Source organism: Bos taurus, chromosome 5, assembly GCF_002263795.3.
Source record: "Bos taurus isolate L1 Dominette 01449 registration number 42190680 breed Hereford chromosome 5, ARS-UCD2.0, whole genome shotgun sequence".
Taxonomy (NCBI): Eukaryota; Metazoa; Chordata; class Mammalia; order Artiodactyla; family Bovidae; genus Bos; species Bos taurus.
In genome coordinates this window covers 96,725,836-96,870,014 of record NC_037332.1, presented here as the reverse complement: position 1 = coordinate 96,870,014, position 144,179 = coordinate 96,725,836, and the positions used below count along the sequence as shown (strand labels likewise).

At 44.4% G+C, this 144,179-nt stretch overlaps 2 protein-coding genes across 7 annotated transcripts; one reads left to right on the top strand and one right to left on the bottom strand.

The window, feature by feature from the left end:
• Positions 1 to 43,334: 43,334 nt before the first annotated feature.
• On the top strand, positions 43,335 to 83,350 carry FAM234B (family with sequence similarity 234 member B). 4 transcript variants are annotated; one of them, XR_009494626.1, is made up of 14 exons: positions 43,335 to 43,392; positions 54,413 to 54,811; positions 58,875 to 58,973; positions 62,538 to 62,726; positions 64,304 to 64,434; positions 68,960 to 69,107; positions 69,434 to 69,575; positions 71,327 to 71,470; positions 71,614 to 71,695; positions 73,227 to 73,382; positions 76,374 to 76,491; positions 79,156 to 79,376; positions 80,268 to 80,434; positions 82,962 to 83,350. XR_009494626.1 is itself a non-coding variant. In XM_059887058.1 (13 exons), the coding sequence occupies exons 1-13, from the start codon at positions 43,356 to 43,358 to the stop codon at positions 82,971 to 82,973; spliced, it is 1,878 nt and encodes a 625-aa protein (XP_059743041.1). In that variant the 5' UTR covers positions 43,335 to 43,355; the 3' UTR covers positions 82,974 to 83,350. The 4 variants fall into 4 exon arrangements, 3 of the variants coding, with proteins under 3 accessions (XP_059743041.1, XP_002687827.2, XP_024848386.1); XM_059887058.1 differs by lacking the exon at positions 80,268 to 80,434; XM_002687781.6 differs by having other exon boundaries at positions 80,268 to 83,350.
• Positions 83,351 to 84,205: 855 nt separating this feature from the next.
• Positions 84,206 to 103,734, bottom strand: GSG1 (germ cell associated 1). 3 transcript variants are annotated; one of them, XM_024991862.2, is made up of 6 exons: positions 103,499 to 103,734; positions 91,521 to 91,839; positions 90,013 to 90,060; positions 88,926 to 89,049; positions 87,350 to 87,461; positions 84,206 to 84,621 (listed from the first exon to the last, which is right to left on the bottom strand). In XM_024991862.2, the coding sequence occupies exons 1-6, from the start codon at positions 103,516 to 103,518 to the stop codon at positions 84,282 to 84,284; spliced, it is 963 nt and encodes a 320-aa protein (XP_024847630.1). In that variant the 5' UTR covers positions 103,519 to 103,734; the 3' UTR covers positions 84,206 to 84,281. The 3 variants fall into 3 exon arrangements, with proteins under 3 accessions (XP_024847630.1, NP_001069401.2, NP_001415212.1); NM_001075933.2 differs by having other exon boundaries at positions 88,926 to 89,078; positions 89,890 to 90,060; positions 103,499 to 103,677; NM_001428283.1 differs by having other exon boundaries at positions 84,210 to 84,621; positions 88,926 to 89,078; positions 103,499 to 103,725.
• Positions 103,735 to 144,179: the final 40,445 nt, after the last annotated feature.

Below are 144,179 nucleotides of genomic sequence, written 5' to 3'. Positions count from 1 at the left end.
AGTAAGTCATGTCTGACTCTTTGCAACCCCATGGACTGTAACCCGCCAGGCTCCTCTGTCCGTGGAATTTTCCAGGAAAGAATACTGGAGTGGTTTGCCATTTCCTCCTCCTGGGGATCTTCCCGACTCAGGGATTGAACCTGTGTCTCCTGCTGTGGCAGGCAGATTCTTTAGTGCTGAGCCACCAGAGAAGCCCAAATAACTACACTAATAAATATAAAGTAGATCAAGGTCTGTGTGAGTGTGTGTAGACACTGGTGTGCCAGTGTGTACTACTTCAAATGGAGAGGTGACCTTTGAACCCAGACCTGAAGAAATGAGGGCATTATCAAGGAGATAACTGGGGGAGAAGTTTTGACATCACTGAGAAGAGCACGTGCAAAGGTCCTGTGGTGGGAGGGTATCCAGAACGTTGAGGAAAATGAAGAGGCCAGTGCGACTGGAGAAGGGGAGAAGGTATTGGCAAGAATAGCTCAGACTGGACCCTGGAGCCAAGCTGCCTAGGTTCAAGGCCCAGCTTCACTGCTTATGAGCTGAATGACTTTGGACAAGTTATTTGTCTTTTCTGTGCTTCAAGGTTATCATCTATAAAATGAGGATAACAATAATATCTTCCTTGTAGGCTTCTTCCTAGAGTGAATAATTACAAAGCACTCAGAACGGTGCCTGGCACATTGTGAGTTGAGGAAGATCTGTGTAGATCTGTGTCTTATGTTGGTTCATTTCTCCAGCGAGTTCTGGCAAATACAGATGGGGTGCAGGGCAGATCAGGTAGGACATGGTGGGTGTGAAAGGAGAACAAGCATGGAGTTGGTATTGCTAAGAGAGCTCTCTAGTATACATGCTGCAGAATCAAGTTCTCTAAAATGGAGCCGGGGTAGGGCAGCAAAGGAGACACAGATGTAAAGAACAGACTTCTGGACTCAGTGGGAAGAAAGGGTGGGATGATTTGAGAGAATAGTATTGAAACATACATATTACCATATGTAAAATAGATAACCAGTGTGAGTTTCAAGTATGGTGCAGGGAACCCAAAGCCTGTGCTCTGAGACAACCTGGAGGGATGGGGTGGGGAGGGCTGTGGGAGGGGGGTTCAGGATGACGGGGACATATGTATGCCTGTGGCCGGTTCATACTGATGTATAGTAAAAGCCATCACAATATTGTAATTATCCTTCAAATAAAATATATAAATTAAAAAAAATAAAATGGAGCAAGAGGCCATCGAGGGAGTATGATTTATGTATGTCAGCCTGGATGGGAATCTGGCCTTTTGATCACTTATTTTCAATGCAGGCATCCAGAATATCTGCAGAATTTTCCAGAAGCTCAAGATACTTACCAATCCTTTCCCTAAAGCAACTGAGACAGTCTGCCCACTTATTAGACCCGTACCCCTAGAACGGCCTGCGACAGCCTATCCCTCAGGACAAATACTTCTTTTTTTATGTCAGACTGGCTTTGTGGCTTTTGCCTCAATCGGCCCCTGTGGCTTTCTTTTTCCCAGAACACTCTTTCAGTTTGACTCAAATCTGTGTTTCTTGAATTACAGTTCTTAAGGCCCCCCAAATAAATGTTCTTCTTATCTGCAGCTTTCTGTGGGTTTTGTTTTGCGGGTGAGGTTCACCTAGATCATTCATCATAAGGACTTTGGCTTTATTTTGAGCAAGTAGAGAAAACACTGGCGGGATGAAAAAGGTCTCCCTTGCTACTATGTTGTTGAACACAGGTGGTGGGGACAAGGGCTGATGCAGAGAGACCAGGCAGCTGGCCCTGGAGTTGATGCAGAGAGAGATACTGATGCTCAGACAAAGGTGGGAGCTGTGGGATGGTGAGAAATGGTTTTGCTCTGGATGAACTTGAAGGAACAACTAACAGGATTTTGCTGGTGCACTGGGCTGTGAGATGTTGAGGAAGTGTTTAGCCTGAGCAGCTGGGAGAATGAAGAACCTTAAAAATCCAGCAGGGGGACTTCCCTAGTGGTTCAGAGGTTAAGAACCCACCTGTCAATGCAGGGGACATGGGTTCAGTTTCTGGTCCGGGAAGATTCCGTATGCCACAGAGCAACTAAGCCCATCAGTCAGTCAGTTCAGTAGCTCAGTCATGTCCGACTCTTTGCGACCCCATGGACTGCAGCACGCCAGGCTTCTCTGACCATCATCAACTCCTGGAGCTTGTTCAAACTCATGTCCATCAAGTCGGTGATACCATCCAACCATCTCATTCTCTGTCGTCCCCTTCTCCTCTTGCCTTCAATCTTTCCCAGCATCAGGGTCTTTTCCAGTGAGTTAGTTCTTTGCATCAGGTGGCCAAAGTATTGGAGTTTCAGCTTCAGCATCAGTCCTTCCAATGAATATTCAGGACTGATTTCCTTTAGGATTGACTGATTTGATCTCCTTGCAATCCAAGGGGCTCTCAAGAGTCTTCTCCAACACAATTCAGAAGCATCAATTCTTCGGTACCTGTGCACTGCAGCTAAGCCTGTGCACTGCAACCATTGAGCCCATGCCCTAGAGTCTGTGCTCTGCAACAAGAGAAGCCACTGCAATGAGAAACTTGCACACTGCAACTAGAAAGCCCGTGTGCAGCAACAAAGACCCAGTGCAGCCAAAAATAAGTAAATAAGTTGGAAAAAAGCTAGCAGGTAGGACAGCAGTGGTGGGGGGAGGGGGGGTGGATCTTTATGGTCATTCCTCAGGACTGGGTGTTGATGCTGTCTGTCCATCTGCCTCTGTGAATTCTCCTTTGCTTCATATACTCACCTCCAGGTTCCAATTGTTCAAATGAGGACAAAGAGCCAGGAGTTTTTAGCTACAGTAAAGTCTAAATTCAGACTTAAAAATGACACATTTTTTCCAGCCTCCGCTCTCACATCAGCATCACATTTTGACAGTGTTCTGACCTCTGGTTCCCTAGAGTCATGGCTTCTCAAGCGATGTCCTTTCCCACCGCAATTTCTGCTTTACATTTGTTTGTCAGAGTTGCCCATGTGAGCAGTTTTCCCCAACAAAACCATCTGTACCAGAAGGGCATTCAAGCCTTTAAAGCAGCATACACACACACACATACACACACACACACACAACTACAGTGTCTGTAGTGAGTCTTTTCTGTATCTACCATTCCTGATAATGGTATTTAATTTTTAATTACTTTTTTTGTTGGACTATAATTGCTTTACAGTGTTGTATTAGTTTCTGCTGTACAACAAAGTGAATCAGCTATATATATATATATATATATCCCTCCTGAAGCCTCCCTCCCACCTGCCCCATCCCACCCCTCTAGGTCATCACAGAGCACCGAGCTGAGCTCCCTGTGCTATACAGCTTCTTCCCACTGGCTAGCTATTTTACATGGTACTATATATATATATATATGTATATATGTGTGTTATATATATATTGCTACTCTCCCAATTCATCCCACCCCCAGCTTCCCCCACTGTGCTCACATATTGGTTCTCTACATCTGCTTCTCTATTCCTGCCCTGCGAGTAGGTATTTTACAGTCAAATCTCAGCATTTAATCTCTTCTCTACATCAGTGGTCATAGCAAGAGCTCTTGGTCTTGTGTAGCTCAGCCCTGAGGTAATGACTGAGAAGGCCTATCCACAACACACCCACATTTTATGTGTTTGGCCCCTGATTTGGTGGTGCAGGTTTTGGGTTGGTCAAAAGGTCGTTTGGGTAAACCTGAATGAACTTTTTGGCCAAGTTAAAGCTTTTTTCCTGTCCTGAGCAGGCGTGGCCTAGGACTTTGGCTCTCTCGTGAACTCTGCCTGAGATCTCATCCTCACTCAGCAGTGAGATTTCAGAGTCTGGAGAGACCACAGCAGGGCCATGACCTGCTGCAGAAGGAGGTGACGTGTACATGGGAGGAAGTGAGGACCCAATAGTCAACAAAAATTGGTGAGCTTGACGTGCCAGGTGCTGGACTAGAATCACGATCTTGCATGTGTGTTCATGATGCTTCTCCATCATGGAATTTCCTGCTTCTAAGGATTGGTGAGAATTTATGATCCCTGCTCATAGACCGAAAGAAACTTACAAGACATACCAACATTATATGGACTGTCTTTGGAGCTTGATTTAAACAAACTAAAGTTAAAATTTTTTTTTCCAAATAACCCAGAAAATTGAACCCAGGAATTATTGTCTGTGTTGTTGGGTGTAAATGAATGTGTTTATAGTTAAAGGGTTCCTTTGATGAGGAGTAAGATACTTGGTGGTGGTGGTGGTTAGTCACTAAGTTGTGTCCAACTCTTTGTGACCCCATGGATTGTAGCCCGCCAGGCTCCTCTGTGGGATTTCCCAGGCAAGAATGCTGAAGTGGGTTGCCATTTCATTCTCCAAGGGATCTTCCCCACCCAGGGATCAAACCCACATCTGCATCACAGGTGTATTCTTTATTTCCGCTGAGCCACCACGGAAACCTACTCACATGCTCTCAAGTATCTTTCCTCAAAGAGTAACAGTGCAGTGGAGAAACTGGACAATACCTCTCCTAGATCATAATTGACCACAATTAATATAACCAACATGGGATAGCATGCCTCTGGATCAATACCCTGAGAACAGAAAATCACCCCTGGGTCATTCATCCCAGCCATAGATTTATCACCTGAATCTAACCATAAAGACAACAGAAACCACAGAGATACAAATTCTATGAAATTACTGACCTGTATTCTTTAAAAATGCCAGTATCTTAAAAGACAAGTGAAGTGTGAAGAATTGATCCAGGTTGAAGGAGACTAAGAGCTTCCCCAGTGGCTCAGTAGGTAAAGAATCTACCTGCAAAGGCAGGAGATGCAAGAGATGCGGGTTTGATCCCTGGGTCGGGAAGATCCCCTGGAGAAGAAAATGGCACCCCACCCCAGTATTCTTGCCAGGAGAATCCCATGGACAGAGGAGGGCTACAGCCCAAAGGGTTGCAAAGAGTTGAACATGACCAAGTGACTATGCATGAAGGAGACTAAAGAAACATGACAACTAAATGGTGTCTGCCATTGTGGACTGGACCTTGGTCTAGAAAAAAAAAAGCTATAAAGAAAGTACTAGAATAATCATTTGCATTGGAATGAGGACTGCAGATTAGATAGATATACCAGCGTTGGAGATCCCCATATTGATGACTGTATTGTGGTTGTGTAAGAGAACATTCTTGTTCTTAGGAAATACACACAGAGAATTTAAGGGGTAAAGAGGGCACGATCTGTGTAAACTGTGATGGAATGGTGCAGAGGTGAGTTATAGTATGTACACACACACACACACAGTCTCTTTCTCTTCTAATATTTTAGTGTCCTCGTCCTAGTTAAGTATCCTCCACCTGTACTCATCTTCTCTGCACTCCTCAAGAAGGGAATCTTGTTCGAGATCAGATCCCTCCTCCTTTGCTTGGAATATTCATCTGCTCAGGAGTTCACTTGGTTGGCTCCTCCTCCTCTCACCTCTTGGCTCACCTCTTCAGAGAGACTTTGCTTGATGGAACCTGAACTGTTCCATCTCCCACAAAGCCCTTATTACTATCTAAACATATAGGATTCATTTCTATACTTCTTTTTTCTTTTGTCTGCCCCCTTTTACTAGAATGTACACAGCATGAGAAGAGGCACCTTGATCAGGACTCTGTTCCCCAGTAACTAGAATAGCGCCAGAAACCTAGGTTCTCCATATGCGCTTGTTGAATGAGTGAAGGTGGGCTGGGGTGAGAAAAGCTGGCAACATGAACATGATTATTGGAGAGACTGTGAGTATGTGTCCATACGTGTGCTGATGTCTAGCATTCTCTCCTATACCAAGTACTTTTATTATTATTATTTAAATTAGTTTTTACTTTTTGGCTGTGCCACGAGGCATATGGGTTCTTAGTTCCTCAACCAGGAGTTGAACTCGGTACCCCCTGCATTGAAAGCTCAGAATCTTAACCACTGGATTGCCAGGGAAGTCCCCTAAGTACTTTTTTTTTAGAAGAAATAAGGAAAAAATTGTGCATAGTTCGTATTTGAATCTTAAGGTTGATCACAATCAGCAGTTTTAGAGAAAAAGAGGAATCCAAAGAGAGGAACTCTATTGCCATGTCCATAACTTAATTGTAGTATCAGCTGTTTCTTTCTGATGGCAGGGTCTACATTAAAATTGCAGTTAGAATGGAGAAAGGATCTGGTTCTTACTTACATCTGCCTGGATGGATTGTCCTTTTTTTGAGAAGTTTCCCTTCCATCTTCTGTTGAGAACAAGGGTATAATCTCCCCATTCTGAGGGATCAGTGCCTGGATCTCATCTTTGGCTCTCTTCCTTTTCATTTCTTTGTGATTCCTCTTTTATAATAATTTTGTGTGTGGGCCTGTGATGTGTGTGGGCCTATGATGGGGCTTTAGTTACAGTGTGCTCCTTGCATCTCCTGTATCACTTGGGAAGCCTGTTATCAATGCAGATTCTTTAGCCCCAAATCAGAATCTCTGGGAGGGGGCAACAGGGAAACTAACTTTTAAAATTTCATATATTTTTGGAGAAAACTACATATTTCAGACACTAAAAATATTCTGAAGGATGTGTTGTAAAGAGTTTCTATCTGGCCCTTGTTTTCCAACCACTCACTTCCCTTTCTCAGAAGTATGTATTATTATGTTTATTTCATATATATTTTTTCTGAAGATTTTTTTTTTGTACATAGACAGTTAAATACATGCATACATTTTTCTCCCCTCTCCTTATTGCGCAAATGATAGCCTACTATACTCATGGTTCCTGTTCATTGTTTTCTTTTCACTTGCCTGTATATCTTAGAAATTATGCCAAGTTTTGGGGGGAGCATTTTTCAGTTATCATTCCTGTTGTTAATTTCTGGTTTAATTCCATTATGATCTGAGAAATGCTTTTGTATGACTTTTAGTCTTTTAAATTTGCTAAGATGTGTCTTATGGCCCAGAATGTGTTCTTTTGAGGTGAGTGTTCCGTGTGGGCTTGAGAAGAATGTGTATTCCTGCTGTGGTTGGATGAAATAATCTATAAATGTTAACTGGACCAAGTGATTGATAATGCTGCTCACATCAGTTATATCCTTATTAATTTTCTGCCTGCTTGATCTGTCAGTTACTAATAGGAATATGTTGGTGTCTCCAATTACAACAGTCAAAAGCAATTTGTCTATTTCTCTGTTCAGCTTGGACTTGAACGGCTTGAAGATTGGTATATCTTCTTGGAAAATTGACCCCTTTATCATTATGCAGTGCCCCCTCTTCATCTCTGAAGAGTTTCCTTGATTATGATTCATGACAAAATGTTTGGTCTAAATTTTCATCAAATCTATAGCAATATTTTTTTTCTGGCATTTTTTAATTCCTTCTTTTTTTTTCCAGCTCCTCTCCTCCATTCCCCACCCCCCTTGTTATTTCTCTGAACAGCTGCTATGCTAGTTCCAATTTGATTACTCAGTTTTGAATGGATTTCCCACCCCCATGGAGTTGCATATATGAAAGGTGAGTGTATTTCTATAATAGATGCCATAGAAAGAAGTTTCAGGATGGAGTGCTTAAAGGCCTTCTGATACTTCTGCACAATAAAACTTGAGAACCGTTGTTTGTGATTTCCATGGAGCTCAAGAGAATTGGTGGGGTATGTGAACCCAGCTAAGCTAAAGCTACATTTCTTAGAATTTCCTTCCTTGTGTGGTTCCAGGTTGGGGTTGATGATAGAAGACTTTTGTGTCGGATCTTGAAAGGTGGAATGGAAGAAGCAGTCTTGTTTTCTCTAATTTAATTTTTATTGACGTATAGTTGGTTTACAACATTGTGCTGTTCTCTGTGTCTGTGAGTCTTTTTCTGTTTTGTAGGTAAGTTCTTTTGTGCCATATTTTAGATTCCACAAAGAGGTGATAACATATGGGATTTATCCTTTTCTTTCTGACTTACTTGACTTATATGATAACCTCTAGGTCTATCCATGTTGCAGAGAGAGAGAGAGAGAGACAGACAGACAGACAGACAGACAGAGAGAGTTGCACACTATACAGTTATAGTGTATACACTGTAACAGTTATAGTGTATAACTCCACTATATACATTTGGACATTCTTTTCTTTTTTCACTATGGCTTATCACAGGATATTGAGTATAGTTCCCTGAGCTACACAGTGGGGCCCTGTTGTTTATCCACCCTACGTATGTATTAGTTTATGTCTGCTAATCCCAAACTTCTAGTTCTTCCCTCCTGCTTCCTTCTTCCCCTTGGCTGCCGCAGGGCTGTTCTCTATGTCTATGAGTCTTTTTCTGTTTTGTAGATAAGTTCATTTCTGCCATATTTTAGATTCCACATACAAGTGATATCGTATGGTATTTGTCATTTTCTTTCTGACGTACTTGACTTAGTATGATAACCTCTAGATCCATCCATGTTGCAGAAACAGCCATTTTTAAAATGCTCTCAAGGTCAGTGGAGGGCATCAGTTGCTATTGCGATTCAGACACATCATTACTGATCTGCTGGTTCATCTTGTTGGCCTCGAGCAGAAACCTGTAGCTCCTTCAGCTCCTTGGACCTTTTCCTTTGTCTTCTCTGTGCTTTTGGGCAAAGGAGAAAATACAGCTCCATGAGGAGAGATGACAGAGTCTGGAGAGTGAGAGCTGCTCTGGGACAAAACAGAGAATGAGCAGCTGTCCATACCGCGTTAAAAAAAAGAGAAAGGCTTTGGTCCTCTTTATTGCTAGGGAATGAAAAGAATGTGCTTGCCAGATCAGTAGTGTATACCACGTGACAGAAACTGTGTTGTTCTGTTTCAACAATGGTATCACCTCTGGTATAGCACCTGTGATTGGGACAACTGTTACTTCAGTTTGTATCAGTTTGTAGTAGTAGCAGTTGTAGAGTTCCCCCGTGGCTCAAGTGGTAAAGAATCTGCCTGCAATGTCTGAGACACAGGTTCTATCCCTGGGTGGGAAGATCCCCTGGAGAAGGAAATGACAACCCACTCCAGTATTCTTGCCTGGAGAATCCCATGGACAGAGAAGCCTGGTGGGCTAAGTTCATGGGGTTGCAAAGAGTGACTAACACTGAGTAGTGAACCAGCAGCTGTCAAGAAAGGTAAATTAAACTGGGATATGATGGGGACTATCATCTTTGTCTCCTGTAATTCTTTGAAGGTGGTACTGATTTCTGTAATTCTTCCCAGTATATGGTATTTCTTCTGATCCACACTATCATGGGTAGAAGAGAAGGCAGGAAATTTCAGAGGCTTTCACTTCACCATTTCTACCTGAAAGGTTGTTGTTGAATCACACGAATACACTGGGATTCTTGGCCCCCGGAGGAGAAGAATTCAATCCGGGGCCAGAGACGAGGCTTGATCGCTCAGAGCTTTTGTGTAATAAAGTTTTATTAAAGTATAAAGGAGATAGAGAAAGCTTCTGACATAGGCATCAGAAGGGGGTAGAAAGAGTACCCGCTTGCTAGTGTTAACAATGAAGTTATATACTCTCTAATGAATCCAAAGAATGTCTGGAGGTTGTAAAGACCTCATCAGACCTACTCCCATAATTTACATTTTAAGGTAACACTGTCCTCAGGCAAGATACATCCTTGTAAAGACCAGGTCTACTCCCATAATTTACATTTTAAGATAACACTGTCCTCAGGCAAGATACATCCTTGTAAAGACCAGGTCTACTCCCATAATTAACATTTTAAGATAACAGAAGGTTTAATCCAAAGACTGTCCTTAGGCAGGATACATTATTGTTATATAATCCTAAGGAATGTGGAGAAAGACAAAAAGTTTGTCCTTCTTCCTTGAGAATTCCAGACCCCTCTCTCCTTGGGGACCCCTAGACTCCCTATCAACTTGCCTAGGAAATGACTCTCTCATACCCTAATGACTGTTACAGAACAGGCCAAAGGAATAAATCCGAGGGGTTTTCCTGTTTTTAAGTATTAATACATCCATCCTAAGGATGCACCCAGGGACTTGCCAACCACTGGCAGGTCTGTGCACCCATTGTATATCCACCATGAGATGAACTTGGGCTAGGACACCATTTCTCTCCTGGCTTTCTTTTTATTTCTTTTCTTTTTTTAAAAATATCTCATTTATTTATTTGGTCACACCAGGTCTTAGTTGTGGCATATAGGATCTAGTTTCCCGACCAGGAGTGAAACCCAGGCCCCCTGCATTGGAAGCATGGAGTCTTAGCCACTGGACCACCACAGAAGTCCCCCTATTTCTTTTCTTTTTTAAGAAGAAAGAAAAGAGAATTTTGTTCAAGCTACGTTGAAGATTATAACCTGGGAAACAGATTCTCAGAAGCTCTGAGAACTGCTCCATTGATCAGGAGTTAGAGATGCAGTTTTATACATTTTTGAGACAAATTATGTATCATATTGGCAGGTTAGCATTGTATCCATAGTTCAACCAACAAGGTTTTTTATTTTTCTTTTCAATTATGCATGTGCAGATAAGACTTTGGTCAGTGTAACCCACTGTACCCTTGTATGAGATGAAAAAGAAATATATTAATCATAGAATTACAACATTGCAATGCTGGCATCTGAAGAAAGGGGTTAACTTTTTCTCACAGATTTTTGTCCTCCTGTGTTGAGGAGATCTAGTTAATGTATAATGGAGGTGCACTTTGCACATTGGGAAAGGCCTGCCACAAAGGGGGCATGTCATTTGTCTTCCTTCCTTTTTCTTTCTGTTTTAGTTTGATTGTCCTGCCACAGAATATTTATGATTTTCTTCATCAGGTTTCATCAAGTACCAATTGCTAAAGGTCTAAGCCTGAATGTGTACTTCATCTCTTAGCCACAAATGCTATGTGTTTCCAGTTATAGCTTGGGAAATAGTCTAGGCTGTATCATCAATTTGTGTTTCATAGGTAGTGTTTATAAACTGCTAATGATCTCTATTAAAATTTCAGTATTAGAATATTTCAAATTTCTTGTACCTTCTCCATCTTCATAACTTCTTCAGCACCTGGAAATATTTAAAATTGTTTTAGTAAGATCCCCTGGTTCTTCAGGGTGAATTGTTTTTCCAAATTTAACATGTTTGGATATATGTTCAATACATGGGCTGGGTTGGGAAATATATTTTTATGACATTGTGTTCAGTCACTCAGTCGTGTCTGACTCTTTGTGGCCCCATGGACTAGAGCCTACCAGGCTCCTCTGTCCATGGGATTCTCCAGGCAAGAATACTGAAGCGGGTTGCCATGCCCTCCTCCAGGGGATTTTCCTGACCCGGAGATCAAACCCGACTCTTTTGTCTCCTGTACTGACAGGCGAGTTCTCTACTACTGGACCATTGGGGAAGTCCCTGTCTAACATCCTTGAGTTCCATTGCCATACACGCCCCAGTTCCTGTTGCTGCATATTGGCCAGGTATTCAGATTCACAGACTGCATAAGCCATATGCTTCCAGAGGAGGAATTCCCCGCTTGGGTTCTGCTCATACTTGCCCTAGTCATTGGTTTGAAGGCAAATGGGCAAGATGGAACCAGAGTTAGAGGAGAACAAGCAGCATTTTGTGAACTACCTGCCTCAGGTGTGGTCTGCTGGGGGATCTCCATTTGAATGGAGTCTGTACTGCTTTAGTAAAGGGGAGGGAGCAGCTTGGGCCAACCTGGAAGATTAAGAAGTATTGGGATTCAAGGTGGTTAGGCTCTTGCACCCAGATATCACCATCTTAGGTCTCTGATTCTCACTATCATGTCCTTGATTTTGACATGAGACCTCTTTAGGCTATTCAGTGTTCTTTGAGCTCTGCTAGCCCAGCAGTTTGGTATCCTTGGTGGCTCAGTGGTAAAGAATCTGCCTGCTAATATAGGAGACGCAGGTTCGATCTCTGGATCAGGAAGATCCCTTGGAGAAGGAAATGGCAACCCACTCCAATACTCTTGCCTTGGGTGATGGTCATTGTTCTGGAAAATTATCCTCCAGAGAACAGAAGAAGGGAGAATGAAGCAGGAAAGGAGGAAAAGATGACCTGAGAGCACCTCAGTGAGTGGATCCCCTCTGGAGAACTAGAGGGGTCTTCTCAACCCCATGGACTGTAGCCTACCAGGCTCCTCTGTCCATGGGATTTTCCAGGCAGTAGTATTGGAGTGGAGTGCCATTTCCTTCTCCAGCGGATCTTCCCAACCCAGGGATCGAACCCAGGTCTCCCGTGCTGTAGACAGATGCTTTACTGTCTGAGCCACCAGGGAAGTCCCTTGGCTATTGGGAGCCCCTAAAAATTGTTTCAGTTTTGACCATTGGGAACTCCTTCAAACTGGCTCCTGTGGACTATTTGACATGATGCCAGTGAACTTTAAGAGCTTCCTTGTTTTCTAGTATGACTTGGTATTACAAGCTCATTCCTGCTCCAGATAGGAATTCATCCATTTTCCCAAGCAGGCCTGGTTCCTTTCCGTGGGAAATGGTATTTAGATAATACAGTCTGGCCACTAGGGGTCCCCATTGGGCTGGTCATTGCTTCTAGGTCGTTTGCCTGGGCAGCGCTAGAAACACACACACACACACATATATATATATATATATATATATATGAAAATATCTTCTAAGTTAATACTCATATTTCCAATTCAAACATATATATGTTATTTAAACATATATACCTTCTAAGTTAATACGGATATTTCCAATACAAATAAAGCATCACATTTTCAAAACCTAACTTTGATTTTAATTTGTGTTTCTTTACTCTTACTCATTAGCATCATTACTTAATTTGCTTTCGCTTATTCTATGTCTGTATATAATAGTTTCAAGCACCATTACTGAATTACTTATTTGCTTTATCCCATTATATGTATATGGAGAAGGAAATGGCAACCCACTCCAGTGTTCTTGCCTGGAGAATCCCATGGAGAAGGGAGCCTGGTGGGCTGGTGTCTATGATGTTGCACAGAGTCGGATACGACTGAAAAGACTTGGCAGCATTATATGTATATATGTGTGTTTAATAGTTTTATACTTTTATTATTAGCAATATAACCCCTGAATACAATTTAAGATAACTTTGCAATTCTGTTTTTCCTTTGGACTGTACCCTATAGGAAAGGTAGAAATTGCTGTATTTTGAAGTTATTGAATTAAATCACCTCTATGTAGTTAAGCCATCATCTTGATATATTTGATTTTTTGTTCTCAGCTTTCAAGGATTAATATTTTCTCATGTTGATTTAAATTTGGTTTTATGAGTACTAAACCATTTATATTGTTTCGAAGTTAAGAGCTATAAAACAAAGTATTTTCAGAGAAGTTTAGCTTCTAACCCTGTTTCCTCAAACCTCCTGCTTTCCTCCTAAAAGTAACCATTTCCCATGCCTGTGTGCTCAGTCCCTTCAGTGGTGTGTGACTCTTTGGCAATGGCACCCCACTCCAGTACTCTTGCCTGGAAAATCCCATGGATAGAGGAGCCTGGTAGACTGTAGTCCATGGGGTCGCTAAGAGTCGGACACGACTGAGCGACTTCACTTTGACTTTTCACTTCCATGCATTGGAGAAGGAAATGGCAACCCACTCCGGTGTTCTTGCCTGGAGAGTCCTGGGGACGGGGGAGCCTGGTGGGCTGCCGTCTATGGGGTTGCACAGAGTCGGACACGACTGAAGCGACTTAGCAGCAGCAGCAGCATGGACTGTAGCCTGCAGGCTCCTCTGTCCATGGAATTCTCCAGGCCAGAATACTGGAGTGGGTTGCCATGCCTTCTTTCAGGGGATCTTCCAGACCCAGGGATCAAACCAGCATCTCTTACATCCTGCATTGGCTGGCAGGTTCTTTACTACTAGTGCCTCCTGGGAAGATCCCAACCATTTCCCATTGCATTTTAATTTATTCTTCCATTTTTGAAAACATACATTGTCTCATTTTTCCTCCTTTTTTTTGGTAAAGGTAGAATACTATACCTTTTATCTTGCACCTTGCTTTTTTCACTTAGCTGTGTGTCATGGAATTTATTCCACAGTGGTACATAGGAAACATTTTTTTTTTTTTTCATATAAGGATTGTTCTCCATTGTATGAATTTATCCAGATACAAATGGAAGATAGCACCAAGAGATTTGGAACCAGTAACGAGAAGGATAGAATTATCACTTAGTGTAATGGGAAAGACAGCAAAAGGAACAGGTTTTGGGGGGAGTATCAGGAGTTTGTTTGAGGAGGCATTTTGTTTGAGATGCCTGTTAGACATCCAAGGAGAGTTATTAGTAGACAGTTTTGGCCAGATGAGTCTGAAGTTCAAGGTGGACAAAGAGGCAATGGTTGCCTCAGAGCAGAGTAAGGAAGAGGCTGGAGGAAATGTAAACTTGTTTTCGCTGACCTATTTCTGCCAGCCAGTCTTCTGCTCTGGGCTCTAGCCAGCCCATCTGCCTCCACCTCTTTGAGCTACACTGTTCCCACCTCCCCAGAGGTCTCTTACTGTCCATGTCATTAGTTCCTGGAATTTATGTTCTCTTGAAGCTCTTCCCTGTTTGATTTTGGGGAAGGGAGCCAACAATCTATGCCAGGAACCAGAAATTCTATTTGAGTTTTAAAATTAAACAAGGGAGAGGAATATTTATTTTTTCAAGAGGAAAAAATACGGGAGGAACTGCAGTTCATTGCCTCTTTTCAAGTATCCTATGAAAACATCCCAAAGAGACTGAACCTGATTAGAGTCAGGTTCAGGAAAACAAAGGTTCAACAAAGCTGGGAACTACAAACTGAGAAAATAAAAAATTGACTCTTTTTGAAGAAATGTTATAATACAAGGCCTCTGAAGTTCTACTATGAGTAAACAAGTGTCATATGTCCTTAAGAGGTATTTCCCTAGGCTGTAGCATGCATGGGAAGGATTTCAGTTCATCAGTATTTGATAGACAAGTTACAATCAACCTTAAATATGATCACTGTGAAAATAATAGAAGGGGTAGATTATAAAATGAAACTAGGTGACATAATTTGAGGTCAATAAAATATAAAAAGATATTTTAAAATTTCAATGGAAATTAACATCTACATTTTATATAAGTTCTATTGATTGACTCTAGGTTCTTAGTATTTTTTCTTTTCTATTTCTGTCCTGGTAGCAACTTAAAATTTTTTTTTTACAAGTGTTACCTGCTTATTATCCAGTAATACAAGTGAATATGGAGTCAAAAGTGAGAGTTCTCTGATAAAACTCTCCTTTCATGAACTCAAGACAATATATCTCCCAGAGATAAACATTCTTGGCAATTGTGTATTTCTCTTTCCTGTCTTAGTCTGCTTAGGCTGCTCTAACAAAAATATCACAGATGGGGTAGCTTATAAACAACAGAAATTCGTTTCTCACAGATCCAGAGGTTGGAAAGTTCAAGATATAGCAGATGAACCTGCTTCCTGGTTCATAGATGGTCATCTACTTGCCATGTCCACAGGCAGCAGAGAGACGAAGGAGCTCTGTAATACTCTTTTTAAAAAGATGTTATTTATTTTCGGCTGTCTCAGGTCTTAGTTTCAGCACATTGGCTCTCTAGTTGTGGTTTGTGAGCTCAGTCACCCCATGGCATGTGGGATCTTAGTTCCCTGACCAGGAATCGAACCTGTGTCCTCTGTACTGAAAGGTGGATTCTTAACCCCCTGGCCCACCAGGGAAGTCCCTGAAAGCCTCTTTTATAAGGGCACTAATCCTAAGACCTTTCAAGGTCTCACCTCTAAATACCATCACATTGGGGATTGTTTCAACATATGAATTTTTTTGGGGGGGACACAAATATTTAGTCCCTTGCACCTTTTTATACACATTAAACCATTTTTACATGCACACACATAAAATAGATCATTATACATTTATTTCTGAAATTTATCATGGGTATGTTCTCATGTTAGTACATTTAGATTTATGTCATTATTTTGAATAGCTGAAATTCATCTTGTGCACATATTAGTAAACTATATTTTTATTTAATTGAAATGGCATACAAAAAGATCAAACTGAAATGAACCATGCCTTCTTTTATTCTTTTTAAGATTTATTTTATACCTTCATTTAAAATTAAACATTGTAAACTGAAGTAGTACCTGGTTATGGATCCCAGTTGTATTTCTTCTTTTCTAAGTTGCCATTTTGTAACTTCTGTCCCTTCCCTAAAAGAGATCACAAATCCACTGATCTGTACTGTAAGGCTAAGGTGTGGAAAGCAATGCTTTTTGTAATGGAAGCAAATAGACTCTTGCATCCCTTATTTTTAAGACTGGGCAGTGGAGGGAAATATTTTCAACAGTTTTTCAGATAAGAAAACAGAGATGTAGGATTAAAATTAAGGTTAAAAAGAATTTGTTAGGGATTCTATGGGATAGGCAGAAAAACTTCATGCAAAAACCCTTTCTCTAAGGTGCTTTCTCTTATTTAAGGTTGGCCTAGTAAAGAAGAAAGGAGTTTCATTCTTAGACATGAGAACAAAACCTCAGGTCTTTGAGGTTAGCCCAGAAACAGAAACAAGGAGAGATTTCCGTGATGTCATAGGTCAAACTAGCTCCAGGTACATTCTCTTCTCTAGGTAATCCAATCTTGCTCTTCAATGGCCATTTTCAGCTTTTAGAATACATGTCTAAGGTCTTTAGAGATTTAAAGCCCAAGCAGTGAGAAAAAACATTTCTAAAGGGAAAGAGAAATTAATGCTATCAAAAACCTTCTCTCTAAGGAATATGAGGCTTGACTGCTGAAGGAGAAATTAATGTCAAAGGAAACTTCTTGCATTGGGGAACAGAACTTCATGTACTTATGAGAAAGAGGAAGGAGGGGGGAGAGAAAATATTTTTGATAGAAAGGAGGAAATAACTTCAAGCAAAATCTCTTAAGAGCCCTGATTCAGTATTTCAGGCCTCAGAAGGGTTACCATATGGAATGAGGATTAGGCCTTGTTTGCTGTGGCTTTGGGAGGGCAAATTAGATTGTGGGGTGGTGGTCATGGGTAACCATCATGACATAATCCAATAGTGGATTTCAGCTGCATAACCACCAGCTCTTAGGAGCTGATAATGTCCAAGCAGGGATGAAGTGACTGAGGATTACAGAAGCAATTCCTACTTGGTGGGGATTAGATTGCAGACCTCTGAGACCTTGCAACATTGATATCAGCGCTATTAAACACACACTTGAATCCCCTTCAGCTGGTCTGACACTGGACACGGTGGAGAGGTGGGTGTTGGGGGTGTGTGGCTCTGTTGTCATAGACTTTTGGTGAATGGGGTGGCGAGGACCTTAGGAAATATTTCTAGCAGAGCCTCATCAGTCCAAGCAGTCTGATTTAAAATATATTGCATGGGACTTGCCTGATGTCCAGTGGTTAAGATTCCACACTTCCACTTCAGGGGGCCCTGGTTCGATCCCTGGTTGGGGAACTAGGATCCCCCATGCTATGTGTCCAGAAAATACATGCAGTGAAGTGAAGTGAAAGTTGCTTAGTCGTGTCTGACTCTTTGTGACCCATGGACTATACAGTCCACGATCTCCAGGCCAGAATATTGGAGTGGGTAGCCTTTCCCTTCTCTAGGGGATCTTCCTAACCCAAGGATTGAACCCAGGTCTCCCGCATTGCAGGCTGATTCTTTACCAGCTGAGCCACCAGGGAAGCCCAAGAATACTGAAGTGGGTGGCCTATCCCTTCTCCAGCAGATCTTCCCAACCTAGGAATCAAACCAGGGTCTCCTGCATTGCAGGCGGATTCTTTACCAGCTGAGCTACTAGGGAAGTGCTTATATATAATATATATATATATATATATATATATATATATATACACATATTGCAAAATTCCTGGGTGTGGGTGGAGGCAGGGTCAGAGAGCTACCCTAAGGAGAGAAACTGGAGCTGGCGGGGCAGTGCTACAGAGTGGCCCATGTGCTGGAGGAGATTTAAAGCACTTCCACCAAGAAACTTCAAAGCCTGGGATGTCCTGAGGCACAGACCCCCAACAGAAACCCCCTTTGTCCCTATCTGAAGGCTATTTGTCCTTTAGTCTGAAATTGCCATTCTAGATTTACATAGAAGGCATGAAATTAAAGTTAGTGGATGAATAGCATCTGAGGCAAATACATTGAGTGTGATTAAAATTAAAGAAGATTTTTATTATTCCATTTTAAACTAAATTTTTGGCCAATTATTTTCCTTTATACATAAGAACATGTAGTTTAGCATGTACTAGAAACTGGAAGAGATAGTGTGTTATCAATGAGATTAATATTTTAAAACCTGGGTAATGATGTCATAGAAGACAGATTTAAAATTAAATTGTTATTCCACTTGGAAGTTAGTCAGTGTTAGTGGCTCGGTCATGTCCAGCTCTCTGTGACCCCATGGACTGTATCCCGCCAGGTTCCTATGTCCATGGAATTCTCCAGGCAAGAATACTGGAGTGGGTCGTCATTCCCTTCTCCAGGGGCTCTTCCCAACTCAGGAATTTCACTTGGAAAGAATTATATAAGATAAAGCCAAAAGGCAATGAAGTGAAATTCTTCAATGTGTAACATTTCTGGCCCTAGTTTCAAGGTGAAAGAGAAACAAGGTACACAGATTTTTCTCAAAAGAGAAGTCAACTTTCAGTATTGAAGGCTGAAAAGAAATCTGTATTCTGAAAGAGCAAGTTAACATTATGTGAAATGTCTCTATCAGAAATCTACTTGTCTTAAAAGATTTTATTACTGAAGGAGAGAGTGGTTGTCTGTAAATAAAAATCTCTGCAACAAGACAGCGGAGTTTCACTACTTTAAGGTCAAGGTACTAAAGAGAAACATAAACATAAACATGTTTCACGGGAATGAGGAAGTATAAAAGAATAAAATCTTATCTCTTAGGGTGGTTGAATGAAAATGAAGTAAATGTGATGATAATAAGTACTCAGTTGTGTCTGACTCTTTGTGACCCTATGATCTATAGCCCACCAGACTCCTTTGTCCATGAAATTTTCCAGGCAAGAGTACTGGAGTGGGTTGCCATTTCCTACTCCAGGGGATCTTCCCAACCCAGGGATCAAACTTGCATCTCCTGTGTTGCAGGTGGATTCTTTACTGCTGAACCATCAGGGAAGCCCATAAGAAAATAGCTTCATGTAAATCTAAGAATCCTACTATAGCCCATGGAATTCTCCAGGCTAGAATACTGGAGTGGGAGTATTCTCCAGGGGATCTTCCCAACCTAGGGATCGAACCCAGGCCTCCCGCATTGCAGATGGATTCTTTACCTACTAAGCCACAAGGGAAGCCCAAGAATCCTACTAATAGTCTTTAAAGCTATTAAATACTGATGAGGCATAAACAACACCAAAACCCCTGAGGTCGTTAAGGAGACAGAGTGAAGAAGAGATATGTCTAATGTCATGGATGAGTAACCCCATGCCATACCTTCTCTCTAAATAATCCTCCTTGGTTTTATTTTTAGATTCTTCCCAAATTAGGGCAAGTGTCCTTTCTCAGTTCAACTATATGTTGATGCTTTTTGATCCTGAGATGGAAATTTCAGAGCCCCAGAGCTAGAGGCCATCAGAGGATTTCTCATCATTGTGACCTTTATGACTCCTGTCCTCTGCTTGATGTTGTTTCCTTAAAGTTCCCAGTGGTCCAGGGACTTCCCTGGTGGTCCGGTGGTTAAGAATTTACCATTAAAAAAAAAAAAAGGAAAGAAAAGAATTATCCTGCCAGTTCAGGGAAGGTCCCACATGCTGTGGAGCAGCCAAGCCTGCGCACCACAACTGCTGAACGCCACGTTCTCTCGAGCCTGTGCTTTGCAACAAGAGACGCCACTGCAATGAGAAGCCCAGGCACTGCACCTAGAGAAAGCCAGCTCACAGCAACGGACCCAGCACAGCCAAAAATGAAAAACAGATACATTTTAAAAATTAAAAAAGTTCCCCTCGGTCCTCCGCCCAGACTCAGTGTCTTCGTCCATAAGGACATGGAGGCGAGAGGGCAGTTGAGTGTCTGCAGGTGTGACCTGGTGACATGTCCAAGGACTTGGATTGTTTTTTACTCCACGTGGTAGAGCAGATACTGTGGGTTCATGGAGATGTGCCACGACATCCTCTACTTCATTTGGGTCACCAAAGGGCAAGTTTAGTCCTGTCCTTTTAGAAACATGAAAACATACAGCTCGGTGTTTTCTGGAAAGAGCAGCTTTTAACGGTATAAGAAAATCATGACACTTGGGTTTGCTGTTCAGCCTGGCTTCTGGGAAGAAGTTTTAAGCACACCTTGCTTAAGTACAATAATTAGAAAAGTGTTAATGTTAGTAGCTCAGTCATGTCCAAGTCTTTGCGACCCCTTGGACTGTTAGCCCACCAGGCTCCTCTGTCCATGGGATTTCCCAGGCAAGAATATTAGAGTGGGTAGCCATTTCCTTCTCCAAGTGATCTTCCCGACCCAGGGATCGAATCTGGGTCTCCTGCATTACAGGCAGATTCTTTACCGTCTGAGCTAACAGGGAAGCCCAAAGTGAAAGTGTTAGTTAAGAATGATAATTAGGAATAGTTTCTTAATCTCATCTGCTTCCCTTGAGAAGAAAGAATCACTGTATGGCTGGATTATGGTCCTTGGCTCCACACTGAGGTATCTGTACCTCTTATGTGCTCAGTCGCTCAGTTGTGTCCTACTCTGTGCAACCCCATGGACTGTGGCCCACCAGGTTCCTCTGTCCATGGGATTCTCGGCAAGAATACTGGAGTGGGTTTCATTTCCTCCTCCAGGGGATCTTCCCCACCCAGGGATTGAACCTGTGTCTCTGGCATCTCCTGCATTGACAGGTGAATTCTTTACCACTGAGCCACCTAAGAAACCCTATCTGTACCTCCTACATTGATTGTTAAAAATTGGACTAGAGAAGGAGAAAGTAGTTTGGGGAAGAATCTTTCTAAGAACAGGAAGAAGAGAAAATAATACTGGGGAAACCGATTGTATTTAATATAAGAGAACAAAACTTAACATCTATCAAACCAAGACACACAAAAAGATTATTTGAGGTTATTGAAGGTTTTGGGGGCCAGTAAATTCATACCCATGTTCCCTGCAGAGTTCTGATTCAAGGGAGAAGAGACCAAAGAGATGGGCAGATGGAGATTAAAATATCAGCTTCACTGTGGAAAGAAAGCTAAACTGAATGACACAGCTTAGATCTGTGGCCAAAAGGGCTTGCACATTCTTTCTTTGAATTTGAGAGGCTTGCTTAGTCTGGCATAGCAGGAAAACTGCAGGTTCCTTAAGCCACAGACAGCAGAGAGGAGAACAAAAATGCACTCTCACAAAGCAGGCAGATCTCTCCTAGTCTTCCCTTCCTTGGTTTCTCTGCAGCATTTCACCCCCAATCACTGCCTCCCACCAAATTCCCTTGGCCATCCTTTGATCTCACTGGCTACTCCCACTGGTTTCCTGGCTGGTTCAACCTGTTTTCTATGAACTATGATGCTGAAATGCTGCAGGGCCCACTGTCTCCTCCCTTCGCTTCCACTCCTCTCTGCTTTATACTCACTTGTTTAGTGACCTCATTCAATAACAAGCTATATGCTAATGCCTCCCAAATTTACATCCTCCCTTAGGTCTGCGTGCTAAGTAGCTTCAGTCCTGTCCGACTGTTTGTGACCCATGAACTATAGTCCACCAGGCTCCTCTGTCCGTGGGGATTCTCCAGGCAAGAATAATGGAGTGGGTTGCCATGCCCTCCTCCAGGCGATCTTTCCCACCCAGGGATTGAACCTGCGTCTCTTTGGTCTCCTGCACTGGTAGGCGGGTTCTTTACCACTCGCGCCACCTGTGAAGCCCGAGGGCGTCTCTCTGAACTCCAGATCCTTATATCAGCTGCCTAGACCCCATTTCCACTTGCACGTCTGATTGGATGTCCAGTTTAGCACATCCCAGCACAAACCTCTGACCTTCCCTTTCCAGCCTGCTTCTCCTCTGATCCCCTTTTCCAGTTGCTCAGGCCAAAGCTCCAAAGCCTCCTTGGTTCCTCTCTCTCTCATACCTCACATTCAATCTGTCAGCAATTCCCCAGGGGTCTACCTTCAAAATAAATTAAGAATCTTAACACTACTTCTCACCTCTGGGACCACCACCCTAGTCTGAGCCACCATCAGTTCTTGGCTGAATGATTGCTGTGGCCAAAAGTTGTTCATCACTCCTACCATCCTCATAGTCTATTCTCAGAACAGCAAACTGACCCAAAAGAATCCCTTTAAAACAAGTTTTATTTACTTATTTATTTTTATTGAAGCCTAGTTGATTTACAACATTGTGTTAGTTTCTGCTATGCAGCAAAATGAGTCAGTTATTCATATAAATATATCCACTTTTTTGATTCTTTCCCCATATAGGTCATTCCTGCTGCTGCTGCTGCTAACTCGCTTCAGTCGTGTCCGACTCTGTGCGACCCCATAGATGGCAGCCCACCAGGCTCCCCCGTCCCTGCGATTCTCCAGACATTACAGAGTATTAAATAGAATTCCCTGTGCTATACAGGAGGTCCTTAATACGTAGCATTTTTGCATATATTAGTGTGTGTATGTTAATTTCAATCTCCCAATTTATCCCTCTCCCTGGCCCTCTCCCCCTTGGTAACCATAAGTTTGCTTTCTGCATCTGTGACTTGATTTCTGCTTTGTAAATAGGTTCATTTCTACCATTTTTTTTTAGGTTCCACATAGAAGTGATAAAATCCAAGTCTTTTAAAATCAACACTTCTGTGCCCCTAAACTTTAAATCATTCCCTGTTTAATATACACTAAAAGCCAGTTTTTGTTCATACCTGCAAAGTCCACATAACCTGTTTCTGCTCGGGCCGTATCTGAGCTCATCTTTTGCTAATTTCCCCCGAGAACCATCCTTTCTAGCCACATTCTTGCTGGTCCTGAAACAGTCCAGGTATGCCTTGGGCTTTTCACCTGCTATTCCTGCCATCTCCATGTTGAAATCCAGGTTCAAATGTCGCCCTCTTACTGAGGTCTTCTCTAACCATCAAATTCAAAATTGGAAATCTCCTCCCCCATTGCCAGTCACTTCAACACTTCCTTTCCCCTTCCCTATTCTATTTTTATCCATGACATTTATCACCATCTGATACATTGTATATTTTGTTTATTTACCTATCTTGTCCCTGATCTGGCTCCATTATTTTGTTTGTGGGTCTAGAATAGAGCCCAGAAAGTAGCAGTCACTCAAATATTTGTTGAATGAATAATTTAAAAAGTGAATGAATGAATATGTACCAAAGGGGAAGCAGCCATGCTAATGTGCTTTCCTTCCTTTTTGCTGACCTCACCAATCAGAAAACACTTCTTCCATGGTGCTCTAGCGGAAATGCTGCTGTATGGAAATCTGGAATTGGGAATAAGTGTTCCTCCAAAAAGTGATGGAGAGAAATATAAAAACCCATATCAAAGTATCTCCTCAAATAAGACCAGTGCTGGATTTTAAGACTGCTGAAGCAGAGGAAAGATTGGCTTCATGCAAAGTTGTCCAAGTGAAGAATAAAACTCAGGTTTTCATGATTATCTCATACAAGGACTTCCCTGGTGGTCCAGTGGCTAAGACTCCATGCTCCCAATTCAGGGATCTGGGTTTGATCCCTGGTCAGGGAACTAGATTCCACATGCCACAGGATATCCTGCTTGCCACAACTAAGACCTAATGAAGCTGAATAAATAAATAAAAATATTTAAGACCGACTCATACAAAGAAATAGATGACCCAGTTGTGTTGGGAAGGAGAGAATACCTTTATGCAAAATTTCATCTGTAAGTCCCCACCTGTGGTCTCTAAGAATGGGGTAAGGGAATAAAAAAGTAATTACTTAGATGAAAGAATAAAATGTAGAGGTTTTGATGACTAAAATAAAAAAGAAGATTTATGATAAGGAAGAAGTAGAATGAGATTTGAAGAACTGGATACATAAAAGGCAGCTTTATACACATAGTTTCTAGAAAATTTTCTCAGAGCCTTTAGCTCTTTAAGGACAAGTGCTTGGAAGGAAACCAAAATAAAAGAAAAAAGAATGAATAAAAATATTTGTGGTGGCAATGGTGGAGGAGATTCATTTGTTTCACAACATCTGCATAGTCTATGACTACTTACATCCTCTCGCCTCTGCCATTTTTCCTCTCAGAACCTCAGATAACACCCTGGAAATGACAAACCCCAGGCTGATAAACTAAGCTTGTTGCCAAACCCAGAAGAATGGCCACAAGTATTATACATGGCAATCAGGTTTTATCAGATTATATTAGAGACAGATTATAATAAAATATTTAAGGAATAATAAGGTGATGAAAAATATTTACAAAATAATTTTTATGACAAATATTTGAGAAATAATTTTTAGGTTTAGTGTAATTCAGAAGTTACCTTATTATATAGGCTTCCCTGGTGGCTCAGATAGTAACAAATCTGCCTGCAATGCAGGAGACTCGGGTTGGATCCCTGAGTCTCAAAGGTCCCCTGGAGAAGGGAATGGCAATCCGCTCTAATGTTCTTGCCTGGAGAATTCCATGGACAAAGGGAACTTGGGGGGCTACTGTCCATGGGGTCTCAAAGAATCCAACATGAATGAGCAACTAACACCTACATTATTATAATATGCTTCAAATAAGGAAAGCTGAAACTGTTAATTGTATAGGAGTGAAAATGGCTGGGGCTTCCCAGGTGGCGCTAGGTAAAGAACCCACCAATGCAGGAGACATAAAAGATGTGGGTTCTGTCCCTGGGTCGGAAAGATCCCCTGGAGGAGGGCATGGCAAGCCACTCCAGTATTATTGCCTGAAGAATCCCATGGTCAGAGGAGCTTGGCGGGCTATAGTCCCTAGGGTCTCATAGAGTTGGACACGACCGAAGCAACAGCATGCAGCATGTGAATGATGGCTAGTATTCAGTATGATTGTATGTTAAGGAGAACTTACTTTTTATATACTATACTTCATATGATGGCCATTTACTTTTCCTTGTAACAGATCAATATAGAAGGAAAGAGTTTATTTCCATACGTGTGTGTTGGGCTGTCATCTAAGGCAATAGTGATGCCTGGGGCATCACTCAGGGCAGAGAGATCCCGGGAGCCGTGGTGTCTGTATGTGATTTGGTTCAGTCCTCAGATGGTGCTTCCCTGATGGCTCAGAGGGTAAAGAATCTGCCTGCAATTCCGGAAATGCAGGTTCGATCCCTGGGTTGGGAAGATCCCCTGCAGAAGGAAATGGCAACCCGCTCCAGTATTCTTGCCTGGAGAATCCCATGGACAGAGGGCCCATGGACAGAGGAGCCTGGTAGGCTACAGTCCATGGGGTCACAAAGAGTCAGACAAGACTGAGCGACTTCACTTTCACTTTCACTTTTCAGATAGTTCAGTCCTGCGGGTGCTTGGCTGCTGGAGTGGCAGGCATGTGTCAGGCTGGGAGTAGATAACTCGCATTTACAGCCAGGCTCCCGGGAGAAGGAATGTGAGTTTTTTAAGTGTTAACAGGTTGTGTACTAAAAAGATAAACAGTGTCCACACTTCCTTCTTGCTAAAACAGAAAAGCAGGTAAAGAGTCAGAATTTGTGCCTGGTCTCCACTTCTGGTTTCCTCTATTTTCTCCACATAAGAGCCAGCTAGATGCTATATGGACAATAAAAAAGGCTGAGCACCGAAGAATTGATACCTTTGAACTGTGGTGCTGGAGAAGACTCTTGAGAGTCCCTTTGACAGCAAGGAGATCAAACCAGTCAATCCTAAGGGAAATCAACCCTGAATATTCATTGGAAGGATTGATGCTGAAGCTCCAATACTTTGGTCACCTGATGCAAAGAGCCGACTCTTTGGAAAAGACCCAGATGCTGGGAAATATTGAGGGCAGGAGAAGAGGGCAACAGAGGATGAGAAGGTAGGACGGCATCATCGACTCAACGGACATGAGTTTGAGCAAACTCCTGGAAATGGTGAAGGACAGGAAAGCAGTCCATGGGGTCTGGTATACTGCAGTCCATGGGGTCGCAAAGAGTTGGACACGACTGAGTGGCTGAACAACAACAAGATGATACCACTTTTATTGATAAAAGTCTTTCAGGGTCAAGGCCTTGAGGTCATTGGTATGATCTGGCTCCTGTTACCTCTTACTTCTTACCACCAGTTCTTTGCACAACTGTCCTCCAGGCCCACTGCTTTCCTCCAGAAAACCAAGCTCTGTTCTGACCTGGGCACAGTCAACTTTTACCCATTCTCTAGGTCTTAAGTTCTCAGAGAGTCATTTCTTCGCCCCCACCCCCCACTTAAGCTGTGTTTCCCGTGTAACTGACTAGTGGTACTAGGTTCCTCTCAGTCATAGTGTTTATCACCATTCAAAATGATAAGACTATTTATAAGTTGCTTAATGTCTGCCTCCCTTACTAGATTGCTAGGTCTTTGAAGGGAAGGGTCTTGCAGAATTTGTTCCCTACTTCATATCCAACTCTGGGGAAAGAATTGGCCAGGCATGGCCCTTGAGAAGGCTATAACTAGTGGACTCTAGGGCCCTTGATTCCAAGTGTCAGTGTTGCTTATTCTCTATTATGATGTCTTGTGGAGATGCAGAGATGACCAGAGGTGATTATTAGAAAAGCTGAGTCCACCTAACTGGAGGGCCAGTTGGAAGTCATGAGGCATGTATGGAGTGTATAAGCATTTTTGAGGGTTACATTTGCAGTGGGACTGGGTTTTCTGAAATCAAACAAGATGGGTGCTTGGACATGGCACTGATATGAAGAGGTGCAGTGAAAGAATTTGAGAATATCTGGATTACAGGAATCAAGGAATGTGAACTTAAGAAGAAAACATTTATAAAAAGTGGTATCCCCTGATTAAAAATTGATTTTTTTCTAACTTGACTTTATTCTTCTCAATAATGTGATATTCATTCATGAATTCCAATTTATCCAACAGACAGCTGAGACAATGTGCTTTGCATTGTGTAGGGCTAAAAAAGATGAAAAAAAATCTCACTTCTTTTCTTAAACAACTCAACGTTTTGTGGTAGACAGATATTCAAATCATTACAACACTGCTGCTTATGATAAATCCTCTGAGAAGGGAAGAAAAATGAAGTCTTCTAGTATGTTAGTTATACAATCAGCAGCACTCTAACTTACTGACTTTGAGAGCATTACTCAGGAGTCAATCAGTGAACAGGAAGTGTAGAACTAAAAAGACTTAACCAAGGTCTAATATAAATATTAACAAATCAGTACATGTCCTGACAAATCAGAACATGTCTGACTAATCAGCTAGGAATTCCCAACCAATTAGAACAAATGTTGGCCAAATATCAGTCACTTTCAACACTGAATACCTATCAAGAATCAGGTACCATTTTGAAGGGGTTTTTACTTTGGCTAGTATGCTATAAATGAAGCAAATAGTTTTCCATTTTTTGTTGTTATTTAGTTGATCAGCCATGTCCGACTCTTTACGACCCCATAGACTGCAGTATACCAGGCTTCCCTGTCCTTCACTGTCTCCCAGGGTTTGTTCAAACTCATGTCCATTGAGTCAGTGGTGCCATCTGACCATCTCATCCTCTGTCTCCTCCTTATCCTCTTGCCCTCAATCTTTCCCAGTATCAGGGTCTTTTCCAGTGAGTCAGCTCTTCGCATCTGGTGGCCAGACTTTTGGAGCTTCAGCTTCAGCGTCAGTCCTTCCAATGAATATTCAGGGTTGATTTCCTTTAGGACTGACTAGTTTGATCTCCTTGGAGTCCAAGGCAGTCTCAAAAATCTTCTCCAGCACTGCAGTTCGAAAGCGTCAATTCTGGTGGATCTGTCTTTAATTACTGTCTTTCTATTTTTTTGTAAACTTTTTATTTTATATTGGACAGCAGTTGGCTAACAATGTGTTAGTTTCAGGTGTGATGACAGAGTGATTCAGTTATACACATATATGTATCTATTGTTTTTCAAATTGTTTTCCTGATTAGGCTGTTACAGAATATTGAGTAGAGTTCAATGTGCTATACAGTAGGTCCTTGTTGGTTATCCTTTTTACAATTGTCACTCTTCAACATATGTGCCAGCTAGGGACTTGTTAAGACTTTGTTTAAATCTCAGGGCCCAGGAAGCATTTTATAGTCTAGGTTACGCTAGACTAGTCTAGAAAGTTCTATTGATTAGAAGTCTATATGAGTTGAAGCTGGATGAGCCCTATTGTTTTATGTTTGTTTATTTTTGATGAGTGGGGAAACAACAGTTTTATTTTGAACATATTAATTATGATATCTATTACATTACCAAATACATATTTCAAGTAGCCAGTTGGTACACACAAGCTTGGAAGTCTATGGAGACGTTTAGGTGGAGAAAAAATGTGTAATAATAGATGTAAAGAAATGGACATACAGTTTCTGAGACAAGAAGAAAGATCCCAGGATTGAGCAATGAAATATTCCAGTAATTAGAAGTCAAATAGAGGAGAAGACAATCCCCTCTTTGTCCCCAGTACTTACGGCAATACCACGTGTCCAGTGATTACTGAGTTAAATTGTTCCTTCTCCATATCAGAGTAAGAACAAATTGTAGGATGACCTTGAGCCCCTATGTTTTATTAAGGGATGCTCTGGGAATATCCATCAACAGAAAATTGAATTAAAGATTTACTGAGCATGGCCCTGCCCATCAGAGCAAGACCCAGATTCCCCCACAGCCAATTCCTCCCATCAGGAAGCTTCCACAAGCCTCCTGTTCTTATCCATCAGAGGGCAGACAGAATGGAAACCACAATTACAGAAAACTAACCGAACTGATCACTTCGATCACAGCCTTGTCTAACTCAATGAAACTATGAGCCATGCTGTGTAGGGCCACCCAAGATGAACAAGTCATGGTGGAGAGTTCTGACAAAACGTGGTCCACTGAGAAGGGAATGGCAAGTATTCTTGCCTTGAGAACCCCATGAATGGTATGAAAATACAAAAAGATATGATACTGAAAGATGAACTCCCCAGGTTGGTAGGGGCCCAATATGCTACTGGAGAACAGTGGAGAAATAACACCAGAAAGAATGAAGAGATGGAGTCAAAGCAAAAACAACTCCCAGTTGTGGATGTGACTGGTGATGGAAGTAAAGTCCGATGCTGTAAAGACCAATATTGCATAGGAACCTGGAATGTTAGGTCCACAAATCAAGGTAAATTGAAAGTGGTCAAACAGGAGATGGCAAGAGTGAACATTTTAGGAATCAGTGAACTAAAATGGACTGGAATGGGTGAAATTAATTCAGATGACCATTATATCTACTGCTGTGGGGAAAAATCCCTTAGAAGAAATGGATTAGCTCTCATAGTCAACAAAACAGTCCAAAATGTAGTACTTGGGCAGAGTCTGAAAAAAGACAGAATGATCTCTGTTTGTTTCCAAGGCAAACCATTCAGTATCACAGTAATCCAAGTCTATGCCCTAACCACTAGTGCCAAAGAAGCCAAAGTTGAACAGTTCTGTGATAACCTACTCAATATGCCAGCAAATTTGGAAAACTCAGCAGTGGCCATAAGACTGGAAAAGGTTAGTTTTCATTCCAGTCCCAAAGAAGGCAATGCCAAAGAATGCTCAAACTACCACACAATTGCACTCATCTCATATGCTAGTAAAGTGATGCTTAAAATTCTCCAAGCCAGGCTTCAGCAATACGTGAACTGTGAACTTCCAGATGTTCAAGCTGGTTTTAGAAAAGGCAGAGGAACCAGAGCTCGAATTGTCAACATCCGCTGGATCATTGAAAAAGCAAGAGAGTTCCAGAAAATCATCTATTTCTGCCTTATTGACTATGCCAAAGCCTTTGACTGTGTGGATCACAAGAAACTGTGGAAAATGCTGAAAGAGATGGGAATACCAGACCACCTGACCTGCCTCTTGAGAAACCTGTATGCAGGTTAGCATACAGTTAGAACTAGACATGGAACAACAGACTGGTTCCAAATAGGAAAAGGAGTACGTCAAGGCTGCATATTGTCACCCTGCTTATTTAACTTATATGCAGAGTACCTCAGAGAAACACTGGGCTGGAAGAAGCACAAGCTGGAATCAAGATTTCCGGGAGAAATATCAATAACCTCAGATATGCAGATGACACCACCCTTATAGCAGAAAATGAAGATGAACTAAAGAGCCTCTTGATGAAAGTGAAAAAGGAGAGTGAAAAAATTGGCTTAAAGCTCACCATTCAGAAAACTAAGATCATGGCATCCGGTCCCATCACTTCATGGGAAATAGATGGGGAAACAGTGGAAACAGTGTCAGACTTTATTTTTCTGGGCTCCAAAATCACTGCAGATGGTGATTGCAGCCATGAAATTAAAAGATGCTTACTCCTTGGGAGGAAAGCTATGACCAACTTAGATAGCATATTAAAAAGCAGAGACATTACTTTGTCAACAAAGGTCCATCTAGTCAAGGCTATGGTTTTTCCAGTGGTCATGTATGGATGTGAGAGTTGGACTATAAAGAAACCTGAGCATCGAAGAATTGATGCTTTTGAACTGTGGTGTTGGAGAAAACTCTTGAGAGTCCCTTGGACTGCAAGGAGATCCAACCAGTCCATCCTAAAGGAGATCAGTCCTGGGTGTTCATTGGAAGGACTGATGTTGAAGCTGAAACTCCCAGTACTTTGGCCACATGATGCAAAGAGCTGACTCATTTGAAAAGACCCTGATGCTGGGAATGATTGAGGGCAGGAAGAGAAGGGAATAACATTGGATGAGATGGCTGGATGGCATCACCGACTCAATGGACAAGGGTTTGGGTGGACTCCAGGAGTTGGTGATGGACAGGGAAGCCTGGCATGCTGTGGTTCATGGGGTCGCAAAGAGTCAGACATGACTGAGCAACTGAAGTGAACTGAATGATGACCTACAAGACCTTTGAGAACTAACACCAAAAAAAGATGTCCTTTTCATTATAGGGGACTGGAATGCAAAAGGAGGAAGTCAAGAAGGCAAGTTTGGCCTTGGAGTACAATATGAAGCAGGTCAAAGGTTAACAGAGTTTCACCAAGAGAACGCACTGGTCATAGCAAACACCCTTTTCCAACAACAAAAGAGACGACTCTATGCATGGACATCACCAGATGGTCAATACTGAAATCAGATTGATCATATTCTTTGCAACTGAAGATGGAGAAGCTCTACACAGTAAGCAAAAACAAGACTGGGAGCTAACTGTGGCTCAGATCATGAACTCCTTATTGCAAAATTCAGACTTAAGTTGAAGAAAGTAGGGAAAACCACAAGATCATTCAAGTATGACCTAAATCAAATCCTTTACGATTATACAGTGGAAGTGACAAATAGATTCAGGAGATTATATCTGATAGATAGAGTGCCTGAAGAACTATGGACGAAGGTTCATAATATTGTACAGGAGGCGGTGATCAAAACCATCCCCAAGAAGAAGAAATGCAAAAAGGCAAAATGGTTGTCTAAGGAGGCCTTACAAAAGAAGAAAAGCGAAAGGCAAAGGAGAAAAGTCAAGATATATCCATCTGAATGCAGAATTCCAAAGAAAAGCGAGGAGAGGTAAGAAAGCCTTCCTCAGTGATCAATGCAAAGAAATAGAGGAAAACAATAGAATGGGAAAGACTAGAGATCTCTTCTCTGGAGAAGGAAACGGCAACCCACACCAGTATTCTTGCTTAGAGAATCCTGTGGACAGAGGAGCCTGGTGGGCTGCCATCTATGGGGTCGCATAGAGTCAGACACGACTGAAGTGACTTACCATGCATGCATGCATTGGAGAAGGAAATGGCAACCCTTTCCAGTATTCTTGCCTGGAGAGTCCCAGGGATGGAGAAGCCTGGTGGGCTGCCGTCTATGGGGTCGCACAGAGCCCCACACGACTGAGGGTACTTAGCAGCAGCAACAGAGATCTCTTCAAGAAAATTACAGATACCAAGGGAACATTTCATGCAAAGATGGACACAATAAAGAACAGAAACTGTATGGACTTAACAGAAACAGAAGATACTAAGAAGAAGTGGCAAGAATACACAGAAGAATTACACAAAAAAGATCTTAATGACCTAGATAACCACCCAGAGCCAGACATCCTGGAGTGTGAAGTCAAGTGGACCTTAGGAAGCATCACTAGGAACAAAGCTAGTGGAGGTGATGGAATTCCAGTTGAGCTATTTCAAATCCTAAAAGATGATGCGAAAGTGCTGCACTTAATATGCCAGCTGAGAAAATTCAGCAGTGGCCACAGGGCTGGAAAAGGTCACTTTTCATTCCAATCCCAAAGAAAGGCAATGCCAAAGAATGTTCAAACTACCACACAGTTGCACTCATCTCACACACTAGCAAAGTAATGCTGAAAATTCCCCAAGCCAGGCTTCAACAGTACATGAACCGAGAACTTCCAGATGTTCAAGCTGGATTTAGAAAAGGCAGAGGAACCAGAGATCAAACTGCCAACATCCATTGGATCACAGAAAAGCAAGAGAATTCCAGAAAAACACCTACTTCTGCTTCATTGACTACACTAAAGCCTTTGAATGTGTGGATCACATCAATATGTGGAAAATTCTTGAAGAGACAGGAATACTAGACCATCTTACCTACCTCCTGAGAAACCTGTATGTAGGTCAAGAAGCAACAGAACTGGACATGAAACAATGGACTGGTTCCAAATTGGAAAGGAGTATGTCAAGGCTGTATATTGTCACCTTGCTTAATTAACTTCTGTGCAGAGTACATCATGCGCAATGCCCAGCTGGGTGAAGCACAAGCTGGAATCAAGATTGCTGGGAGAAATATTAATAACCTCAGATATGCAGGTGACACCACCCTATGGCAGAAAGCGAAGAAGAACTAAAGAGTCTCTTGATGAAACTGAAAGAGGAGAGTGAAAAGTTGGCTTAAAATTCAACATTAAGAAAACTAAGATCATGGCATCTGATCCCATCACTTCATGGCAAATAGATGGGGAAACAATGGAAACAGTGAGAGGATTTATTTTTTTGGTCTCCAAAATCACTGCAGATGGTGATTGCAGCCATGAAATTAAAAGATACTTGCTCCTTGGAAGAAAGCTATGACCAACCTAGATAGCATATTCAAAAGCAGAGACATTACTTTGCCGACAAAGGTCCATCTAGTCAAAGCTATGGTTTTTCCAGTAGTCATGTATGTGTGTGAGTGGAACCATGAAGAAAGCTGAGCACCGAAGAATTGATGCTTTTGAACTGTGGTGTTGGAGAAGATTTTTGAGAGTCCTTTGAATAGCAGGGAGATCAAACCAGTCAATTGTAAAAGAAATCAGTCCTGAATATTCATTAGAAGGACTGGTGCTGAAGCTGAAGGTCCAATACTTTGGCCACCTGATGTGAAGAGCTGACTCATTGGAAAAGACCCTGATGCTGGGAAAGATTGAAGGCAGGAGGAGAAGGGGCAACAGAGGATGAGATGGTTGGATGGCATCACCGACTCAATGGACATGAGTTTGAGCAGGCTCTGGGTGTTGGTGACAGATAAGGAAACCTGGAGTGCTGCAGTCCGTGGCGTCTCAAAAAGTCAGACGAGACTCAGTGAGTGAACTGAACTAAACTCAGAACATAAACCTGTTTGTCTTCGTGATAAGCCATGCAACTCCTGATTAGAGAGTGAGGTTCTCTGTGATGAGAAGTAAATATGCCACTTGTACCTCCCCTTTTCAAACTTCCTGCTCTAAATGCAAGGCTGGTATCATAGGGTCCTTGGCATTTGCATCTCATCCCCAGATTTTTGCTGAGCACTTCCTTTGCTTTTCTCCATCTCCCTGCTGTCATTTCTTAAACGTTAGAGGGAGAGTGAGCTGTTTTTAAAAATAACTTATTTTTAAATTTGTGGTTATGCTAGGTGTTTGTTACTGCTAGCATGCTTTTCTCTAGTTATGGAGAGTGGGGGCTACTCTTTCTTGTGGTGTGTGGGCTCTAGAGCTCGGGGTCAGTAGTTGCAGCTTGGACTTAGCTGCTGCTTGGCATGTGGGATCTTCCCTGACCAGGGATCGAACCCGTGTCCCTTGCATTGGGAAGTGGATTCTTATCCTCTCTGCCACCAACGTAGTCCCCATGCTATCACTGTTATTTGCTATAGTGAAAGAAAGAAAGTGAAACTCGCTCAGTTGTGTCTGACTGTTTGCGGCCCCATGGACTATACAGTCCATGGAATTCTTCAGGCCAGAATACTGGAGTGGGTAGCCTATCCCTTCTCCAGGGGATCTTCCTGACCCAGGAATGAACCCGGGGTCTCCTGCATTGCAGGCGGATTCTTTACCAACTGAGCTATCAGGAAAGCCCATAGTATTTTTCTTTTTTGATCTCATAGGTATTGCTCCCTGATTCAGTCTCTTTGCCACCCTGTAGCAGCAGGGACAATACTCTGAGCCTGAGGCATGTCTGCCAGAGAGTTCAGACTGGTCCTGGCCCTGCTGACAGATGGAGGAATGGTCATCTGTGGAGAGGCTGAGGAGCCTCCCAGGAGAGCTTGTCCTTAGATGCAGCAGCAAGTCCTAACTCAGGACAACAAGCTCAGTTCCAGAGCGAAGCTTTAGTTAGTCCCTAGAAAAGAAGAATTGTTCTAAGTAGAGCAGAGCCTGAAGACCCTCCCCAAAACCAAGAACTCAGGTCTGTATCCTGTATAGATAGGGGGTGACTAGGGTTGCAGAGACTAGCTCGAAGCTCACCAAACTGTTTCCTTTTCTTCCTATACCCATACCCTCCCTGGCAAACCTATTTTGCATCTAGTTAGTCGCTCACTTGTGTTGACTCTTTTGCAACTCACGACTGTAGCCTGCCGGGCTTCTCTGTCCATGGGATTCTCCAGGCAAGAATACTGGAGTGGGTTGCCATTTCTTCCTCCAGGGGATCTTTCCAACCCAGGGATCAAACCTGCATTGCAGGCAGATTTTTTAGCATCTGCACCACCAGGGAAGCCCATTTTGTTTCTAAGCTCTGGCTAAATAAATGTGGGCAGAGGTCACATATATCACCTCCAGTCCTGGCCCATAAAGCTTCCCGCATGATCAGAAGATAACAGATGATCCAGTGGGGGATTCGAAGGCCCTAGGGAGGAAGAAGCACTAGGCAGAAGAAGCTGGTTCCCTGAATGACCTGGAGGAATAGAGTCTCAGGGCTGATTATCCCCACCTTCACCTTGACCTTGCCATGAGCAGAAATGACCTGATTCTTGAAAACCACTGGAGTTTTGAGATTGTTGATAATGGCAATAATCTTGCTCCAACTGACTCAGTGGGTAAAAACAAATAGCACTGTTTAATGAAAATACTACATTTGACCTTGAAGAAAGGCAGCATGGCATTTGTTTTTCTAATCAAGTGTAACACAGAAAGAAGAGTACAGTCTTTCCCACCTGCCTCTGCCCTGAACAGCTTTGACATTTCAACAGCGCTCAAATATGAGGTGGCACTGGCTGGTGGGAGATACAGGAAGAAGTAACAGTTTCTGAAAGGAGGCAGAAATGGCCATGAGGCTTGGGGTGGCTCCAGTGGTGCCAGGAGGGAGGGGTGGCAGCTGCTGTGGACACAGAGGTACTGATTTCAAGAGGAAGTGGTGAAAGCTTGTAGGAGAGTCATGACCAGTAAAACGGAACATATTGTCTAGAGAATGGGAAGTACCAGATGATCAGATTTGCTTATGAGCCCATGGAGGACGCTCAGAGATTTTTGAGCAATAAGCAGTGGCCACAGGACTGGAAAAGGTCAGTTTTCATTCCAATCTCAAAGAAAGGCAATGCCAAAGAATATTCAAACTACTGCACAATTGCATTCATCTCACACGCTAGTAAAGTAATGCTCAAAATTCTCCAAGCCAGGCTTCAGCAATACATGAACCATGAACTTCCAGATGTTCAAGCTGGTTTTAGAAAAGGCAGAGGAACCAGAGAGCGAATTGCCAACATCCGCTGGATCATCGAAAAAGCAAGAGAGTTCCAGAAAAACATCTATTTCTGCTTTATTGACTATGCCAAAGCCTTTGACTGTGTGGATCACAAGAAACTGGAAAATTCTGAAAGAGATGGGAATACCAGACCACCTGACCTGCCTCTTGAGAAACCTGTATGCAGGTCAGGAAGCAACAGTTAGAACTGGACATGGAACAACAGACTGGTTCCAAATAGGAAAAGGAGTACGTCAAGGCTGCATATTGTCACCCTGCTTATTTAACTTATACGCAGAGTACATCATGTGAAATGTCGGACTGGAAGAAACACAAGCTGGAATCAAGATTGCCGGGAGAAATATCAATAACTTCAGATATTCAGATGACACCACCCTTATGGCAGAAAGTGAAGAGGAACTAAAAAGCATCTTGATGAAAGTGAAAGAGGAGAGTGAAAAAGTTGGCTTAAAGCTCACCATTCAGAAAACTAAGATCATGGCATCTGGTCCCATCACTTCATGGGAAATAGATGGGGAAACAGTGGAAACAGTGTCAGACTTTATTTTTTTGGGCTCCAAAATCACTGCAGATGGTGACTGCAGCCATGAAATTAAAAGATGCTTACTTCTTGGAAGGAAAGTTATGACCAACCTAGATAGCATATTCAAAAGCAGAGACATTACTTTGCCAACAAAAGTCCGTCTAGGCAAGGCTATGGTTTTTCCAGTGGTCATGTGTGGATGTGAGATTTGGACTGTGAAGAAAGCTGAGTGCCAAAGAATTGATGCTTTTGAACTGTGGTGTTGGAGAAGACTCTTGAGAGTCCCCTGGACTGCAAGGAGATCCAACCAGTCCATTCTAAAGGAGATCAACCCTGGGTGTTCTTTAGAAGGACTGATGCTAAAGCTGAAACTCCAATACTTTGGCCACCTCATGCGAAGAGTTGGCTCATTGGAAAAGACTCTGATGCTGGGAGGGATTGGGGGCAGGAGAGAAGGGGACGACAGAGGATGAGATGGCTGGATGGCATTACCGACTTGATGGACGTGAGTTTGAGTGAACTCCGGGAGTTGGTGATGGACAGAGAGGCCTGGTGTGCTGTGATTCATGGGGTCGCAAAGAGTCGGACACGACTGAGCGACTGAACTGACTGAACTGAGGGCTTCCCTGGTGGCTCTGACGGTAAAGAATCTGCATGCAATGTTCGAGACCCTGGTTCAATCCCTGGGTCGGGAAGATTCCCGGGAGAAGGGAATGGCTACCCACTCCCGTATTCTTGCCTGGAGAATTCCCTGGACAGAGGAGCCTAGTGGGCTACAGTCCATGGGGTCATAGAGTTGGACATGACTGAGGGACTAACACACTGGGCATCACAATGGTCATAAAAATCAGCAAATACGGTTTTCCACCACAAAGTATTGGAAGCTTAGGCGGTTGAGGAAGAATAATCCCACTGCAGATCCTTGTAGGGAGACCAGAATAGGTTCTGTGGCTTCAGCTGTGACTGTCAGATATAGAATTTCTTTTCTTCATGGCAGGCACAGTGGTCAGAGGGGGGGCTGTCTTCAGGCTTGTCTCCCCAGCCCCCCTTGTTTCACTCCTCCTAGAGAGGTCAGTTAAGAAAACCAGGAAGCCCAGGTGTTTGCATTTTCCAGGGTGCCCTAAGTGTGGGGGTGGGGTGGGGGGCGGTTTGCACAGCAAGGCACTTAAGAACGCCAGGTGACTAGAGAGCATGTCACACGTTTTCTTTAGGTAAAAGTCGAGGATTCTGATTTGTTCGGTGGCTGCTTTGAATTTTTTCTTGTAATTGAACGAAAGTACATTAAATGTGAGAAACGCTTTTTAAAGCTGTGGTTCCTGTGTTAAAATGGGGGGAAAAAGTGCAGGGGATGGGAGAGATTTCTGGAGTTAAGAGAGCCAAAGAGGAGGTAAGGTCAGGGAGCCATGAGGGAGGGACTCCTTGGCATCTGTGTCCCCCTGAAAATCATTTTGGGAGAGCTGGGGTGATGATGGGGAAAGGGGGAATGCCCAAAAGATTGGGCATAAAAAGGGCTAGAGATGCCGTATCTGTGGGATGCATATACAATTACACACACTTATGTGCTGCACAAATGTAAGTGCTGTGGGTGATGATAGTTTTTTTTTTTTAATGCATGCTATTATTCTCTTTTCTTTTTCAGAATTTTATTTTTATTTATTTGATTTATTTGGGGGGCCACACCTGTAAGAGCTTAGTTTCCTGAAAAGTGAAAGTGAAGGTGTTAGTGGCTCAGTGCCTCTGCATGGACTGCAGCCTGCCAGGCTCCTCTGTCCATGGGATTCTCCAGGCCAGAATACTGGAGTGGATTGCTGTTTCCTTCTCCAGGGCATCTTCCCCACCCAGGGATTGAACCTAGGTCTTCTGCATTGCAGGCAGAGTGTTTACCCTTCGGTCCCTGACCCAGGGATCAAATCTGTGCCCCCTGCAATGCAAGTGTGGATTCTTAGCCACTAGACCACCAGGGATGTCCCAACAGTACAGTTTTAAGCAAAGTTTTAATCAAACTTTGTACAATTTAATTAAAAATTTTAAAAAAATTTGGCCATACTGTGCGGCTTTTGGGATCTTAGTTACCTGGCCGGGGACTGAACCTCGGTCCAAGGCAATGAAAGCCTGAGTCTTCACCACTGGACCACCAGGAAATTCCCTTGTACAATTTATTTTACTTTCATCACATAAAAAGGGACTTTCACTAAGAAATATGGACAGATTTTCTCCTTCCCTGCTCTCCTGTATTTCTGGCTATTTCAGTTCACAGGCATCATCTCCCAGAAACTCAAGTTCCTATCCTACAGCAGAAACTGATTCTACTCAGCTTAAAGGTTATTTTTCTCAGTCTTTGTATCTCAAGAATGTGTTCCAGTTAGCTAATCTAATATCAGGTAAGCCTCTACTGGTTTACTGTGACCTGTCATGGTGCTTTTCTTAGATGACCCACGTAGATGTCAAACGTGGTTTTTAATCATACCTCCAGAGAAGTGTCAGTGGACGTTTCGGGAATGGTAGTACACACAAAGAATAAACAACTAATTTTACTAATCTCTTAAAGTATTATTAAATTTATTACTAAGTTAATTAGGGGGCTTCCCTGGTGGCTCAGAGGTGAAAGCGTCTGCCTGCATTGTGGGAGACCTGGGTTTGATCCCTGGGTCAGGAAGATCCCCTGGAGAAGGAAATGGCAACCCACTCCAGTATTCTTGCCTGGAGAATCCCATGGATGGAGGAGCCTGGTGGGCTATAGTCCATGGGGTCACAAAGAGTCGGACACCACTGAGCGACTTAACTAACTAACTAAAGTACTATTAAATTTATTATTAAGTAATTACATTGTCAAAAAGTAGTAAATTATTAATAAAAAGGAGAGCTAACACAAAACACGCAGTGGCACACATGGTTCTGTGTGCTTTGCATGTGTCCATTTAATTCTCAAGGGCTTCCTTGTTGGCTCAGAAGGTAAAGACTCCACCTGTAATATGGAGGACCCAGGTTTGATCCCTGGGTGGGGAAGATACCCCGAAGAAGGGCATGGCAACCCACTCCAGTATTCTTGCCTGGAGAATCCCATGGATGGAGGAGCCTGCTGGGCTATAGTCCATGGGGTCAAAAAGCATGGAACAAGATTGAAGCGACTCACCATGCATGCTCATGCAAACATGGCCTGGCTCCAGGATCTTCCCTCTGTTGACATGAGTGATATTATATTTTTGTGTGGGGTAAAGTGCAGTGGGGATAACTGTTAGAATGCTGGGACTACCCCCACAGGACAGTCCTAGGACTGTTTCTCATGCAAATGAGGCAGTCCAAGTGAGAGATCTCTTAGAATTTTGTTTGCCATCTACTACTGCGGGCAGGAATCCCTCAGAAGAAATGGAGTAGCCATCATGGTCAACAAGAGAGTCCGAAATGCAGTACTTGGATGCAATCTCAAAAACGACAGAATGATCTCTGTTTGTTTCCAAGGCAAACCATTCAATATCACAGTAATCCAAGTCTATGCCCCAACCAGTAACGCTGAAGAAGCTGAAGTTGAACGGTTCTATGAAGACCTATAAGACCTTTTAGAACTAACACCCAAAAAAGATGTCCTTTTCATTATAGGGGACTGGAATGCAAAAGTAGGAAATCAAGAAACACCTGGAGTAACAGGCAAATTTGGCCTTGGAATATGGAATGAAGCAGGGCAAAGACTAATAGAGTTTTGCCAAGAAAATGCACTGGTCATAGCCAACACCCTCTTCTAACAACACAAAAGAAGATTCTACACATGGACATCACCAGATGGTCAACACCAAAATCAGATTGATTATATTCTTTGCAGCCAAAGATGGAGAAGCTCTATACAGTCAACAAAAACAAGACCAGGAGCTGACTGTGGCTCAGACCATGAACTCCTTATTGCCAAATTCAGACTGAAATTGAAGAAAGTAGGGAAAACCACTAGACCATTCAGGTATGACCTAAATAAAATCCCTTATGATTATACAGTGGAAGTGAGAAATAGATTTAAGGGCCTAGATCTGATAGATAGAGTGCCTGATGAGCTATGGAATGAGGTTCGTGACATTGTACAGGAGACAGGGATCAAGACCATCCCCGTGGAAAAGAAATGCAAAAAAGCAAAATGGCTGTCTGGGGAGTCCTTACAAATAGCTGTGAAAAGAAGAGAAGTGATGAAAAGCAAAGGAGAAAAGGAAAGATATAAGCAGCTGAATGCAGAGTTCCAAAGAATAGCAAGAAGAGATAAGAAAGCCTTCCTCAGTGATTAATGCAAAGAAATAGAGGAAAACAACAAAATAGGAAAGACTAGAGATCTCTTCAAGAAAATTAGAGATACCAAGGGAATATTTCATGCAAAGATGGGCTCGATAAAGGACAGAAATGGTATGGACCTAACAGAAGCAGAAGATATTAAGAAGAGGTGGCAAGAATACACAGAAGAACTGTACAAAAAAGATCTTCACGACCCAGATAATCATGATGGTGTGATCACTGACCTAGAGCCAGACATCCTGGAATGTGAAGTCAAGTGGGCCTTAGAAAGCATCACTATGAACAAAGCTGTCCAGTTGAGCTATTTCAGATCCTGAAAGATGATGCTGTGAAAGTGCTGTACTCAATATGCCAGCAAATTTGGAAAACTCAGCAGTGGCCACAGGACTGGAAAAGATCAGTTTTCATTCCAATCCCAAAGAAAGGCAATGCCAAAGAATGTTCAAACTACTGCACAATTGCACTCATCTCACATGCTAGTAAAGTAATGCTCAAAATTCTTCAAGCCAGGCTTCAGCAATACGTGAACCGTGAACTTCCTGATGTTCAAGCTGGTTTTAGAAAAGGCAGAGGAACCAGAGAGCAAATTGCCAACATCCGCTGGATCATAGAAAAAGCAAGAGAGTTCCAGAAAAACATCTATTTCTGCTTTATTGACTATGCCAAAGCCTTTGACTGTGTGGATCACAATAAACTGTGGAAAATTCTGAAAGAGATGGGAATACCAGACCACCTGATCTGCCTCTTGAGAAATCTGTATACAGGTCAGGAAGCAACAGTTAGAACTGGACATGGAACAACAGACTGGTTCCGAATAGGAATAGGAGTATGTCAAGGTTGTATATTGTCACCCTGCTTATTTAACTTATATGCAGAGTACATCAAGAGAAACGCTGGACTGGAAGAAACACAAGCTGGAATCAAGATTGCCTGGAGAAATATCAATAACCTCAGATATGCAGATGACACCACCCTTGTGGCAGAAAGTGAAGAGGAACTAAAAAGCCTCTTGATGAAAGTGAAAGAGGAGAGTGAAAAAGTTGGCTTAAAGCTCAACCTTCAGAAAACTAAGATCATGGCATCCGGTCCCATCACTTCATGGGAAATAGATGGGGAAACAGTGGAAACAGTGTCAGACTTTATTTTTCTGGGCTCCAAAATCACTGCAGATGGTGACTGCAGCCATGAAATTAAAAGATGCTTACTCCTTGGAAGGAAAGTTATGACCAACCTAGATAGCATATTGAAAAGCAGAAACATTACTTTGCCAACAAAGGTCCGTCTAGTCAAGGCTATGGTTTTTCCTGTGGTCATGTGTGGATGTGAGAGTTGGACTGTGAAGAAGGCTGAGCGCCGAAGAATTGATTCCTTTGAACTGTGGTGTTGGAGAAGACTCTTGAGAGTCCCTTGGATTGCAAGGAGATCCAACCAGTCCATTCTGAAGGAAATCAGCTCTGGGATTTCTTTGGAGGGAACGATGCTGAAGCTGAAACTCCAGTACTTTGGCCACCTCATGCGAAGAGCTGACTCATTGGAAAAGACTCTGATGCTGGGAGGGATTGGGGGCAGGAGAGAAGGGGACGACAGAGGATGAGATGGCTGGATGGCATCACTGACTCGATGGATGTGAGTCTGAGTGAACTCCGGGAGTTTGTGATGGACAGGGAGGCCTGGCCTGCTGCGATTCATGGGGTCGCAAAGAGTCGGACACGACTGAACGACTTCCCTTTCACTTTTCACTTTCATCCATTGGAGAAGGAAATTGCAACCCAGTCCAGTGTTCTTGCCTGGAGAATCCCAGGGATGGGGGAGCCTGGTGGGCTGCCTCTATGGGGTCGCACAGAATCGGACACGACTGAAGTGACTTAGCAGCAGCAGCAGCAAGTCACATCACCTTTATAGATCTTAGTTTTCTCTTCAGTAAAACATGAAGTCTCTAAGGTCTGCTTCAGTTCTAAGATAAATAATGTCTTCAGCATTCCTGGACTAAAATGCCTACCTCTTGGTGCCTGAGGGGAAGAAACAGGTCTGATCTTGCGTTCTTAGACCTTTCAAGCTGGAAGCTGCGGGGTAGGGTGCTGAGTGGATCCCTGTAAAGAACTGGTAACCAGAGATGAAGCTTAGAGCTCCAGGGGAAACCTTGCCTTTAACCTGAGAAACGTAGAGAAACACACTTACTAGGTGCCTGTTGTGTGCTACGCGTTTTAAATAGATTATGTAATATCATCCTCACAATATGCTCCTGAAGTAGGTGCTATTATCTCCATATCTAAGCTGAAGCTTAGTCATACAAGTGACTTGCCCTGCGAGGGATGTGGGCGGAATTCAAACCCGTCTGACTCCAAAGCCCAGGCGTATTTCACAACCCTTGCCTCCTATCTATTATCTCATTCCGTGCTCACTGCAAGGAGTGGGCTGTATCAGATCCCCATTTCACGGAGGAGGAGAGTGAGGCTCAGCGCGGTGACGTGACCTGCCCAGTAAGGCATCTGTCCCGGAGGGGGCGGGGTGAAGGGGCAGGAGCGCGCACGTGGGCGCGGAGGCAGCAGCGGACGCCTCCTCCAGGCCCTGCCACGCCGCCCGGCTCCCACCTTTTCAGGTCCCGGCCCCGCGCACCTCGACTGCGAACTACACTTCCCGGCAGGACGCGAGCGCGCGCACGCGCACCGGGGCCTCCACCATGGCGACCGTGCTGTCCAGGGCGCTCAAGCTCCCCGGTAAGCTGCAACCTCGCGACCACCCCGCCCACGCCGGACTTGGGGGGGTGGGGACTCCAGGCTCCCGGGGGCGAAGCCTATCGGAGTCTGGCCCCAGCCCGAGCGGAGCTGCAGGCGCGCGGAGGCGAGACGGTGCAGCCCCCCGCGGGCTGGGGTCCACGCGCCACCAGGGGGCAAAAGAGGCGCCTGGCGGGTCGGAGGTTGCCGGCGCGGGGCGAACCTGGGAAACGCTGGGGGAAGGACCCTGAAGGCGCGCCGGGATGGTGGCCTGGCGCTGCGGCGGCGGCGGATGTCAGGGCGCGCGTCGCCGCCGTCCCCAGGGGAGGGCGATGAGGTTAGCATCCTTTCCCGAGCGCCGCGAAGGACCTACGGGAGGGTCTCCAACTCTTTCCGTCTTGGGCTGGACTGGGGGTTGGGGGCAAGAGGGCGGCAGGATGGCGAGTGACCCCTTTGGAACAGCCTCTCCATTTAATGACAACATTGATGCTGCGCTGAGGTAGGTGGAACAGGTATTTCCCCTTCTAAAAAATTAATTATCTGTCAAATTGACTTGTCCGGGGTCTCACAAACAGCATAGGAAAAGCCTGGACTTGAACATGGGGGGTCTTCTGACTTTAGATTCTGGGCCTTGGGTTCCACTTGTTCAGCCTCAGGCTCTCAAGCCTGAGCATTTATGAGGATAAGTTATTTGCACCGGTAAGTTGCAGATAATGGATGGAATATTCTTTTAAGGAGGCACTAGTGGTGAAGTCAGAGCTAATTCAGTACTTGGGGGCAACAACTCCAAGGTTTTGGTTTTCCTTTTAAACCTCCAGAATGGAACTGTCCTGCTAGAAACTTGCTATTTTAATAAAAGTATATTTATTCTGCTCGAATACATTTTAGATTTTAAGGCTTTAGAAAAATTTATGCTTTTATCTAAATAAGTTTGTTGTTATTTTGATGTGGACCATTTTTAAAGTCTTTACTGAATTTGTTACAGTATTGCTTCTGTTTTATGTTTTGGTTTTTTTTTTTTTTCTTTTGGCTGTGAGGCATGGGGGATCTTAGCTCCCCGACCAGGGATCAAACCTACACCCCCTGCGTTGGAAGGCAAAGTCTTAACCACTGGACTATCAAGGAAGTCCCACCTAAATACATTTTAAACATTAAACTATAAACTGTTTGTTTGCTGGTAAGTTGTTAGTGAGAAACGCAGCTGCTTGCCCAGCATGGGTAGAAAGGGCTGGTTGGGTGTCTGGCGGATACCCAGTGGAGGGTCCCTGTTCTCAAGGAGTTTCCAGTCTGCTATACTGTGCCACAGCTGACACTGGGTTGGTTGTGAATTTGATATGAATTTGCATTTCTGTCCCCAGATTTCATGACTTCAGACACTTTTTCTTTGCACATGGTCTCATTATAACTTTGGAAGGAACGTTGATCTCTCTGTTGGAGTGTGTATGTAACACTGGAATAGAATGGGGATAACCCTTAACCTGCAGGATTTGTTTTGAAGAGAGTAGCCGTGTATATCCTTAGTGTAGGGTAGTGTCCTCCCATGGGCTTCTCAGGTGATGCAGTGATAAAGACTCCACTCAGGAGACTCGGCTTCGATCCCTGTGTTGGGAAGATCCCCTGGAGGAGGAAATGAGAACCCACTCCAGTATTCTTGCCTGGAGAATCCCATGGACAGAGGCACCTGGCAGGCTGTAGTCCATGGGGTCACAAAGAGTCAGACATGGCTGAGCACGCCTACATAGCATAGCATAGATATCCTCCCAAGGGGTAATGGGATGTCAGACATATTTAGCTTTGTTTCTCCTTTTCTTTTAGATTCTTTTCCCCCCTCGCGCCCCCTCTGAAGTGAAGTGAGGTGAAAGTTGCTCAGTAGTGTCCAACTCTTTTCGACCCCATGGACTGTACAGTCCATGGAATTCTCCAGGCCAGAATACTGGAGTGGGTAGCCTTTCCTTTCTGTAGGGGATCTTCCCAACACAGGGATCGAACCCAAGTCTCCTGCATTGCAGGCAGATTCTCTACCAGCTGAGCCACAAGGGAAGCCCCTCACCCCCTCTCATATAGCTAATTGTCATTCTCAAAGGCTGGAAATGCAAAACAAAAAATCTTGCTTTTGAAACTCTTGAGCTGTTTTGCATGCTGAGGCTTCATCGTTGCTCCTGGAGTATTCAGATGCAGTAAGTGTGTCAGCTGACTGGGTGGGGGAAGCACAGTCTGGTCCTGGACCTGTGTGTGTGGACGGCAGTAGGGCCCTGAGCACTCAGGTACTCTCGACACTTTGAGGTCCAGGCTGTTGTTGTTCAGTCGCTAAGTCGTGTCCAGCTCTTTGTGACCCATGGAGTGCAGCACGCCAGGCTTCCCTGTCCATCTCAACTCCCGGAACTTACCCAAACTCATGTTCATTGAGTTGGTGATGGGTCCAACTGTCTCATCCTCTGTCGTTGCCTTTCTCCTCCCGCCTTCAATCTTTCTCAGCATCAGGGTCTTTTCCAATGAGTCAGTTCTTCGATCAGGCAGCCATAGTATTGGATCAGCATCAGTCCTTCCAATGAATATTCAGGATTGATTTCCTTTAGGATTGACTGGTTTGATCTGTTGGCTGTCCAAGGGACTCTCAAGAGTCTTCTCAAACACCACAGTTCAAAAGCATCAATTCTGCGGTGCTCAGCCTTCTTTATGGCTCAACTCTCACATCCATACATGACTACTGGAAAAACCATAGCTTTGACCACACAGATGTTTGTCGGCAAAGTGGTGTCTCAAGTTTTTAACACGCTGTCATAGTTTTTCTTCCAAGGAGCAAGTGTCTTTTAATTCCATGGCTACAGTCACTGTCCACAGTGATTTTGGAGCCCCCAATGAAATCTAACACCATTTCCACTTTTTCCACATCTGTTTACCATGAAGTGATGGGACCAGATACCACGATGTTCCTTTTTCGAATGTTGAGTCTAGGCCCAGGTACAAAGGCTGTATGTTTTTTTAGGTGATGTGGGTCTTAGGGGGTTTTTTCTCATGCTTCTGCTTTTCTCCCTCTTACCTTTCTCCCTTCTACCACAAATACAACTGTTAGCTTTTATATTAGATGGAAGTTGCTTTCTGAAAGCCCTTTTTGGGTACTCTATAGTTGGGTCTGTGAAGCTGTTATCCTGTTTTGGCTACTGTATCATGTTACTTTAGTTAACATCCTCACTGTTTTTTTCTTTTTTTACATTGAGTATCATTGATGTATAATCAGTGTATAATATCATTGATGTATTGTATTAGTTTCAGGTGTACGAATAATTTGTTATTTGTAGATATTGCAAAATCACCACAATGACATCCTTACTATTTTTATGTGTAAGGAGGCAGAACAGAATGGTGGTGAAGAGCATGAGACCTACTTGGATTAATCCACTCTTTATCAGATTCTCTTTAACCTTTAGTTTCTTCATATGTACTAATAATATTATTATGGAACCTTTCACTGTTAGCCATACAGTAGGGTTATTTGGGATAGTAAAAGAGATGGATGTGCTTAAGAAGTTTGTTGACCTTTGATATATGTTAATTATTCAGTAAGTGTCAGGCATTATTATCTTCATCATTAGCACCATGATCCGGAGAAGGCAATGGCACCCCACTCCGGTACTTTTGCCTGGAAAATCCCATGGACGGAGGAGCCTGGTGGGCTGCAGTCCATGGGGTTGCCAAGAGTCGGACCTGACTGAGCGACTTCACTTTCACTTTTCACTTTCATGCATTGGAGAAGGAAATGGCAACCCACTCCAGTGTTCTTGCCTGGAGAATCCCAGGGACAGGGGAGCCTGGTGGGCTGCCGTCTATGGGGTTGCACAAGGTTGGACACGACTGAAGCGACTTAGCAGCAGCAGCAGCAGTATGATCTTTACAAATGTGGTAACTGGAGGGAGGCCTGATGTAATGTGCTCATGGCCAGTGTCCATCAACCTGGTGAAGAAAGAGCAGTCCCTGGGATGTTTTCAGTTGCATATCCTTTCATCAAGCTCAAGATGGAAAGACATTTGGCCGACATGCATAGAATGCAGTTAATTAGTAACAGAAGGACAATGTGAGATTCATAAAGCAGCTGGTGGGGCATCTTATCTCTTAAGAATATATATTTTTAGTCCATTTAAAAGTTTAAAGGTCAAACACTGAAGGGAATAGAAGAGCATAATGTTATTGTAATGGTTTGCTTTATTATGTGTAACTTGGAATGATTCTGTGCCCTTGGATAAACTAATTCATGATGGAAGTGATTTACCTTTAGCTACAGTAGAGTGTAGGCGAAAGTCTGTGTAAAGTATAGTGCATGTCACAGAGTAGGACACACTATAGTATGTTTTCCTGAAAACACTTGGGGCTGGTACAGTTGCATCTCTTTCCTATTGATATTTTCCTCTGTCTCATTTTTGGATTGCTATTTGCCCAGCATCCTCTGTCTTTCTAAAAGTGACAGTCGTGGGAAGCTTATTTACACTGATGTATTCTGAAATTCAGAGAAGGCAATGGCACCCCACTCCAGTACTCTTGCCTGGAAAACCCCATGGACGGCGGAGCCTGGTGGGCTGCAGTCCATGGGGTTGCTAAGAGTCGGACACGACTGAGCAACTTCACTTTCACTTTTCACTTTCATGCATTGGAGAAGGAAATGGCAACCCACTCCAGTGTTCTTGCCTGGAGAATCCCAGGGACAGGGGAGCCTGGTGGGCTTCCCATCTATGGGGTCGCACGAGTTGGACACGACTGAAGTGACTTAGCAGCAGCAGCAGCAGCATTCTGAAATTGGGCTTCCCAGGTGAGACTAGTGGTAAAGAATCCACCTCGCAATGCAGGAGATGTAAGAGACACAGGTTTTATTCCTGGGTCAGGAAGATTCCCTGGAGAAGGAAATGGCAACCCACTCGGACAGAGGAGCCTGGCAGGCCACAGTCCAGGGGTTGCAAAGAGTTGGACACAACTGAGAGTCTAAGCACATTCTGAAATCAGTGTCCTCTCTTTATTTTCTGAAAACCTTTCATTGACTAAAAATGTGGGTGGTGGCTGAAATCAGCAGACAAGATGTTGGTAAAGTTCCCTGAGCTTTGAAGCATGGATTGGATGTTACTCCTCAGCCTGAGTGTAACTTTAGGCAAGTGATGTACTATATATTTCACTCTTTTTCTGTGAATAGATAGAAAAAATATTTTACTTAGGACTTCTGTAATTGAAACTTGCTGTAATAATTAAGTGGAAGGTTGTTTTTGCACGTTCTGGAAAAATACATATTAATAGTAAAAAAGTCAATATTTATTTTCCTCTGTAATTTAGCCAAGCACTGGTTGTAATCTGTGATCCCTTAAAGAAAGCGTATGTGATATTTTGTTCTTGCCTCTGTACTTCAGAAATATCATGTCTGGGTCAGTTCTTGGATTTTGCGGTCTCATTTTCTTTCTTTGAGGATTTTTCCATATTGCCACACTGTCATTTAGTAATGTGTTTTGCTGTGGAGAAGTCAGCCTGATTTTTGTTCCCACCATTCGTGACTTGCTTTTTTTCTCTTGGACTGACTGGCTGCTCATAGGATTCTGTCTTTGTCCTTGACGTTCTTTGCCTTTACTAGGATATATTTCAGTATTGATTGCTCTGTATCAGTTTTTCTTGAGACTCAGTGGACACCTTATTCTGCAGTTTCAGGTCTTGCTCTACTGTAGGAAACTTTTTCGTATGGGCTTCCTTGCTGGCTCAAATTATAAAGAATCCGCCTGCAATGCAGGAGACCTGGGTTCGATCCCTGGGTTGGGAGGATCTCCTGGAGAAGGGCACGGCAACCCACTCTACTATTCTTGCCTGGAGAATCCCATGGACAGAGGAAGCTGGTGGGCTACAGTCCATGGGATCCCAGAGAGTTGGACATGACTGAGCAACTAACCCTTAACTGCAGGAGCTTTATTCGTATGTCTTTTAAATCATTTTTGGTTCCATTCTCTTTTCTATTTTCTTCTTCAGTTACGTGATTGGATCACTTTTATCCTCTATATCTGTCCTTTTCTTTCTAGTCCTTTTAAATACCTTGCTATTTTTCTTATGAAGTGCCGAGATAGTACAGCCTTCAAGCCACACTGCCTGGGACTGAATTCTTGTACTATTGCTTATTTGCTGTTTAACTATGGGCCTTAAACTTCCAAACCTCAGTTTCCTCGTCTTTAAAATGGAGATAAAATTGTGTCTGCCTCAAAGAGTTGCTATGATAATTTACTGAGCTAAGGCAGTTAAAAGGCTTGAAAGAGAGTATAGTAAGTGCTCAAAACTTTGAGCCCTTGTTATTTCTGTTTCATCTTGCTTGATTTTCACAGTCTAACCTTTACATCTCTGATGCTCTTTTCAGCCTTTCAGCTCTTTTTGCCAATCCCAATAAGGATATCCTTTGTAAGATTGTTTTATTCTTTCCTTCCATCATTTTCTTGAGTCCTCCTTGTTTACTTTACATCTTCTCTGTTGAATCATCATTTCTTCTTAGAAATGTTCTGTTTTTCCATGAGCCCTTATTTCAGAGAAGGCAATTGCTTCAATTTCTTGGATTCTAGGGGGAAGTATCTGTTCACTATTTCTTCCATTTCGTGGTATCACTTGTCCAGCATTTGTTCTGTAGCTGGGTTTTTGTTTGCTGGGTTTTGTTGTAATTTCTTTCTTGAGTGTTTGTAGAACTTTGCAGTAGCTTATGGACTGAGTACTAATGATGGCTGTGTTCTGATTTCTATTCGTATTTGGATGGGCGGCTGTTTTACAGCCAGCTATTGGCTGACTGGTGGGCAGAGGCCGAATGAATTTGGGCAGCTGAGGCTGGAACCTAAGCTAGGCTGTTAACTCAAATCCCTTTCCCACCAGCGCTCTTCCTTTGTGGATGTTGCTTTCGTCACAGGCTGGCATCTGTCGCAGGGCCTCAGAATGCTGGTTTAGCATTTACTTCTTTGTTTCTTATTGTGCGTGCATGATCAGTCATGTCCGATTCTGCGACCCCATGGATGTAGCCCACCAGCCTCCTCTGTCCATGGGTTTTTCAGGCAAGAATAGTGGAGTGGGTTGCCATTCTCTCCTCCAGGAGATCTTCCCGACTCTCCTGTGTCTCCTGCATTGCAGGCCGATTCTTTACACTGTAAGCCCTTGGGGAAGTCCCTTGTTACTTGTGCCAGTTGTCAGTTTATTGACCCTGAGCTCCACGTTCGCTTTTGTTGTCTGATCTGTAAACGTGGATCTGGACCCTTTAAATTCCAATTCTTCTTCTGGGCTACAGTCTCCCCATTCCAGGATACCTTTTGGATTTCTCTTCCCAGGTTTATATTTACTTTCCTTTCACTGTTTAATCAGTCTCTGCATGAAACTGTCCTGTTTGAATTAGTGGCTGGTTTCTGTCTCCTGATTGGACCCACACTGTCCAAAAAAATCCGCCCCTTGAGAACTGCCAATGTTACCTTTTCTAACCTGCTGCACTGCCAGCCTGCTTCTTGTAAAGAGAAAAGCTCGTTCTCTTTCTTCTTCAGTCTTATCTTGGCTGTTCACACTGTGGTGTTGAATGAGGCTCATTGATGCTTCTGGGACCCCCACGCTTTGTCTTTCTGAGCAAAAGATTATTTGGTTTGGCTTTATATCTGGGGAACGAGGGAGGCAGCACAACTGATTGGTTAGAGCCGTGGATTCTAATCAAATTGCCTGATGTTGAATCCTGGCTTTTCTTGTTAATTCTGTGATCTCAGGCAACTGACCTCTTTATATTTTAATCTTCTTGTTGATAAAGTGGGGATAATAATGGCACCTACCTCCTGGGGTGGTTGTGAGGATTAAACGCGTTAACCCCTGTAAGCGCATGGACCAGTGCCTGGCATAGTAGCTCTTAGTACATTTCCACTGGTCCTCCATGTCATCACTATTATTAATTGCGTGAACTCGGCTCCTTGCTGGAGACCTGAGATGTATGTCCCTATTCTTAATATACTTCCTCAGTTGGATGCAAGTTTCACTGCCTTTGGCAACGACTTTTCATAAATTACAGTTTGGGGATGTGGCTGTTTCCTTTTTTATTCTTTTTCTATTTTTGTTTCTTTTTCTTCCCCTCTGGTTTTAGGGAGAGACTGACAGAAAGGTCATCCTTTGCCATCGTTAACTAGCAGCACATAATCTTTTTAGAGGGACCAGTTCGACAGAGGCTTTGATTTTCAAACAATGCTTGTAATTTATAGATTTATTAAAGAATTTGTACAAGTCTCTGCAGCATTTGCAGTCAAGTTCTCTTCTTCCCTGTGATAGTATATCATAAAATGAAAATGGATTTCCTTTAAACTGTTTTTTTCACTAGTATTACAGTCATAATTTCACTTTGGCAGAGATGCTGTTTTAGGCCGTATTTGTTGCATGCTGGAAACTGACTAGGAAAATGGAATTCAGTTAGTGTTCATGCTGCATTTTTCACTTGATGCTAAAAATCATGTAATTGTAGGATGGCTTGAGCATATGTAGAAAGTGCTTTGGAGTTTTAGTTGAATCAGTTGTTGAATCAGTTTTAGCTGAATCAGTGATGGGATGACCAAGAAAGCTGGCCTGATCCTAGGTGGTGGTGGTTGCTGTTCAGTTGCTAAGTTGTAACTCTTTGTGACCCCATGGACTACAGTATGTGAGCCTTCCCTGTTTTCCACTATGTCCGGAGTTTGCTCAGATTCATGTCCATTGAGTCAGTGATTCTATCTAACCATCTCATCCTCTGTCGCCCCCTTATCCTCCTGCCTTCAGTCTTTCCCAGCATCAGGGTCTTTTCCGGTGAGTCAGCTCTTTGCATCAGGTGGCCTAAGTATTGGAACTTCAGCTTCAGTGTCAGTCTTTCCAATGAATATTTAGGGTAGATTTCCTTTAGGATTGACTGGTTTGATCCTAGTTACAGGTTTTGAATTGTAGTGGCCCCTCTGCCCTCCCCTGGTCAGACTGCACCCCTGGGACCATATTCAGGTCTGGGAACTGTCCTTTGAAGAGCATGGACATGTTGTGTCCAGAGGAGAGGGACCGGGGTGTCATGGACACCTGAAATAATGCTTCTTCAAGTAATGGGTTGAAGAGGTAGAGATATTTAACCTGGGGATGAGGAGATGGGGTGAGGGCAGAGGAGAGATAGAATACCAACAGTAATAACAGAAGCTGAAATTTATTGAGCTTGACTCTCACGTCAGCACCGAGAACCATGCATGTATTATTTAATCCTCATAACAGTGGCTCATTGGTAAAGAATCTGCCTGCCAATGCAGGAGACGCAATGCAGGAGACACAGTTTCAATCCCTGGGTTGGAAAGATCCCTTGGAGAAGGAAATGGCAACCCACTCCAGTATTCTTGCTTTGGAAATTCCATGGACAGAGGAGCCTGGTGGGCTACAGTCCATAGGGTTGCAAAAGAATTGGACACGACTTAGTGACTAAACAACCATAATAAGCCTGAAATAAAGGCATAAACTCCTCCAGTTGCTGGCACTTAGAGCAGGGGGCGGCTTGGGAGGAGGAAGGTTTAACCCCCTCTACCCTCATAAATGTCCGCCTCCTGCCACCCCAGCAAAGACACGGTCTAAATAAAACTGGGGTGCTTATTGTGTAAACTAGTGTCAAGACAAGTCCTCCATCTCCACATGCCTGCTAGATTCCACCACTCCCAGCCTGCAGGATCAGAATAGCAATTTTCAGGTAACCACTGTTTACTGAAACATGCACTGAAAGGGTGTTAGACTCTCAGGAAGATTCTCAAAACTTTTTTGGTAAGATGTCTCCAGGTGACTTTCAGCATTTGACTTTCTTCGTGGTTTCTGTAGAAACAGTTTTGTGCTAAGTCGCTTCAGTTGTGTCTGACTCTTTGGGACCCTATGAACTGTAGCCCACCAGGCTCCTCTGTCCACGGACAGAGGCAAGAATACTGGAGTGGGTTGCCATTTCCTCCTAGAGGGTATCTTCCCGACTCAGGGATTGAACCCGAGTCTCTTATGTCTCCTGCATTGGCAGGAGGGTTCTTTAACACTAGCGCCACCTGCGAAGCCCAGAAACTACTGGGAAGTCACACATATTGGCCTGTGAGGAGCGGTGTGCAGAGAACAATGGTTCTAAAAGTTTAGAGGAGTCATGGGACAGATTGGAACATTACCACTCTATGAAAATCAAAGGAAATATACACATTAGGTGTATGCAAGATCCATGGAAGAGCCATGGTCGTTTCGTTACTGAGAATCACACAAACTAACAGAACTTTTTAAAAAAAACTAGTATTTGAAGTTAGCTATTTTCTATTTCTTTTTGAATGTTCTTAAATTCATGAAAGTGATAATTTTAGAACAGCAGTGCCCAACCTTTTTGGCACCAGGGACTGGTCTGGTGGAATACTAGATCCCTCTCATGGGCTGTTTACAGTAGGGTTCACACTCTTATAAGAATCTAATGCCGCCGCTGATTTGACAGAAGGCAGAGCTCAGACAGTGATTTGAGTGACGGAGTGTGTATGTGCGCGTGTGCACGAGCGCCCAGTCACGTCTGACTCTTTGCAACCCCATGGACTGTAGCCTGCCAGGCTCCTCTGTCCATGGGATTTCCCAGGCAAGAGCACTAGAGCAGGTTGCCATTCCCTTCTCCAGGGGATCTTCGTAACCCAGGGATTCCGCATCCCTTGCATTGACAGGGGGGTTCTTTACCAGCTGAGCCACAGGGGAAGCTGAGTGATGGGGAATGGCTATAAATACAGATGGAGCTTTACTTGCTCACCCACCTCTTGCCTCCTGCTGTGTGACCCAGTTCTCTGTTGGGGAGCCCTGTTCCAGAACACTGTGATTTTCTTTCTTTTTCTCCCCCATCCTTTCCCCCTTTCACTGGCATCTGTTTTTATAGATGGCTCCGCAGTCCAGGCTTATCAGCCTAGACCTGTTCTGTTCTGTGTGTTCTCCTAGGTGTTTCCAGTTTCCATGTGTTGACTGAGGGGTCTTCCTTGCAAGTCCCCCTTGACCGTCTGGGTTTCTGTCTTTTCAGGGAAGAAAAGCCCGGACCTGGGGGAGTATGACCCCCTCACACAGGCCGACAGCGATGAGAGTGAAGATGATCTGGTGCTTAACCTGCAGCAGAAGAACGGAGGGGTCAAGAACGGGAAGAGCCCACTGGGGGAGGCACCGGAGCCCGACTCGGATGCCGAGGTTGCAGGGGCTGGGAAGCCACGTCTCTCCGAGGTTACCCCCGAGGGGTACCCCTTGGAGCCCTTGGGGGCCCTGGAGCAGAAGGCAGCCTCCTCCGTCGTGTCCTGTGTGCGCACATCCGTCTTTCTGCTGATGCTGGTGGTCTCCATGGTCCTAGTGCTCGTGTGTGCTTTCCTGATCCCCTGTCCCCCCCGAGACCTGCACAGCACGTGGAGCCGCCACCTGGGTCCCCAGGGAGGTAAGCGGCTGGAGGGGGTAGGGTGGGGGGGTTTCAGTCTGTAAAACTCCTTCGCGTGTCATTCTGGAAAGTGCCTGATGACACTGAAAATTTCTTTCAAGTCTTTACATGTTAATGCGTTGTCACCTACCATTTCTCTTGCTGTGTGCAGAGACGGTTTGGAAATTAAGGTTGGACATGAGACAAAAAGATGGATCGCTATGGTTCCAAAATCTTGGGAGGATGGCTGGCTGTGTTTCTACTGGGGGAAGGTCTTATTTGGACACAGAGAGGAGAAAGCCCTGGTTTGCTGGGCTCCAGATGTGCAGCTGAGGCTCGATCAGGGGAGGGCAGAGCCGGGGGAAGGAGGATTCACAAAGTAAAGCTCCCGTCCTGGCCAGGCCAGAGGCCTTGTAGGGCTCCTGTAGGGCACTTGGGCGGTCGCTGATTGTGGAAGCCCAGTCTCAATTGAATTTTCGAATACTTTTTTAAAATTTAGTTTTTTATTGAAATATAATTGATTTGGGGGGCTTCCTTGGTGGCTCAGAGGGTAAAGAATCTGCTTGCAGTGCAGGAGACCTGGGATCAATCCCTGGGTGGGGAAGATTCCCTGGAGGAGGAAATGGCAGCCCACTCCAGTATTCTTGCCTGGAGAATCCCACGGACAGAGGAGCCTGGTGGGCTACAGTTCATGGGGTCACAAAGAGTTGGGCATGACAGAAGGAATAACAGTTTCACTTTCATAGTTGACTTACAATGTTGCATTAGTTCCTGCCCTACAGCAAAGTGACCCAGCTGTATCTATATCTATAGCTTCTTTTTCAGATTCTTTCCACTGTGGGCTATCATAGGGTATTGAGTATAGTTCCCTGTGCTTTGCAGTAGGACACTGTTGTTTATGAAATAATTTCTTTTCCAGAAAAAGAGGGTTGCTTTCTTGTGGTAACTTTTTTTTCCTGCTCTTAATGGTTGGAATGGTGCTACCCAAGTAATTCTGGCTATTTGACTCATTTTGGAGCAGGTTTCTTTACTTTTTATTTTAATTATATTTTTTATTGAAGGAAAGAGTCTTTAAATTTTATGGTGCTCTACAGTTTTCAGAAGTTTCTCACCTGTAGTTTCTTATAATCCCATAATAACCTCTTTTAAAAAAATCTGTGTTGCTCTGCCCTTCTACTGGTAACCATTGGTTTGTTCCCTGTAGCTGTGAGTCTGCTTCTTTTTTTGTTATAGTCACTGTTTTGTTGTATTTTTCAGATTCTACATATAAGTGATCCTGAACAGTATTTGTCTTTTGTCTGCCTTATTTCATTTAGCATAATACCCTCCAGGTCCATCCATGTTGCTGCAAATAGCAAATTTCATTTTTTTTATGACTGAGTAGCATTCCATTGTATATATGTATGCATATTTGTAATCGGAGAAGGCAATGGCACCCCACTCCAGTACTCCTGCCTGGAAAATCCCATGGACGGAGGAGCCTGGTGGGCTGCAGTCCATGGGGTCGCAGAGGGTCAGACACGACTGAGCGACTTCACTTTCACTTTTCACTTTCATGCATTGGAGAAGGAAATGGCAACCCACTCCAGTGTTCTTGCCTGGAGAATCTCAGGGATGGGGGAGCCTGGTGGGCTGCCGTCTATGGGGTCACACAGAGTCGGACACGACTGAAGTGACTTAGCAGTAGCAGCATGCATATTTGTATACAGGGTATATATCTTTTCTTTTTAAACTTTTTGTTGTGTATCAGGATATATAACCAATTAACGTGTTGTAATAGTTTCAGGTGAACAGCCAAGGGACTCAGCCATATCTACAGATGTATCCATTCTCTCCCACACCCTCCTCCCATCCAGGCTGCCACATAATTTGAGTAGAGTTCCATGTGCTGTATCTTTATTGAGATCCTTGTTGGTTATGCACTTTGAATATAGCAGTGTACCACATCTTAACTTTATCCATTGCTGTCGATGGACACTTAGGTGGTAAAGCAGGTTTCTTTAATACAACTTACTCTGAATCAAGTCTGGAGATCCCATCTAACTGTTAGTATTGAGTGGTCCTGTCTCTTGTAAACTGAACCAGGCGGAAGGGGCTCAGAACACACAAGCCCAACTGTGGCACTTTGGCGGATTGGCTGTTGTATGTTGAAGGTGTCTGAACAGCAACAGGTGCAAGAGGGCCACTGATCTTCGAGCCTTCCTAAAAGCAGGAGATGAAACTCCCAGGTGAAAGAAAGATGCTCTCTGTATAGCAGGAGAAAAGAACAATCTTATCACCTGAGGTTGAGGCCGAGAAAAGTCTGTGCACATAGACCTTATAATTCCCCATGTGTCCTTCACCTCCTCACCTTATCCCCTCTGTCCACCAAAGGGTTCTGCTGTCCTGAGTTTCCTGTAAGTATTCCTTTCCTTGTGTTTAAAGTTTTGCCACATAGATTTGTATCCCTAAATGATCCATCCTTTAATTTTGCTTGTTTTTGAATGTCATATAAATATAATCATGCAGTCTTCTGTGACTTGCTTTTTTGTTCAGCATATTTAAAGAAAATGTTTGAGGTTTATCTGTTATCAATGTACTGTCACTAGAATTTCTTTATTTTCACCACTAATTTTCCGTGGTGTGAATATCCTGTGATTTAGTGATCCATTCTACTGTTGGCGAGCATTTAGGTGGTTTCTATTTTTTAAAAGTAAGTAATACCAAAAAAAAAAAAAAATTAATACCACTACCCTGGAGAAGGAAATGGTAACCCACTGCAGTATTCTTGCCTGGGATATCCCATGGACAGAGGAGTCTGGCGGGCTACAGTCCATGGGGTCAAAAAAGAGGTCGGACACGACTTAGCAGCTAAGCAGCAGCAGCAGTACCACTAAGAAGATTCCAGAATGTGTTTCCTGATGGAGTATGTAAGGATTTCCTTTGAGCATAAACCTGGGAGTGAAATTGCTGGTTGGCAGGGTGTGTTGTATGTCTAGGCATGCGTGCGTGCTAAGTTGCTTTAGTTGTGTCAGACTCTTTCGCAGCTCTATGGACTATAGCCTGCCAGTCTTCCCTGTCCATGGGATTCTCTAGGCAAGAATACTGGAGTGAAAAAAAAAAAAAAATACTGGAGTCGGTAGCCATTCCTTTTTCTAGGGGATCTTCCTGACCCAGGGATCAAACCTGTGTCTCCTGCTTTGCAGGCAGATTCTTTACCACTGAGCCACCCGGGAAGCCCACACATCTAGGAGTTTATATTAAATCATTTTCCATAGTGGTTGTACCAGTTTGCACTTCCACCAGCCACGTGTGAATTCTCTCCGAATTTGACAGTCAGCCTCTGACTCACACTGTGTGTGTGTGTGTGGAGGGGTGATGCTGCCTACCTTGTCACTGCTCGGTGGACGAGGAAGTCCAGGCCTCTGAGGACACCAGGGGTGGGGGGCTGCCCCGTGAATGCTTGGTGGAGGAAGGACTCTAGGTTTCCCTTGTGTGTGGAAGCCTGAGTGCTGCTGGGCGAGGATGAGAGTCCAGCCTCCTCACCCGACTTCTCTGACATGACCCTGGGGCGAGAGGGGCCTTGTTACTTAGAAAGGGTTTCCATTTGGCCTGTCCTGTGGGCCTGGGTGGGGCCACAGTTTTATCTGTGGTTTTTGCCTGGAGTAGAATGGTTATTGTTGAAAACTTCTTCGTCTTGCTGGGCTGCACCTTTCCTGTCCTTTGGCTGGAGACCAGCTTTTCTGGGGCCTTCCTATGTGTCCCTGTTGGCATTTCTGGGGTGCCAGTTTCTGCAGCACCCTGCCTGGGATATGTGAGGTCAAAGAAAGCCCAGGGGAACCCCCAGATTGTCCTTACTCGGGGCTTACCATCCCCAGCTGATCTGCCTTCTCTCCACCTTCCAGAATCTTCTCATGTTTGACTTACGTTTAATGCCCAGAAATTCTAGCTGTCCTTAGTGAGAGGCACAGGCAGAACTGGGTCTGTGTATCTCATCCAGGAGCTGAGATCTGCCTGGTTTTTATGGCGCATTCCCTGTCCAGCCTGGCACAGGGCGCTGGCCTGTGTCACTTGCTGAGGGCTCTGTGCCTCTTGTGTCCATCAGGTGGGGACCTGTCGCCGTTGGACCTGGCGGATGTAAATGGAGACGGCCTGCGAGATGTGCTCCTCTCCTTCGTACCAGCAGGGAACGGGAGCGCGGCCGGTAAGAGGGTGGATTTTGGAGGCCTGGGTGGGAAGAGCTGGTTGATTGGAGGGTGTGAGATAAGAGAGGCATTGGGATTGTGAGCTGATGGGTCTACAGTGAGGAGAAAGCCCTTGGTGATCCCTCGTACCCAATGAAACTGGTCATCCCTAGATATGATATGATACACAGACCCACTTCTGCCTGTGCCTCTCACTAAGAGCAGCTAGAAACCCTGGGCATTAAACATAAGCCAAGTTCACGCAAGAGCTTGTACATAATGCCTGTTGGAAGAAGTCATGGCAGGTGAGAGCTGCAGGGCACTTTCAGTGGCCTCCCTGTTCAGCGACGACCCTGAGATCCAGAGACAAGGTTTCTTGGCCACACGCCTGCCGTGAATAGCACCAGCGCTTAGGTTGCTTGAATTTTCCCTGAGTCAGTTCTACCAGGCCTCTTAGATGATCATAAACATAGGCTCTCATCCCTGGAAGAAAGCTTTTACTGGTGTTCTAACATATCCTTACGCATGTACGTCTTGCCTGGGTGTTTGTGTTTTCCTCTAACCCCATCTGTTTGCTCCTCTGTCTCTGCTCCCCGTCCTACTCCCTGAGGGATGAGAAGTGGACCCGTATGCATTAAGTCAGCAGGTTCCCCAGTCTGCAGGCTTCCATTAGGTTTGGCCAGTGGGGAGCACAGGCCATAAGCTGGAGGAGAGGCAGAGTAACAAGAGGATATTTATTTCCTGGGCTTTCCCCGCTGGGTCTCCTTGATCAGAGGTCACAGTCTATCTCAAGGTGGTCCTCCTACGGACCTTCCTTTTCTGGCTTCTGAGACTCCCTTCCTCCCCTATCTCTTGGGCCCTGGGAGTGGTCACAGTTCTGAGGGTCTGTATTGTCTTTTGTGATTTCTCTACACCCTGACCACATCTTTATGTCTTTATTAAACCTTCACAACTTACTCTACTTGAGTGGGCTGTTTTTTTGGGGGACCCCAGCTGATGCATGTCAACTGCAGAAACAAAAAAGTTACATTTTCAGTATAGGTACATGGGGCCTTTGGGTTTGTCCTGCCGTCTTCATTTAAGTGGATTTGAACTGCAGTCTGTAAACTGATACAGTAGCTATGGTTGGAGGCAGAGAACGCCCTCCTAGGACTTCCCAGGAGTCTGCCTACTAATGCACGAGACACAGGAGATGCCAGTTTAGGAGATGCTGGTTCGATCCCTGGGTTGGGAAGATCCCCTGGAGGAGGAAATGGCAACCCTCTTCAGTAGGAGAAAATTGCCTAGAAATTTTCTCTTGCCTGGAAAATTCCATGGCAGAGGAGCTTGGCCCCACTATAGTCCATGGGATCACAAAGAGTTGGACACAACTGAGTGACTGAGCACGTACGCACAACCTCCTAGCTACTTTTTAATCATTCATAAATAATTAAAAGTTTAGGTACATTGTAGAGAGCATTAGAAATATCTTCCCAGGGCTTGTGCAATATGTAGAAGCAATTTGGGTATAATTTTTTTTTTTTTTTATGGGAAGAACCTCTAGCCTAGAAATTGACTTATATGGTTGAACTTTAATTATATATTTTTTCTGCTTATGATTGATCAGCTTTTGAAGTAAAAACTTGCCCCATTCACTTTTTGGAGATTTTTTTTTTTTAGTCATTTGGTATTTTGCACGGTTTGCTATATATCAGGACTCAGTCAGTGGTAAGGCCATGAGTTTGGACATAAGATGGACCAGCCTGATTTGGTTATAGATTATAAAAAATAATAATAAAGTGAACACATGGTACTTTGTATGTGCTATGTACTGTTGTATATACATACTATGAATAGATTTGTCCCTCAGTGTTCCTGTAAGTCAGACTAATGTTATTATCCCTATTTGCAGATGGGGAAAACTGAGGCATAGTGAGGTGAAGGAGCTTGCCTGAAGCCCCACAGCTGGCAGTGGTAGAACTGGGATCCAAATTGTACAGCCTGGAGATTCTGGGGAGTTCATGACCTTGACCCTTATGTCAGACTGCTGTGCGTGTAACCCCAGCCAGTGGGTTCAAAGATCTGTGCCACTGGATGTGAGGAGGACTGCGTTTCTTATATGACCTGCTGTGCTCCTTACATAGAGCTGCACTGGTTCTGTTGAGCTAACAAGGAGAGTGGTCTCTGCTTCAAGGAGTTGTGGTCTGGTAGAGAAGGGCTTACCCATCACCACCCAGAAAAAGATGAGTCACAGTTGATGTGGAGTTGGTAGGGACGTGAAGAGGGAAGGACAGCCAAGTCTGTTAATGAGAGAATCTCTGGGAAGTCTGGGAGATAACATGTATTGCCACAATTTACCATGTAAATTGCTGCTTCTAGCAACAAGTTCCGAAAGAGTGAGCCAGTTTGTTACTTGCTTTTAGCTTGTTTGTTTATTTCAATTTTTTGACCACATTATGTGGCATGTGGGATCTTCCTTCCCTAACCAGGCATTGAACCCGTATCCTCTGCAGTGGAAGCTTGGAGTCTTAACCACTCCACGCCCCCAGTAAGTCCCCTTGGTTGTATATATTTAATTAACAGTTTCAAGGACTAGGTACAGTGAAGCTGTAAAACTTACATGTCCAGTCCTTATTAGCTGTTGCCAGAAATGGGGAAGTGAGTTGGGCCGTCTGCCCGTCCTGAAAGTGAATGTGAAACTGGCAAGAGAGAACACGATGCTTCTGATAGGGTTGCTGCCTAATGTAGAGGATTGTTTGTTAAAGAAGTGAGCTGCATTTATCCTTTATCAGCTGTCCTTGGACCTCAGTACTAAGTTTGCCCAAGTATTCTTGCCTGCTGGGACCAAATCAGCTGAGTCCATGGAACTCTAGACCAGGGGACCTCCTGATATCGCTATGTGTCATCTTCTGGTTTAGTTTTAAAAAAGATTTTTTTCTGCTCTCAGCATTTGCTAGCAGTGATTACAATTCAGGCACTTTGCTCCCTTCTCTCCACATATTCTACATTGGTCTTAATTTTCGTGTTTTTTGGCCACACCATGCAGCATGTGGGATCTTAGTTGCCCAACCAGGGATCGAACCTGCACCACCTGCATTGAAAGTTCAGAGTCTTAACCACTGGGGCACAAGGGAAGTCCCTCGATCAGTCTTGAATTTTTGAGCATAACCTTGCCTTCTGGGTTTTTTGTTTGTTTTGTTTCCAACCACTCCTTTTTCATGTTCTTGATTTTGCTCCTTTTATTCAGAAAGCAGTTGGCTGCTTTTTGTGCCAGGTGCTTTGCAAAGCACTGAGGATGCAAAAATGAATGTGACAGGCTTTAGCCTTAAGGATACCCCTGCTTAGCAGGACCAAGGTGACAGACATGTCAATAGACATGTTGTAAGAGTGAAGGCGCGCACAGGTCCCTGGAGGAGGTCACGGCAGCTCACCTTACATGAGAGATGTATTGCACAGATGTGACAGGTGCCCCGTTCGCAGACCTTTTCCCCAGAAATACGGGAGGGAGCTGAGCACACAGGTCCTTTAGGTTTTCTGGTCCCCTGCTCATATCTCCTTCTCATCTCCTTGGCTTCCTCCCTTTGCTGTCTCTTGTGTGCTTTTAGGTGTCTCAAGACCCCCTGCTGTCCTCGTGTGCCTTTCGGGGATGAACGGCAGCACACTGTGGTCTAGTCCCCTCCCCGAGGAAGCCCGAGATATTACCTGTTTGGATCTGACACCAGGGAACATGGCCAAAACTGTGTGCCTGGTGACAGGGACACACAAGATGCTCAGTGCATTCAACGGGACATCAGGTAAAGATCGTTGGCCACGAGAGGGCCCTGGGAGCCCTCGTCTTCGATTAGAACAGTCCAGTAGGGAAGGGACCGTTCCACTCACCCACGGTGGGAGGTCTGATCTCCTGCTCTGGAAGGTGGATATTAAGGGAAATAAGAGAAAGGGTTTAAGTAGAGTATCACATCCATGGTTCAACCTGTTTGGTGATAGGATAGGGCTAAATTGAGTTATCCAAACAGAAACTGCCCCAGGGCTTTCGGTTTTGAAATAATCTCCCTACTGTGTTCTTTGTACAGAAGACAGTGGAGCTTTGTCTCTTTTGTATTTGATATATAAGGGTTCACATGTGAACTTGGGCATTAACCAGTTAAAAATAGGCCAGTGAAAAAACTTAAGGTTTGTGGAGGCGTGTTGGTTTGGCCTCTTCTCATCTTATTGGATTCAGACATATGTGACAAAAGAGATAGAAAAAAGGCAAGTATTATGAAGGCTCCTTACAGAGTCTTATACTTCTGAAAGGTTGTTGTTGAATCACGCGAATACACCGGGATTCTTGGCCCCCGGAGGAGAAGAATTCAATCTGGGGCCAGAGACGAGGCTTGATCGCTCAGAGCTTTTGTGTAATAAAGTTTTATTAAAGTATAAAGGAGATAGAGAAAGCTTCTGACATAGGCATCAGAAGGGGGCAGAAAGAGTACCTGCTTGCTAGTGTTAACAATGAAGTTATATAATCCAAAGAATATCTGGAGGTTGTAAAGACCTCATCAGACCTGCTCCCATAATGTACATTTTAAGATAACACGGTCCTCAGGCAAGATACATCCTTGTAAAGACCAGGTCTACTCCCATAATTAACATTTTAAGATAACAGAAGGTTGAATCCAAAGACTGTCCTTAGGCAGGATACATTATTGGTATATAATCCTAAGGAATGTGGAGAAAGAAAAAAAGTTTGTCTTTTCTTCCTCCTTGAGAATTCCAGACCCCGCTCTCCTTGGGGACCCCTAGACTCCCTATCAACCTGCCTAGGAAATGACTCACTTCCAAGGTGCTCTTAACCTTGGACTCAAATAAAGCTGGATAAGTAGCCTCTCTCCTAGATGTAAAGATTGGAGTCTGGGAATGGGGTTCTTCTGAGTGAAAAAAAACATTTTGCATGTGAGTTAACTCCAGAACTGAAGTCATCTTTTATGGTTTCTCTACTCCTCTGAACATGTGCCAGAAGGAGTGGGTTGGGCTTCTGTTTGGCTGTCCTTGGACAGTTCCTTAGTAGTTGGAATCATCTTTAACAGATCAATTCCTCCATTCCAGACAAGGGGGCTTTTCTTTCTTGAACAAACTTCATCATGTCCATATTACCTAAAAAACCCAGGTGTTGGGTTATTATATGGGCTTGATAGCCAGATGCTTGCAGATTTCGGTTCACACTCCCTGCCTTTCTCCCCAGCAAGGTACAAACTAAAGAGAAAAATGTGTAGGAGTTTCTGTCTGTTGCTCAGCTCGTGGAGTCTCTTTTCTGGCCTGGGAGCCTAGCATCTGCCTTTTGCAGAGGCAGAAAGCGCTCATTGTGATCAGCATATTGATCCTTCCCCAGGGAAAGCCATGTGGACTTTAAACCCAAACTACTTATCCAATGGGACCCTGGCCGCCCCAGCCGTGGTACTGCCGGACGTGGATGAAGATGGTGTTAGAGACCTCGCGGTTCTGGCCATTGGGGAGTTGCAGGTATGTGCCATGCTCAGTGGTCCTTGTCTCTTACAGGGAAGGCAACTTTGGTCACTTCCTAGTATCATTATTAGAAACGCTGCTTGAAACCACCTCATTGTAAGGGCTTAGCTTTCAGTAAATTCTGTTTGTGAGATCAGGTGAATAAATTGCTGGTATGAACCCATTCACCTGGTTCCATTGACGTGGAGCTTGGTGGAGCTTGGGAGCCAAATAGGTAGGTCTGTGTTTGAATTCCCGCTCTACTGCTCTGTGCTCTTGGTAAACCACAGAGCCTGTCCTAGCTCTGGTTACATCGTATGTAAAGTGGGGATGTTATTCTACTTGCAGGATTGTTATGAAAATTAGAACTAACATATTTCAAATGCCTGGAGTGGTGCCTATTTTTCACCAAGAGTATGTATTGTATTGTTGATTTTGCAGTAGAGCTTTGTCTCTTTGTATTCAACATACAAGGGTTGACATTTGAACTTGGGCATTAACCAGTTAAAAATGTGACAGTGAAGAAACTAAGGTTTGTGGAGGCACGTTGGTTTGGCCTCTTATCATCTTATCACATTTGACATAAGTGACAAAAGGAATGGGAATATATTAATATGTTTAACTTTTATTGCAACTATAAATCAGTGAGACAGACTGATAGAAAGTCCATAGGATATATATATACATATATAAAATTGTAAGTGAAACAAGTAATAACAACAGGGACCAGGAAAAAAAAAGAGTTGTTGTTTAGGCTGTGACTGCAGACTGATTCTGGTACAGTAATCCCTAAATTTTGCTCCTCAATTTTTGCTTTGTTGGAATTCCAGTGCCCGGCAACTAGTTATTCTCTGCACAGATAAAATAATAGTATGTTCCCTAAATCACAGGAAGGAATATATTAATGGCCAGAATTGTCTCAGTTTTAAGTTTTTGTTCCTGAAGCTTTTCTCGGAACTTCTGTCAGACTTTCTCTTAGACTTTTTCTTGGACTGTCTAGCCTGAATCTGCCAGAAAAGTCTCATGGACAAAAGAATTGAAGTATTGGCCAAGAATATTTGTGGACAAATGTGTCTATAGGACATTGTGGCTTATTGTAATTTGACTAGACCTCATGATTTTTGTAATGCATACATGGAATAGAGTTATTAGTACAAAATATGCAAGTGAGATTATTTAGAATGGAATTGAATTTGTCAGTACTTTATGGTTTTTTGTCAAGAGTGTCCTACCAGTCACAAGTTTGAGGAGCCGTGCGCTGGTACCTCAGATGATACTTTATGTTCATGAGATGAGAGAAAAGAAGAGAGATCGTGAGGGAAATTTCCAAAGATTAGTCACTTTTAGGGGTCCTTTCTGTTTGTTTTTCTTCAGTTGGCCAGTTGGTCTCAGAGAAGATTGAACCAAAATGTCTAGAATTCTGCACATAATCTTTTTTCATTCTGGTCTCTGTGAATAAAGAGACTGGGGAGTCGGGAACATTTTAACAATTCCATTCATCAGGGAGTGAGTCTCAGAAGGTTCATCTGTCAGGGAGTGGGAAGTATGGGGAGTTTAGTTTTTGTTTTTTTTGTTTTTTTTAAGGAACTGTGGTTGTTAGCAGAAGCACAGCGAAACCTCAGACAGATTTACATGTCCCGAACAAGGTTATAAATCTTGGCCTTGACTCCTCCGTCTGGCTTCTTGCTGGCCAGCAGCAGGGGACAGGACGATGGTTCAGACCTGACTGAGGGGCCCTCCATGCTGAGGAGGCTCTGTTAGAAGACTTGACTTCTCACCTGGTCCTACTCTGTGCCTGGTTTTTTTTTGGTGGTGGGGGTAGGGGTGTGGATGTGGACCAGTCTCCATTCTGTCTGGAAAGTGATAGGCAGGAGCAGCAAAATCTTGGAGGAGTGGTGGGTTCAGAGCCGTCGCTTTGTCTTCATACTGACCTTTCTGACTTCTGTACCAGCGACAAAGAACCCGAGGAACACGCTTGCTGTCCGCTGTAGACGTGGAAGGGGGAATGAGGCGTGTCAGGTCTTTGACTTCGAGGGGCGGCATTCTTAGATCTGGGCTTAGAGTGAGGCGGCCTTGGGACGTCTGGACCGGCTGGGGTTAGAGAGCGCATCTGGGCTAGCACGTCAAAGGGAGTGGACCTTGGAAGCCATGACATTAACGCTCTCACACTGCGCTGTAGTCACTGATACACTGTTCCAGACACGTGGGCAGCCATACCCTCTGAGTCCTCAGGCTGATGGCAATAGCACTGATTTGTGACATAGTTTATTTCATTCTTGGTTCACTCTAGAAAATTCTGTCTTATGGGTGAGAAATCTGCTTTCTCCTAGCTTCCATTCATTGTGCCCACATCAGCCCCGTAGAACACTCTGAATGAATCTAATCCTCTTCTACATGAACGCTGTTTTGCTGGAAGCCTGGTTCCTCTAAAGCCTGCTACTGTCAAGGCTGAAAAAAAAAGAGGAAGTGTTAGTTGCTCAGTCGTGTCTGACTCTTTGTGACCCCATGGACTGTAGCCCACCAGGGTCGTCTGTCCGTGGAATTCTTCTGGCAAGGATACTGGAGTGGACAGCCATTCCCTCCTCTAGGGGATCCTTCCTGACCCAGGGATCGAACCTGCATCTTTTGTGTCTCCTACGTTGGCAGGCAAGTTCTTTACTGTCTGAGCCACCAGGGAAGCCTAGATAGCTAGTTTCTCGTACTGTTCCTCATGTAACATGATCCAGACCCCTTCTTTCTTGATTTCTTTCATTTTTCACTCCACTTTGTCCATATCTCTTTTATGTGGTACCCATAAATGAAAACAGTATTCTGTTTGTAATATAACCAGTTATATGAAATAAAGAAATTGTTACTTCTTCTGATATTGACTCCATATATCTATAAATGCAGCCAAAGATGGTGATAGCCTTCCTGCTTTTGTTTATAATCAGTTAAAACACCCATATCTTTCCCATTACTTCTTTCATTCTTTTTTCCTTCCAGTTTTATTGAGATATAGCTGACACAATAGCACTGTATAACTGATACGTAGCACTGTTTAAGGTGTTACAGCAAAATGAATTGACTTACATACATCATGAAATGATGACCACAAGAAATCTAGTGAACATCCGTTATCATACTGATGCAAAATTAAAGAAATAGAAAAAATTTTTCCTTGTGATGAAAACTCTTAGGATTTATTCTCTTAACTTTCATATATGACTTAAACTGTAAATTATATTTATTATGTTGTACATTACATCTCTAGTACTTATTTATCTTATTCCTGGAGTTTGTCAGTTTCGACCACCTTCCTTCAATGCCCGCTCCTCCCATCGCCTGCCTCTAGTAACCATGAATCTGATTTCTTTTTCTAAGAATTTGTATATAATTAACCTGCAATACTATGTTCATTCCTGGTGTACATCATACTGATTTGATATTTCTATATATTTCAAAATGATCACCACAGTAAGTCTTGTTACCATGAAATATCCATGTCTTTTAATTAACGGGCCAATTTTTTTCTTCCAGATTTTGACCCACCTTCCAGCCTAAGACTTTTTGGAATTTTCAGTTTGTCATACAGCATACTAGCTATCTCTCTCAGCTTTGTGATAAACCTGAATTCTGTTCATTCATGTCTTTGATAAAAGAATGAATAATAGGAGTAAGATAATAGCTGGGTGAGGTGACATTCCACTAAAACTCCCTCTGGGTTGGCGTTGGCCCCTTCTTGGGGTAACCATATCTCTTTATCTTGTCCATAAGTATTCATGACAATAAACTCAGTGAAAAGCTTTACTGAAATCAAGACAGCAATGTAGTCCTTGTATTTCTCAACCAGTGCCTCTATTCCCAAAAGAAAACCCTCTCGTGCAGGGGTTGGCAAACCATGGCATGCAGGCCAAGTTTGGCCCACTGTTTGTTTTTGTAAATAAAGTTTTATTGTCATGCCTATTCATTCACATATTGTCTATGGCTGCTTTTACACTAGAGTGGTGGAGTAGAGTAGTTGCTGCAGAAATTACCTGGCTGGAAAAACATAAAATGTTTACTGTCTTGCCCTTCCCAGAAAAGGTTTGCTGATCTCTGCTTGAGAGTGAGGTTGATAGTGGCCAGGCCAGACATGTATGTTATAATGGGAGCACTTGGCCTGCACTGATTCTTTTTTTTTTTGCACTGATTCTTGTGGGACCAAATATCGCTGGGAATTTATGGGTATAGGGGTGGGTAGTGACTGGTTGGTCCTGTATGTAGCTCTAGGCTAGAGTTCTATTCTTCAGGAGACTGCTCCTCAGCAATAGCTGTACTTTGGAGAAATTGCCCAAATCACCATGCAGGTGCCCCTGGCTTGTATCTAACAAGGGAATGGGGCATTTGTTTCACTTTCTAACTTCCTGGGAAATACAGCAGGGCAGGTGTGGCCTTGGGCTTTTCAACTTTGGGAGGTGTTTCTGACCCCTTAGCTAACGGGAAGGAATGACTGTGGAGACATGACTTGATTCGGTAACAACAGGGTTTCTGTGGACTCAACCCCGGTCTTTCACTTCATCAGCCAGATCTGTGTTTTCTGCTGGTGTCTGGCCGGACAGGGAGCCCCGTGGGCCGACCTGTGAAGTACAACATCGTGGGAGTGGGCAACCTGATTGGCCCTCAGGTTTACATTACCACCAGCGGGGCCGCCTACATCCTGTTTGGCTTTGGTAAGAAGCGAGGCTCATTTTTGCTGCTCTCCCCATGGGTGTGTGGTGAGGTCTCCCTGGGCGATGGGGAGAAAGCCTGGAGTCTCTGACACCAGCCCTCTGTCACCTCCTCTGCTGGGGACCCCCTGCCACAGGGTATTCACTCTGTTGTCCCTGGCCGCCTTCTCCAATGAGAAGACTGCCCAGCATCTGCTTAGCCACCTCCCTACTGGCTCCCTGTGTGAATCCATCCCTCCACCCAGGCTCTGGGTCTCCCACTCCTGTCCTCCCCCTGGGAAAGTTCTGTTGAGTTCAGCTTCTCCACGTTGGTTCTTCTGTGCTGTTAGGTAATATCCAGGCTGTCGCCCTGCGGGATATTTTCGTTCAGGCCCAAAATCGAGACAGCTTACCACCTTCCCTGCAGATAGAGGAACCTGAGTGGGAGAAGCGGAGATCCGTCAACCTCTCTGAGCTCATTGATGTTTACAGGTGAGCTCATTGATGTTTACAGGTGGGCAGCCGCCTGGTCCTGCCATGGTGAGACCTGAGCCCATGCATGCCTGGAATCTCGGTGTCTGGAGGGCTGGCAGACACGTGGGCACAGGTTTGGGGATAAAAATGGTGCCTGGCCTTCATGGACCACCTCCCAATCTGGTTGCGGGGAGTTAGAAGTGCTCTTCTCCTGGCGACCTAATGTGTTGATGTCTGTGTGTGGGTGATCACTTTGCATACAGCGGGCAGAGAAGGGTATTTGTTTGCAGTGGGAGTCAGAGCAGGGCAGTTGAGACTGGGGAACCTCAGGTAGGGAAATGGATTTATTTAACAGAACTGCTTGTAAAACTCTGCTGAAGGATCAGCCCTGCTGCATTCCTGAGTTTTTCTCTTAAAGAATCATTGTGGCAGAGGCAAAAATAACAGCCATGAAATCTTTTTTTGTTTTTTGTCCCTCATTTTTTTCCTAACTAAAAGCATGTTATTTGTCATATGCAGTGGATGTTATCCATTTCACCCTGGGCTTGTGTAATAATTATCTTTGTTATTTTTCTACCAGAAGCTTCAGATCGCCTTCTAGCATTTTCTTTGTTGTTTAGTGCTAAGTTGTGTCTGACTCAGTCCTATCCAACTCCTTGAAACCCCATGGACTGTAGCCCACCAGGCTTCTCTGTCCATGGGATTTCCCAGGTAAGAATACTGGAGTGGGTTGCCATTTTCTTCTCCAGGGCATCTTCTCGACCCAGGGGTTGAACCCATGTCTCTTGCATTGCACGTGGGTTTTTCACTGCTGAGCCACTGGGGAAACCCAGCATTTTCTTAGGCAGCATCATATTGTGTCAGTGTATTTGACAGATGTTAAATAGAGTGGTCCTAGTTGTACAAAGGAAGAAATATTGGGCTGGTCAAACAGTTCATTTGAGTTTCCCCTTAAGATCTTACAGAAAAACCCAAATGAACTTTTTGACCAACCCAATAATTTGATGACGTGTCAAGTGTGAGCTGGTGCTGAAACTCCAATATTCTGGCCCCTTGACAGGAGAAACCAGCTCATTAGAAAAGACCCTGATGCTGGGAGAGATTGAGGGCAGGAGGAGAAGGGGGTGACAGAGAATGAAATGGTTAGATACCATCACTGACTCAGTGGACATGAGTTTGAGCAAACTCCAGGAGATGCTGAAAGACAGGGAAGCCTGGCATGCTGCAATCCATGGGATCACAGAGTCGGATACAACTTAGTGACTGAACAACAACAATGACGAGAGTATGAGCTGCTGTCCAAGCTTAATGACAGTTTCAGGCATCCTGTCCCGACCTCTGGCTCCTTCCCTGTGATTGTTCTCAGCTCTGTTATCTTTCCAGAACGTGCAATGTGAGGGGCACTTTTCTTGTCTTTTCCTTCTGAAATTGCGTAAATTTTCTAGGGCTCCTTGATTTCTAAAGAAACCAGGAAAAAGAGATTCAACTGAAACAGCAAGAGTGCCCCTCTTTAAAAAAAAAATTTTTTTTTGGCTACACCATGTAGCATGTGGGAACTCACTGCCCCTCTCAGGGAGTGAACACATGTTGCCTGCATTTTAAGCATGGAGTCTAAACCACTGGACCACCAGGAAAGTCCCAAGACAAGATACTGCTAGGAGACTAATGCAAGGGTCTGTACAGACATCTGGACTTAGAGGATTAGCCAGAATATGTGGGCAGGAATTTCACCCCAGCCTGAGACTTTCGGGGTCTCTCGTTTAACTCAGCGATGGGGTGGAGCTCCTCCAGATGGTGAAGGCGCCGGATTCCAACAGCAGCAACCTCCTGATCACAACCACACAAGGCCTCGTCCTGCTTCGGGGGCAGAACCTCACCCCTTCCTGGGTCTTGGGCCTCCAAGGCCTGCACAGGTTAGTGATATACTCCTATTCACTCAAAACCGCCTGGAACCATTGCTTGATGTTAATATCTGGAGCTGGTGCAAGGGGAGGGGGGTCCCATTCTCCCCTTCTGGTCCTTCACTTCCCATCACTCACATTGCTCTCACTTGCAGCCAGCCTACTCCGGGGTATTTCACGGATGATGAGACGATAGATTTCCTTCTGCAGATACCGAATGGAGTTGGGATGAAAAAGGTAAAACCTGGGGATGAAGATCAAGTCAGAACATATATCCAGGATGAACTTGGTGTCCAGGCCTGCGCTTGGCATCATGAAGGATAGAAAGAACCTGAAAACACGGTCCCTTCCTTCCAAGAACTCCAGGTGTAGCTGCGTGGGTGAAATGAGCAGTCACAATGCAGTGCTAACGTCTGCAGCAGCAGAAGCTTTTCTCGCTGCCCTGCTCCTTGTGTAGCAGTTTCTTGTGGATTCTCAGTGTCCATGTGCTTTCTGAAGTCTCTTGCTGGGGAAAGGCTGGTATCAATAAATGTACCACTTCAGTTTATATACTGAGATTTCAGAGAAGGTGGGCCAGCTGGGGTGGTGGGTTGTCATGGAGGACTTCATGAAGGGGGGAAAGGTGATCAGGGCCTAGCAGTTGAATTGCATTTCTAGAAGAGGGGCAGATCCACTCAGGAGCTCCAGAGGCCCTGAGATGGATGGTGGCGTGTATTCCAAGGTCACCAATGTTGTTGTTTGGTCGCTAAGTCGTGTCTGACTCTCTGTGACCCCATGGACTGTAGTCTGCCAGGCTCCTCTATCCATAGGATTTCCCAGTCAAGAATACTGGAGTGGGTAGCCTTGTTCTCCTGTAGGGGGTCTTCCTGACCCAGGGATTGAACCCAAGTCTCCTGCGGCTCCTGCATTGCAGGCAGATTCTTTGCCCGCTCAGCCATCAGGGAAGTCCCTGGGATTTTGGCAAATGAGAAGCTGTTTTGTTCTAGAACTGTGAGATATGAGGGATTTGGGGTGATGAGCAAATACACATACAGCCAGGGATTTTGAATTCCCCTTAATTATCTTTTGAGAGAGACAACTGAGTGAGTTTTCTCTTATTTATTTTTTGCCTGTTCAGAGTTTGCTCTTTTAAATTTGAGGCTCCCCTTGGTCTGAGCTGCACCTGCCAGGACGCACCAGAGTCAGACTCTAAAGCGCAGGGGATAGGCTTGAGCTGTCACCTGATCGTGTTCCCCTAACTGTGGTTGGCCATGGTCACCAGCAGGAAGGGACAGAGACGAGGCGTGGGTTTTAGCTCCTCCACAGCAGAATAGCTGCTCTGCCCAGGACCTCCCCAAGTACAGAGTAATCAGTGTCACTTCCTGTCTCCGAGCCTCCGTTTCCTCATCTGACGACGAGAAGAGGCCTTGATGATTTATAATGTCCCTTCCCACCGGGAATCCTGCAGTCCTTTGGGCTCCGTCTAGACTTCTGGTTGTTGTTGTTCAGTTGCTAAGTCATGTCTGAATCTTTGTGACCCCATGGACTGCAGCACACCAGGACCCCATGTCCCTCTCTGTCTTCCAGAGTTTGCCCAAGTTCATGTCCTTGTCCAGACTCCTGGACCTAGTTACGTAATGCTCCCTGAACACCCCATTGTTTGCATCTGGTTTAAGCTCCGTTAATGTATGTGGCGTTTGCGTGTCTGTGGGTTTTTGTCTGGTTTTGTGTTTGTGCGTTTTGCTGTCTGTCTGAGGATGGGTCGTACTCATCGCCTTCTCTTCTGCAGGTGATGGTGGTGGATGGAGACTCTGGCCTGGTCACGTGGAGTTACAGCATCCCGTGTCACATGAAAGAAACTCCGGCCACGTCAGCAGCCACTGTGGAGCAGAAATCTGTCTTCCTCTTCTGGGCTGAAGGGCTGTCAGCTGCATCGCCCAATCCCGTGAGTGAGCCTAATGTCAGGTGGCACCTGCTCTTGAGGCTGACTGGGTCTGGAGGTCTTATTAGATCTGCTGTCTTCCAAGTGGTTGTGGGTAGAGACAGTGGCCTGGATGGGTGGGAAGCCCAGAAGGGAGGGCGTGTGTGTGTGCATGAGGCTGATTCACTTCACTGTGTAGCAGAAACCATCTCACTGTTGTGAGGAAACCACGTTGTTGTTTCTAGTCGCTAAGTCATCGCTGACTCTCTCCATCGGCTGAAGATGAAGGTTCCCCTGGGGGTTCACGGGAGAGACGTTCTAATGTGCAGAAGGCAGATTTGAGAACAGATTTCTTTTTGATTCAATTACTTACTTAATTTTTGGCTGTGCCAGGTCTTTGTTTCTGTGCGGGCTTTTGTCCAGTTGGAGCGAGTGGGCGCTACTCTCTCGCTGCAGTGGCTCCTCTTCTTGCAGGGCATGGGCTCTAGGGTGTACAGGCTTTAGTAGCTGCAGCACGTGGACTCAGTAGTTGTGGTTCCCGGGCTCAAGAGCACAAATTCAGTAGATGTGGTACATGGGCTCAGTAGTTACTGCACTCTGGCACGTGGGATCTTCCCAGACTAGGGATCGAACCCACATCTCCTACACTGGCAGGCACATTCTTCACTTCTGAGCCACCAGGGAAGCCCTGAGAACATCTTCAGTACTATCCTGAGGGGCTTTAATGGGGTTGAGGAGATGGGGGTGCTGCCTCTGCCAGGTGCCAGGGGGTTTTGAGTAAGACTCACTCTGATTTAGTTCAGTTAAACCCAAGTTGACCAGCACCTACTGTGTGCCAGGGACCTCAGGGTAGACTGGGGACAGTGCAGCCTTCTGGAGGACGAGCAGATGACCGTGGGTGATGGGGAGCCTGACGGAGGGGGAGTCCTGCATTCATCAGCCATGCACTCTAGAACTTAACCTTTTCTGAGTCTCACGCTCTTTATCCGTTAATGCAGATGCTAATATAGTCCCTCCTTTAGGATCAGATTTCCATTGCTGATTGTCCTAACTTTGAAGTTCCCTGACGGATGACCGTGGACATTCTGCTTAACATTTAACTTCCTGGTTTCCTCACTTAATAAAATGAGGGACTCAGACCAGATGACTCTCAAATGTAAGCATCTACAAATAAGCACAAAACAAAAGCAGGCTACAAATGCTCTAAGGGGATGCAGCTACAAAGTGTAGACGGAAGCACAAAAGGAGGAGGGTCTTCGTTTTGTGGAGGGGGTCGGCGATTAGGGAGCTTTTCGCACAAGAGATGACATCGAGTTGGAGACCTCGTGACAAGTGTTTTAATGTGGAGGTGGCTCTTGAGGATGATGTCCAAGGGGAAATGAAATTGGCCAAGGACAGGTAAAGCCTGTGAAGTGTGAGCTTGTTTCACAGACCTTCTTGGAGCATGGATGTGCAGGCACATAATCACAGGAGGCTGGGAAAAGCTGATTTAGGTTACATGGTGTAAGACCTTGGTTTTCACATGAAGGAGTTTGGGCTCCATTCTGTAGGCAGTGAGGAGGGACTTTCTTTCTTTTTTTGTAAACTTCTAATTTTATATTGGAGTGGCGCTAATATAAATAAATATAGTATAATATAAAGAGCCCACCTGCTAATGCAGGAGATGCGAGACCCGGGTTCGATCCCTGCTGGAGAAGGGCACAGCAACCCACTCCAGTATTCTTGCTTGGAGAGTCCCATGGACAGAGAGGAGCCTGTCGGACTACAGTCCATGGGGATGCAGAGAGTAGGATTCGACTGAGCAGCTAACACTTTCACTTTCACATAGTTGATTAATAATGTGTTGGTATCAGGTGTACAACAGATTCAGTTATATATATACATGTATCTCGTCTTTTTCAAATTCTCTTCCCATTTAGGTTGTTACAGAATGTTGAAGAGTTCCCTGTGCTATACTGTACACCCTTGTTGGTTATCCTTTTTTTTTTTTTTAATAACTTTTTATATTGGCGTATAGCCAGTTACCAATGTTGTGATAGTTTCAGGTGGACCGCAAAGGGACTCCACCACACATGTTATCCATTTTAAATATGGCAGTGTGTACCTGTCAGTCCCAAACTCCCTAACTATCCCTTCCCCCTAGCCTTCTCCCCTGATAACTTAGGTGTCTGTGATGTGAATAGGCTATTTTCTTGTCATGTGAGTTGTCCATGGTGTGGGATTCTGGATACGGGAAATCCCTCTTATGCTTTGTGGGTACTGGTGGGAACAGGGTTGTGAGCTTCCCGCCCAAATGACCCCCGTCTGCTGACAGTGGAGGAGCAGGGCTGACAAGGGGAGGCACTGGGTAACCCATTCAGGGGGTTCCTGTGCTCTACGGCCTTGTGTCTGCAGAATATCAACCTTGCATGGAGTCAGATGGTGAAAAAAGTTCTGATGTGCATTGCTTCTGCCTTAGGGTGTCAGGAGACTGACACTGAGATCTTGGGATTTTTGTTTTTGTAATTAATGAGTGTCTGATCCATGTCTTAGTTATTTCAGGAATAGATAAGATTTTTATGATTTTTTTTTTTTTAGCTTGACACTTGCAGTTGGCTTTGCTATCCTGTGAAAGCAGGAGTCTTTGGTTCACCGTGTTTTTATAAGCAGGCTTTCCCTTGACAAAGCCCCTCCTGCTGCCAGGGAAGAACCGTTCCTGATACTCCCAGAGGCACCAGACTGAGGGCGCCATCATTTTCTCTCCTGGGGCATGCCTATTTTCTTTCTTCCTTTCTTTTTCCTATGAGGGAGAAAGCATAGGTGGTTTGATGAAGTTAGTGTTTAGTCAGTGTTTTGAGATTTGAAATGACATGTCTCTCGTACGTGGAGTTTCTCTCACACACACCTTGGTGTGGGATCCGGTCTTGGCCTCGTAGGGGATGAGTAACCCCCACCGTCTCTGCCGTCCTTTCATCTGAGCAACGTTGTACGAGGGAGAGTGGACTGACCTTTGCTCTCCCTGCTTCTCATTGTCAGGATGTCGTCCTGGGAACCGAGCCACCCAGCCTTCACCACCTCTACCTCCTGCATCCCACCTTCCCCTCCATCCTCCTGGATCTGGCCAATGCCACAGGCACTGTGACCGCTTCAGAGGGTAAGTCCCTGGGGGTGATGCAGAGGAGGGGAGGGGAGGTGCTGGCCAGGTGAGGGGGATGAGGGTGTGTGCTGTGGATGAGAGCAGGACTCTAAGTTGTTCAGTTGCTAAGTTGTGTCCAACTCTTTGCGACCCCATGGACTGCAGCACACCAGGCCTCCCTGTCCATCACCAACTCCGAGTTTACTCAAATTCATGCCCACTGAGTCAGTGATGCTCTGCAACCATTTCATCCTCTGCTGCCCTCTTCTTCTACCCTCAATCTTTCCCAGCATCAGGGTCTTTTCCAGTGAGTCAGCTCTTGGCATCAAGTGGTCAAAGTATTAGAGCTTCGGCTTCAGCATCAGTCCTTCCAGTGAATATTGAGACTGATTTCATTTAGGATTGACTGGTTTGATCTCCTGGTTTGATCTCACTGGTTTGACTCGGTGTGCCCTGAGCGGCTCCCTGCATTGAGCGGCTCCCTGCATTTCCCTTGGTACCATGGTGCCTGGGGCCACCGCCCAAGAGCGCCCTCTGGGGTTGTACCTGGCTCACAGGGTGAGGACCCACAGTCCCCAAACATGCTAGAATGCTAGAAGCTATGGGGCAGTGCTATCCCATCCCCAAGGGTTCAGGGAGCTAATGTTTCAGCAGCCGTTTACCAATCATCAGCTGTGGGCTAGACACTGCGCCCAGTGCTGGGAATACAAATCAGAGTAGTTTCTCAACCCTGTAGGAGCTTAGGAGCCAGAACTCACTGCAAAGGATAAAACAGAGGCAGGATATTTCCTCAGGGCCTTTGTTTAGGCTCAGTGCATGCTCAGTCATGTCCGATTCTTTGCGACCTCATGGATTGTAGCCCTCCAGGCTCCTCTGTCTATGAGATTTGCCAGGGAAGAATACTGGAGTGGGTTAGGCTCAGTAGAGACTTTCTTACTGCACATGCCCAGTGCATGGAAACTGGAGCCAAGAGGAAAAGGGAAGAAAAATCACCTTCAATCTGACCACTCATAACCACTAACATTTGCAAGTGTTCTATTTCATGTTGTTCAGTTGCTGAGTTGTGTCCAACTCTTTGCGACCCCATGGCATACAGCACACCAGGCCTCCCTGTCCATCACCAACTCCCAGAGTTTGCTCAAATTCATGCCCACTGAATCAGTGATGCTATGCAACCATTTCATCCTCTGCTGCCCTCTTCTATCCTCAATCTTTCCCAGCATCAGGGTCTTTTCCAGTTAGTCAGTTCTTGGCATCAGGTGGTCAAAGTATAGGAGCTTCAGCTTCAGCATCAGTCCTTCCAATGAATATTGAGGACTGATTTCATTTAGGATTGATTGGTTTGATCTCCTTGGAGTCCAAGGGACTCTCAAGAGTCTTCTCCAATACAATTGAAAAGCATCAGTTCTTTGGTGTTCACACCTTTATGGTCCAGTTCTCACATTCATACGTGACTACTGGAAAAACCATAGCTTTGACAGTGCTGACCTTTGTCAGCAAAGTGATGTCACTGCTTTTTAATACACTGTCTAGGTTTGTCATAGCTTTCCTTCCAAGGAGCAAGGATTTTTTAATTTCATGGCTGCAGTCACTGTCCACAGTAATTTGGGAGCCCAGGAAAATAAAATCTGTCACTGCTTCCACTTTTTCCCCTTCTTTTTGCCATGAAGTGATGGGACCAGATGCCATGATCTTACTTTTTTTAATGTTGAGTTTCAAGCCAACTTTTTCACTCTCCTCTTTCAGCCTCATCAAGAGGCTCTTTAGCTCTTCTTTGCTTTTTGCCATTAGGGTGTCATCTGCATATCTCAGGTTATTGATATTCCTCCCAGCGGTCTTGATTACAGATTATGATTCATCCAGCCTGGTATTTTGTATAATGTACTCTGCATATAAGTTAAATAAGTAGGGTGACAGTATACAGCCTTACTGTACTCCTTTCCCAATTTTGAACCAATCATTGTTCCAGTGAACATTACATACTGGTAATTAAGAATCAAGACCATTTTTATTGCAACACCTGGTTTATAGAGGCAGAATAAACACTAACTTGGTACATAGCTTAGGCCATGAGGTACTGACAGTCTAGGAGTTACCAGAATTTCTAGTTTGTTGTGCTCCCTTTTCTACCACAGTTGGCCAGTCCCCTCACTTCCTGATCTTGGGCTTTCTCAGAAGTAGCTTTGGGACTTACCTGGTAGCTCAGTGTAAAGAATCCACCTTGAAATGCAAGGGACGTGGGTTCGACCCCTGGTCAGGGAACTAAGATTCCACGTGCCACAGAGCAGCTAAGCCTGTGTGCCACGACTACTGAAGTCTGTGCGCCACAACTAGAGAGTCCATGGGCCACAACTGGAGAGTCTGTGTGCTGCAGTGAAAGATCCCACGAGACGCAATGAAGATCCAACGTAGCCAAAATAAATAAATTACTAAGTAAAAAAAGGTAGCCACTTTGGAGAAGCCAGGTACAGAGACAGAGAGTTTGCCGCTCTGCTGGCCAGCAGCTGCTCACCAGCATGCACCCATTGTCTAGTCGGTACCTTGTGTTGATTAGCGCTCCGTAAACGTCTTGTATGAATCAGCAGAGAAGGAAATGAGCGAATGAGTCTTGAGCCCAGCCACTCTCCTGTGAGTCCAAGTCTTCTGTCCTCATTGACTGCTCTCCTTTGTATCCTTCCTCAGTTGGGATCAACGACCTGTGGAAAGATGCCTTTTACGTTACCAGGACCACAGGGCCCAGCTCTGAAGGGCACCCGGCACCCCTGGTGGTCAGCAAGCTCAGTCTGCGGTGGGCGCTGATGGAAGGCCAAATGGTCCAGCTGGAGGAGACCACCCCCAAAATTGGCCGCGGAGAGCTGCGCAGATTCCTCTCGAGGATAAAGTTCGTCGACTCTCCCTACCAGGTGACAAGCTTGGGAAAGAAATTGTGTGGTTACTCTTGAGGGTGAAGGGCAAACACAGCCAACTCCAAGTCTGCTCTTTAGAAGGTCGAGTGTGCGGGTGGGCACCTTCTTGAATTGCTGGGTATCAGGAAACAGCTGTTTTAGACCAGCATTATTTTGTAGGGGTGAGTGATGACCTTGAACTATATTGCTTGGTTGTTCTGAGCTGGAAATGGTACCCTCTCTCTTAAAGGAGACATTTGGAAGTGGGGGGTCATGGCTTTTACTGTTACTCCGGGTCTTTCCTGGGTAAGGCTGGTGATGCCAGCCTTGTGCAGGGCTTGTGGCAGTTACCTACTGTGAAGAACTCTTACTGTTGTTGTTGAATTGCTAAGTTGTGTCTCTTTGACCACATGAACTGCAGCATGCCAGGCTTCCCTGGCCTTCACCATCTCCTGGAGTTTGTTCAAACTCATGTCCATTGAGTCAACGATGCCATCCAACCATCTCATCCTCTGCTGGCTTCTTCTCCTCCTGCCCTGAAGTCTTTCCCAGCATCAGGGTCTTTTCCAATGAGTTAGCTCTTCACATCATGTGGCCAAAGTATTGGAGCTTCACCTTCAGCATCAGCCCTTCCAATGAATATTCAGGGTTGATTTCCTATAGGACTGACTGGTTATTTTGCTCAAAATGCACCTCCTGCCCTCCTCAATACGACAGCCTAGTTCAGTGTTCAAGAATGTATCGTGGAAAAAGATAAGGTCTCTGGGCCTTTCTGGAGGGATACTTGTAAACTCTGGAGGCTAAGACAAAAGGATAGGGAAATAGAGGGATATTCTGACCTTGAGAGCCCTTCCATGTCTCTACCATGAAAAAAATTAAAGTCACTGATTCGTGCCCTTTTCTCCCTAGATCTAGGCTGCTGGACTCTGCAGTTCCAGAAGAAGTGAACGGAGTGTCACTGTCCCTCCCCAGCGGGTGTAAACATAATTCTTTGGAGAGGAGGACTTCTGTCACCCCTTTCCACCTCCTCTGCGTGACCATCGCCAGGCACTTGGAAAGGCACTTGGAGTTCTTTGGTAACAGCACCACCCGTTTGGCTGGGGTGTCTTACCTGCGTGCCCGACCCCTGGATTAACCCCTTCTCCTAGGCACTCTGTGTGGATAGTTGGGAACTGTGAATCTTACTGTTTTATTTTTTGTATGTCTAATTTATGAACCCTAGCTGGGAAATTCCAGGGAAGTTCTTCCTGGAACGTTTTGCTGTGCCTAACGCCCTGAGCGTGCATTTGTGTGTTCGTGTGGTGATGAAGTCTTCTCTAGATACGCACATCCTAAGCTCCCAGGGACCCAGGTTTTCATCCGTCTGAAACACATCTTGTTGGTTTGGGTCCTCTTGAGACAGGTCGCCGACCTCTGACTTGGAGGGCCCCTCAGCCTCTCTCCCCTATTCTCCCCCGGCTGGTACCTCGCCTGCCCCCTGACCTTGGCAGCAGCAAGAAAGACTGACGTGGGGATAGCACGAGCCAGCCAGAATTCTCATTTCTTCCTCGTCTTATGCTTCCTATCTTGTCTCCTCACATATTCCTTCTCTCTAGATGTAGTGACCATAACAATTAACCCTGATTGGTGTGAGGTGATACCTCATTGTAGTTTTGGTTTGCATTTCTCTAATAATGAGTGAGGGCTTCCCCAGTGGCTCAGAGGTTGTTGAGCATCTTTTCACGTGTTTATTGGCCATCTGTATGTCTTCTTCCTGGGAAAGACTGAAGGCAAAAGGAGAAGGGGACGGCAAAGGATGAGATGGTTAGATAGCATCACCGACTCAATGGACATGAATTTGAGCAAGGAGATAGTGGAGGACAGAGAAGACTGGTGTGCTGTAATCCATGGGATTGCAGAGAGTCAGACACGACTTAGCAACTGAACAACAATAACATATCTTCTTTGAAGAAATGTCTGTTTGGGTCTTCTGCCCGTTTTTTGATTGGGTTGTTTTTGTGCTGTTGAGCTGTGTGAGCTGCTTATAGATTTTGGAGATTAATCCTTTGTCAGTTGCTTTGTTTGCAATAATTTTCTCCCATTCTGACTATCGGAAGGGGAGCAAAAGTGGTTTAAATACCCCCTCCCCTTCCCCCCACCCCCTCCACCATCAAGGCCCAGAGGTTACGTCTCAGTTGATATTGTTCTGCCAGTCATGGTCATTGTTATCATGTTTACTTCAGATGTGCTTATGTGTATGCCATCCTCAGCTTAGAGGAAAACTCAAGTCAGGAACGACTGAGGCGGGCAGCCTCAGCCCCCTTCATCTCCACTCTGCTTCCTCAGCATCTTCTCCTCATGGGCATCTTCCTTTCTGCTCTTTTATTCAGGGAAATTTCTTCTCTGCTTGCACGAGAGCCAAGCTGTTTCTGGACTTTGACTCTGGCTCCTTGAGCCCAGCATGCAACCATTCTGCCGTGTACACTCCTCCTCCTTGCAGAGCCCTTGAAGCAGAGTATTTTGAGAAAATGTCTCTGTAAATACTATAGCTTTTATAAGTGGTGAAATTCTTTAGAGTTATCTCTAGCGCTTACTCTTCCTCCTTCTGTATGAATACGTTACTTTATCAGGTTCTCTGTTAAACGTCTAGACCATTGTTCATACAGCAGGGAGTCCCACATGAGCCGGAGGAGAGCCACTTTTGTTCTGGAATAGTTTTGATAAGTCATCCCTGAGTACACTCAGGTTCTCTCGTGACTTAAACCTGTGTCTTTTTAGCTTGTGTTAATAGATTACTCGACTTTAGAGATTACAGAAAATTGGGATGCCAGATTTAAAGGGATATGTCTGAATTGCCCACTGGTAGGCATTGTGACCTAACAGAAGTTGGTAGCCAGAGCTCTAAGCAACCATGGTGCCCAGCCTGTAGACTGGTCTTTTAACCAGGTTTCTGCCCTCTCATCCCCTCTGCCTTAAGTCCCTGAAAGCAAATTTGGTTCTACCTTGAAAGGCATGTGTGGGTCCAGCTTATTGTAAACTTAGGGGAACAATTAGAAGACATCCAGGAGCATGGGATTGATTCCAGATTCACTTCTAGGGTTTGAATCTGCCTGGCTAGAAGGGTGTAGGATCAAGTTTGGTCTAGGAGAGAATCCTAAGGACTAATTCAGTCAGCTGAATACCTAAAGCCTGAGTGGCCATCCTATGGCCCGGGGCTGGGCCACCTGGTGCCCTGCCCCATGAAGGCTTACTGGGAAGCCACCCACTTTAGGCAAGAGTCAAATGCAGAGTTGTTTACTGAGGATCTGGTTTGAGAGGGACTGTTGAGGGCAGAAGACTGTATTTATGTTGGGCGTGTCCCAGAAACACATCAGTAGCAGTCAGGGGAAAAAAAGTCCCTAAATTCTTTGTGGTGTGTTTGCAAACCAACTTAACATAGACTGTTTTGACCCTGATCATTTTGAATCTCTCTCTGGCTAAAACAGCAGGACACAGGTTTCCTCTTTCTCTTGCAGCCAGTACAGTGGGGTGTACATGGTGGATAAAGATCGAGGAAGCTTCATCTGATCGGTGTGGGTGCTGGGCTGTTGTCAAACATGTCCCTGAACTTCCCTCTCTTCTCAGGCAACCCCCTGACCAGACGTCTAAGACAGGAAGGGCTCCTCTCCTCCCCTGAGCTCCACTTGGGGTGCCAGCAGAGCCCATCAACCACTACTTAGAAACGGTACTGACTTCTGAGAACACAAGGCTGTTCCTTCTCCCAGCACCTCCTTTTTACATCCCTTATGAACCCTCCACCCTAGATAACATCTTCCCCACCATCCCCCTTCCAGAGGGTCTCTGCCACCTTTCCTCGTGTGGTCCAGTGGCTTCCCCTCCCCACCCCCGCCCCTTCGAATGTGAATGGCCATCCTTAGTACCCGTGTTTAAGGAGAGCCGGCTGGTACGTTGTCAGGAAGCACTATTTAAAATGTGAATTGTTACAGAACAAATAAACACTGTGTATAGGAGCATACGTGTGTGCCGCTCACATTTTTTCCAGCCGTCAAGGATGGTGTGTTCTCCTTGATGGAAGAGGGAAGGGGCGAGGCGGTGGATGTGAGCCGGAGGCTCAGAGAGGAGTGTCAGCTGCAGCCTGATCTCTGGGGAAGCGTCCCTTGGTTTCTCCACTGGGGAACCGCTGTCCTGTCCTCATGGTCTCGGTGGGCTGGATTTTTGTTTTTGTTTTGCTGCACCCACTGCTTGTTGGATATCTCAGTTCCCTGACCAGAGACTGAACCTAGGCCATGGCACTGAAAGCCTGGCATCCTAAGCATTAGGCCACCAGGGGACTTCAGGGGGACTGTTTTGGGGGTGGCCTGTCCCTGCAGGCTGTGGGAGCCTTCTCACGTGTCCTGCTCTCCTGGTCTCGCCAAGGATAATGTGTAATTAACATAGTAATTAACATGGTGTGATGTGGTCCCTACCAATGGGTGCAGGACGCTGTGGCAGGCACCCGCTCTACACGGCATAGCTCCTAGTACTGCCTCCCCGTGTGTGGCTTTAAAGTCAAGTGCGCCACGGCTGAGCTGAGCCCTATCAACCACCCATCTCTGTTCTCCTGACCAGCCTGATTGCCCCTAAAGGGCAGGATCTCTATTTTACTCCTTTTTTTATCTCCCAGAACCCAGCACATAATGAACAATCGAATTGAGAAGAACTTCTGAATGAGTGAGATGTGGGGTGGGGGGCGGTGGAGTGGGGGCAGTGAGACTGAGCTGTGATGGAAAAGGGAGCCAGGGCGCTGGGCACCTGGGCATGCAGCCCTTGGACTTAGACTTTCAATACCCTTGTTCTTAACCTCCGAAAGTCACACTCAGGAAACAGACTGTGGCTTGAGCACGTGTTGGTCACAGAGCAACGTGTAAGGTGGGGCTTCGGTCTGCTCTCCAAACCCCCTAACTCCTAACACTCTTCTACAGATGAGCCAGCTGCTTTGGTCTCAGGCTCCTGGCTGCTGCCTTGTTGAAGTTCCTTGTCATGTAGTTCTGAGTAGAAGTCTACCCCTTCGGAGATGGAGCGGATGGGCTGACAGTGGAACTGGGGGTAGCTGGTCACGGGGCCCCCCGGGTGGGCTGTGCACGCCAGCTGCTGCAGGAAGCACTGGTGGTGATGTGGTTGGCAGCCTGGGGCTCCTCGGAAGCTCTTGCTGTGCCTGCACTTGAACTCCAGCACCAGCCGGGTGTAGGTGTTGAAGGTGGTGACCGCCGATGCCATGCAACAGGTAAAGGAGACCCAGGCCGTGCTAGGGACACACACACACAAAATGGGAAAGTAAGATGTTTTCTCATGGGTTTGAAAGAAAAATATCAAGGTCCCTTCCTACTAGTCAACTAGGGGATGCCTCTTAGGGATTTAGGAACATGAGGGTGTCACCTTTCACATATAGATAAAGAGCAGAGGTCTGAATTTGGTCTGTCCTAGGGTAAGTTCTGAATGTTTTGTAGTAAAAAACCATGATTTATATGGGGTTAAAGTCAGGAGTTTAACATTCATTTTCACTGCACTGATCCGTTGTAAGTGCTGTGTTCTTTCATACCTGGTGGCCTATTTTATACGTGTGTATGTTTGTGTGTGTTGTTGTTTAGTCACTAAGTTGTGTCTGTCTCTTTTTCAATCCCATGAACTGTAACCTGCCAGGGTCCTCTGTCCATGGGATTTTCAAGGCAAGAATACTGGAGTAGGTTGCCATTTCCCTCCTCCAGAGGATCTTCCCCACTTAGCGATCAAACATGCATCTCCTGCATTGGCAGGCAGATTCTTTACCATCTGAACCACCAGGGAAGCTCTGTGTATATGTGTATACACACACATATACACACACTCACTCCTGCCCCGCCACACACAATTTTTTGGACTACTACAGTTTCCCAAGCTGCAGTTACCCTCATATAATCTCAACAATTCCACAGACCTGTAGCTCATCTGACACAGTACATGCAGCCCAACGCACTACCTCTTTCCTTTCCCTGACGTGTGTGTGTGTGTGTGAGTCACTCAGTTGTGTCCAACCCCATGGACTATAGTCTGCCAGTCTACTGGAGTGGGTAGCCGGCTATTCCCTTCTCTAGGGGAATCTTCTTGACCCAGAGATTGAACCTGGGTCTCCTGCATTGCAGGCAGATTCTTTACCCTCTGAGCCACCAGGGAAGCCTGACACACACATATTTCCTGCCAAAGATTTTCCTGCACTCAGATATCTCTTCCATCTTCCTTGGTTTTCAGCCTAGCTGTCGTAGGGTCTCCAGAGTTGAGCCTCTGGGAGGCATTCAGGAAGCCCTGAGTACATATCCAGAGGCATTAGTATAGACTTCTCTAGTGGAAACAAGGCCTACAGTGCAAACAGTGTGGTTCTTGGCCCAAAGAAATTTGTAAAAGATGGAACAGAAGCTGGATGGATTCAACAAAGAGAAAAAGACACCAGGGAACCATATCAAACACACTCCTAAGAACCGGGAAAGTCAAACCCCTAAGTGCCTCACCATCGTGGGAAGCCCAGGACACCAGGAGTTGGGGGGGCGTTGTTGGGGGGTGGATTTCACGAGGCTGTGACAGTGGAAGGCCACGCGCCGCTGCTGTGCGTTCCCCTCTGCTGCCTGTGACGGACTAAGATGCTTTGGTGGGAGTTTTGAAGTCTGAGCCCTGCAGTTGAAATGCCAAGAATGGCTCGAAAAATGGACAACAGCTGAGAAATGATGAGTCTGGAGATGAGCTAAACTGTGGTAGGGTGGCTGATGGAAAGATCAGAGACCCCCAAATCCAATAGCCCATTTATACCACGAGGAAAGGGGATGGGATCCTGTGACAGACAGGTATAGGCTTCCATGTGCCTCTTCGGCACAGAAACTCAAGCCTGGCACTGTCTTTCCAGCACTGGTAAGTGCTTAGCACTCAGCCCAGATGGTTCATAAAGACCTAAGTCGGCATCTGTGTATTGAATGGAGAGTGTCCCTCAAGGGAGAAGGTAAGAAACCCACATAAAGGGGATGTTACCCTTGAATGTATGTGTTTCATCATGGTCTCTGCTTCCTTCTTTATAATAAGATAAGTCTAAACTAACTGAGGAGAAGGCGATGGCACCCCACTCCGGTACTCTTGCCTGGAAAATCCCATGGATGGAGGAGCCTGATAGGCTGCAGTCCATGGGGTCGCTAAGAGTCGGACACAACTGAGCGACTTCACTTTTCACTTTTCACTTTCATGCATTGGAGAAGGAAATGGCAACCCACTCCAGTGTTCTTGCCTGGAGAATCCCAGGGACGGGGGAGCCTGGTGGGCTGCCGTCTATGGGGTCGCACAGAGTCGAACACGACTGAGGCAACTTAGCAGCAGCAGCAGCAAACTAACTGAGCCCTTAGTTCTTTAAGGGTTACGGGGAGACTGTTTCATTTCTAACACAGTTTGGTGGAATAAGAATGGAGACAGGATGAACTTATTCATTATAGGAGGAGAGTGGGCAGCCATTCACAGAAATGGAATCCAGATTTCAAGGCTATTTCTTCATTTCTCTGTCTCCCAAGTATTTTGAATCATAAAATATTGGGTTGGCCAAAAAGTTTGTTCAGGGTTCTCTGTAAGCTTTTATGGAAAAATCTGAATGAACTTTGTGGGCAACAGAATATATAAAATGTAGAGCCTCATTTCCATAAACCATGCAAAATCAGTCTCATTTCCCTAGGACGTCCTACATGTCAGGTGTAGAAGCACTTCTTAACAGCTTTATCAGCAGAAAAACTTGACAATGTCCTCACGAAAAATAAGCCGGAGGAATCCACTCTGTACCTCTCCTTGGAAGGTGGGGAGAGAATGGGTATGGCCTGCTGGTCCAGCCCTCTGGATGATTGACAGGTGTCTGGGATGAGGGATGGAGAGAAGGAAGGAGGACAGAGAGCAAGTGCCTAAGCTGAGGGCTGCCATTAAATGGAGGTGGACCGGGGAAGAAGAGAAAGATGGCAGAGGTGATAAGCACTTACTAGAAAGCCCAGCCATAGTTCCAAGCGTGTGGCCTCCAGTCTTCTGGACCCAAGTTGGCCGTTGCCTGGAAAACCTGTGAGTACATCATATGGCCCACCATCCCCAGAAGGCCTGCAAAAGAAACAGGGAGGCAGCACCCTTAGAGAAAGGCTGGCACTGCCATCTACCTATAGAGACTACGATTTGGGAGCAAATCATATTCCCTATCTGGCATCAGGGCTACCCTGCACTGGGGGCTCCTCCTTGAAGGCATGTTTACTGTTGGTTCCCCAGATGTTCTGTTTTGAGCTATGGGAACATTTCTAGTCAATGCTGCACGCTGGGCTCTCCTCCCTCTTAGGTCTTTCCCATCTGCATCCCCAACGTGAACCTTCTCCTTCATCATCTACACTAGGGGCTCCAACCTCTGGGGTCTAATGCTTGATGATCTGAGGTGGATCTGATATAATAATAAAAGAAACAAAGCGCACAATAAATGTAATGCACTTGAATCATCCCCAAACCATCCCCTGCCCCCAGTCTGCAGAAAAATTGTCTTCCATAAAAAACGGTCCCTGGTGCCAAAAAGCTTGGGGACCACTGATTTACAGGCATCTCTTGCTTGATCCAACAGAGTCTGGCAAAGCTGTATGCATGTCACGACTCAGAAGTAATAAACCAAACCGTATTGTACATAATGAGAAAACTTGCAAGTAGAAAGAACCCAGAGAGAAATCATTTTGCAAAGTATGTAATGACGTAATCTAGCATTTTGCATGCTGTTTCGGTTTAACTGCTGGGCATACACACTGAGGAAACCAGAAGGGAAAGAGACACGTGTACCCCAATGTTCATCGCAGCACTGTTTATAATAGCCAGGACATGGAAGCAACCTAGATGTCCATCAGCAGATGAATGGATAAGAAAGCTATGGTACATATAAACAATGGAGTATTACTCAGCCATTAAAAAGAATTCATTTGAATCAGTTCTAATGAGATGGATGAAACTGGAGCCTATTATACAGATTGAAGTAAGCCAGAAAGAAAAACACCAATACAGTATACTAACACATATATATGGAATTCAGAAAGATGGTAACAATAACCCTGTATACGAGACAGCAAAAGAGACACTGATGTATAGAACAGTCTTATGGACTCTGTGGGAGAGGGAGAGGGTGGGAAGATTTGGGAGAATGGCATTGAAACATGTATACTATCATGTATGAAACGAGATGCCAGTCCAGGTTTGATGCACGATACTGGATGCTTGGGGCTGGTGCACTGGGATGACCCAGAGGGATGGTATGGGGAGGGAGGAGGGAGGAGGGTTCAGGATGGGGAACACATGTATACCTGTGGCGGACTCATTTCGATATTTGGCAAAACCAATACAATATTGTAAAGTTTAAAAATAAAATTAAATTAAAAAAAAAATAAAATTAAAGACGCCTGTGCTGTATCTCCTGGCTCCATTCTTTAGCTTTCTTCGGGGCTCCTTCCTTCCCTTAGGACAGAGATTCCAGCTGCCAGCTAGGCTTCAAAGGCAACAGGGGACACCCACCCGCTCTGTAGCTCCTGAGACCCTGCTCACCCGACAAGACAGAGGAGATGGCAGCAAAGGCGCTCAGCTTGAGGCTGCAGCCAGGGTTCCCCGTGAACAGCAAGTCCGTCAGTAGCAGGATGAAACTGATGAGTTCAAGTCCAATGTAGGCAAACTGGGCTCCCAGTGATAACCAGAGGATCTCTGTCAGAAACCAGAGGAAGAAGAACCCTCACCCTGACAATTAAATAACTGAACGAGCGGTGAACAAATGCTGCCCATGAGAAGTGGAGAGCCTCATTAGAACCAGAGGAGAAGACAGAGTTGAAAGCAGCTGCGACAGTCCTTGACCAGGGGGCTCTTGGCTATCAGCTCTCACTCTACGCAGTATCCCATACACAACCATGCTTAACTCAGTGTAAATACTCTTAGGGAGACTGCAGAAGAAATCATCCAGTTTCCACCAAATCTTTTAGGGATGTAACTTTTGCTACTTATTTGTTTCTTTTCTTAAAAAATTTTAATTCTGGAACCATCTATCTTGTTTCTCTTCTTCCTCCCCTCCGGCCTTGACTCCTTCCTTTCTATGTTACAAAAAAATGTATTACATCAGTGTTAATTTTGCATTGGTAGAGATAACCTAACCAACTATCATTATGTTTTGGTACTAAGGGATATACACATTTCAATAAAGCTACTGAAATGCAAAAAAAAAAAAAAAAAAAAATTGGAAAAGGAAAAATTCAAGCTTTCTACATGGTTACTTGGCAACAGAAGTAGATTAGAGCAGAGTAGATTAGATTTCTGTTTGGGAACTTTATTTGTCCCTGCTGATGCTTTTTTGTGTTCCTGCCTGGGAATGAGTGTCAGCCAGGTGGGAGTTTGAATCAGCCTAGTGGGAGTTAGTGTCACCCTGTGAGACTCAGAAGAAAAGAAAAGCAGGAGATCACAGTACAGTTTAGATCCCCAGAGGCCCAACTCAATGGTAACTAAATTTATCATCAAACCCACATACTTGCCACAAGCCCCAAGGGAGGGTGGGAGAGGGAAGCCTTCTCCATCAACCGCTTCCCTCCAAATCTGAGAGTGGGGTGACGTGGGCCTTGCAACGTGGCAAATTCCAGTAGTCCTTTCTCACCTCTCTCGGTTGGTGGTGTGAGTTCAAGGAAACTTCGGCACCTCTCCCCTGAAATAGACAAGGTACAAGGTGGTGAGGTACTGCCCTGGTTGAGGGACACAGGCTTTTCCTAATTGCATCCTGGGGGCCTGCCCAGCACATGGGAGGCAGGCCATAAATGTCTCTTTGGCAGCAGGGAAGGATGCAAGGATGGATGAACAAAATAGGCCAGAGCCATCCAAGATTAATTTCTGCCTCAAGTCCTGATTATGAAGAGGACACTCCCCGAGTCACCCAGGGGGTGTTTCCAGCGTTGGTTCACCAGCTCCTTCTGCTCCTGCTGCTGGCTTGAGTGGCTCTAAATTGTTTCCCGGACTGGAGTCACAGCAGTGCTAAATGGCACAATAATAAATATAAATGGAATTCTCTCAAATCATCTCACCCCCTCCTTCTCCCACTGAGTCCAAAAGTCTGTACTTTACATGTATGTGGAAACGTACACATTACCACATGTAAAATAGATAGCTAGTGGGAGTTTGACATATGATGCAGGGCACCCAAAGCCAACACTGTGACAACCTGGAGGGATGGGGTGAGGAGGAAGGTGGGGGCTTCAGGATGGGGGGACACATGTATGCCTGTGACTGATTCATATTGATGTATGGCCAAAGCCATCAAAATATTGTAAAGTAATTATCTTCCAATTAAAATAAATAAATTAAAAATGTAAAAATAAATGGATATACCCAAGAGTTTATAATCCTTTCCCATCTCCTTTTCGCCTTAGCCCAAACTGGGAGAAGCTGTAGACTGCAAATTGTACACAGTTCTGGGCTTTAGGAAAATTTCACCAAAGGGGGTCTTTGTAAGCTTTGAGCAGGCATGAGGGCGCGTTCTCTGCTATTCGCCCAAGGACAAGCCCCCACCTAACATGCTGGCATAGCGCCTGCTTTGAGAGTGTACGCCCCGCGACCTGAGACCTGAGAGGGTCTGTCTGCGGCTCCTCTGGGGAGAACTTCCACGATGTATTTATCCTCCCTGGGCTTCACTTGCCCTGCCTTTTCAGTGGCAACAATAACACTTAGAATGAGAACATGCTTCTAGGATGCTTTAAGGGCCATCTACTCTGATGCCTGCATCTCAAAAATGAGAAAATCAATGCCTGTAGGAGTGAAGTTGTTCCTGTAAGGTTACAGCTGGTCAGAGCCCAGGCTTTTTCTACGATAGTCTCCTTGTTTTGTCTCTAAATGGCAACTCTAGCTGGCAGGAATGGGAAGTCTCATAACCTTCAAAGTCTGCATGAGACTGTTGAAGGGGGATGCTGTTTGAAACCAGCGACTGTCTGGAGGTGAAATGCTGGATGGATGGAATTTCGACCTTATGACAAAGGAGTCTGATGTGGAAGGGATACAATGGAGAGGGGGGAGATGCTGAGGCTAGGGGTGAGCCCTGCAGGTGTGAACGAGGGAGGGCCACTTCCCTCTGTGAGGGAGGACAAGAAATCAGGCGGCTGGGGGCGAGGCAGCTACCTGGTTCTTCCATGATCTCCGCACAGGATAGCCACATGCCGCTCCGGAAGGCATGGAAGGTGAACCGATCATCCCCGGTCTCCCAACTGTAGTGCACCACCTCCGGGGAAGATGCGTTGGTGCCGCCCCCATCCAGGGGCACCGGCACGTCAAAGCACTTGGCTGGTAGACCTTTCCCGCACAGGGGCTTGGGCACCTTCTGTGTGCCCACAAACCAGTAGTTGCTGAGCAGGGATGCTGTGGAGAGGCTGAGTGATAGCATGTTGAGGACGGCAGATAGGCGTTTCCGTTGGCTAGAGAAGCCCTTCGGGAGCCCCATCTGTAATAAGACACACACACGCGGAGCCTGATGTTAGAGCCTCATCTGAGATCCGAGATCAGCACCCTCCCCCGAGGGTCCCTAAACTCCATGGAGCTGCTTTCCTCCAACACAGTGGGCGCGACCAGCCCTTAGGAGTTTTCTCCAAGTAGCCTTGGGCGAGCTCGGCTCCAGGAGTGGCCTAGAGCAGGCGCTGAAGCGATGATGTTTATTTCAGCCGGACCTTATTATATTAAAACGCTTATTGGGGATAATCTGAACAAGCATCAGATAGTAATGTGATTAAGCCACTGAGCTAGTGTGCATCTGGTTGAGAAAAAGGATTGGGCGATCACCAGATGTTCCTGCTGGTAATCTTTGGTTTTGTCTTCAGGGAAAAGTAGTGGGGAGGTATTTGTTGTTGTTGTTGTTACGAGGATTTACTTAAATAATACAAACAAAATGTTGGGCACTTATCTGACATATAATAATGGCTCACATGTTAAATTCTCCATTCCTCCAATCTAACAAAAATATTTATACTCCTTTTAGTTATAAATGGGTTTTAATTTACGACTATCCTATATAAGGTTTTGATGTCTTCCTCCCTGGTAGCTCAGATGGTAAAGAATCCACCTGCAATGCAGGAGACCCAGGTTCAACCCCTGGGTCAGGAAGATCCTCTGGTGAAGGGAATGGCAACCCAGTCCAGTATTCATACCTAGAGAATTCCATGGAGAGAGGACCCTGGCAGGCTACAGTCCATGGGGTCTCAAAGATTCAGACATGAGTGAGTGACTAACGCTTTCACTTTTCCTGTGCTAGATTCCTCTGAGAAGAGTAAGGGGGCATATATCCATGGGATTCTCCAGGCAAGAATAGCGGAATGGGTAGCCATTTCCTTCTCCATGGGATCTTCCAGACCCAAGGATCGAATCTGGGTCTCCCACATTGCAGGAAGATTCTTTACCATCTGAGCCACCAGGAAAGCCCATTTATCCTATTAATGAATGTTAAAGAGGATGCTCCCTAGGGGAGCAGATAGAGGCACCGGGCTCTTGAGGGTGGGAGGGCAGAGGACCAATGGGATGCTGCAACCCTTGGAGAGGAAATAGAGTGGTGGGTTTTGAGAGAGGTGGAGATCTGAGTGCAGCTTCCACCCACAATGCCTGAACTGAGAGAATCTCAAATGCAAGGTGGCTGCGTGGTACTCATGGAGGCTGGGCACTGAGCGCCCTGGCCTTGGAGCCATAGGAGGGTGTCCTTGGAGGGGGGACAAGGAACCTGCAGGTGCAGCTCCACAGCCCAGTGTGGTTGCAGTGCCCGGGGGCGACCCGGTGGGTGGCTGCAGAATGAAGGCAGCCCCCGTGGCTTTGGCTGGAGCCCTCGGCCTTGTCATTTTTAACCTAAAAGAAGGGTGAGATGAAAATGTCCAATGTTAGATGTTTCAGTGCTGGGGAGTGGTGGCGTGGAGCCAGATTGAATTTGATTTATTAATAAAAATAAAGAGATCTGACAGGTCTCACACTTTGCATTACGAAGCAGTTTGTACTGTTTTATTAATATATACTGAATGGAAAAGAAGCCCATACTTAGTTGCTGACAGACACTTCTTAAAGTAAACCATCTTGAGCTTTCTAAGGGGAATCACTTACATCAGAATTAATCAGACCCAAATCTGCTTAGTTTAAGAGATGTAAATAAAACCATAGCTAAATAAGACAGGCCCATAAATCTGCCTCTCTCATCATCTCCAGCTGAACATTTTCTACATTAAACAGGCAACTTTATATTAGAATCATAATAGTTTGTTCTTTATAATTTTTAGGGGCTAAAACAGTACATGCCACAGACAAAGTGCACTTTTTTATGGCAATAAGAAATATACCAGATTCATATGTAGATATAAGCCAATAAGGAAAATGTATGATAAAACAGCTTCTGTAAAGCAATTTGCTAATAAGATTTTTTTTTTTTTTAAGCACTCAACAAATTAACTCCAGCAAGAATTGTTGGTTCAAGACTCTGGGTGACCTTGGTGAGGACTCAAAAGCCATGATACCTGGAAGGGGGGGTGGTCTTATATTGCCAGATATGGAAGTCATTATAAGCCCCTTTTCTTCTCCCAAAAGAATGTTTTCATCTTGTTTTTTAGTTTTGAAAATCCTATTGGTTTTTGTCATTGTTCTGCTCCTCTTAATTACTTACCTTTTCTATTTTTATATCCATTGCTTGAATAGGAAACAGACTTCAAGGTACAACATTTTCATCCATTATTCTGTATAAAGATGGAACTAAGGATTCAGGCAATTCTATGTTTTTGATAACTTTATTTTCAACCCCATATTACTTGGAGATTTAGCCACTATCCCATCAGATTTTAAAATTTTACCCTCAATCCATTTAAAATCATACCTATTCACAAATTATTCATCAGGTTATTCCGAAATAAGAGTCATGAATCCCCTCATCACAGTACAACCACTTTGTAGCAGCTCTAAGGTGACAACCAATTTAAGAAGTTGAGAAAGAGAATGAAAAAGAGCTTGGGAGAATGAACTTATGGTTACCAGGGGGAAGGGATAGTTAGGGAGTTTGGGATGGACATGTACACGCTGCTATATTTAAAATGGATAACCAACAAGGACCTACTGTATAGCACAAGAAACTCTGCTTCATGTTTTGCGGCAGCCTTCACGGCAGAGGAGTTTGGGGGAGAATGGATACACGTATACGATGGCTGGGTCGCTCTGCCGTGCACTTGAAACTATCAGAGCATTGTTAATCAGTTATACTCGAATATAAAGTAAAAAGTTTTGAAAAGAGAAGAAAAAGAGCTTGGAATGAAGTCCAAAGACGCTGTTCCCAGGAGTGTCTACCAAGGACAGACTCAAGGAAACTCATTCAACGATTATCTTGATAACTGAATGAGAATCCATTCAAGAATCTTCAAGAATTGTCTTCAACACCCACACTGCCATACCCTTCACTACATATTTTATTCTTCCCCCTAAAAATGCCTTTCTCTTGATTTAGAAGAACAATCTAATTTGGCAGTCGGTTTCCTTCAGGGGATCATGGAGAAGAAATAGCGGCCACAGACACGTTCTATCTTTGCATGTACTGACAAGCCCCAAGCCGAGGGGACTCTTCAGTCTCTAAAAAAGGGACAGTGTGTGGCTTCAGACACAGGCTCAGACCACTAGGAAATATAGATTGAAAATCTATACTTTTCAATAATTAATTTCTACCAATTTTCAGTGATTCTTCCATCAACATAAGTTAATGGCAAAACCTCAGGATTAACACAGACTAGTAAGGACAACAAATGGATGAGACTGGCACATCTCTTAAAAGAAATCAGGAGCAAAACAGCTATGAAATGCATGTTCCAAACAATAAGAGAGGGAAGCTGGTTACCTTGACCATGGTCCTTGTCTCACAGCTTGTCCAGAATGACTGCAGATGCCATCTGTGCTCCAAATCCCTTTGGTTTAGTGTTGGTAGAAAGAAAACTCCCTTTCCATTTCCCTCCCACCTCCTCCCACCCCTCCCCTCTGTCATATATTTTGGAGTGCTTCATGATTAAACGCTGCCTTGTGGGGAACTTGGGCATTTAAAAATTGACAAGGCACTCATGGTCCAGTTGTCCTGAGCGATTACACAGAAGAGCTTGCCATTGGGGATTCAGCACAAAGACGCAAGGACCTACATGTGCAGAGTGAAGAAACAACAAAATTCTGTAAAGCAATTATCTTTCAATTAAAAAATAAATTAAAAAAGTGCACAGTGATTGAGTGTCCATCACACTGCCACTCCCTAGGAACCTGGTGGGAATGGATTGGGCTTGATTTTATGGCAGACAAAACATCACAGAGTCACCATTGCTTTGTAGTAACTTTTGTCAGTTCCCATTCCCTTGTGTCGGGTTTTCCATCCCCTTCATAAGCCCTGTGATCTGCAATGTCAGGGGCCTCATAGAGCCATGGGTATGGAAAGGCTTCCTGGTGTCACGGGTGGTCTGCACTCTCCAGTGAGTGACATTAGTAAGAATTATAACATCCTGAGACCATCTGTGTGTTAGGTAGTGTTGGGGGTAAGCCTGCAGAGGGAGGAGGATTGGAGAGAAATAAATCCCTGGGTTAGCAAAGCTGTGGCTATCTACCATGTCTCTCCCAATCTTTGGGCAAAGGGATAAATTTGTTTTTTAAAGTACATTTCTAAAACTTAAACAAAAAGCAAACAAACCTGGCAAATCAATAAGGGTTTGATTGCATATCTTTTGTTGTCAGTCCCCTAGGAATACAAATGGTGCTTTCTGTCCTCAAAAACTGTGCCAATTAATTGGGGTTGAGAAGGTGGGGAGACTGCTGTGTTCCCCTGAATACCCAAGGACCTCATCCTCCTCATCCTGGCAGATGCTCTTCCTTCCTTCTTCCTGGAATGTCTTCTCTTCTTACCCAAGGATCTGCCTCTTGTCAAGATGAACTCAAGTCACTCATTTTTGAAAATGCTTCTTCCTAAGGACCATTCCCTCCTCTCTGTCCTTGTCCGCTCCCATGGTGCTTTCTATATTCCAGCTGTTTGTCTTGATTGTAAAGTCCTCAAAGTCGGCTCCATATTTGAGAGCAGTAGGGGTCAATTCTGATCAGCATCAGAACCATCTTTGCAACTTTGGAAGATATGCAGATTCCTAGGCTCCATCCTGAGCTGCCATAGTGGTTCTGGGGTGATGCCCAGGAACCTATAATTTTAGAAAACTTTTTGCATACACCCAGGGATGGAGTTCTGAATTTCCGGTTCCACATGCGAGGAACTTGGGAGTCACCACTCTGACCACACAAGTAAAAAAACTGAACAGACTGAAAACTATATAATAGGGAATTAACGTGCCATAAAAATCACACCTGTTTGACTCACTTTGGGCTGACATTTAGCGAAAGCCTCTCTGCCCTGCCCTGCCCTGCCCTTCCGCCACGTCGACCAGATCTGCCACCAACCGAGTCATGATGCTCACATCCTGTGTTTGTGCAGTTGGTTTGGGGACTCAAAGGCAGGCTCCCCTTGGAGCATTTGAATTAGTCCACATTCTGCCAAATTAGTCTTTGATCTTGATCCTGTCACCCGGTATATTCTGTACTCTATTTTTTAAAAACTTTTAATTTCATATTGGGGTATAGCCGATTAACAAGGTTGTGATAGTTTCAGGTGGACAGCAAAGGGACTCAGCCATACTTGTATCCATTTCCTCCTAAACTCCCCTTCCATCCAGGCTGCCAGGTAACATTGAGCAGAGTTCCATGTGCTGTACAGTATGGTTTTGTTGATTATCTATTTAAATATAGCAATGTGTACATGTAGATCCCAAACTTCCCAACTATCCCTTCCCCTGATCCTTCCATTCCCCCATCCACCATAAGGTCTGTGAATCTGTATCTGCTTTGTAAATAAGTTCATTTGTATAATTTCTTTTTAGATTCCACATATATGATTCCTCCTAGGTCAGGAAGATCTGCTGGAGAACGGATAGGCTAGTACTCCAGTATTCTTGGGCTTCCCTGGTGGCTCAGCTGGTAAAGAATCCAACCGCAATGCAGGAGATCTGGGTTCTATCCCTGGGTTGGGAAGATTCCCTGAAGAAGGGAAAGGCTACCCACTCCAGTATTCTGGCCTGGAGAATTCCATGGACTGTATAGTCTGTGGGGTAGCGAAGAGTCAGACATGACTGATTGTCTTTCACTCACTCACTATACGATTCCACATATAGGGATATCATACCGTATTTCTCCTTATTTGTCAGCCTTATTTAACACCCTGTTTGACACATGTGTGCTTCAGTCCAGGGGTGATGTCTGTATTACCCAAAGACCCTTTATTTCCCTCCTCTCCTTTAAGAAAAGGGAGCGGAGAATTTCTGATTCCTGTTCGCCATTGAATTGGCTGTTGGTTTCTGGCTGCAGTTTTCATCTCAACGCTGGGTGGCACTATCTTCCCATATTTTCCTTCTTCAATCGCATGCTTCCCCACACCAGCAGCAAAGGTGGGTGGAGGTGGCTGCCCCACCCCACAGGCTCGCACTCTCTTTTCTTGCCTTGGCCTCCTTCCCACACAGTAATCTATAGAAGCCATGCGTCAGCTTTCTGGAATTCAGGGCTCACAATGAACTCTGGAGCCATCCAGCTGCTCCCTCAAGAACATCTTGTAAGATTGTTTCCTGTGGCACATTTTTCTGTGGCCAGTTTTAGTTTTCAGTGACTCAATAGGTCCTCAAATACTTCCCATGGGAAATACAACTCCGAGGTATCAGAAAATACTGTTCAACAATGTTTCCTGATGAGTTTTGTGCACATTTTTCTTGACTTAATCGTATCCTCATTCCCTTTCCACCCCAGAAGAGTGACCAATTCTTTTCCCTTCTCTCTGCTTCCACCCTGCAAATACTTGGAGACACTTCTCATATCCCGCTTGAGTCACCCTTTGGCACAGTCCTGTCTTTGGTTTTTATTACCTCTGCTCATAAACTGCACCTCCTGTACCTTAATAGCCCAAAATATGCCCTCTCCAGGGAAAAGGAGATGGGAGCAGCAGAGTCTCAGATGGGTTACGTGAGGAAGTCTAGAGGTAGATTTAGAGAGTGGAGCTGATGAAACTTCAGCTCTGTGGTCCCCCACTTACTCAGGCCCCTTCCAAGATGCTTATTATTTAATTTCTACTTGTCATTTTATACTATTTTTTTAAAGAGGGCCTTCCAAATTATATTATTTTAGCCTTCCCAAAGCCTAGCTCTGGGCTTTTCTAGTGGCTCAGACAGTAAAGAATCGGCCTACAATGCAGGAGACCTGGGTTTAATCCCCGGATAGGGAAGATCCCCTGGAGAAGGAAATGGCAATGCAATCCAGTATTCTTGCCTGGGAAATCCATGGACAGAGGAGCCTGGCGGGCTACAGTCCATGGGGTCGCAAAGAGTTGGACACGACTGAGAGATTAACACTAAGGCCTAGGTCTGGGAGAGGGGCCTGGCGGGCTACAGGCCATGGGATTATAAAAAGTCGGACATGAGTGACTTAACATGCACATACCTGTAGGAAGCTGTGCAGTTAGGGTACATGCTTGTTTGACTGTGCCCCCCACCCCCATGCCCTCCCCAAGAACCCTGGGCCACAATGTTCAATTTCCTCTTTTTGACAAAGCATGAGTTTGCCTGCCTGACCACAAAAATCAGAGTCGAGTATCCCACTCACGTCTTTTCATTGTAATTTGAGCATGTTAGGTTTTTGTTCCTTCTCTTTCTTCTCTTAAAGTAATTGCTAGTCAATGCCACATAAATATAATTTGAGTAGGCTCAGAAGCTCCTGACTCAACACAGATGAGAAGATTCCGTGTCTCAGAACATTCCTGAACTTTGGCGTGTTGGACCCTGACCCCCTCAGGATACCTCCACAGGGATGTACGTGCAACTGAACATTTGTGACATCACAAAGCCAAGGGCTGGGACCAACCTATCCCTGCTAAGGTCCTCAGTTACTGTGCCCTGCACTGTCCAAAACCACATTTACTAGGTATGAAAAAAAGAGAAATTGATCTTGGGACACCCACACATACTTTGTAAACAGGAATTCAATTTGGTTTGTGACTACTCTGGCGATTAGAAGTGATTAAAACAATGGGTTAGAATGCTGAGGTGCTGAACCAGTTCAGTTCAGTTCAGTCGCTCAGTTATGTCTGACTCTTTGGGACCCCACAGACTGCAGGCCAGGCTTCCCTGAACCAGGGAAGATTGTAAAGCACAGCCCTTCCCTCAGGTCCAAGCCTGGGCTATGGATTCCAGGTTTTGTTTTTTTTTTTTTTTTTTTAATTCTCACACATATCCATTTTGGCATCTTGTCCCGAGAAAGGTTTGTTTGGAACAGTTGTTCACTCACTCACTCGTGTCCGACTCTTTGCCACCCCATGGACTGCATTACACCAGGCTTCCCTGTCCTTCACTATCTCCTGGAGTTTGCTAAACTCATGTCCATTGAGTGGGTGGTGCTATCCAACCATCTCATCCTCTGTTGTCCCCTTCTTCTCTTGCCCTCAATCTTTCCCAGCATCAGGGTCTTTTCCAACTAATTGGCTCATCACATCAGGTGGCCAGAGAATTGGAGAATCAGCTTCAGCATTAGTCCTTCCAATGATATTCAGAGTTAATTTCCATTATTTTGGGACATAGATAGTATACTCTCTGTCCTCCCAGGAGTCAGATTTCTGACTCAGGCCCTATTAACTAATTCTTTTCTGTTACTAAGTAGACGAAAGGTTGCAATACAGTGTAAAGGTTTCAGTTGTTATTGGCTCTGGTCTACACTGCTCTATTCTGTGTGCCTTCTCCTGTAACTCATCACATGGTTTACTTGGCTGGTCTGTTCACTTGACTAACTTTCTAGATACAGTGGCAACTATGTCTTATTCATTGTTGATCCTCAGAGCCTAGCCCTAACAGCCACAAATGAATGGAATGAATGAATGAAGTGCATAATGGAAACCTGGCTCACAAATACAATTAGGAAGACCATGGCTGAAGATAAGATCTTAAAGAAGTGTCCAAACAGCCTTCTATGGTGAAAGGGACAGGGATCCTCCTGCTTCACATACGAAAGAGCAGGGAGAAGTTGCAAAGAGGGTCCACAGACACACCCTAGGCCTTTCTACACAGGAGCACCCTGAGTTTCATCAAACAGACCCTGTGCCAATACGCTTCCTCCCACCTGTGGAAACATTCCTGCTGTTTGACGCGCCAAGCCCAGAAAACAGCAGTGATCTCACAAGCAAGTATTATCTTCAGTTCACAGAGACCGGGGTACAATCAGATTGTTCATAAGCCAGTGACAGTCTGGAAATGTTATGTCCTTTCCCAAGCCCTGTGATTCCCTCCTGGTTGGAGCCCTTTCGGATGGTAGATCGCGAATGTCCAAAGTTCTGAGGTTCTGTAGCCTTTATTACAATTATTACTTCAATGCCTCACACATGACACATTTACTAAGGATGATTAGCAACGTTGGCTCAGGACATTTTGATATCCGCTTCCCAGCCCTAATGGGAAGTCTAACATCACTAAAATGCCCATGCCGAGTGTCCAAAATACTAAAGCCACTACAGGACATTGAGCTCTGGGGTTTCCCAGCTTCAGGTTAATTCCTAATGTAATCATGCTTTATGTTCACATGGGCCCAGACACTCACAGAATAAGAAAAGGACTCCAGTTTTCCTAATACGGGTCCCGAGTTCTGGGAACACCTACTTCTGTGCAGTGGGGAGGGCCAAAGAAAATCATTTGCGGGGGCTCTCCTCTCTGTGGCTTTTCCCGTTCCTCTTTTTAATGGAATTGTTTGAGGGCTTTTGCGAATGCAGTCATTTCCAGGAGAGGAAGCCGCCTTCTTTCATGCCTCCAGCAGCTGGAGTGAATCAGAGGGGTAGTCCCATCTGGGCATCCTGTGGGGCAATCGCTCACGCGGGGGTGACGGAGCTCTCGGGGGACTGCTGGGGCGGGGCGGGGGTGGTGGGGTGTCGGGCACAGACTGGCGGGGCAGGGGCCTAACGGGAGTGGCCTCTCAAGGGGTGCCCCGTTTGCATCCGGCATGCGCGCCCCACCCCGTCCCTTCCTTCTCTGCCCTCTCCCCCGACTTCCCCCGGCAGTCGCAGAGCCGGAACGTCGGGTTAGTTCCCGCGGGCCTCCTCCCATCCGCTAGTAACACGCCCGCCCTCGGTTTACTACGGCGCCCGGTCGCCTAGCAACGGGAGAGCGTTGCCAAGGTGACGCTTGGAGCCTGTTTTGAATCGTTTGGCTAGGCCCAGCCCAGCGGCGGAGCGCCGGGATGTCCCGAGCGGGTGGGGCTCCCCGCCCGGGGCCTCTCTATCTTCCTGGGGGGACGGGGACGGCGTCCCGAGGGTCCTCCCAGGCGGGGTGGGCAGAGGGAGTGCGGAGATCCCCGTTCATCCCCCTGAATTCCGCTCACGAGCCGGTGGGCAGAGGGTCGGGAGGAGCTGAAACCCAAGTCTAAGGTCTCCGCGCACCCTGCCCCCTCCCCCTAAAGGTACGCCCCGGCTCCTGTTCTGCAGAAAGGTCTTGTCTCTGCCTCATTTCGTGGGTCCGAGAGACGGAACTTCGAGGCCACCAACCCACAGCAGATCTGAATTCTAGTCCCTGCCCCACCCCATGACTCTAAAGATTTTGGCCAAGTTCCCTAACCTCCTTGAGCGACTGTTTTCTCGGAGGCGAATTAAAGAGAGTTGTCCTCCTCGGTTACGCCGTCCCTCTCCTAGACGGTTTGGCAGTTCTTGCCTGGAGAATCCCAGGGACGGCGGAGCCTGGTAGGCTGCCGTCTATGGGGTCGCACAGAGTCGGATACGACTGAAGCGACTTAGCAGCCACGGACGTTTAATCCTCACTACCCGGAGAAGTCAGAACCCCAGTGTCTCAAGGCCACACGCTCGTAATCGCAGAGTCAACTTGGAAACCACCTGAGTCAAGGCCAGGCCGCCCCTCGGTCAAGGCGAAGCCTGGTCACCCTTACCCGTGGCCCAGTTATGAAAGCGCACTCAGAATGAGGCAACAGATTGCCTCCTTTAAACTTCACAGGTGTATACTGATAAACGGACTCTCCCATCATTTCCTCTGTATCTCTCCTCGTAAACCAATAAATTTTTTTTTTCCACTACGGCTAGTCCTAGCTGTATTCACTTCTGAGGGTTGGCCTATTCATGATATAATCGCTTAGGGAGATTCTGAACCAGGGAAGTGGGCTGAGCCCAATAATCTGGTGGTTCTTCAGAACTGTGAGCTCTTTTCTGAGGCTCCAGAAGTGTCTTTTTTTTTTTTTTTTTTAAGAAACTCCTTTTCTTCAGATATCTCTCACTTCCAGCCCATAAACAGCGCACCACATTGCTCTGTGTGTGTGTATTTTATTTCTCAAGCTAATTGTAAGTTTCATTTTTCTCCCCTGCGAAAGGTAAGATATAGGAGAGTGAACATCATTTTTTTTGTTTGTTTGTTTTTAGTAACCCTGTGAGCTGCAAGTTGGGAGTTGCCAACTTTCTCAAAATGGAAGGCAAGTCACTTCCAGATGTGCCTTCTCCACTAAACAAGCCAAGATATCTTTGTTGGCTGTGAGTGTCTTTCTGGGTCTGGAAGTGTCTCTGCAGATTCTGAGACCGGGAAGAGCCCAAGATTGTGCCGTCCTTTCTTAGTTCCAGCAGATTTTGGATTGGAGCTGGTCATGGGAATGCCTCAGCATCTCTTTCAGTTCACTGGAGTGATAGTTTATCACTGCTATCACTTCCGTGCCACTGGGCCTTTGCCAGGGACTAGATTTTGTAGTAGAAATCATACAGATGGAGAGGGAAAAAAGACCTAGAAGGCATTAAGCTGCCCTGGGAGCAGAGGAAAGGTGTGATAAGAGACAAAGGAGGAAGAAATGGAAGTTTTAATAGATGATGAAAGAACAAGAGGCCAAGGTAGGGCCATCACTGGGTTTATCAAAAAAAACTGGGCTCAAGTAACACATTTTTACTCCATTTCAGATAATCCTACCGAGTGTTCTCAAGCTCCTTACGATGAGTTTGTATAACCCATATTACACATCCAATAGTAAGGGGACTACACATGAGATAGTCATGAGATTTCAAAATTTAAGGTACCTACCTTCTGGGTGAGACAAACATTTTGAATCAGCTGAGAGGAATTGCTCATTCACTTTTGAAGTTATGAGGCAGAGGGGTTTCAGTGTTTCTTCTGTTATGTCTTAATTGGTTGCATGGGATGAACCTTGAGTGTGAAGATGAATCAGAGCCCCTCTTGCCAGCAGAGGGGTCAGGTGGTATGAGGTAGGCTGGAGAGGGTGTCCTCTCATAACCAGGACACGCTGGGGTGGGGCTGGCTGACCCAGGAGGCTGCCTCTGTGACATCACAGTGGCAGGCAGGGGTCTCCCTGCCGCTCACTCTGCCTCCTGCCCCCACCCTCAGAAGGACTGGGGCCACTCTGGGGTTACCGCCCAGAGGCCAGCATGTCTCTTGTGTCCTCCAGATCTTATGCTTTTATTGCTGTGCATAAGAATCACCTGGGCATCTTAGTAAACTATCAGCTTCTGAAAGTTGGGAATGGCTCCCATGGGACACTGACCAGCCCTCACAGGGCTGTAAGACCTTAGACCAGTGCTGTCCAAGAGAAATGCGATATGAGCCACAGATGTAATTTAAATTTTCCCAGTAGCCACATTAAAAAAAAAAGTAAAATTGAGACACACACTACAATCTAACAATGATATTTTATGCAGTGCTGTTGTTGATGTCAAAGGCAGGCCTCCCTCAAACAATAAAGTTGAGTCCAATGGAAAAAGTACGCTAGTAAATGTTCTAGTTCATTTAGACTAGTTTGCTATTTTAATAAGTACATAACGAGGATTTAGGAGCTTCTATTAAAAAATATTATTTTATTTATGGTTGTGTTGGGGCTTCGTTGCTGCTGGTGGGCTTTCTCGAGTTGTGGCAAGTGGGGGCTGCTCTCTAGTTGCAGTACGTGGGCTTCTCATTGCCATGGCTTCTCTTGTGGCAGAGCACAGGCTCTCGGGCACATGGCTTAGCAGTTGTGGCTCGTGGGTTCCAGAGCTCGGGCTCAGTAGCTGTGGTGCACAGGCTTAGTTGCTCTGCGCCATGTGGGATCTTCTGGGACCAGGGATGGAAACTGTGTCCCCTCCATTGGCAAGCAGATTCTTAACCACTGGACCACCATGGAAATCCTGCTTCCATTTTTAAAATGTAAATTGAAATGAAATAAAATTAGAAATCCAGTGCCGCAGTTGCACTCCTCCAAGGGCTTAAAGAGCTTGGTAGCTACTGGATAGCTCAGCTCTGGAGTATCCCCAGAGAAGGTCATGATGGACAGAAATTAGCACTCAAAAGAACTAAGAAACTAGTAGATATTCACTAATGTTATTTTAATAAGTACATAATGAGGATTGGAGCTGTTAACACTGAGGCTTGAAGAGTGTTTTCCGACTAAGGGTCCGGCTGGGGGCTTTCTGCCCTGTGCAGTGTCCAGCTTGGTCCACCTCTGAGCTTTCACCTTGGTATCCCTCACTGAGATTCCTTCTTCTTCCTGTCACCCCACCTAAGTCCTACATGACCTTCAGGGCGTATGATCCCACCCTAAATTCCATCCAGAGTCTTGCCCTGTTATTCTAGCCATCATTTCTCTGCCCACCCTCAGAGCCTGCATTGCATGGATGGTCTCACTGTGCTATAGGGGGCTTTCTTCCACAGGCTCTCACACTGCTTGCTTTGTTTCAGGAATGTTAGCCCATCTCGCTTATGAAATTCTAAGCTGCTGGAGGACAGAACCTACTTCTTTATTTCTATTGTGCTTAATATAGTGCTAAGGGTGTAATAGCTGCTCAACATATTATTTTGTTGAATGGACTGATAGCTAAGGGAATGTCCAAGATAAAACATCAGATCTAAAAGTAGCAATAACTTGAACAAAAGGAATAATACGCCTTGTTCTTGGCACATATCAATTTGATCAAGATGTCAGGTCTCCCTAAGTTAATTTATAAATTTAATGGAACCCTGATACAAATACCAAGGAGCATTTAAAAAGAGCAAGACAGATTGATATTAAATTCCTATGGGAAAATAAATGCACGAGACTAGCTAGGAAAACACTGGAAAGAAAGAGCTCAGAGGGGGGATTGTGTGTGTGTGCTCAGTCGCACCAACTTTTTGTGACTCCTTAGACTGTAGCCTGCCAGCCTCCTCTGTCCATGGAGTTCTCCAGGCAAGAATATGGGGGTGGGCTGCCATTTCCTCCTCCAGGGGATTTTCCAGACCCAGGGACTGAGCCTATGTCTTCTGCATCTCCTGAATTGCACTGGCAGGCAGATTCTCTACTACCTTGCCATTAGACTTTATAGCATGCTTTAATATGTCAGAGGGGGATTAGCCCGAACATATGGCATGCTACAAAGCTTCTACACTTAAAATAACGTGGTACTGACTGGTGCCTGGCTAGATAAACAGACCGGTGGAAGAGAAGAGAAAGTCCAGAAATAAGCACAGCTACAAATAAACACCCAGCATCTGACAAGGCTGATGTCTGTAATCATCAGGGCAAAGATGATCTTCTAACAAATAGTGTTGCCACAAACTGATAGCCATTTAGAAAAATATAAAGTATATCCATTTTTATACCATATATAAAAACAAACTCCAAATGAACTAGAGATCTGAATGCAAAAATGAATTATACAAATACCAGAAGAAAGCATGGGTAAATTTCTCTACAACTTAGATGTAAATAAAGGCTTTCTGAAAAGTGAAAGTGTTAGTTGCTCAGTCCTGTCTGACTCTTTGTGACCCCATGGACTTTGCGAGCCCACCGGGCTCTTCTGTCCATGGATTCTGTGGGCAAGAATACTGGAGTGGGTTACCATTTCCTCCTCCAGGGGATCTTCTTGACCCAGGGATCTAACCTGGGTCTCCCGTGTTACATACAGATTCTTTACTGCCTGAGCTACCAGGCTTTCTAACTATGCCTAAAAATATAGCTAGTAGATAAAAGATGGATTTGACTACACTGAAAAACAAAACAAACTTCATGGCAAAAATCACGATAAACAAAATAAAAAACAAACTGGGAGAAGATATCTGTAATATATATGACAGATAAAAGATTAATAACCCTAATATATAGAAGAAATTATAAAAATTAAGGAAGGAAAATGGCCAAAATTCCTATAGAAAAACTGGCAAAATTCAGAAACAGGCAAGGCACAAAAAGAGACATATAAATGGCCCTAAATACATGAAAAGATGTTCAACTTCATTTATTGTAAGAGTCAGGTCGATTAAAACTACAAGAAAATCATTTCTTATTTGTCAGATTGGCAAAACTGAAAAGTCGGACAATAAATCCCCTATGATTATACAGTGGAAGTGAGAAATAGATTTAAGGGACTAGATCCAATAGATAGAGTGCCTGATGAACTAAGGATGGAGGTTCATGACATTGTACAGGAGACAGGGATCAAGACCATTCCCATGGAAAAGAAATGCAAAAAAGCAAAATGGCTGTCTGGGGAGGCCTTGCAAATAGCTGTGAAAAGAAGAGAAGCAAAAAGCAAAGGAGAAAAGGAAAGATATAAGCATCTAAATGCAGAGTTCCAAAGAATAGCAAGGAGAGATGAGAAAGCCTTCCTCAGCAATCAGTGCAAAGACATAGAGGAAAACAACAGAATGGGAAAGACTGGAGATCTCTTCAAGAAAATTAGAGATACCAAGGGAACATTTCATGCAAAGATGGGCTCCATAAAGGACAGAAATGGTATAGACCTAACAGAAGCAGAAGATATTAAGAAGAGGTGGCAAGAATACACAGAACTGTACAAAAAAGGTCTTCACGGCCCAGGTAATCATGATGGTGTGATCGCTTACCTAGAGCCAGACATCCTGGAATGTGAAGTCAAGTGGACCTTAGAAAGAATCACTATGAACAAAGCTAGTGGAGGTGATCGAATTCCAGTTGAACTATTCCAAATCCTGAAAGATGATGCTGTGAAAGTGCTGCACTCAATATGCCAGCAAATTTGGAAAACTCAGCAGTGGCTACAAGACTGGAAAAGGTCAGTTTTCATTCCAATCCCAACGAAAGGCAATGCCAAAGAATGCTCAAACTACCACACAATTGCACTCATCTCACACGCTAGTAAAATAATGCTCAAAATTCTCCAAGCTAGGCTTCAGCAATACATGAACCGTGAACTTGCAGATGTTCAAGCTGGTTTTAGAAAAGGCAGAGGAACCAGAGAGCAAATTGTCAACATCTGCTGGATCATGGAAAAAGCAAGAGAGTTCCAGAAAAACATCTATTTCTGCTTTATTGACTATGCCAAAGCCTTTGACTGTGTGGATCACAATAAACTGTGGAAAATTCTGAAAGAGATGGGAATACCAGACCACCTGACCTGCCTCTTGAGAAACCTATATGCAGGTCAGGAAGCAATAGTTAGAACTAGACATGGAACAACAGACTGGTTCCAAATAGGAAAAGGAGTACATCAAGGCTGTATACTGTCACCCTGTTTATTTAATTTATATGCAGAGTACATCATGAGTAATGATGGGTTGGAAGAAGCACAAGCTGGAGTCAAGATTGCCAGGAGAAATATCAATAACCTCAGATATGCAGATGACACCACCCTTATGACAGAAAGTGAAGAGGAACTAAAAAGCCTCTTGATGAAAGTGAAAGAGGAGAGTTAAAAAGTTGGCTTGAAGCTCAACATTCAGAAAACGAAGATCATGGCATCTGGTCCCATCACTTCATGGGAAATGGATGGGGAAACAGTGGAAACAGTGTCAGACTTTATTTTTGGGGGCTCCTAAATCACTGCAGATGGTGACTGCAGCCATGAAATTAAAAGACGCTTACTCCTTGGAAGGAAAGTTATGACCAACCTAGATAGCATATTGAAAAGCAGAGACATTACTTTGTCAACAAAGGTCCGTCTAGTCAAGGCTATGGTTTTTCCAGTGGCCATGTATGGATGTGAGAGCTGGACTGTGAAGAAAGCTGAGTGCCAAAGAATTGATGCTTTTGAACTTTGGTGTTGGGAAGACTCTTGAGAGTCCCCTGGACTGCAAGGACATCCAACCAGTCCATCCTAAAGGAGATCAGTCCTGGTGTTCATTGGAAGGACTGATGTTGAAGCTGAAACTCCAGTACTTTGGCCACCTTATGGGAAGAGTTGACTCATTGGAAAAGACCCTGATGCTGGGAGGGATTGGGGACAGGAGGAGAAGGGGGCGACAGAGGATGATATGGCTGGATGGCATCACCGACTCGATGGACATGAGTTTGAGTGAACTCCGGGAGTTGGTGATGGACAGAGAGGCCTGGCGTGCTTCGATTCACGGGGTCGCAAAGAGTTGGACACGACTGAGCAACTGAACTGAACTGAACTGATAAGTGCTTGCTCCCTTGATCACAGAAATTCAACTAGGAATTTCCCGTTGAAGTTGCACCTCAATGGTATGAAAATAAATATACACAAAGTTGTTCACTACAGTGTTATTTGTAATTGTAAAATACTGGAAACTACCTATATCTCCAAGCACAGGAGATGGGTTGAATAAACTATGGTATATACACACAATGAAATACTGTGATCTGTATTTGAAAAAAAACCCCACAAAATAAGGGCAATTACTCTGAACTATTAATATCAAATGATTTCTAGGAAATACTAACTGAGAGCATGGAAAGTACAAAAGAGGATACATAGTACACCATCTTTTGTGTAAAAAGGGAACGGAAATAAAACATACGTATACCTTATTGTTACCAAAAGAAACACAGGAAAGATAAATCAGAAAACAATCAACTTGATTACTTACTGGAGGGAGGGGTTGGAAGTGATTCAGGAGGGAGTGACACTTCTCTGTGAATAATGTTGTTTGTATAGTTTGACTTCTGGAAGCATGTTAATCTTCTACATATTCAAAAATAAGGTTAAAGCAAGACGGGAAGGGAAAGAGAATCTAAACCGAAAACGAATGAATCCAGTTGTATTTCAATCACACTGAGGGGAAAAAAAGCAAAAGAAAGAAAGAATTTAGTAATTCATGAAAAGGTTGCTTGACTATTTACCTTCTGTCTTGACTGAGGTTGAGGAGGGTAGAACTGCAAACAACTCTTGAACTTGTTTTAGTATATATTCTTAATTATCTCGGGGTAAGGTATGTCAAGCAATTTTCAAACTATTTTAGATGTACTGTGGTGTTGGGCAAATGAAGGAATGTGCTAATGTAGTTGGGAGTGAGAAATTCTGTATGGTAAAAGTGAAGTCACTCAGTTGTGTCCGACTCTTTGCGACCCCATGGACTGTAGCCCACCAGGCTCCTCTGTCCATGGGGATTCTCCAAGCAAGAATACTGGAGTGGGTTGCCATTTCCTTCTCCAGGGGATCTTCCCGACCCAGGGATCAAACCCGGGTCTCCCACATTTTAGGCAAACACTTTACCATCTGAGTTACCAGGGATGCTGCTCAGTCAACAGACATCAAAATGTGAACTGGGAAAGGCAGGAAGCAACCCTATGGAGGTGGATTGAAATTAGAGACATCAGGTTAACTCATGATTTTATGCATACATACACACATGCACACATATGTATACATATACATGTATATACACATGTGCACATGAATATATACACATGTATATGTATTTCTGTACATGGATATATAGGCTTGTCAGGTGGTGAATGGCACCCCACTCCAGTACTCTTGCCTGGAAAATCCCATGGACGGAGGAGCCTGGCAGTCCATGGGGTTTCGAAGAGTCGGACACTGAGCGACTTCACTTTCACTTTTCACTTTCATGCATTGGAGAAGGAAATGACAACCCACTCCAGTGTTCTTGCCTGGAGAATCCCAAGGATGGGGGAGCCTGGTGGGCTGCCATCTATGGGGTCGCACAGAATCGGACACGACTGAAGCGACTTAGCAGCAGCAGCAGTGGTAAAGCATCCACTGCTAATGCAGGGAATGCAGGTTCCAACTCTGGGTTGGGAAGATCTCCTGGAGGAGAAAATGGCAAGCACTACAGTATTCTTGCCTGAAAAATTCCATGGACAGAGGAGCCTGGAAGGCTTACAGTCCATGGGATTGCAAAGAGCTGGACACAACTAAGCGACTGAACATGCACACATATGTATGTATATATACTAGGTGTATGGGTATTGTGTTTGCATGTATGTATATTTGTTGTTGTTTAGTCGTCAAGTCTTGTCCAACTCTTTTGTGGCCCCATGGACTGTAGCCTATCCAGTGAGCCTTCTCATGAGCATTCTTCTCTGTCCATGGGATTTTCCAGGCAAGAATACTGGAATGGGTTGCCATTTCCTTCTCTAGGGGATCTTCCCGACCCAGTGATCCAACCCATGTCTCCTTCATTGGCAGGCAGATTCTTTACTTCTGAGCCACCAGGGAAGCCCATGTATGTATATAAATACATGTTTATTTTCTAGCTTTGTCTACTGAAAGGTCCTAGGAGCAAAGACTCCCCAGTAACGAGCACCTGACACTCAAACCTTGGTCTCTAATTCCAAGAGTTCTTCAAAGAAATGGCCAATTCCAGAGCTGGAACAAGGTAGGTACATGATGAACTTGGAGCATTTTTCCAGAAAGCAAAGAAATTCTTGAAAAACAAAAAATGATGAGGGGTATTCACAAGGATACAGGAAGCACCTTGAAGGGATTCTTACCAGTTAAATCTGGTACAATTTGAGGCCAAAATAATTTAAGCATAGCATTGCATGATAAACCATTGAAAAAACAGAAATTAATAAGTGCCCAGTGATAAAAGCATAGGCAGATAGATAAATAAATGACATTCTATTTTTGAACTTCCTTGGCAGTCCAGTGGTTAAGACTTTGCCTTCCAATGTAGGGGATAGGTTCAATTCCTGGTTGGGGAACTAACATCCCATGTGATGCAAGACATGGCCAAAAAAAAAGAACATTCTATTTTAAAAAGTTGGACTATGTTCCTTAAAAACTTCAGTCAACAAAAAAGAAAGAAAATCTAGGGAAATATTTCAGATTAGGGGACTTAAAGAGACATGACAATCAAATGCAATCTCTGATCCTAGGCTGGATTCTGTTCTGAAGGAGGAAAAAAAAAAAAAAAAAAAACTAATGATAAACAACTTTATTGAGCCAATAGTTTAATTGAAAAATCTGGTAAGTGATTAAATACAAGTATTATATTAGTGCTCAATATACTAAAGTTATTAATTGCATTACAGTGTGTGAAAAAATATTCCTATTCTTCCAAAGTAAACAATAAAGTATTCAGGAGGAACGGGTCCTGATGTAAGCAATTTATTACCAGAAGGTTTAGAAAAATTTATTTATCTATGAGAGAGAGAATTTATTTATCAATGAGAGAGAGGACACATGATAAATTATACCAATAGATAAATTTGGAGAAAGATGACTATTCTTTGTATTATTTATATTGCAATTTCCCCATGAATTTTAAATTATTTCTGTCCCCCTCTCACTCCTCCAAAAAACATTAAAAGTTCTAGAGACTCCTAAACAGTTCTTGGCTATGCTTCGGGAATTGGCGTGAATACATCCAGAGTTGCCATTAGATCTCTTTGGAGCAAGGGCATCTGTCCCTCCGTGACTCCTGGTCTTCATCCTTATTGATCTCTCATTTGTCATGTTATTGTTCAAAGGAAAGTGGAACCATGGTTTCCTCTAGTTTACCTGGCTTACCTCCTAGTTTACCTTCTTGGGGGCAAAGAACAAAACCTTAGTTGTCTCTGAAATCCCCACAGTGTACTTACTCAATTATCATTTGCTGACTTGAAATTAATTGAATGAGCCCAGACTGGCCTATTGAGCTAGCCAAAAAGTTCGTTTGGGTGTTTCTATAACATCTTAAGGAAAGTCTGAACAGACTTGTTGGCCAACCCAGTAGTATTAGTATCTGACAATTTTGTGGGGTGGTCTGGAGAGAAACCTCCTGAAGGTCGAGCAGAGTTGTCTAGTCAGCAGCAGCTCCAAGATCTCCCCTTTGGATCTGGCGAAAATGGTGTAAATAGTGCTGGGTGCAGTGTTTAGCAGATAAAGTGGTTGTGGTAGCCTCAAAATGCACCCCTCCCCCCAAAAGAGGATAGTTACGTGGTAATCTCTGGAACCTATAAATGTCACCTAATATCCTATAAAAAGATTTTGCAGATACGGTGAAGTTAAGAATCTTGAGATAGGGAGATGACCTTGGATCATCAGGTGAACCCCAAATGCAATCACACGACTCCTTATAAGAATATAAGAATATTGTATGATCTCACTTATATGTGGTATCTAAAACAAAACAAACCAAAGTATGAACAAACAAACTGAGTTCATGGATATAGAGAACAGATTGCTGGTTACCAGAGGTGGGGAGGAGAAGTGGGAGGTGGTGTGGGAAGTGGGTGAAATGGGTGAAGGGATTAAAGAGTGGAAACCCACAGTTACAAAATAAATAAGTTGTAGATATATAATGTACAACTTGGAGACTATAGTTAATAATACTGTATTGTATATTTGAAAGTTGCTATAGCTAATAATTCTGTATTGTATATTTGAAAGTTGCTAAGAGAATAGAACTTGAAAGTTTTCTTCACAAGAAAAATTTGTAACTATGTATAGTGATGAATGTTAACTAGATTTACTATGGTGGTCATTTTGCAATATATACAAATATCAAATCATTATGTTATACACCTGAAATGAATATAATGCTACATGTCAGTTGTATCTAAATACAAATAAAAATAGATTAATAAAAGAGAGAGAGAAAAAAAAGGAGTAGAGGGTAATTAGACACACACAGAAAAGGGGATGACAAGACCATGGAGGCAGAGACTGGAGTGATGTTCCCAGGAATGCTGGCAGCCACACCCTTGGAGCTGGAAGAGGCAGGGAAGGATTCTCACGGCCCCCCTGACATCCTGATTTTGGTCTAGTGAAACAACTTTCAGACTCGTGGCCTCCAGAAATCTGAGAAAGTAAATTTCTGCTGTTTCAGGTTTTCAAGTTTTGTATTAATTTGTTAGAGGAGCCTTCAGAAACTAACACAGTGAAATGACTTCAACATCCATCCTTACCCTCCCATCTTATACACATTCTTTCAGGAAGGTGTGTCCTCTCTTATGCTTTATTGCTTATTTATTTATTCATTAGTTTGAGCAAATTCTGGGAGATAGTGAAGGACAGGGAAGTCTGGCACGTTGCAGTTCATGGGATCACAGAGTCAGACACAACTTAGTGACTGAACAGCACATTTATTCATTTGTTTATTTGACTGCACTAAGTCTTACTGGATCTTTTATGCAGGATCTTTTGTTATGGCATGTGAGCTCTTAGTTGCGACATGCGGGATCTAGTTCCCTGACGAGGGACTGAACTCAGCCCCCCCTGCACTGGGAGCTCAGAGTCTTAGCCACTGGACCACCAGGGAAGGCCCTGTGCCTTACTGCTTGTAATTTATAACATAGGAAAACAGAATATGTAGGGACATGCAAAGGTCTGCAAAATACAACCTCTTCATGCCAACCTTTCCTCCCTCTAATACAGAAGGTTAGGTAGTTCCCAACCTTGCCTTCTCTCTCTGATCCATCCAGACATCAGGGGCTCAAGGTGATCCAAATTGATTCTGTGAATAATTCTACATCCTGTTTTTTTCTTTCTTAAATCATTATTTGGCTGAGAAGGGCTCCAATTCAGAATTTAAAAGAAGAATCTGATTGCATGTACTTATTAGTCATACTCTCCTTAATAAAAGTTAATATACTTAAGCTCCTCATCATTAATTTGGCTCATTGTCTCATTTAATCCCCACGCAGCAGCCAGGTAGGCTTATTAATATTGTTTTACTGGTGTGGGTGACCTTGAGGATGTGACCGTGAGGATGACTCACGCCTTTCTGATAAGTTACTGTAGGGTTGCAGATCTAGGTGGAGGGCTATGCAAGCATGACCTGGACACACATTTTGCCCGGCTTAGCTGGGTGATTAAAAGATTTGGCAGAAGTTCAGAGAAGGTGACTCTCCATGGAGGCAAACTGAGAGTGGACAGGGCTTGCGGAGAGGAATTCCAGTGGAATTTGGAGTCGGTTGAGTCATCAGTGATTTCAAAATAACCAGTTTTAAGTGGATAAGGGCTCAAGAAAGTCTGCTCAGGGTTCCAACCATCTCTGGCATCATGTGGCTTTGAGAGAGGCCAGGAGAGGAGTTTTCTCAAATGTAGGTCATTTCTAGTTTGGATTTGAAGATTCTAAACCATCTACATTCTCTGCTGAGTAAAGGGTAGAATTTAGACATTTGGAGGTGATATTAGCCATGTAGCAAAGAACAGTTTAAAAAAAAAAGGCATGGCTAAAAAATGCAGCTGAGGACATCCCTGGTCCAGTGGCTAAGACTTCGTGCTCCCAATGCAGGGGGCCGGGGTTCAATCCCTGTTAGGGAACCCGATCCTACAACTAAGTGTTCAAATGCTACAACTAAACATCCCACATGCTGCAGTGAAGGTCAAAGATTATGTGTACAGCAACTAAGACCCCTCACAGCCAAATAAATAAATCAGTGAAAAAACAATTTTTTAAAATGCAGCTGATACTTCAGTCTCCAAGTCAATTATAATAGCCTGTCCTTCCCTCTTGATATAAGTAGTTGCTGGCACTGTATAAAGATGATGGAATAGATTGTAGGTAGAATGGAATTATAGGGTTAGTGCCAAAATTCTTAGGTTAAGTCATTGAAACTTTGACTAAATCTGTTTCCTTGTCTTTAAAATGAGGTTACTAAAATCTTTCCTACTTATTTCATGAGTATGTTGTAAAGCTAAGATGAGGAAATGTGAACTTCTTAAGAGCTTTGGATTTAGACTGATCTAGGTTCTAATCTATTTGGTCCACTTACAGCACTTGGAGCTGGTTTATTCAAAATCTCTCTAGCCTAGTTTCTGTGTCTAAACAGTGGAGATCCTAGGATCTTAGAGGCAATGAAATGAGATAACTCATACAAAGCATTTAATAGTGTCAGGCATAAACATCTCATTCATGAAAGCTATTATTATTGAGTCATAATTGATATACAAGGAATTTAAATGCTTAAAAGGAATTGTGCAGCATCTTACTGATGATAGTAAAACCAAGCAGGACCCTATGATCCTTCCCCTCCATGCCCTATGCCTGCCTTTTGTCTGTGGAAAACATTAGTCAAAGAATAAGTTTAATCAAAGAAATAAGACATGCAGGAACAAAGGAAAACAGTCCAAGGAGACCAAGTAATAATAATGTAGTCATTAAGCATAGTCAAGGCCCTTTAGTTCCTTCTTAAGGGTCTGAGCTATATCTTGTTAGCTGTCTTATAGATACTGAAACTCCCACTAGTTGGAGGAGTTAACTGCACGGTGACCAGAATGTAGCTGTGACATAAGCTGCCACAATTCCAAGAATTGGCCTCAAAGAAATGAAAGCAAACCGACCCTGAAACTGAAGGCTAACTGTACCCCAAATAATGAAGATGACGCTGATCAGACCACCAATGACCAATCTGAAGATGACTGTCAGAGCTGACATGCTGTTTCTGCATGTAGCCCCTCCTTTAACCTATAAAAGCTCTCACCCTCTGCTTAGCAGGGAAGGGGGAGTCAGCCTTTGGACAGATGACTGCCCTTCCCACTCCGGTTGCCAGTGTCTGAAATAAAACAAACTTTCCTTTCCACCAATCCAGCCCGTTTATTGGCTTTTGGAGGCGAGCAGCTGGATCCCACCTTTCTGTAACAGTCGCAGTAGTAGTAGGTACAAGGCCAGCAATATCTAAGCAAGCCTGTGAAACATGCTAACACATTTTTATCAATTATTGACAGTGAGCAAAGCAAAGGTGCTTGTTCGGTCAGTTAGCTTTAGACGTAGAAGTACGACCAAAACCCTAACTGAGACATTGTCCATCTGTATTTCGACTTCGCATATGCCTACTAATCCTGACACTTTGTGAAGCATTTTGCTCTGTGTGTAACTTGATATGCATCTTCTACTTGCTAAGACTGCAAATTCCTTGAGAATAAAGACAACATTTCCTTGGTGGCCACTGAGCCAGGTGGGGCTTGGTGAGAATGGCATGGGTGTTCAATCTATTAATTACTCACTGGTGCCAGAGCAGAGCAGAGAGCAGAGACTGTTCACTTTTCTACCAAGTGTGATTCTGGGGAGTTGTGTGTAGGGGAGTCAGCAAGGGAGATGCCAAAGACCTGCCAGGATTGTTGCCGTTCACTCGCTCAGTAGTGTCTGACTCTTTGGGACCCCATGCACTGTAGCAGACCAGCCTTCCCTGTTTGGGAGCCTCTTATTTGGGAAAGGATGCACTTCTCTCCCTAGGGTTGCATCCACAGTGGTGTGAAGGAAAGCAATTCTGAAGTGAAGTCTGAAGGACTAGGTATGCCTCCTTTCTTTCTTTTTTGAAGTAGTGCCTTTCATTAATTTAGAGACTGAAGTCGAGGCTCTGACACTCCCTAACTGTGGGAGCTGGAGTGTGTCATTAAGTCATTTTGAGCCTCCATCTTCTTATTTTTAAAACAGGGGTGATAATATCAGTTCTATTTGCTTCCCGGGGTTGTCCCAAGTACCATTGAGAAGGCATCCATAAAAGCTATGCACACTGATACACAGGATGGGGCCCACAAAGGTGTGTTATGATGTCATCCACCCCTATGGGCATGGCTCTTTTTGGTGGCTTCTTGCCCAGAGATGATAATCAGCTACTTCTGAAGCATCGAGGACTCCACTGCTTCCCAGGAGGGGCTGCTATCCAGAGGGCTTCAGGGCTGTGCTCTCTCCAGCTCGCAGACTGTGCTATCAATTTTTCCAAAGCAGTGCAGACCCAAACCTTGTGTTTCGGCACTGATCGGTCACTGTTCTGCTTAGTGATGCCTGCAGCCAAGGGCAAGCATTTAGGCAGCACCTGGCTGTATTTGGGGGTGCAGTTGAGGAGTCCAGAGCAGAATTTCCTTGTGGGAGGGTAACCGTTCCCTCATTGTTCTGTCTTCCTGGTCTTCCACATGCTTCTATGAGTGTTTCTACCCTACCCACCCCCAGGCCATTCCACATTTCCTCAGACTTCTTCCAGATTCTTTGCTTTCACTCTTGGTTTGGGTGACCCACTTGCACACCTGGTGCTTGGAGTATGACCCCTGACCTGGCCAATGACAAAATTGGTGACTGATGTGTTGTGGGTCAATTATGTCTTCCCAGGTCCCTCAGAAGAAGGGACACTATTGGTTGCCACTATTATCACACGTCACCTCATTTTTCAAGGACATTTCCAGAAGAGAAGGGGATATCTGAGGTTGTTTTGCCCCTCCCACTGGACATATAAGACAAAGATTGTTGTTGTTGTTTAGTCACTAAGTCGTGTCTGACTTTTTGTGACCCCATGGGCTGTAGCCTGCCAGGTTTCTCTGTCCATGGGATTTCCCAGGTGAGAATACTGGAGCGGGTTGCCATTTCTTACTCTAGGGGATCTTCCCAACCCAGGGATTGAACCCGTGTCTCCTGCATTGGCAGGTGGATTCTTTGGCACTGAGGCATCTGGGAAGCCCAAGAAAAAGGTAGACAGAGGTAATTGATCCCCTGGAGAAGTCTAGAGACTTTTTTGCTTATATTTTTCATTGACTCTGTTCCTTTTCACAAATACACCAAGATGCTCATGAGACAAATTCCCTTCCTGCTACTCTCTCCATTTCCTCATTTTACCTGGAGAAAGATATTTCCAGGGCCATTATAACTTCCTCTAGGGACTTCCCTGGCTGTCCTGTGGTTGGGACTTCCTCTTTCAATGTAGGGGATGCTGATTCGATTTCTGGTCAGGAAGCTAAGATCTCACACGCCTCATGGCCAAAAAACCAAAACATAAGACAGAAGCAATATTGCAACAGATTCAACAAAGACTTTTCAAAAGAAAAAAAAATGGGGACATGATTTTGAAAAAATTATAATTTCCTTAAAGTTTGACTTGCTGAACTTCAGAATTAGAAAGGGCCTTGCAAACAGCTGTCCTAAAAGTTTTATGTGGACACATATGGATTCAAAGCCTCAAAGAGATGAAGGGATTCAGTTAAAGCCTCATAACAAAGCAGGGGATGAAGTGGCTCCCCGCCATACACTCCTTGCTCTCTCACATTGTGAGTGGCTGAAATTCCTCCTTGCAATAATCAAAGCATGTTACTTACACTAGAAGGGAACCTGAGAGAGCTTCGGCTATACCTCTGGATTGAGGCAGCATCGACCTGGTACCCAGACTGGGTGCAAATCTATTTACTTCATCTTCCTAAATGATGTTTTGTCAGTGAGGTCTCTTATAAGTCTATCTTTCACTGTTTCTCTTTTTTGCTTGCTTTTACTCTTAATTCCTCCCTCCCTATACACTGTAATTAAATATAACTATTCCAGTCCCTAGGTTTATGATGTATTTTCTTTAAAAAAAAAAAAAGCATGAAGCAAAACAAAGCTGTGCAGCCATGTGGCAAGGCAACTTCATCCCAAGTGCTGTTTTCCGACAGGCATGTCAGGACACCAGGCTGGTCCCTGCTCATCCCTTCTGCTCGTCCCTCCCATTTGTTTTGAACTTAGATTCTTTCACCAAGTTCCCCAGACCCCAAAGAACACCCTGTTCAGTGAGCCTGGTCTCTCCTCCACCCTGCCTGCCACATGGCGTGGAATTCCAAGTCAAACAGTGCTTTCCTGCCTTTTCCATCCAGCACAACATTCCAGGGCTGTTTCCTCTCTCTGCTGGCAGGGAGCTCACAAATAGAGGAAAACGGAGCAAGCCTGTGAAGGCTCAGCTACCGCAATGGAAACGATGGAAAAGTCGATATGGAGTATACTCCTTATAGTTACAAATCATTCATAGGATTATTATCTCAAAAACTTTGGTACATCCAAATTAAAAAATTACATGCTTGGAAATGTTTTGCAACCTACCCAAGTTATCCGGGAGCCAAAGGGCTGTGTTCTCTCGCTCTGGTGACCAGTAATTTTGTTAGGGAACCATTGACCGAAACTGCCCGCCTTGGCCAGGCATGAAAATAACCACTTGCATGAGTTGTTCTGATAAGGGACATGAGGCTGCCACTGGAAAACTAACCAGGAAAACTTGGGAGGGGCCAAAAGGAGGGAGGAGAGGCCAACCCATAAGATGTTCTGCCAACCTCCCTAAAACGCTCGTGCTGGGAAACATCTTGACTGAGAGATGTGTGTGCCAGCAGGAAGGGCCTTGAATTGGACCAAATGTGGGCACAGTCAAGATGAGTGGCCGGAGAAAACCCAGAAAGCTAACCTCATCATCATAAAATCTGTGACTGTGAGCCACATGGCAGAGCAGTTCTTCTGGGTTCTCTTGCCCTGCTGCCCTCTGCCTGGGTGCCCCTCCCCAGTAAAGACTTTTGCTTTGTCAGTACATCTGCCTTCTTGGATAATTCATTTCTGAGTGTTAGACAAGACTCCACTCTCGGGCTCTGGAAGGGGTTTCCCTTTGGTAACAGTTTAGACCCAACCCAGCTGAAAGAATGCATTGCTATCGACGATGCCAGTGGTCTTCTAGTATGTACTTAAATACAAGACTAGGTGGTGGTGTTGAACTCAAGTTCGTGTGCCTGATGCACAGTGAGGCCCAACCAACAAACTGAAACATCAGAGTTTGGAGCGGAGATAGATTGATTGCAGGGCCAAACAAGAGAATAGGCAACTGATGCTTAAAAAACCCCCAAACTCTCTGGTGGTTTTTGAAGTTTTTATAGGCAACATTTGGAGTGAGGGCTGCAGGCTATGTCATTTTCTTCTGATTAGTTGGTGGTGAGGTAACCAGGCAGTGCGCCAGGAATCATGTGCCCAGCCTGAAGTTACCATCCTCCACCCGAGTGGGGGCCTTAGGTCCTGCAGAAGAACTCATAGATACTGTTGTGCACATCCCTGGAGGAGGGCCAAGACTCTACTCCATCATTGCATTATTGTTTCTTGACTACTTCTCCTTTGTTTCTTCATTCTTTCCCTTCCCTAAATAGTAACTGTTTTAATCTGCCCTTCAGAACTCAGAGAAGGTCTAGGAGACAGAAGCCTTTTCCCTACGGATAAGAAACTGAGACACGGAAAGTCTTTTGTACCTGGGAAGGCCCCATAGGGTCCTGCCCAGTTTTGGCAGTGCAATCATCTCTGGACAGCTCTGAGCATTAGCTGAAATCAGCTTCTTTGCCTCTGGGTGGGTTTTCTCCACTGAGCCATCAGGCAGGACCTCAACCTTCTTCCCACAGAAACAGCTCTGGTGTTAGAAGATAGTTCTCCCGTCCTGCTGAGTCTTTTCTTCATCAGGCTAGATCATTCTAGTTCCTTTGGCAATTTCTTATTTGGTGTAGTCTCCTGGTCTTTTGCCACCTGGGCTGCTCTTCTGAAAGAGCTTCACTTTGTCTGTATTTGAAAGTGCTTGCCTGGAAGTAAAAGCACTCCTCCTTTAGCCTTCAGCTATTAGATCTCCCACCTTGACCTGACACAGCAGCTTCTTATACAGACCTGAGAACAGGCTCAGCAGATACCCTCTTATTTTCTTGAGCTTCCTTACCCTCTTATTTTCTTGAGCTTCCTTTTGTTGCAAGAGAGAGCCAAGCATGTGAAGCAGCACATTCACATGCTTTCTTGGACATGGTAGGCAGGATTGGTGTACATCAGTAATGAGAACAGAAGTGCAGAGAGAGGAACAAAGGCTTAAAGACCAGCTGAGCTGGTCAAACATCACTGACTTGATGTACAGGAGTTTGAGCAAGCTCTGGAAGTTGTTGGCGGACAGGGAAACCTGGTGTGCTGCAGTCCATGGGGTTGCAAAGAGTTGGACACGACTGAGTGACTGAATTGAACTGAATTGAGCTGGTGAAGCCATTTATGAAATGGACAGAATTAAATAGCCTTGACTGATTTTTTTTGGTCAAGGGCTTAGCTTTCAGACTCAGCCAACTTAGATTCAAATCCTGTCTTGCACCATTTATAAGATGTTTAAACTCGAGCAAGTTACTTACTCTCTCTGTGCCTCAGTTTCTCCATCTGGAAAATGTAAAGTCTTACTGCTGTTGTCAGGATGAAATTGAAGATGCTGAAGACAGTACCTGGTGACACGGAAGTCTCTCTGGTGCTATTATTATTATAAGCGTTTTTACTCTCTCTGGTTTCTCAGATGGTAAAGAAACTGTCTGCAATGCGGGAGATACAGGTTCGATCCCTGGGTCAGGAAGATCCCCTGGGGGAGGGCATGGCAACCCACTCCAGTATTCTTTTTTTTTTTTAATTTATTTATTTTAATTGGAGGCTAATTACTTTACGATATTGTCCACTCCAGTATTCTTGCCTGGAGAATCCCCGTGGATAGAGAAGCCTGGTGGGCTACAGTCCATGGCGTCATAAAGAGTCAGACACAACTGAGTAACTAACACTTCACTTCACCTTACTGTCTCTGCCCTTCTTTTTTCTTCATGCTGTTGGTAGAAGAGAGCTGGAGAGCTTTTCTGAAGAAGCAAAAAGCTCATCTGAGTGCTTCAGGCTGGAGACTCACCTTTGCCCCCCAGATTGCTGGTGTCTTAGTGGGAAAATAATAACACCGAAAGCCTGTCATTAATCCCTTTCAGACTCCTGGGGCCTTTCATGCTAAAGAATTATTCCAAGGCTCTTGAATAAATGAAGCCAAAACACTCATTAAAACATGGACATTTGCATGGCAGGTACAAGAAGTCTTTCTGATAGAGCTTATTATCTGTAGTAATTGCTTGTTATCTGAAGTTTTGGTTTTAAAAGCTTATTCTAAGTAATTTTTAAATTTTGAAGCTCAATCCAGAGTCTTTTTTTTTTTTCCCCTTCCCTTCTGGAAAACCAGAGACAAAGGTTTTGAGCACTCCCTTCAGCTCCATCTCCTCAGATAGGAGAAAAGGAAGGTGCAGGACAAAAGAGGACAAAGGTAGTCACTTGGGATTCCTGCAAAATAACATCACAGACAGCAAAGAGAACTGTCCTTTCATCTTAAGATCTCACAGCTCTTTATTCTTGACATAGCTCTATCTATCTGCTGTCAGACATAATTGCACATAATTTATAGAGAGAGTATTTTAACTTACCCAGGGTTAGAATTTCACCTCTTAGGCATAAACAACAACCAGCATGATATATTGGTTTGTGAGATCAGTCATTGTTTCTGATTTTTAATTAACTCTGCAAAGTTCCTCAATCAAGGAAATGCTGGAGGTTTGCTCTGGCCCCAGCTCTGGGAAGCATGGTTGGAAGGAAGTGACTGCACTGTTGAGAAGGTAGAAATTTTCCTCTACCCTTCTTAGGTAGTTCTGGTTGGTCTAAGAATGAAGTTGACAAGAATGAAATCGAAACAAAAGTTTAATAACAAGTATACATGGGAGAGACCCAGGAAAACAAGGTAACTCACCACAGTGTTGGCCAAGGTCCTTCCCTTGCGACACTGTGGACTGTAACCTACCAGGCTCCTCTGTCCATGGAATTCTCCAGGCAAGTATACTGGAGTGGTCTGCCATTCCCTTCTGCAGGGAATCTTCCTGACCCAGGGAGGGAACCCAGATCTCCTGCATTGAAGGCAGATTCTTTACCGTCTGAACCACCAGGGAAGCTGAAAGAGGGATTTCATCTTCAGCTAAAGATGAAAGAGAATGTTAGGGGTAGGGATTTGGGATTTTGAAGGGGAGGAAAGCAATTCACATGGAGTTAGAAAAGCAAATGCCTGGTAAACCATTGTTTGCTGGGCCATTCAGAAATGATGGGACCCAAAGTAGACTCTGTTCTCCAGGCTCTGCAGAGTTTATCCCACTCAGCTCATACTCTTCATAGATCCCTCTGGTGACAGCTCTATTCCAGGAACAGTCCCTCTATCTAAATTCATCTTTTTTTTTTTTTGCTCCACACAGCATGTGGGATCTTAATTTCTCTGACCAGGGATGGAACCCATACCCCCATGCAGTGGAAGCCTGGAGTATTAACCACTAGGCCACCAGGAAATTCCCTCTGTCTAAATTCTTTTAGGCAGTTATGGGGAAGATCTTCTGAGTCTTCTGTTTCCTAAAAATAAGCAGCCTAAATTAATCCTCAGGCCAAAGAGGTACATTTTGGGGGAAGGAGCACATTTTGCTTCCCTACAGCTTAGTGGGATTTGGAGGTTGTCACATGCACAACTGTGATGGTCAGAGGCTGTATTCAATCACATTGCAAATCCTTCATGATCTGGTGAAAGAAAGAGATGCTAAAATTCCATTTCCTGATGGCTCATGTGAACACTCCCAGTGGGATGTGTCATCTGCTGTTTGCCTGGGGATAGATAACCTGACCCTCTAGGAAAGGTTCTATTAATCTGGGTGGATCTCTTCAGGCAGCAGACTTTCAAAGCCATGTGTTCCCATCTTCAGTGGCAACAAATGCCTGTGTCTCCTCTTGCCCTCTGCCCTGCGTGTGGCTGGTGGGATGGAGCATTTGGTGAAGTGATCTGTAGTCTCTGTCACTGCTCTGTTGGGTTTGGTGGCACATTCTTTAGTTTTTTAATTAAATTTTTTTTATTGTAATTTATTCTTTTTTGGCTGTTCCATATGGCAAGTGGAATCTTAGTTCCCTGACCAGGAATCAAACCTGTGCCCCATGCAGTGAAAGAATAGAGTCCTCACAGCTAGACACCCAGGGAAGTCCCTTGGTGTGTGTGTGTGTGTGTGCATGCTCAGTTGTGTCTGATTCTTTGTGACTTCATGGTCTGTAGCCTGCCAGGCTCCTCTGTCCATGAGATTTCCCAGATAAGAATACGGAAATGGGTTGCCATTTCCTTCTCTAGAGGATCTTCCTGACCCAGGGATTGAACCTGTATCTCTTGCATCTCCTGCATTGGCATGAGGATTCTTTACCACTGTGTCACCTGGGAAGCCCAAGTACCTTGGTGGCACATTCTTATTCCTAGTTTCTGGTTTCTTCAGGGATAAGAACAGGGAGAAGTGAATTAACGTTTGGTGAGTGCTTATAATGAATCAGACATATTACATACATGATTTCACTTAATTTCACAGGTTGTGATGTTGCCTGAGAATCTTGGTATTTTTTGAAAATCCAAGTTAAGGTACATAGGAGATGATATGCACTTTAGACCAGAACACAGGAGATAAAGGGACAGGAAGATTCTCTCTGTAGAACCGCCTCAGTTCTCTCTGCTCATAGGCGAGGGAGATGCTGCCATGTGGTCAGAGTCTAACACTGCTGCTGCTGCTACTGCTAAGTCGCTTCAGTCGTGTCCGACTCTGTGCGACCCCATAGACGGCAGCCCACCAGGCTCCCCCGTCCCTGGGATTCTCCAGGCAAGAACACTGGAGTGGGTTGCCATTTCCTTCTCCAATGCATGAAAGTGAAAGTGAAGTCGTTCAGTCATGTCCGACTCCTAGCGACCCCATGGACTGCAGCCTACCAGGCTCCTCCATCCACGGGATTTTCCAGGCAAGAGTACTGGAGTGGGGTGCCATTGCCTTCTCCGAGTCTAACACTGGGGGAGTGCAAATCCTCCTTTGCAGGTTTGTGAAATGATAGACTCATATTACTTTGTGGATTGTCACACCTGATGGTAGTAGCATTTTGCATTTGTCCTGGTGACTCTGTAGAAATAATTTAACATCTTTGCACAATTCATTGAGAGAACATTCTCAGTACTTCGTATATCATGTGTCTGAGATGCATGACTGTTAGACGATGAGGCTATGACCAGGGTACCTCTACCCACCTTGCAGGACAAGTATCTCAGAGACAATAAACTGTCTGCGTATCCTGAACGTGCATAATGATGTCAATAGCATAATAAATATTTGTAGTATCAGCTTAATTTTGGTTCTTATTGCCTTAGTTTTGCTTTTTCTCAGAAGAGTAATTGCTTGCTGACCATAATAGCGAAGAACTTAATTCCATTAACATTGTTTTTGAATAGATGACACACTTTGTGGCTCAGAGGTCCCAGGAACAGGGTAAAGATGTGGCTTCTGAGGTTTGACCCTGACTGTTTCCTGTGGGTGGGCAGATGGTCTGTTCCACATGATGAGTTGCTGAAAGGAACTTATATGAATTATTGCATTCTGCTTTGCATATATAAATACTTAAGTCTGAGCCTAATAATACCCATGATGTAAATATCCCATGAACACACGAGCTGCTAAATCAGCCTTTCAGATAAGTTCAATGGGCTTGTCATCCCACAAACAGTTTTTAACAGCCTGCCCTCTCTCCGGGCTATAAAACCTGTATCACAGAGACAGTAAAACTGATTAAAAACAATTAACATTCTTTCTTATTGACTTTTCTTAAGCTTCTCCTGGTAATAGGTATGTAGAATGATGACATCAATTTACAAATGTTTGCTGGTCATCTTTACCATAAAGCTAAGTGCAAATGCTGAATTCAAAAGAGGTGGGAGATATTATCTCTGCCCTCAAACACTAATAAAGTCCAGGAGTTAAAAATAACACTCAAGAAATAAGCATAAAAATGTCTGACGATATGAATAAATTGTGTGACTAATCTCTGTCCTGGAGGGCTGGGGAAGGTCATCATGGAGATGAAGAAATGAGCTGGAACTTGGAAAAGTTGTAGAATTTGTGCTGTTAATAATAATAATGGAGCCCACTGGTATTTACAATAACTTCTTTTTACGATCTCTGTATTGTCTCTCTGAGACAGATGGTGAAAGGAAGGCAAAGAATTTGTTGAGTAAATAGGCAAAGTGGACTGGATGGCACCTTCACACAAAGTGGGTTTCACTACAGAAGAGAAATCTTGAGCTTAGGGAACCCAAATCTTTTATGATGGGGATTAAGACTTGATTTTTGTTCCAGAGGGAGACTTATCTTCCAAGGCTGTATATTATACCAATGTCTTTGAAAAGATAAATCTGGAACAAAGAGTTGTCAGTGCCTGTCTCATATGATGTGCAAACTTACAAGAGACCCAAGAAGAACTGTCTTTCATGACTGTCTCAAGGTTACCCAGCTAGTTAGTATCAGGGCTAAGACTGGAACCAAAGCAGCCAAGATCACTGAAACGGTCTCCCTGGTTCCCTAAGATATCAGACTCAAATTTCTCCCAACACATAGAACCAGCCCTCATCCTACTTGGGGAGTTATGCTGCTGGTCTGGCCCATATGAGGCATCCCTCGTCAAGGACTGGGTGCCTTCTTTGCTCCTTGGAGCCAGGTCCTAATCTTTAGCTCCATTCTTGTGATGTTTCTTGCTTTGTTCCTCATTGCAGACGTGCCTGCGTTGGTTCTCAACCCAGTTCCACAGCCTCAGGAATTCCATTTCCCATGCTTGGTCAGCATCATGCCTGACTCTGGGTGTCTCCTACCCTGCTGTATTTGGTCCAATTGTCACAGTTGCAGGAGCTCCTGATAGTGACCTGCCCACCAAGAGCACTGTCATCTCATTCCCTCTACTAAGGCCACTTAGACCAGTTGGCTTCAAATATCCTTTCCTGTAACATCTCCTTCCATGTGCTTATATGACTGTGTCAAATGTGTTTTGTTTCTGGGTCATCATTCAGTAGCTTACTTGATTTCATTCCAGTGGGAGAGGGAGGAGGTGATGGGTAGATGAAGGATGAACAGTATGAGCAGAGTGCTGCAGGGTCATGGCAATATTGGGCCAACTCAGAGGCCAGGGTGATTAGCGCCAGGGGAAGAGTGTCACAGAAGAGACTCTGAATGCCAGGTTGCAGAATACCCAGGGGACAACCACTAAATTATAGAGCATGGTAAGACTTGATGGTAGTGTGCTCAACAATTCGTGGCAAGAGCATGAATTTGGGAATCAAGCAGAACTGGGTTTGAATCCTGGATCTGCTAGGTACTAGAGGATGACATTGGAAATTTTGCTCTATGTCTCAGAGTTTCTCATCTGTAAAATGGTAGTAATAACACCTGTTTCCGGAGAAGGCAATGGCAACCCACTCCAGTGCTCTTGCCTGGAAAATCCCGTGGACAGAGGAGCCTGGTAGGCTGCAGTCCATGCGGTCGCTAAGAGTCGGACATGACTGAATGACTTCACTTTCACTTTTCACTTTCATGCATTGGAGAAGGAAATGGCAACTCACTCCAGTGTTCTTGCCTGGAGAATCCCAGGGACCGGGGAGCCTGGTGGGCTGCCGTCTATGGGGTCACACAGAGTCGGACACGACTGAAGCGACTTAGCAGCAGCAGCAGCAACACCTGTTTCATGGGGCTGTGATGTGGACAGTTGATAACATACATGAAACACCTACCACCATGACCTCAATTTTCAAATGTTTGATAAATGGCAGCTGTTATGTATTTATCTTTATGGAACGTTTGCCCAGGGTAGACCTTAGAGCTTATTTAACCCGACCCTCTTATTTAAGTAAATGAATTAATTTATATGTTGAAGTACAGTTGATTTACAATGTAGTGTTAGTTTCAGGTGTGCAGCACAGCGATTCAGTATTTTTTGCAGATTATACTTCATTACAGGTTATTACAGGGCTTCCCTCATAGCTCAATCGGTAAAGAATCTGTCTGCAATACAGGAGACTTGGGTTGGATTCCTGGGTCAGGAAGATCCCCTGAAGAAGGAAATGGCAACCCACTCCAGTATTCTTGTCTGGAGAACTCCATGGACAAAGAAGCCTGGCAGGCTACAGTCCATGAGGTTGCAAGAGTTGGACATGAATTAATGACTAAACCACCACCACAGGTTATTACAAGATAATTCCTGTGCTCTGCAGTATGTCCTTGTTACTTATCTATTTTATATATAGTACTTCATATGGTCTAACCCTGATGAAACCAGTAGAGTGCCCCTGTGGCACAGCCAGCCTCCAGGTACTTGAGCCACACCCCATTTCCTCCAGTCCTCAAAAAATGCCTCACTCTTTAAAAAGTTGTTATTTCTTTATTATTGGAGTAAAACTGCTGCCCAATGTTGTGTTAGTTTCTTCTGTACAAATAGTGAATCAACTGTGTGCACACACATATCCCCTCCATCTTGAGCCTCCCTCCCCCACCCCCCTCCATCCCGTCCCTCCAGGTCGTCACGGAGCACTGAGCTGAGCTCCCTGTGTTGTTCAGCAGCTTCCCACTAGCTAGCTATTTTACACCTGGTAGTGTATGTATGTCCATACCAATCTCCCAATTCATCTAACCCACCCCTTCCCTCAGCTGCCGCTGTACTCTATATCTGCGTCTTTATTCCTGCCCTGCACATAGGGTCATCTATACCATTTTTCCAGATTCCGTATATATGCGTTGCTGCTGCTGCTGCTAAGCTGCTTCAGTCATATCCGACTCTGTGCGACCCCATAGATGGCAGCCCACCAGGCTCCCCCGTCCCTGGGATTCTCCAGACAAGAATACTGGAATGGGTTGCCATTTCCTTCTCCAATGCATGAAAGTGAAAAGTGAAAATGAAGTCACTCAGTCGTGTATATGCGTTAGTATACAATATTTGTTTTTCTCTTTCTGACTTATTTGGTATGACAGACTCAGATGTTCATCCACATCACTACAAATGACCCAGTTTTGTTCCTTTTTTATTACTGAGCAATATTCCAACATTGCTTCACTCTTTGCAGCCACTTAGGGTTAATACAACCAGCTAATTCCTCCCCACCCTGCAGGGCTCAGCCTAAGTGCCATTTTCTACATGAAGCCTCCCCAGAGCCCCAGAGAGGCATAGCTGCCTGTCACTGTTCCTGTCACGCCCCATGTTCTCCTTCACAATATTCCTTATGCTCCTGATGACATCACCAGCACTCAGCTTTTTCACTGGGTAACCTCTGTGAGTGCAGCAGTTGGTTGGTCTTGCCTTCTGGGATACCCCCAGAGCTCTGCAGATGGTAGATGTTTAACGAGAGTTGGCTAATTGATTAAATAAAATTTGCTAACTGTAATCGTTGTTCCAGAATCTTGGCCTTGTTGCTTAGAAGGTAAAAAAATCATCTAAAAATGGGAAGATAATAGTCTTAGAATAAAGGAGAGTTCTTTCCAAGAAAGGCAGTTGGAAAACTTATACCGACATGGATGCTGCTGCTACTGCTGCTAAGTCGCTTCAGTCGTGTCCGACTCTGTGCGACCCCAGAGACGGCAGCCCACCAGGCTTCCCTGTCCCTGGGATTCTCCAGGCAAGAACACTGGAGTGGGTTGCCATTTCCTTCTCCAATGCATGAAAGTGAAAAGAGAAAGTAAAGTCGCTCAGTCGTGTCCAACTCTAGCGACCCCATGGACTGCAGCCTACCAGGCTCCTCCATCCATGGGATTTTCCAGGCAAAAGTACTGGAGTGGGGTGCCATTGCCTTCTCCGACATGGATACATGTATGTAATCTGTATGTTATAGTCTACACATGCACGTGCACGTGCGCGCATGCACACACATATGCATTTTGCTTTGCCCTTATTTTTCCCATTTCATCTTGCCATGACACTTCATCATGGACTTACTTGGCCTGAGGACTGGCATTTATAAACTGCTATGCTAAAAGTCAGAACCATTAATTAACTGGAGCAATTTTTATTGCTCCACATTGCTGAGGAAAGCAAATTTCACAGTCCCAAAGGTTTTCCTGACCAAGGTATCAAATATACAGCTATCTTTTATTTCTTCTTGGTCCAGTTTTTATCCCCTAGTTTTACTTCTCGCTTTTAAATTAAAACCCCACCCCATTGGCGGGGCTTATTTAGTTCCTGGGGCAGTGCACACCACCCAGGCAAGGGAAGTAGCAAGCAGCAAGTCCAGAAAAGGACCACTCTTCTGGGAAGTGTCCTTTAACCAGAGTGAAACTTGATGCCCTGTAGCCGCTGAAATCCCTTTATAGATTCCTGATGTCCTCACAGGGGCCTGATCCTACTCCAGGTGTCAGCAAGGGAACCATGCTTAGGAAATGGGGCTGGGGGACCCCAAGTCCAGCTGTGCAGACTGCCCCCTGCCAGGGGTCCCCAGCTCGGGATGGGGGCTGCCTCACCAAGCTATGCATCCAGATGGGGCCTGGCTCTGCTAGGAAGACGAGGCCGTGTGTCTCTAGGTCACACAGAGGAGAAAGGGCTGGAGGTGATGATAATTCATGGAGTCCGTAGAGTGTCTTGGTTTAGGAGATGTAGGCTTTGCAGTCAGGAAGACAGGGGTGTATATTTCTGCCCCACCACTTACTTTTTATGACTTTAGGCAACGGAAGCCTCAACATCCTTCTCTGTAAACAGGGATAACCACAGTGTCCCCTTTCATGAGGTTGATGGAAGGATTAAACGTGATAATGCATGCAGAAGCCTTGCAGGGTGATGGGATCATGTTCAGAGCTTCCTAAATGCTGCCTCTGCTCATCATCGATGAGGCCGTGATGCCCACGGCCATCCAGGAGGTGCTCAGGGACTGAGAACTCTTATGCCCTTTGCTCACTTCCCCTCACCTCACTGCCCTGTCTGGATCCGTGCCTCCCCTTAGGGTCCCCATCATTCTTGTTCACTAAAACCAGAAACCCCTAGCTGCCTCTCTTCTCCCTCACCTGTGACATCTGAGTGGTCTTGAAAGTCTATCAGCATCACCAGCTCAGCCTCCGTCCACTCTGCTCTCACCTCTGCTGCTTGGCCCAGAAGAGCATAATTCCTCTCTTTGACTATGGCAGCACCCTCCGGGGCTGGCTCCCACCCCCAGTCTTTCAGAAACACAAATCTGATCTCTTGGACTCTCTTGCTTAAGACCGTCTCTGTTTAGGTGGAGGATAAAGCTCCAAGGTCTTTGGGAGTGATTCTAGCTCAGCAAGACCTGGCCTGTCTCCTCCTGCTCCTACCTCCATTCCTGTGTTCCAGAGATACAACATGGCCTGGGAAGTCCCAAGAGATTTGTGGGGTGCTCTATTTCTGTGCCTTAAACATGTCCCCCCTCTCTGAATGGTGTTCATAATAAGGAGGAGGATGACAAAGCAGAGGAGGGTGATAATAAGCATACCAGCCGCCGTGTACCGTTCTCAACACTAAGTGTTTTACATTCATGATCTGCCTTTCCCCAACTCATCAAACATAACTGTCATATATTTTTTGTAATCTCAGGAAATTTATTTATCTATTTATTTCATTTTTCAACTTTTAATTTTATATTGGGGTACAGATGGTTTACAATGTCATGTCAGTTTCAGGTGTACAGCATATGTTCAGTTATTCAAATTCTTTTCCTGTTTAGTTTGTTACAGAATACTGAGCAGAGTTCCCTATGCTATAGAGAGAACCAGGTCCTTGTTGTTTATCTGTTTTAAATATAGCAATGTGCACATGTCAATCCTAAACTCCCTAACTATCCCTCCCGGTCACCCTTTCCCCCCAGTAACCATAAATTTGTTCTCTATGTCTGTGAGTCGGTTTCTGTTTCATAAATAAGTCCATTTGTATATATTTTTTGAGATTCTGCATATAAGTGATATCATATGATATTTCTAATATAATTATCATCTTTTAAGGTCTATCTTCGGAGAAGGCAATGGCACCCCACTCCAGTACTCTTGCCTGGGAAATCCCATGGACCGAGGAGCCTGGTGGGCTGCAGTCCATTGGGTAGCTAAGAGTCGGACACGACTGAGCGACTTCCCTTTCACTTTTCACTTTCATGCATTGGAGAAGGAAATGGCAACCCACTCCAGTGTTCTTGCCTGGAGAATCCCAGGGACAGCGGAGCCTGGTGGGCTGCCGTCTATGGGATCACACAGAGTCGGACACGACTGAAGCAACTTAGCAGCAGCAAGGTCTATCTTCGTATTGGGAGTGCTTCATGTACAATCCAGGGGACTTGACTTTGCCTGGGTCTCTTACCTACAGGAAGAGCCCATGTTGGCATGTGTGGTAATAACTATGCTGTACCTGCTACTCATGTTTTTTTTTTTTTTTTCCCAATAGACTTTATTGTTGAGAGCAGTTTTTGATTTATAGCAAAACTGAGTGGAACGTACAGAAGGTTCCTGCACCCTCCATGCTTCTCCCTTGCGGTTACTCCCACTATCAATGCCCACACCAGAACGGTACATTTATTAAAACTGATGAACCAACTTTGATATACCATCATCATCCAAGGTCCATAGTTTAAATTAGGGTTCATTCTTGGTGTTGTACAGTCTATGAGTTTTGACAAATGTATAGTGACATGCATCCACCAATGGAGAATCACACAGTACAATTTCATTACCCTAAAAATTCCTTTTTGGAGTGCTTCCCTGATGGCTCAGATGGTAAAGAATCTGCCTGCAATACAGGAGACCTGGGTTCGATTCCTGGGTTGGGAAGTATTCTTGCCTGGAGAATGCCATGGACAGAGGAGCCTGATGGGCTACAGTCTATGGGTTTCCAAACAGTTGGATACAACTGAGTAACTAACACTTTGTCTCTTCATCCTTCCTTCCTACCAACCCCTGGCAACCATTGATCTTTTTACTGTCTCTATAGTTTTACCATTTCTGGTATATCATATGGTTGTAATCATACAATGTAGAATTTTCAGACTGGCTTTTATTTAGTAGTATGCATTTAAACTGTTAAGTAATACACTCAGTCGTGTCTGACTCTTTGCAACCCCATGGATGGTAACCTACCAGGCTCCGTGGTCCATGGGATTTTCCATGCAAGAATACTGGAGTGGGCTGCCATTTCCTTCTCCAGAGGATCTTCCCAACTCAGGGATCGAACCTGGGTCTCCTGCATTGCAGACAGATGCTTTACCATCTGAGCCACTAGGGAAGCCAGAAAACAAAGATCATGGCATCTGGTCCCATCACTTCATGGGAAATAGATGGGGAAACAGTGGAAACAGTGTCAGACTTTGTTTTTTCTGGGCTCCAAAACCACTGCAGATGGTGACTGCAGCCATGAAATTAAAAGACGCTTACTCCTTGGAAGAAAAGTTATGACCAACCTAGGTAGCACATTCAAAAGCAGAGACATTACTTTGCCAACAAAAGTCCATCTAGTCAAGGCTATGGTTTTTCCAGTGGTCACGTATGGATGCGAGAGTTGGACTGTGAAGAAAGCTGAGCGCTGAAGAATTGATGCTTTTGAACTGTGGTGTTGGAGAAGACTCTTGAGAGTCCCTTGGACTGCAAGGAGATCCAACCAGTCCATTCTGAAGGAGATCAGCCCTGGGATTTCTTTGGAAGGAATGATGCTGAAGCTGAAACTCCAGTACTTTGGCCACCTCATGCGAAGAGTTGACTCATTGGAAAAGACTGATGCTGGGAGGGATTGGGGGCAGGAGGAGAAGGGGATGACAGAGGATGAGATGGCTGGATGGCATCACTGACTCAATGGACGTGAGTTTGAGTGAACTCTGGGAGATGGTGATGGACAGGGAGGCCTGGCATGCTGCGATTCATGGGGTGGCAAAGAGTCGGACACGACTGAGCGACTGAACTGAACTGATGGATTTAAAGTTCCTCAATGTCTTTTCATAGTTTGATGGCTCATTTCTTTTTAGTGCTGAATGCTATTCCATTTTCTGGATGTACCATGGTTTGTTTATCCATTCATCTACTGAAGGGCCTCTTGGTTGCTTCCTGTTTTTGACAATTATGAATAAAGCTGCTATAAACTTCCACATGCAGGCTTCTGGGTGCACATGTATTTTCAAGTCCTATGGGTGAATACCAAAGGTTGTGATTGTTGGATTACTTTGTAAAAAGTATATTTAGTTTTTAAGGAGCCACCAAACTGTCGTCGAAAGTAGCTGTACCTTTTTGCATTCCCACCAACAATGAATGAAGGTTCTTTCTGTCCACATCCTCACCAGCATTCGGTGTTTTTGATTTGTGCCATTCTAGTAGGTGCATAGTGGCATCATTGTTTTAACTTGCATTCCCCTGATGACATATGATGGGGGGGAGGGGCGTCTTTTCATATGTTAATTCCCCATCAGTATATCTTCTTAGGGGAGGTGTCAGATCAGATTTTTTTGCCCATTTTTTAATCAGGTTGTTCTTTTCTTATTGTTGAGTTTTAAGAGTTCTTTGTATATTTTGGATAATGGTCTTTCATCAGACACATCCTTGGCAAATATGTTCTTGCAGTCTTTGGCTTATCTTTTCATTCTCTTGAGTTTCTACTCATTTTTAAAGAGTAGCTCAGCGCTTACCTTCTGTGACATTTGGCCTGTCTCTTCCCTTCCCCAGCAGTTGATCTCTGTTGACTTTGTACTGACACTGCACCTTTTGCAAACATCCATCGTATTGCAAATATTTACCTGGCAGACTGTGAGATTCTTGAGGAGAGGGTCATGCCACTCATTTTTGCATTTCCAGAGCAAAGCGCAGTGTCTGGCATTAATTAGGTACTCAGTACATGTGTGTTGAACCGAAGTGTAACATGAGGACGTGCTGACCTGGGCAACCCCTGCCTCCCTCAAAAGCACAGGGGGAGTCTCTCCTTCAGCAGAGACATGTGCTCTGGGAATGACGGACATTCTGGTACTGGTTACATCACATCTTCACTTAGACAGAGGTATTTTTGGTAGGTTCTAGATGCAAGCCATCCGATCCACACCAGAGAAGCCACAGGGGGGCAAGAAACTAAATGCCCTCCCCACTCATGACAAAATATTTGTGAAACGCTCAGGTTCTCCCTGGGCAGAGAGAGCCTGTTCATCACGGACACATAATCTTTCAGAGAGTGTATCCCTGCTCATCTTTCTACTCTTCTATCCATGTCTGCATATTTGCATGGACAGAAGCTTCACTTTGATTTACCATTCCACCTGCCTCCAGAAGGGGTCCCAGGTGGCGTTAGTGGTAAAGAACCCACCTGCAAGGCAGGAGACACATGAGATGTAAGTGCTGATCCCTGAGTTGGGAGAGCATGACAACCCATTCCAGTATTCTTGCTTGGAGAATCCGATGGACAGAGGAGCCTGGTGGACTACAGTTTGTGAGGTCCCAGAGAGTCAGACACGACTGAAACCTCCAGAAAGTCTCTTCTGGTTTCCTGAATGGAGCCAGTATGCACAAGCGCACATGGGAGCCAAGGTTGTGAAATTCCACCTGAATTTCTTTCACAGATCAAAATGTTTCACCCTTTAAAATCAAAACCCTGTCCTCCCTCTCTGCTGTCTCTACTTCCCTTTTCCTTCTGTTTCTTCCCACTTCTCATCTCTGCCTCTCTTTCCTTTGACGTGCAGTGTTTTTGTAAAACTGCCCCCTCCCTGACCCATCTACTCTTTGGCATTTAGCTCAGAATACAGAATCTTTTTCTCTCAGCGGAGTTTCTTCTGAGACCAGGCTCTGCATCCAGGGTTGGGTTCAGCCCTCGGGCAGAGTAATTGGGAAAAGAAAGAACTTTCACATGGTTTATAGGCTTGTGACCATTTTAACTTAATCGACATGAATGCAGAGACATTCAGAGGAAAAGTAAAGAAAAATCCCATGAAAGATCATCAGATGTTTCGTCTGTGAGACTTAAGGCTTTTGATGTTAGTCAGGGAAAACGTGTGGATTCTTGACAGAATTTTGCAACTTCACAGGGTGTTTTAGAGATATTTAGAGAATAGTCATTATTAGCATTTTGGATCAATTTAGGTAATTTAAAAAGTTACCAAAGTTTTCCAACTTGTAAAAAATTCAAATAAGATGAGAGTCTACAGGGTAGAAACTTTCATGTCCTTCTAGATTCTTCTCCCTTCCCTCCTGCTGCTGCTGCTAAGTCGCTTCAGTCGTGTCTGACTCTGGGCGACCCCATAGATGGAAGCCCACCAGGCTCCCCCGTCCCTGGGATTCTCCAGGCAAGAACACTGGAGTGGGTTGCCATTTCCTTCTCCAACGCATGAAAGTGAAAAGTGAAAGTGAAGTCGCTCAGTCGTGTCCGACTCTTATCGACCTCATGGCCTGTAGTCCACCAGGCTCCTCCGTCCATGGGATTTTCCAGGCAAGAGTACTGCAGTGGGTGCCATTGCCTTCTCCGTCCCTTCCCTCCAATTTTACTCTTTCCTAAGATGAATCACAGATTGACTTTCCTTTTGGACATTTTTTTTCTGTGCATCTGCATATGTTCATAATTCTATTACTATTATTGTTTTATGTAAATGATCATTTTATACAATTCACTCTGCGATGTTCATGTTTTCAATAGACCTTGGGAATCTCGTGTCAGTGCACCCAGAACTACCTCATTCATCTCCAGTACTGCCAAGGTTTTTGTACCATGGAGTGCTAAGCCCCTTTAGTCGTTCTGTTCCATTTTGGTTTATCATAGTACGTATTTTGTTGTTCAGTCATGTCTGACTCTTTGTGACCCCACGAACTGTAGCCCACCAGGCTCCTCTGTCCATGGGTTTCTCCAGGCAGGAGTACTAGAGTGGATTGCTGTGCCCTCTTCCAGGGGTCTTCCTGACTCAGGGATGGAACCCGTGTCTCTTAAGTCTCCTCTGTACCATGGAGATGTCACTAATTAAACATTTCCCCAGGGAGGGGTGTTTGGCTTGTTTCTTTCCTTCCCTTCCACCTTTTTTTTTTTCTTTTTTTATTTTCTGTTTTAAACAAACAAAAAAACCCGATAAATGTCCTTACACATATATTTTCCTATGTATGTGTATTTCTGTTGGATGTTATCAAGCCTTATAACTTGTTGCTGTTTTGAGTGAGATTAAACATCCCCCCCCCTTTTTTTTTGGTCCATTTGCTTTTCTTTATTTCAAATTGTTAATTTGCTTTGTTTACTGTTCTTTGGAGTTATATGCATATTCTTATTTTCAGGGGCTTTCTCCCAATATTTATTGTGAAAAATTTCAAGCATGCTGAAAAACAGAAAGAACTGTATAGCAGACATCCATGAACCCACCATTTAAAATTTATCAATTTAATCATCATTAACATTTTGCTATTTTTACTTTATCACTTATCTTTCCATCAATCCTTTTATTCATTTATCAAGCCACCTTATTTCTGTGCACTTCAAAATAAGTTGTCACTATCTGTACTCTAAATACTCTAGATGTTTATCAATAACAGACTTTAATATTTGTTTACAGGCCTTCTTACTTTTTGAAGTAAAATTTACAAACAGTAAAATGTACACATCTTTTTTTTTTTTTTTAATGTACACATCTTAAGGGTACAGTTTAGTGCAGGGAGCTTTTTGTATATTAACAGTAGCAATCTTTCTAAATATATATACACACACACACACACACACATATATATACACACACAAGACCAGGAGCTGACTGTGGCTCAGACCATGAACTCCTTATTGCCAGATTCAGACTGAAATTGAAGAAAGTAGGGAAAACCACTAGACCATTCAGGTATGACCTAAATCAAATCCCTTATGATTATACAGTGGAAGTGAGAAATAGATTTAAGGGCCTAGATCTGATAGATAAGAGTGCCTGATGAGCTATGGAATGAGGTTCATGACATTGTACAGGAGACAAGGATCAAGACCATTCCCATAGAAAAGAAATGCAAAAAAGCAAAATGGCTGTCTGAGGAGGCCTTACAAATAGCTGTGAAAAGAAGAGAAGCAAAAAGCAAAGGAGAAAAGGAAAGATATAAACATCTGAATGCAGAATTCCAAAGAATAGCAAGAAGAGATAAGAAAGCCTTCTTCAGCAATCAATGCAAAGAAATAGAGGAAAACAACAGAATGAGAAAGACTAGGGATCTCTTCAAGAAAATCAGAGATACCAAAGGAACATTTCATGCAAAGATGAGCTCGATAAAGGACAGAAATGGTATGGACCTAACAGAAGCAGAAGATATTAAGAAGAGATGGCAAGAATACACAGAAGAACTGTACATAAAGATCTTCATGACCCAGATAATCACGATGGTGTGATCACTGACCTAGAGCCAGACATCCTGGAATGTGAAGTCTAGTGGGCCTTAGAAAGCATCACTACGAACAAAGCTAGTGGAAGTGATGGAATTTCAGTTGAGCTATTCCAAATCCTGAAAGATGATGCTGTGAAAGTGCTGCATTCAATATGTCAGCAAATTTGGAAAACTCAGCAGTGGCCACAGGACTGGAAAAGGTCAGTTTTCATTCCAATCCCAAAGAAAGGCAGTGCCAAAGAATGCTCAAACTACCACACAATTGCACTCATCTCACACGCTAGTAAAGTAATGCTCAAAATTCTCCAAGCCAGGCTTCAGCAATATGTGAACCGTGAACTTCCAGATGTTCAAGCTGGTTTTAGAAAAGGCAGAGGAACCAGAGATCAAATTGCCAACATCCATTGGATCATAGAAAAAGCAAGAGAGTTTCAGAAAAGCATCTACTTCAGCTTTATTGACTATGCCAAAGCCTTTGACTGTGTGGATCACAATAAACTGTGGAAAATTCTTCAAGAGATGGGAATACCAGACCACCTGATCTGCCTCTTGAGAAATTTGTATGCAGGTCAGGAAGCAACAGTTAGAACTGGACATGGAACAACAGACTGGTTCCACATAGGAAAAGGAGTACATCAAGGCTGTATATTGTCACCCTGTTTATTTAACTTCTATGCAGAGTACATCATGAGAAACGCTGGACTGGAAGAAACACAAGCTGGAATCAAGATTGCCGGGAGAAATATCAATAACCTCAGATATGCAGATGACACCACCCTTAGGGCAGAAAGTGAAGAGGAACTCAAAAGCCTCTTGATGAAAGTGAAAGAGAAGAGTGAAAAAGTTGGCTTAAAGCTCAACATTCAGAAAACGAAGATCATGGCATCCGGTCCCACCACTTCATGGGAAATAGATGGGGAAACAGTGGCAGACTTTATTTTTCTGGGCTCCAAAATCACTGCAGATGGTGACTGCAGCCATGAAATTAAAAGACTCTTACTCTTTGGAAGGAAAGTTATGACCAACCTAGATAGCATATTCAAAAGCAGAGACATTACTTTGCCAACAAAGGTCCGTCTAGTCAAGGCTATGGTTTTTCCTGTGGTCATGTATGGATGTGAGAGTTGGACTGTGAAGAAGGCTTAGCGCCAAAGAATTGATGCTTTTGAACTGTGGTGTTGGAGAATTCTCTTGAGAGTCCCTTGGACTGCAAGGAGATCCAACCAGTCCATTCTGAAAGAGATCAGCCCTGGGATTTCTTTGGAAGGAATGATGCTAAAGCTGAAACTCCAGTACTTTGGCCGCCTCATGTGAAGAGTTGACTCATTGGAAAAGACTGATGCTGGGAGGGATTGGGGGCAGGAGGAGAAGGGGACGACAGAGGATGAGACGGCTGGATGGCATCATTGACTCGATGGACGTGAGTCTCAGTGAACTCCGGGAGTTGGTGATGGACAGGGGGCCTGGCATGCTGCGATTCATGGGGTGGCAAAGAGTCGGACACGACTGAGCGACTGATCTGATCTGATATACACATACACACACACACATATATATAAGGTATTTTTTCCCAATCTGCTTCTTACTTTTTAACTTTGTTATGATATCTTTCACACACAGAAATGGAAAATTTACATAGTCAATCTATCAAAAATTTTCTTTATTCATTCTCAGGGCTGTGTTTGCTTAGGAGGATGTCTCCCATTCTAGTACTACTTTTTACATTTCATATTTTCAGTGCTTTGGTAGTGTTAGGTAGAAAAATTTAAATCCACATTAAATTAAATTTTTGTATAGGGAGGGATACAATCTAGCTTTTGCCACGTGGAAACCAGTTTTCTCAAAGCCAAACATTCTTTTTAGAATTCTCTGCTGTAGTCTTTGACTGAGTTTGCTCCAAATCATAGAATAGTTGGAAGAATGAAGAGAGAAAAGGCAGAAGATTGTTGGAATGGAGATTCTAAAGGTCTCTCTAAAATTTTCTGCAACAACTGAATGGAATGATTCCTGGCATAGAACAGTGAACATGCAGGGTTAGTTGGGTTAGTTGCATCTCCTAAATAATACTGTTTTCTAACTTAAACAACATGGTAAGATGATTCAGAGTTTGGGAATTGCAGCATCTGTACTTTTTAGTGGTGATGTCTGTGAATGAGTTAGAACTCAAATATGAAGTTTGTAGGATAAAACCTGTATTGTTACTGATTAATGAGTCTGTAGCCATGGAAATGAGAGAGAGAGAGAGAGAATGAAGACAGCAGCTGAGAGCAGGCAAATGGGGGTCTGGTCTATGCCTTGTGGAGTCACTTTTGAGGTAGAGACACTGTACATTTTGGCAAGGGGGTATGACCCAGGGTTTGAGAAAAAAGGTAGCAAAAGCAATTTGAACATGTAGTTCTTCTGAGAAAACATCTGGAATATTTTATTCAATCTTGGAGATGTCATTGTTTTGCAGGGAGAGATAATCAATGGGAGTGAATCAGAGAAACAGAAGAAGAAATTATTTGTGAGGATATGTTAAGACAACATATGCAAAGGCATTTTGTAAATTGCTTTGTGTAACACAAAAGCAAAATCTATTATTATCATAAGGAAAGAAAAAGAAAGTATACTTTTTAAAATTTCATGGTAAACACTGGCAGGAATCAAGAGAACTATATTCAGGAGCTCCTGATTTTCTCCAAACACAATCTCTATTTTCATGCATGCATGCTAAGTCATTTCAGTCTTGTCTGACTTTTTGTGACCATATGGACAGTATCCCACCAGGCTCCTCTGTTCATGGGATTCTCCAGGCAAGAACATTGGAATGTGTTGCCATGCCCTCCTCCAGGGGAACTTTCTGATCCAGGGATTGAACCATAGTCTCTTGTATCTCTTGCATTGCAGGCAGGTGGGTTCTTTACCACTAGCACCACCTGGGAAGCCCACAGTCTCTATTTATTTAGGATCTATTCAGAACATAATATTATACCATATGACCTAGCCATTGTCCTCCTAAGTACTTACCCAAGAAAATGAAAGGATACATCCATGCAAAGACTTATACATGAGTGTCCATAACAGCTTTATTCATATCCCCAAACTGGAAACAATCCAGATGTTTATAACACTCCATGAGCAAGCCTGCTAAGTTGCTTCAGTTGTATCTGACTCTGTGTGACCCAATGGACTGTAGCCTGCCAGGCTCCTCTGTCTGTGGGATTTTCCAGGCAAGAATACTAGAGTGGGTTGTCATTTCCTCTTCCAGGGGATCTTCCCCACTCAGGGATTGAAACCACATCTCTTCTGTCTCCTGAATTGGTAAGCGGGCTCTTTACTGCTAGCACCACCTGGGAAGCCCATAACACTCAAAGAGAGAAACAAAAGTGGTCTATCCACACAATGAAATATTATTTAGCAATAAAAAGGAGTGCACTGTAGTATACCAGACAACATGGAATAAATCTCAAAATAGTTATACTGAATGAAAATGTCTAGGCAAAAGAAAGCACATGTTTTTTGTTCCTATTAACATAAAATTCTAGAAAATGCAGACTATGGGGGACGGGAAGACAGTGAGGGCTTACAAAGGGCACAAGGAAAGTTTGGGGGGGTGATGGGTATGTTCATTATCTTGATTGGGGTGATGGCTCAGTGGATGTATATCTCTGTCTGTACTTTTCAAATTGTACAATTTAAACAGTGCATTTTATTACATGTCAACTATACCCCAATATGGTTGTTAAAAAAGATGATAGCAGAAGATAGCTATTCATTTAGAAAAACATAATCATTTCTAAAAGATTCAAAATTTAAAATTTTAAGCAAGCACAGTTACTTCTGTGTTCAATCCAGAAAAATCTAGTTTATACCACCCATTTTTAGAAATAAAAAGTTTTCAAAGAATTTTTCTTAGAGTTGAAGGAGTGGTGTTGATCATCTATAGGATGAACAATGAATCTGAGGAAAACATAAGATGCTTACAAAGGCATCAGTTCACCATGACACTCTTAGGGTCATGGAATTAGTTCTCCAAAGGGAAATTATAGAAGCCCCATTACCACAGCCAAGAAAACCCAACTGTACAGAGACTGAGCTAAGAATAGCGCGCAAAACTTGTAAACGCCTTCATCCAATGATGTTAGCTTTTCCAAACACCAATGAACAAAGTCGCCACCATCCTAGGAGCTGATGGATACAGTCATCACTTCCTCTACAGACTGAGAATTGGACTCCAAAAGTGCTGGGACAGCCAGCCCAGGGTCAGCTGGTACGGCAGTCACTGACAAAGTGCTGAGGCCTGAGTTCTGTGTCCTCGCCCTTCTCTCACTTATTCTGATCAACAAGGAACTCTCTGGCCCTAAACCAGACCATTGAGGGGGCAGAAAACTCATGCCTTAGCTAGTCTGCTTTGGAACCAAGATGATATAAGATGCACACCAAGGGTAGCGTCCAACAAGGCTGATACTAAGCTCACCTCCTCACTTCCTCCCTCACTATTTTGGGCCAGTTCTCTTCTGTCTTCATTGAACTTATTGTGAGTGAAAGAATGTATGATTGAAGCCTAAATAATTTCTTGGTGAGCTCAAAATCAGGATTTCCACCCATGTGCTTTTCATCTGTTTTGTCTTTTTGCACAGAGATTCTCTCCATTCCATGGAAATTTGGGAAGTGCCCAGTACTGCTGGATTGATGGCACGATAAATGTGGAATCTTTGGGACGCAGGGAGGGAAAACCTAGTAGATTCAAAGCACCAATAAATGGAAGATTGGGTTTACTTCTGAATTTTGAGGATTTGTGTAGCCTATCAGGGCCCCCTCATTGTCTGGGGTGTGACTTTTGTTGGCTTTGGTTCATAAAGCTGGAAGAACCAGTTAATTTAGATGTCAGGTCCTATGATCAGAAGCATTCTTTTCCTGGATGGTTTGAGGTTCTAACCTATGAAAGATGCATTTACCATGAGTTTCTATCATCGCTTTTCTGGTAATGCTTGACTTACCTGGGAGTTACTCATACAACAGACGAAATCATATGAAACACAGCTGAGAAACCGGAAGAAAGCAAAAAAAAAAAAAAAAGCGGGGAAGGGGGCTTGGCTTGGGGTGGCCAATAGGGGCATCAAAAATCCATAGAGTGATTCCTCCTCTTTCAGAGACTATTTTGTTTTATTTCAGGCATGACCTAATAAGCCTAATTCTGCTGTACAGCAGATTAGAATCAGTGCATTTATGGGGCAGGGAGAAATTTTTAGAAACAGAAGCAAGAAGCTGGCAACTTTATGGCAAGGGAGGAGACAGAAGAATGATAAAAGCACAAATAAAAATGCAAGAAACATAATTCAAGGTAAAAGCAAATAGCCCTCTATAATTTGCAGGCCCAACAGTTCATTATTTTTGAACATCAAAGTTCACTACTGGAGGTTATAATCATTTATTTGTTCTACCAACATACACTGGAAGACTGGGTATGCCACCAGGTATGAGATACATAATGACAGGAATGGTTCTGTCCTTATCCCTGGTGGCTCAGCTGATAAAGAATCCGCTAACAATGTGGGAGAACTGGGTTCGATCCCTTGGTTGGGAAGATCCCCTGAAGAAGGGAATGGCCACCCACTTCAGTATTCTGGCCTGGAGAATTCACAGTCCATGGGGTTGCAAAGAGTCGAACACGACTGAGCGGCTTTCATTTTCACTTATGGAGGGTAAATATATTATTATTTGTTGTTTAGTTGCTAAATCACATTCGACTCTTTGTGACCCCATGGACTGTAGCCCCCCAGGCTCCTCTGTCCATGGGATTTCCCAAGCAATAATACTGGAGTGAGTTGCCATTTCCTTCTCCAGGGAATCTTCCCAACCCAGAGACTGAACCCGAGTCTCCCCCATTGGCAGGTGCGTTCTTTACCACTGAGCAACCAGGGAAA

Coding starts and splice junctions, on each gene's coding strand:
- FAM234B (XM_059887058.1), top strand. CDS start 43,356: ATGGCGACCGTGCTGTCCAGGGCGCTCAAGCTCCCCG. Junction 64,435..68,959: donor TGGCCATTGGGGAGTTGCAG/GTATGTGCCATG, acceptor TCACTTCATCAG/CCAGATCTGTGTTTTCTGCT. Junction 71,471..71,613: donor GGCCTCCAAGGCCTGCACAG/GTTAGTGATATA, acceptor TCTCACTTGCAG/CCAGCCTACTCCGGGGTATT.
- GSG1 (NM_001075933.2), bottom strand. CDS start 103,546: ATGAGCAATTCCTCTCAGCTGATTCAAAATGTTTGTCTCACCCAGAAG. Junction 89,079..89,889: donor TCCCTTGGGGCTTGTGGCAA/GTATGTGGGTTT, acceptor GGTTTCTGACAG/AGATCCTCTGGTTATCACTG. Junction 84,622..87,349: donor AACTATGGCTGGGCTTTCTA/GTAAGTGCTTAT, acceptor GTGTGTCCCTAG/CACGGCCTGGGTCTCCTTTA.